This window comes from Glandiceps talaboti, chromosome 9 (genome assembly GCF_964340395.1).
Source record: "Glandiceps talaboti chromosome 9, keGlaTala1.1, whole genome shotgun sequence".
Classification (NCBI taxonomy): domain Eukaryota; kingdom Metazoa; phylum Hemichordata; class Enteropneusta; family Spengelidae; genus Glandiceps; species Glandiceps talaboti.
Window position 1 is genome coordinate 16,724,577 of NC_135557.1, and position 122,790 is coordinate 16,847,366.

At 35.1% G+C, this 122,790-nt stretch overlaps 1 protein-coding gene across 3 annotated transcripts; it reads right to left on the reverse strand.

The window, feature by feature from the left end:
• Positions 1-19,653: 19,653 nt before the first annotated feature.
• LOC144440362 (allatostatin-A receptor-like) lies at positions 19,654-99,258 on the reverse strand. 3 transcript variants are annotated; one of them, XM_078129728.1, is made up of 7 exons: positions 99,120-99,258; positions 98,016-98,181; positions 51,397-51,453; positions 50,656-50,787; positions 26,674-27,920; positions 23,599-23,714; positions 19,654-19,878 (listed from the first exon to the last, which is right to left on the reverse strand). In XM_078129728.1, the coding sequence occupies exon 5, from the start codon at positions 27,912-27,914 to the stop codon at positions 26,727-26,729; it is 1,188 nt and encodes a 395-aa protein (XP_077985854.1). In that variant the 5' UTR covers positions 27,915-27,920; positions 50,656-50,787; positions 51,397-51,453; positions 98,016-98,181; positions 99,120-99,258; the 3' UTR covers positions 19,654-19,878; positions 23,599-23,714; positions 26,674-26,726. The 3 variants fall into 3 exon arrangements, with proteins under 3 accessions (XP_077985854.1, XP_077985857.1, XP_077985856.1); XM_078129731.1 differs by lacking the exon at positions 23,599-23,714; XM_078129730.1 differs by lacking the exons at positions 50,656-50,787; positions 51,397-51,453; positions 98,016-98,181; positions 99,120-99,258 and adding an exon at positions 31,940-31,943.
• Between the last annotated feature and the right edge of the window lie 23,532 nt (positions 99,259-122,790).

The window sequence follows — 122,790 nt, forward strand, 5'->3', positions numbered from 1 at the left end:
ATGACTAATATATCTTGATTACGGAATGTTAATGTTCCACAAATGTCAGGGATCATATTGGCAACCATTTACGACAACGGCAGACGACACAATCTAGAAGTGTTGTTGCGGCATGTTGATATCTATAAGCTATAGGCAAACCATACACCCTATGGGTAAACTAATATAGAGTAGACACAAACTAAAACTGTTACTATTGTTGCAACATGTTGATATAAGCTATAGGCAAACCATACACCCTATAGGTAACCTAAGATAGACACAAACTAAAACTATTGTTGCAACCTGTTGATATAAGCCATAGGCAAACCATGCAGCCTATGGGTAAACTAAGATAGACACAAATTAAAACTATTGTTGATATAAGCTATAGGCAAACCATATACCCTATGGGTAACCTAAGATAGACACAAACTAAAACTATTGTTGCAACCTGTTGATATAAGCCATAGGCAAACCATGCAGCCTATGGGTAAACTAAGATAGACACAAATTAAAACTATTGTTGATATAAGCTATAGGCAAACCATATACCCTATGGGTAACCTAAGATAGACACAAACTAAAACTATTGTTGATATAAGCTATAGGCAAACCATACACCCTATTGACAAACTAAGATAGACGCAAACTAAAACTATTATTGTGACATGTTAATATAAGCTATCAACAGCAATTACACTCACGTGCAAATGAATATATGAAAAAAGTTAGTTTTTTCTCATATGGCGGTACATTCACCCTCAATAGGTGTTTATATACTTCCCATAAAAACATTAATTGTGTTTTTTTCTGGAAGTCCAACATTACCGCCTAGCACCCATTTGAGAATAGCACATTTGCTCTAATGTTTGTGTCTTATCCGCGGTGTTAACGTTTACACTGTAAATTTGAAAGTCATAAGATTAATGTCCACCATTTGCGTTGCTCACTGCAGTGCATAAGTGCCTCATTGATAAAATCACGCGGACATGGAAACATTGTGACATGTCATTCAACACCCCTATGACATCCCTGGCCAATTCTCGAACGCCTAGCCTGATGGCGGATGCGGCAAGCGTTGGATACGACGTTGTATGTCATACGTGCTCTTTCAGTGACAAATGAGGGGAATTTGCTGGCCACGGAATGACGTTAATATCGTTCTCATTGAAAAATTGCAGACCTATTGGTATATATTGTTGAAAAGCTCCAGTTCTTGTTATAAATGATCGTTGTGCACATAGTCCCTCTCTCATGTGTATGTATACAGGGACTGTGGCATAGCTATATATATGCTTTCGTCCATTTCTTCGTATATAACTTTTAGTATACATCCAAGACAACTATTGGATGACTAAACGTAGAATTACAGTACCTTAAAATGGGGCCGGATTCTGACACTTGAGTTGTTGAGCTGGCGTTTAAGATGTGTCGAATATTCACACAACATAAAGTCAAGTTGATTGATACATAATTGAATTTACAATTACCGTCAAATGGAAAGTGTTAAACGGACGTATTCTAACTGAGAGTCTATCCTTCTTAAAGGTTAAATACACAAAATGGCAGTATTATGCCATTGAATGTAAATAACGCAATGAGGAAAACATTTTGATAAAGCTAAGATAAAGAACACTAAATCCTTCCAGTTCAGTCTCATCTTTGATTTGGCACCAGTAAGATTGAACTTTTAACAAGCAGTCGCCAATGTCTGACTTGGCTAAAAGGTTTCCATAGTCCATAAATCTGCAAAGCAAGACTCTAGACTTACAATTTGCAGAGAGAGCTTACCTATGACTTTATTTTTGTACAACGCCAGAGAGCATTTTTTACTGGATAAAGCTCTACTTGTTTGTGTTTGTGGGACAGAAAGACAGACAGACAGACCGAGTGTGTGTGTGTGTGTGTGTGTGTGTGTGTGTGTGTGTGTGTGTGTAAAAGGCACTTTCATATAACAAATTGTATATTCAAGACAGAGAGACAGACAGAGAGACAGACAGACAGCCAGACAGACAGACAGGCCGTGTGCGTGTTTTTGTTTGTCTGTCTGTCTGTATGTCTGGCTGTATGTATGTATGTATGTATGTATGTATGTATGTATGTATGTATGTATGTATGTATGTGTGTGTGTGTATGTGTGTATGTATGTATGTATGTATGTATGTATGTATGTGTGTGTGTATGTATGTATGTATGTATGTATGTATGTGTGTGTGTATGTATGTATTTATGTATATATGTATGTATGTATGTATGTATGTATGTATGTATGTATGTATGTATGTATGTATGTATGTGTATGCATGTATGTGTGTGTATATGTGTGTGTGTGTGTGTGTGCAAAGCACTTGCTAGAGTGAGAGTCTGTGTGCGCGCGTTTGTGAGTATAAAACATGTACACTTGCATGATAGTAAAGTTCACATTCAACATCACGGTCATGAACCAATAAGTTCATGATCACCTTCCATATCAAGAAATGACACATGTATCATCAATGCGATAACACATGTGACCCCATACATTTCATCAAATGATATTTCTAAAGTATTAGCAATACACATGTAGGATAAAGGAATGAATCGCATTCATATGTTTCTATTCTATATTACAATACTTATTGTCAAATACTCTATACAAATATTCTTTTTTCTGATAATACATTTATGTTTTGATGTCTCAGAAACTGATAGCAAATCAATCTGTGGTTTGACATCACTTCAAAGAACATTTACAAAGAGAAAGATATACATCTCAACTGTTCTATCACTTGCCCTCGAAAATAAGAAGATTCGTCATGTCCACATCCAGTATCAGTTTTTAAGTCGGTTATATTATATTGTGAAATGAATCCAGTGTATTCATTTTCAATGTACTGCTCAAAGCAATGTACTGCTCAAATGTCCATATTGGTTTTCGTGATAACCGTAAGAACGTAATCGTATTATATGTACGATGAACGGAATTTTAATAAATAAATAAATAAATAAATAAATAAATAAATAAATAAATAAATAAATAAATAAATAAAATGACATAAACGGAATGAGAATATTATTCCATATTCACAATATGATAGTGTAAAATTCGGACAATTATCACACCCGATAATAGCCAAATATTGCAGCTAATGCGGTATTGTCAATTCGGTACAGGGCGGTACCTTTGGACTTCCAGAAAAAACCTCATATACAGTTATGTGCTCGTATTTATTGCGTGGATGTTTGGAAATCATACCGTATTGAAAAATTTGATACTGTAAGACGAGGAAACACGTCATACCCAATAACACTTGTTATGCATTGCACAGCGAAACGCAACACTAAAATGCCACAAACTGTTATTCGCTATATGCATCTTTTATAAGTTTACCAGTGTCAAAAATATGGCTTAGATGAAAATAAAAACCGGTCTTAGTAGTGGTGTAGATCATAGCAGTATAATTGTAAATTGAGACGAATTACCGATATGGTGATTATACATGCAGTTACATTCCTTGCCTCTGGTCATTAGATATATGAAACGTTTAACCTTTTGTAGTGCAGAAAAAACGAATATATTAAAATGAACAGACATTCATTTGTATATATGTATTGATTAATATCCAGGGAATACTCCGCATGTGTAGATTCTACTGCATAAACTTTACTGAACCCTTCTTAATAAATTTTGAATACGAGTAATTTATAACATTGGACGAAATCATATCGAGTGTGAATACAACTTTAGATACAAACCATTGATAACTTTAGAAACACACCAAACAGTCATATACTTAAATACACTATACCGAGATTCCTCTAAATTTCTGAACTCTACATAGGAATATAAAAAAAGGTTATGTATATAACGGAATAGTTATTTTGCGCCAGGAGGTACAACATACGTTAGCATTAGTGATTTTGTGGAAATTTCACGAAACGGCATGCGTCGAGAGATGGGTGCTGGTCAATAACGTCCTTCGCCTTTGAACTAAACACTTGAAACAGCTGAAATTAATCACACTATAAATTATTTGTATTGCCCCCTCAAGGCACATTCTATGGAAATAGTTGGCCATAAAGTCAAGAACACGTTAACACAGATGTACGTCTGTAACAGATGAGAGATATCATGTGAGACAGACCAGACTTCTTTAAAATATATTAGGAAATCACAAACTGATTGACGTCTCGATAATTTTGTCATTTTTAACGTAAAGGAAACGTTATTACATTTCGTTATTTTCTATTTTTGTGTATCCGTATTCTAACTTCTAATTTTAGCGAATCCTGTTCAGTTAATGAATAACAATGCACATCTACATTAAAATATATTGAACATTGCACAGTCAAACTTTATTATAATTATCACAGTAAATGTAAGGCATGTAGAATTATCTTGCTCCTTTGGCCTCATTGGACGGCTTCAATGTTCCAATGATGTAGTCTTTAGGTTCGATCTTTTAGTATCCCTGGAAACAAAACTGAATTTATATGAGCCACTGCTTGCATTCTACTTTGTCTATCGTTGACCATATTGGGTTTGATGTATTCTGCCAATGATGGCAATTTGTTGGCTTGTGATCGTATACTCAATATACACAATCATGTTGACAGAGCGTGAGGGCAACGGCTTACATCTGCTTCCATGGACTGTTGGTCAACCCACCACACACTGTGTACAAGACGAGGGCGAAGCCCAAGGAAAACAGTTTGTGTTTGAGCGACCCACAGGCCTAAGGGAAACTGACATATGATGTTTCCCCTGCGATTAGTTAACATGTGTTATTAGCACACTACATCATTAACGCATTACAACACAAGGAATCAGCAAAAGTTTACTGTGTTCATTCAAAACCCTTCCTGACAAACAAAGTTTGTTTTGACAAAATTGTAAAAGCGGGGAAGTTTCTATGCTAGCGTCTACTGCACCAGCAAAAGGTGACGCCATATTCGTTTGCTGTGACGTCATCAGTTTTAGGGATGATACCTATATATACAGGCATCAAAACTTAAGTTGTTGAGTGGTAAACGTCATTTACTTTGAACATTGCTAAAATACAAAATACCACGTGACCCCGTATTGACAAATCACAACATAGGAAGTGGGTTAGGTGTGTTGCAAAGGAGATTATAGACTGTATGCCGAATAAAAACAGTCACAAAGTATATGGTCATTGGACATTTTTTTTATATTATGTTAATGGTAAATCACAATATTATTTTGAAAACATCGCTCATCAATTTGAAACATCTTTAGATTTCAGGAAAAAAATATTTGTGTACAAATTGATTAGCTAAGTGGATGTATTCTAGTGTAATGAATCCGAATACAACGCAAATGAACTCATATCATTTTCATTGCCCGTGTTGTATTTTGTAGAATTTACAAAGCATTCTGTGGATGGTATGGTATGTAAAGATAGTTCAACAATTTGCTAAAAAGCTTACAGGTGTATATAAATAGATTTAAAAGCGATGGTGAAAATTAATTTCTAATAGCTGACGTTGACATCACGTCAAATATCTATGAATGATTGACCTCAGCAAAACAAAAGATCAAACGCTCAACCATCGTTGTTAATTTTGATAAAGTATTAGTATTAGAATGTGAATGGATGAACTCATTTGCGAAATTACATTCTATTATGCTTCTTAATCCAATTCTTTCATATCTATATTGAAAACTGTTACTTTATCTTGCGCTGATCAACCTCATTAAAAGATAGATTCAACACCCGACCATTGTTACCTACTATATGATCAAAAGTTTGAATACAAACTGGTATTCCCATTCAATGGATCACTCATTTGCGATATTAGCTTTTCTTCTAATACTAGTTATTTCAGTAAATATTCTTTGAAATCTGTTTTGGGAAAACAGCATATTAATACGATGTTGAACACCCTCATCAGAAGCAAAATTAACGCCCAACCGTGTTTGCCATAAGCTACACTTTCTAAAGAACTATATAATTCCAAACTGACAATTGTGATTATAGCATGTTCGCCATAATGAGGGTCATTACTAAAAAAGCTTTCATTTCATGCATACACAGAGTTATGCTAACCATTCTGAACACATGGAATATGACATGCAGGTGTCATATTAAATATAGTATTTCAAATCCATATTTGTTTCGCTACCGACTTAGTCATAGTGTATTACATATGTACCAGAGTTTACATGCACCGTTGCGCTCGCAGTGGTGTTTGCACTACAGGGGAATACCAAAACAATATTGCATACTTTCATGCAAATGATATGCAAATGATGGGCTTAATGGGTCCATGTGAACGAAAATGTTCTTTCGTACAGTATCTTTTGTACAACGGAAATATGGTGTTTCGGATAAATATATCATGTAATAATAACAGAACCCCATTCTGTATGAGTTCCAAAGATATTTGCACTAGTGCTTACAGTGTTTTCTGCAGCTCTTTCACTCGCTACGATCAAGCATTTACCCTCGTGAAAGTATAGCCACAGAGAACACTGCAAGCACTCGCGCAAATAACTCGAGTATGTCACACTTACACTTGTGTATCATGGAGTTCTGTCATATTATGCATTATAAAGTTTTATCATGAAGCCTCATACAACGATAGTATGTTTCCACAGTAATTAAGAGTCATTTAAATTAACTTGATGCATGTTTTACTATACCTTTATTTGATGACAAGAAATCCCCCGGAGGGCCGTTCACGTTAGGTCAGACACCTCCAGTAAACGGTACTAGATGTAGTCAATGTTAAATAATTTTTCTGCTTTTACTTTATCCGATTTAATTTTAGTATTATGTGACAAAGACTTGTGTTGTGTTGTGTTGTGTTGTGTTGTGTTGTGTTGTGTTGTGAATAATATATAGTCTATGATGAGAATATTTTTTTTACTTTGTTTCACAGTTACTATAAGTTTAGGTTTACATGCTATATTTGCCGTACTGATTAGTTTAGTTTGTAGTTGTTGTTGTTGTTATTGTTGTTGTTGTTGTTGTTGTTGTTGTTGCTGTTGTTCATGTTGCTGTTGCTGCTGCTGATGCTAGAAGAGATAATTAATTCAAATGAGAAATACAATACTACATCAACAACATATTTCTTCAATTTGGGAAGACGTTAATTATAAGTGAGTCTCATTTTGCATGAAGTTACAAATAAAGACATCTTATAAAGATCAACAACACTTCAGTAATGTTGGTTATTTCATTTTAACAGACGTGTTTGCTGTTGTTTAAACTTGCTGTTGTCCTTGCCGTTGTTTGAATTAATGTTTTACTTCAAATGATAAATCATATATATATCATCAATATATATATATATATAGTTTATTTACGAATCATTTCCTCTATGTTTGGTAACATATTTAGACAGCAGTCAGTTTTCTGTCATATCATTTTGAAATTTACTGAGTTAGGGTTACAGACACGCACTTTAGCAATAGTGTTGTTTGTTTAAAGTAGAAAAATAGTCAAGTTAATTAGTAACGTAAATATCAATAAATGCTCATTTCCCATCCATATGCCACTTTGAGGATACATATTTTGTTGTCATGATATAACACATAGGACTGATTTGTATTTGCTTATTTCTCATCAGCTCGTAATAGTCTATCCTATTTGTTTCTGATTCACAAAAGTCGTCAGGCAGGATTCGCAGCAACATCTGTTTCCAGCTTACTCGACCACATAAAAATGGACCTTTTAAAACATCGATTGATCATGAGTTTGATTATATATGAGTGGATGGTATGACTCTCAAGCTGAAATAGATAATAAACATAGTACAAACATATGTATGTGACATATATAATATTTGTAAAGCGCTCTGAGTATTATTTTCAATCTTACAAATTACCTTTTATTTGAAAATTAAAAACAAAATAAGAGCTATTATTATTTGTTTCACAATTTTTCATACATAATTTTAATCATAGTCATCTTATAATTGGCTTATATCATTTCAAAATTCCGGGGCTGTGGGTTAGAGAACTGCAAGTCAATTACTGTGGCTATGATATATTTGCATATTACTCCAAAATATTAACAAGTAAATCATTCCAATTTTGTTTTCTACACAGCGGTGAACAATCAATCTCTATTAATACTCCTCTCATTAGGGTCTTTATCGTGATTTGACTGTCAAAATCTCAACCGATTGGAATTTCCTAATTTATATGAATACGGCTTTGCGATTGGTCAGTATGTCCTCACAGCTTGCCATCAGATTTATACGGATTACCGATGTTTTCAAAAGAATTAGTGGAATTGATGTTATGAATGTTTAATGCCCCACTAAGTAATTTTGAAATATTCAAAAATAATATCGCCCGCAGCTCTGTTAGATTTGTATATATGCATTGTCCGTTACAGTGCTCTTAATCTAACTTTAAAATGTTGCAACATATTGGTTGGTACATTTCCTGTTGTTCTGAGGCATTCTGATAACCCATGGTCGGGGTTGTGGCCCCATCAAAATCCATCAATAACTCTATGAAAAAAAATTGTTCTTAGTTTGTTCCGTTATTGATCTCATATTCACAAATTTTCATTTCATATTGCTCCAAAGCTTTTAACTTTATTCTTGACAAATTTTAAAAGGGTTATTGTAAACCATGGTAGATGCAAATAATGCTAGAGTTGATTAGTAATGCATTTGAATATTTTAAAGAATTTTGAGATTACGATAAGAGTTTGCATTCATAAAACTTCCATTATGAGTTTGAAAATCATGCGGAGCCATTACGTCGCGAATGTATTGAACTTTTTGCAATAAGGCGTACTTCAGCTGTTATCGAATGTCTATATATCGCCCGCAGCTCTGTTAAATTTGTATATATGCATTGTCCGTTACAGTGCTCCTAATCCAACTTTAAAATACTGCAACACATTGGTTGGTACATTACTTGTTGTTCTGCGGCATTGGTAAATCTGTAATGAGGATAGCTGTATAAATCACATGATTGTGTTGACAATGTTTTCAATTGCAATTGATAAAGCCTGGTTTATCTGCCAGGACACGGATGTGTACCTACATTGAGAGATTTTGTATTTTTCTTCCCTTTAAGGAAAGAGCTAATAGAAAGAATCACAATAGAAAGCGTAATTAATTATGTAAATGATAGAATTCTTGAAAAGGGGTTTGTACCCTTAATGTGTAATTTAGCCGAATTGAATAAAAAAATTAATGAAAAAACAAGGAAGAAATATTGGTGTGACAGAAGTCAGAGACAGTAACAAATTCAATCAACAGAATGATGTGATGATGCCTCAAAACAGTCGCGCATATTCCGAATTGAACAATAAAAACCATATACACGTATCTGTAAGCCTTCTAGTAAACTTAGATACGATGTGATGTCAACTTAAATTCGTTTCAGTGGAGTCGAGTTGACAGAGCCATATAGCAGAGGGAAAATAATAATAAGTTAGCATGAGCGACGAATCGTATCCAGTGTGTTTTGCTAATATTGCTGATACGAGACTATCGGCGTGTGACTGCTGATTAGCTAAATATTAGTTTAAACAGTTGTTCAGGTAGTTATGAGAAATATGTTGCGTTTTTTAACTCGTGGCCTATTTTATCCATAGTGACACGTTTAAATCTTGAGTGAAAGCATGGCTGTGAATCGATGCAATGCTAGATCCTGCTAGTTTTACTTACCTAAACATTTATTAATGGTAGTGCAGGCTCATTGAATATTCAATATCGAGGCACAATCTATGGCATACAGGTCTTCACGTAGTTAAAGGAATTTGTCGGACATGGTTACATTATGTTCATGTCAACGTTTTCCGGTAGATGGAGGCACTGATTTTAGGATCCGTAAAATGCAAATTCATTATGTCTTCTGCTGTGTTATATTACGGCTACACACATGTTTACCTGACAATGATTCAATTCACCTTAATTCCTGATCAAAGATTGCGTCGGCCATGTCAATACACCATATTTACTTTTCATTCATATGTCTAATTCTAATGTTGAAAGACTTCTTAAAATGCTTTTATATTGACATATATACGACTGATTTCTTATTACCTTATACACCTTACTGGGCACACATACATTTTTTTATGAGTGAGACAACATTACAAGTAATTGGACATTAGATCCTTATCAACGCTGACCAATCATCCAGGCTGAGTGACACAATATTAAACCGTTCACACACACAGTCTGGTAATAAGATACAATTAGAACTGAAGTGTTGGTGAAACAAGCCACCAGGCTGAACTTCATTCAATGTCTACATTCTAAACACACTGTTCCTACTTATATTATCAAAGCTGACCAGTCACACCCCCCTGAGTGACATAATAGCCACACACATACACAGTCAGCTACCAAGACACACACAGAGCAACTATAATTTTGATGAAACCACAGACATTTACTCAACATGGACATTTTAAGATCAGTGTAACAAAGAAATACAAAAAGAAAACTTCACTACAAAACACAGCTCAACTTATAGAAACAGTACATTTTAATTACAAATTAAAACTAATGTTTACTTAAAAATCAAAACTTTACTGCAACAACAAATGTAGAAACTGTAAGTTCCAAACGCATGAAAACGTTAATGTTTGTCACAAAAGTAAGTAAATACTCACTTGTTTATTTTGTTGCTACACTATGTGATACAGAGTCCCCATAATCAATGCCAAAAAGACATTGGTAAATAACGATAAATTACGAAACTTCTGTATTGTACTATGTTGGTATATGTAGATGTTTGATGAAGCCTACGGTATGATATTGTCACAAAAAAGAACATTAAAGGATTTAAAGGTTTGGACAGCTAGTACGCTTAATACTTTTAGCGCATGACTGCATCTTTCTGATGACACAAAGTTTTTGGATGAGATGTTGGCGAAATAATACTCTACTACATATTCAGAAATCCACCTGTAACAGACCTGCCACAGTCCTGATGGAACATGTCTGCCACAGTCCTGACTCGACAGACCTGTCACATGCCCCGCTGATCATGATTGTATCATGCCAGGCCTCCCACATCCCTGATGCAGACCTGATACATTGTTGTGTGTACACAATATAGATTGTACAGTGCCTCGTCTTGCATTTAAATCTGGATATGACATAATACATAAAGTTTCGAATTTGAAGGTGTATAGAGAACACAAATTCTATGGAAATCAATGTATACGTTGTTAGGCTCTTTCACTACACAAAAAGTGTACTGTATCCACCTTTACCCACCTTTACCCAACCTTTACCCTACCTGTGGCAGACGTAGCCACCATCTTTATGCAGTGTAGTACGAGACATAGTACAACTTACGACTGTATACAGCTCCGATCCCAGGGGAGAGATCTTCGTGGGTAAATTAAGTCAAAGGTGTCACTTCGTCTTATACTTAGCGCATTTACACATCTTCTGCTTAGGGACATGTTCAGGTATGACTCAATTTTCCGTATAGTGTTTTGTGCTTCTGTTTTCTTGTATAAAATGAAGTTTCTACCTTGAATAAATCTTTATTGCGAGCTAACTTTCTACTAGGATTGCAATGGGTCATTCAACTGCATGCATACACACACTTAAAGTTTAACGCTAATACTCGAACAGTTTTATCGTGTTTATCCCACGTCATTAGAATTATAACACTACTAAAGAGATGTATTTAGAGATAAATGCCGATTAGTATGGATGTGACAACATTTCAAAAGGTATTAACGACTGTAGATGTATGGCACAAATCCTGCTCAGGAAAAATAGTGGCAGGAAGACCTCCAGGGCATTTGGGATTAATAGAGCACAGACAGGAGTAAACATAGAGACAGAGGTAAGACAGTTTCTTTTGTTATGCTATCGACTGCAAATCATTCATTTGCTTCTTATACGTTTATGAACTTTAAACGTCAAAACAAAGTAAAAGTGACAGTTCGAGTGGTACCCTTGTCACACTCATTACAGTAAGTGGTTGTAATTTTCAGTTCATGTTGTTGAAAAGAGCTACTGACAGAAAATACGTCAATCTTTCCTTTTCTAGTTCTTATCATTTATTTAGCACTTACTGTGATAAGTTTTGAGTATTATCGTTTAACGTCAACAGGAAATGAGTAATTTGACAAAACTGTGATGTGACAGTGTATACAACATTAAAAGTAATGCATCTATTGTAAACTCACCTGTACCTGCACTGTGACCGCAAATGCTTCTTCATTCCTAACATTGTGAAGATCCCCATTATGATAATAATAATAATAATAATAAATAATAATAATAATGTTGGTTTTTATATAGCACTTTCTCACTCTGTGCTCAACGCTCTTTACAATTATTACCCCTGACACGGATCTATAGTGGGACAACGACCCTTTATACTTCTTCAACTCCTTGGGGAGCATACAATCAATTCCAGCATTTATAAGCGCATAGGATTAAAGCATTTAGCAACCTCAATCCTACCAGTTTTCCAATTATAATGCTGGGTTGCCTGAGGCACAATCGTTGTTCAAATCTTGTCCAAGGACTTTAGCCAAACAAACGGCAGCGACGGGGGCTCAGACCTGCAACTGCAGATTCCAAGCTGGTCACGCTAACCATTCGACTATCATGACTCGAAATTATCCCTGAATAATATTCACGTATACGCAGAGGTCACACTAATAATTCACCAACTACTACCTGTTTGCAATTTGATAAGTTATTGTATAATGTATGATTTCATATGTATGATATCATAAAAAGTTAATAATGGAATGAAACGAATTCTCATAATCTATCGGAGATTATGAGTACATCATTTATATTTATAAATCAATCATTCCTGAATCAGAGCATATAATATATATCAAATAATACATATAAATGATATGTTTAATAATCACTTTCATTTAAATGGGTGAAGGAATAAAATAATCTAGATGAATGACTGAATGAATCACACAGATAGACAGACACACACACACACACACACACATACATACATACATACATACATACATACATACATACATACATACATACATGCATACATACATGCATACATACATACATACATACATACATACATACATACATACAATCGTTCATACACAATTATGACCAGAGGTCATTGAAAGGGTTAAAAACCACGATAACAAGCATTAGATTAGCGATTGTGTAAAGTTTCATTAAATACTCTAAGATGTTGCGATGTCTTCAACCATTCCCAATTCGTTTTCATTAGTTCTCCATTGTACGTTTGTGCCTATGGAGATAGAGATGCAAAACTGGCAACTAATAAGCAAAGATGACTTTTTACATACAGGGCTTCAGGGTAGTAATAAATCAATGATTAAATTGACACGAATCGAGATAGCATATCTGCAAGATGCTTGAATTGAAGACACATATTAGGGTCCCACTAGTCTGTTTTTGTTCAAGCTAATCCTGTTCATCAAATGTATCCTCAGGTATCCTGTCGCGACAATGTCATGAACTAATCAAATTATAAAGCTTCATGGCCGCAGGTAGAGATTTAATGACTGGAATTCTGGTCTTGTTGAAATCAATATTGAGAAAGCAAAAATTGTCCTAAGGCATATGAGATTAACTAAGCCGATGTACCTTTTCAGCGAAGTGCTTTGGTTCGAAACATTGTAATAGAGAGAAGGGGAGGAAGGTCAGAATGCATGATTAATGGAAAATGAAACGAATCATTTTAAAACGATAATTATGGCTGCGATGTAATAGATTTTGTGATAGATGTTGATAGTTGTGTTGCAATTTATCCTTTCAGAGAATGTCCAATGAATAAAGTTGACATTTTGAGTATTTGCCTTACAAGACGGTTTGAATTTATTCCTAGCTTTGAACGTATACGGCGGGATGTCAGAATGCGGTACCTGTATGATACATAAACGAGGGTAGGTCAGTATGTATCATCAAAAAGAGGCAATGTACCATCGATGTATTTATTTATTTATTTATTTATTTATTTATTTACATATTCATGTATATATATATATATATATATATATATATATATATATATATATATATATATATATATATATATATATATGTATGTACGTATATGTATGTACTTATTTTTTTATTTATGTATTAATTTATTAATTTATTAATTTGGTTATTTACTTATGTATCCATACATTTATTTATTTTATTTGATCTCTTTATTTATGTATTCAATTATATATTGATTCATCCCTTTACTTGCTTACTTACTTACTTACTTGCTTGCTTACTTACTTACTTACTTACTTACTTACTTACTTACTTACTTACTTACTTACTTACTTACTTACTTACTTACTTACTTACTTACTTACTTACTTACTTACTGTATGTATGTATGTATGTATGTATGTATGTATGCATGCATGCATGCATGGATGTATGTATGTATGTATGTATGCATGCATGCATGCATGCATGCATGCATGGATGTATGTATGTATGTATGTATGCATGCATGCATGCATGCATGCATGTATGTATGTATGTGTGTGTGTGTGTGTATATGTATGTATGTATGTATGTATGTATGTATGTGTGTGTGCGGCTTGCGTACCTTAAATATTAAAATTGGCTCTACACAGAGAATATAAAACTTCTGTGTGGGCGATCGAGACATGTTTTTGTTTTATTTATTTGTGTCTGTTCTGTTTGGCTGATGATGTAATAAAATAGCCATGGCGGCTTCGAATTCCTTATTTGCTTAGGCTATTTTAATAAAGTACGTACGTATTTATTCACTTGTTTATTTTTTAATTCAATTACTTCCTAATTTATTTCTTTATTTCTTTATTTTGTTGGTTAATTACTAATATTTATTTATATATGGATGTAATTGTGTGATTATTTTTTATTTATTCATGTGCTTGTTATGTTGTGTTTAATTATTGATATATTTCTTTATTTTGTTAAGGAAATAAGATTGTACTATTGCAACAAATGTTATTCTAATCCTTTGATCCCTTTAGATTTTGCCAAACGAAGTCTTACTTATTTGGCGATTTCTCTCTATCAATCACTCTTTCATACATTCATCTATTCGTCCATCAATCATTCCTTTCATACATCTGGTAAGTCAATTCAGTCAGAACTTCATTGACGTCTTCAGTTTGGTTGATTTGGTTCAATAATCCAGATACAACGCAGAAAGTATTTCATTCCATTATTTCGTCTTAGCCAATCATTAATTCTTTTAATGTATGCGACAAATAAATCACATATAAAGCCATAACTGCGTATAGACATAAATTCATACACTCATCGATTTATCCCTTCAACATTTTCATTTTCATTAATGACTTCATCTACGTATACAATAATCACTTCTTCCATTTCAATGTATTCCTTAGCGTACACAATTATTGTTCAATTCTTTATTCAAATATTTGTTCAGTTTTTCACTCTTTGACTTTGTAAAGAGTGCAAACACACCCAATATCAAATGTTATTAGTGGTGTACTTATTGTAGTCTATTTTGATCTGCATTATGTTTTGGTTTGTTTTCAGAAGAGATTATTACGCTATCATCTTTAATTCGGGAAAGCAAAGAACACAACAACGCACACAATATCCCGTAACTAAAACAGACAGACAGAATTTTATTTAAATCCACACAAAACCAGCATTATAAAACAAGTATAACTTCAAAAGGACAAGCTGGCAAATACACACGTGAGCAAGTTGAATCATTTAAAAATACAGCAAATCTCCATACAATTTAGAAACCCCGCAAGTAGATGGTTGCATCGAAATTAAGCACTGCCAGCATGACACCATTACAACTTTCAGCGTTCAAAAAAAAATGTACACTAGATTTCGTCTAAGTGCCCCAAAAGTGGGGATTGCGCGCTGGACAGATATTGAGCTTGCACTGCGGTCGCTTTGTATTTGTAGTGTTCTGCTTTGCAATTGCCATTTCATTGCTTGTCGTCCTCTTTCCTCCCTGTGATGTGAACAGCCTTCAAAGATGACATCTTGAGTAATTGTACCATGTTTGGACACAGGGATTCTAGAACGTTGTTTAGACTCAGATATTGTCCGATCTTGTGATATCTAAAATGCGTAGCTATCGGTCCAAAAGGAATACATTCAATTGTGGTGGGATATTACTAAATTTGACATTATCTCCAACACTGTCGTTGTTTGTAAGGCTGATGAACTAATGCCTTAGGGCGTCGTAGACGTGTGTACTCAAGGTAGGTCACCAATACATGAAGACTGCTTGCAATGGGCAAATATCTGATTGAAAAGAATGAAAACATTCAGCTGCCTTGGTCTGTCTATAACGTGAAATGTCCAATGCCTATAAGGCAGATATTAATCCCAATGACATTGGAATTGAAATTGAAAGTCATGGCAGGTTTTTTTTCAGAATTTTACATATCACCGTATGATGCGATCAAAAATACGTGTCATTTTTCCAGCGAGGGTAATACTATTCCTGGCCAGCCGACTAGACCCTGACTGGAGAAGTAAAACAACTCGAGTAATTTATTGTTTCAACGTGAGATGACATCTTTGGGGGACATATAGGCACTATACAGTGGTCACTAGGGAAGCCATTATAGCCTGTATAGGGGTAAGCAGTGAGATATCGCATTGTCAAGCTGACGTCATTGAAAGCTAGAGTAGTACGCAAAGAATAATTCATATGTTCCAAATAAGGATTGTTTGTCGAGCTTTGGTTTCTATTTACCCTTGTAAAAAGACATTCACAGTTCTAAAATATACAGGTACAAAACCACATCACGTACAATACAACTACCATATATCCTCGCCATGTACCCTTGTCCTCGCCCCTTCATGGGAGTTACTGTGTTGTTCTAAGTTTGACGTTTAACTTATCTTTGTCTTATTTTACCATGCACATCTCTCTCTCTCTCTCTCTCTCTCTCTCTCTCTCTCTCTCTCTCTCTCTCTCTCTCTCTCTCTCTCTCTCTCTCTCTCTCTCTCTCTCTCTCGCTCGCTATTCTCTTGCATCGTGTGCATTAACAATTATACAATTAAAATGCTATTTAGTAACACTCGTTCCTTGTAGGTAAACGGGGCTTTCAAGGAAGGTCAACATTTTGAAATACGATATAGTTAAGTCAGTGGATTATCCAATCACATGGTGTAATTACAATTTCGATGTCTATCCGGAAACTTAATTAAGAATATATATGATTGATGTCCTTCCTTCAATGAAGTAATTTATATCAGTCGCTTCTTCAATTCTCTATGCGTACAATAAAAAGTGCCTCAATAAAGTAAAAGGATTACTACCCTGTAATATTTGGTGGACGTCCAATATGCATGTCTAGAAAAAAAGTGGGAAACACAATAGCGACCACTATTTAAGCGCTTATATTTTCGAATCATCCTGTCGAGTTTTGTTTATGTTCATGACGTCAAATGTTTACCTACTTGTAGTAAAGTCTTTTGCAAATTATGTAAATTACTGTTCAGATACAAAGTTTGTGTTAGCGTCCCTAGTTACATGTCACGTGTTCGTAACATGGGACTCCGAGATAAGCAGGTGTGAACCAGTCGACTGGTGCGCTCTGATGACCAATATGCACAGCTACATACTCAGTCTGATGTAATCGTGAAAGCTGGAAACTTGATCAGGGCTATGGAAGTATTGAAACCCTAGCTACCAGCCCTAAAAGACACATATAATAAATAAAGGCGAGCTATCATTTACTGAGATTTGCAAAAATAGGGGAAATTATTAAAATATAGAAAGTTATCTTGTAATGAGTGCTTGACAGCTGCCCGGTGGAGCGTGCAAATGTGAAAGGGGTCGTTGAAATGAGAGTCAGTCATAATATACAATCTATATGACAAAACATTATGACGTAGGGAAATTGAACGGATCTGGTTTTGATTGGCAGTTATTGTATTGAGTACAACACATGAATCGTTAATTCGATTTCTTCCATTATGTACCATTGATGCTCGTCGACTCAATTGATCTGTTCAAACAAAAGAACATCTTTTCCAAATAGGTCTTCAGGTATTCATACATTCGTGAAAAAAAACACTGATGGTATATATTGATGTATACATTTGTTCTTCAAATCAGGAGCTGGCGTCACCCATATTGTCTTCTTCTGTTTCTATAGTGATGCTTTCTAGACAAGTGTTGAGGGATACTAAGGTCTAATGTTTCAACTAGATCTAAATGTCGTGTCACTATCACCTGCACGAGTTGTTTGCTTTTGAGTTGTGATCATAAAAGTCATGATTTTTTTAATCCTTGAAAAACGACTTTAAGTAGAACTTATATACATGTCAAAATAAGATATACGTGAAGTGAGCCATTAGTTATGCCCTTTTAATAAAAAACTAATATTAAACAGCAAATGTGCCATAACCATATTCTCTTATCATCATTTCACATTAATGTCTGTGACGAAATTAGAAATAAATAGCACACATTACCATATTGTAGTGATATCCTAGAAAATTCGTAGAAAATGCAGAAATTGTACTTCATTTTTCAATAAAAAAATAATCAGCACACTGAAAATTGCATAGGTAATAACTAATCCTTTTTTCATATGACACTGCAAGAAAATAATCATTATCTCTATGCATTAGGGTTTCAGCTTAACGGACAGCAATACGATTAGATACAGCATCCCTTGTTGACGATAAGAAAATATTATTCTTCGTTACCATGGCGACAGTACCTTATCGCTAAGTATATTATGTCTATGTCTGAGCTTTCTAGTCGCGAGTAAGACATGGTAATGAGGTAAAATATAGAAGACATTCCATTCAGTCGTAACAAACAATATATTGAAATATGACAAAACATAGTCTGTGTGTATCTTATGTGATAGGTTTGAATGTGTCCATCGTCCCTATGTAGAGATTGCTTTGAATATAATACCAGACGTTGGAATTGATCGATAGAACAAGCATCAAATCCAGTAGAAACAGCGAGGACCTAACACGTTTGCATATTGTGCCCAAGACTCAACCTGTGACATTCTTTGCGGCAGGGCAAGAAACATGGTATTCATGATAACCTTTCGGAATACAACAACTCCATAATCTATATTTGAGATGCTCTGCCATTAGAGTTATCCACGGCATCTTACACCGAGATTCAATTGCAATCCTGGAGAAGTTTCATTTCCTAATGAATAGTTTCTTTCGTTATGCATAAGTATACAGTGACAAGATACTTGCAATTTTACACGGTGTTATACACCCACATAGTCTCTATCAATTTCCATACAAATGCATATTATACATTCTACTCTACTATATTCTAGACTATTATATTGATTTCGTTTGCATGCATTGTGACATTTCATCTTTTAAAAAATGTATGAAAGTTCAGAGAGAAAACGAGTAGGGAAATGTTTTCGCTTCTTCCCCTGTTTGCAGGTTGATGTGTCTCTCTTCGTGTCTTCGCATTAATACATTTATCTGTTGTTGTATCGAAACAGGTATAATAACACCATGCTTGGCCAAACACACTGCTAAGGATCAATGATAATACAAAGTGTTTTCATCTCACATGTATACAGTCTATGCATGCATTTCCATACACATATATACCAAGCACATTACGTATTAAAGAGAAACAACGGTCACATTTTAGACATAAATACTTATCTTTATTAACATACATAATACATGGCCTCAATTGGGAAATTACAAAAAACGAAGTTAACTTTTTCTACAAATATCTATCTTAAGTACAGTGTTGTATATGCGAGAGACACGGATTTAAAGTATGTATTCATGACACAAAGTTACTTAAAATGTTCAAAAGCACTGGCATAAATCGTATAATAAATGTGTGTCAATATATCATAGGCAGTCGTGCCACCAGTGTGTGTGCTTTCAAATATATCTTGCAGAAATTATGTGTCGGTTCTGAAGTTTCTACGTGTAAAGGTGTACCAATCTCGTTGACGTCTAGGACCCTACCTGGACAAAAAGGTACAAGACAAATAGGAAAACGATTAGAAATATAACAAATTATACCATGCACGAGTCATTTAGAACAGAAAGTATGGAATATATACGCTGGTCGTTCAACGTCACAACAACGCGTGTCTATGTCACAACAACGGGTGTCTATGTCATTGGTTCTGCTGTGTTCGAAATATAAATAGAAACGTTCACAAATTTCCATTACTTTCCCCGATTTTTCTTTGCCATTACCTGCACAGGTATAATTATGTTATTCTCTAATGTGTTTCGTCATTCAGTCATACTCGTGACCTAAGTGTTGTCACTAATCGTCTATCGACTCATTATTTCAAAGGTCACTCGTATTTCCCCTGGCTGAACGACGAAAAATATCGGGGAATAACATCCAATTGTCTACTTCACGTACATATATAATAATAACTGACACCAAGGTAAAAACAAACACACACACACACATGAGCTGTAACACTGATGATCGTTGTTAAGCGTTAAACACAGTGTTACTGTGTTTGTTGAGTACTGTGTTACTAGCACCAGTCTACATATAATACATTGTGCACTAGTTAATCCAGCATTCTCATACTATATATATATATATATATATATATATATATATATATATATATATATATATATATATATATATATATATATATATATATATATATATATATATATATATATATATATATATATATATATATAAATGTACTCTACGGTCCGCTTCACCAAAAGGAACATCAGGTGTATGAGTGGGTGAGTGGATTCGCTCACACACACACACACACACACACACACACACACACACACACACACATATATGTATATATATATATATATATATATATATATATATATATATATATATATATATATATATATGTGTGTGTGTGTGTGTGTGTCTGTCTGTCTGTCTGTCTGTCTGTGTATCTGTATACTAATTGAAACATGCAGGGCTCCAAAGATAAGAGCGAGATAATGAGAAATGGCCTCTCATTATCTGATAACTAAAAGCTTAAGTCTTGCTTGTACTTCATACACCGAATGAAAACTGGAATGCCTTTAGTAAGGAATGTTGTTTCTTTATCCGTGAGGTCATTACAGCTTTATGTCCAATATGAATATACCAGATTATATGAAATTTAATCTTGCAACCTTAAGAGAATTCCTAACCTGCATCACCAAACTGCAAAGGATTACAAAAACTCATTAATTATGCAAATTACTCCCCACAAAGAATGGTCACATCATCAAGCTCTTGTGCCTTATTGTTGTCGATGTATGTGTAAATAACATGAAATTTGAAGCAGCTAACCTTGAGATATTGCTTAATTGGCAGAGGTAATTAATTATACAAATTACTCATGAACAGTATAAGCTACAGCGACGTTTTGTAGTACACATGCTGTACCGCAACATCTATGAATATGTCGCATTGTATGAAATTTGAAGCTTGTATTCTTAAGTATTGCCAAGAAAGAAATTGACTATGCAAATAATTCATTTAACTCTGCAAATAAATCACCAAATGGCATAACATAACCTTCCTTTGCGAAGGGTGAAAGGTTGGTAATGGGGTTGCGAAATAAAGACATCGATAGGTGGTTTTTCTTCTGGTCGCGTTTTTGTTGTTGTTGTGGTTTGAAAGGTAGTATTTCTTTTTTATGGCGACATTTTGAAACTACCTTCAATCTCTTGTTGAGTAGGTGTCGTTTTTTGACATTGATTATATATGTCTTTTTTTGTGTTACAACATTTTGTTTCAATTTTATATGCCACAGCTTGGGTAGTGTTGGAACACTTAGTACTTTATGGTTGGTTCTTTTCCTTCGTTTCCAGATGTGTTTAGATAGTCACGTGTGGTTTTGATTCTTGTTGTGAATTATTAATGTGCTACATTTGGTTAACCGCTGTTTGAACATACTTTTTGTGAGACCGAAGTACATTTTTGCTGTCATTGCTATTGTTATTTCTATCTGTTATTTGTGTGCTGTAGATGACGCTGGTGGATTGACAGTTGCCGTCACGGTGGAATTGTTTTCGTCAATTGCAATCAATATAGTCTTTTCAGTGTCACCTTAAATGATTCATTTGTTGAGGGCCATGATATTTATAATATATATATAAATATGTGTCTCGCTGGAGAGAACAGTGCTCCATGCAAATATTAGTATCAGAGCATTATAGACTTAATTCAAAAGAATAAGGATGTAATAAGTCGTTACTCTTAGTTTCACGCATTGAGTGATCTTCAGACAACTAACATTTTAGTTTTCTGAAGATCGTTCAAAGCGTGAAACTCTGAGTAACGACTTATTACATCCTTATTCTTTTGACTATATATATATATATATTATATATACATAACTCGGTGAGTATCAATCTGCTAAGACAGTGCTCTATACCGCAGTGGCAGAGCGCAATAGTTATATATATATATATATATATATATATATATATATATATATATATATATATATATATATATATATATATATATATATATATATATATACACATACATACACATTATATTTATTTATCACTTTGCGCCTCATCATATACTTCTCAAAGAAATATTTTGAACTCTAGAGTGTATGTATTATTAAAAGCAATCTTACGAATTTTGCGTTCGGGTTTAGACCTATCAATAAATACTGAAGCGGCGCCACTTACGTAGGAAGATATTAGGAATTGTCATTTCAATCCACGAATTTAATCAGAATAATTCTTCATAGTTAAGGCACCGGTTTACGCGTCAAAAATGTTTCTAATAAAAGCATCTTCTACGGAATATTTTTAAATTTGATTTCTAGCTGCACACTTGCTACAACTAATTATAATGCATGTCATAACCGTATAATGCACATCGGAAGTAATATGTTTAAACATTTGCTGTTATTTCGTTCATGAAAACTCTGACTCACTCAAAACCAAGACAAGTGAATATACATTTTTGAAATAGAGGTCGACATGGTATAACAAATAAACCATTGTAGTCATTTTAGATCCAATATGGCCACTGAATACTATGATATATGTATGGGAATTATATGAAAACAAGATGGCGGACCCCAAAATTTCCTGTATTATTTCAAGTGGACCAGCAGCAGGCTTAGTGTGGAGAGATTATAGGAAGTATCTATCTCTCAAATTTTGTCCCTCATAACAAATACACGTCAAATATTTTTTTTTTAAATACAACACGTATATATAGTAAAAGGCTATATAACGATAGCGAACAATGCAGAAATTATGATTGAAATCTGTTTGTTTTTTAATGTCACAATAATGTAGGCCTCGTTTGCCTATTTGTACCTTTAAATAGCTACACAATGGGCAGAACTCATTACTTTATTTACTGTGAGTCCGGCCAAACAGAAGAACCGCAAGACGTATGGATGGTAATGAGTCCTAATACTCACTCTATATATAAAAACACATAATGATGAGAGAAACGTGAATTGAGTGTTGTAGACACGGTTTGCTTGTCTCCTTACACCATTGTGCATTATAATATTCTGAGTTGAGTGTAGTTATTTCCTCTTCTTTACTCACAGCTACTGTGTGTACAAATAGTTTCCGCGCTAATCATGTCCAATAGGATATTAAACAAGTCTGACTACTCAAGAAGGAAATTCACAGCCTACGGCTGTAAGTAGAAGCAATGCATTCACAAGAATGTGTTAGTGTCAATGAAAACTTCCCTCTTACCACGCTCGCAGCAGTAGCCTTAGACAAGTTCCCTATCGCTGTTTTCATGACTTTTCTCTCTCGTCCCCCTTCTTTGTTTGACACGTAGGTACTTCAAAACACTATTGAGGTAGTTTCTGTGTATAAGGAGAATCGGGACAAATTAGTACTACGCACAAAACATTGTACCGTTCACCACACATTTAGGGACCGACTGATCTACTCCAAGTTAGAGGATGGACATTAATATTGTTGCTCACTATTTTTAATAGGTAATTATGCATTCACTTGGAAATTGTTGACTGGAAATTAATATAAATCATTAAGACCGTTATATTTATGTGTTTTGATATAACAACACGCAAGGAGAATACTGTATAATGTATTAAGCAAGTATGTGCCATAACTCTCGTATGTAGTCAAACCGTTTCCGTAGTTGACGTTCCTTAAACTCATTCGTGTGAGTGGATGCAGCAGCAATTCTGCAAAGGTTAATTACTGTGGCCTTTAACGCAAAATGCATTTGCGAAATTAATGCATCCTACGTTAAACTGTCAAATGTTACTTATAGAAATATGTTGTCGATTATTTCGACATGTGAGAGTATAAATCATCCTGTATTGGTCTCAACTCGCTGTCAAATACCTATGTTATTAACAACTAGAAGTGACCTTCAGCATTCAGATGTTGAAAAGAAGAAGGAGTAGTATCGGTTCAGTTCAATCAATTATGTTATCATTCTACGCTTAACATCTGAACTCCTTCCCTGTGTTAGTGCTGTGTAGTCACCAGGTCAAATGTATATATTTAACCACGAGAACAAAATGCCTTTCCGTGATAACTATGTAAGTGAATGCAGACGTTAACAATTTCCAATTCAATCTGCTTCCTCCTGACAAAGAGTTTGTGAAATTCACTGTTGAAAAGTCAATGTTTTATTCAAAATAGATTTCGGATTTGAGTAGAAGCAGTAGTATGTTATCTCGTTATTGCGACTATAAAGTAATAGAGATACCTAGCCAAATTGACTGTCATTGTGTACATGACCATTTGTTCTCAAAATAGAATGTGCAATCATTTCTTACGGATAAACCTCACAAACAGTTTGAAACTGTATCTCCTGAATACCTTACATCTCAATGTATCTCCTGAAGTTGACATTTGGTTTCTACCAAACAGCTATAAATGCAAGCAAAAATGAGACGTATGATATTTTATACCTCTTTAGAATATATCAACTAAAATCTGGACAACACAATCAATTGTTTGAGAAAGTTCAAAGTCATAAGGCCAAAAAAGGAATTATTTCTATTCAGCGATTTTTTTAGGTGTTTGTCCAACCCATGCAGTCTGCAGATCCGGGGGTACACACACAATAACCCTCCCTACATTATGTGATATTTCAGTGAAGCCAACTATAGAGAAATCGTGAACAAGCAAATTATAAATACACACACTTGCTTTAAAGTACTAAATAAAACGAACAGAAACTGCTATAAATAGTAGATTGAGCGACAGGCTTGACAATTACAAAAAAAAATCGCGTCGTTGCACCACTTTAGACAAAATGTTCTGACCAATAAGTATTCTTTTATTTGCCTAACAGATGTCTAAAACCTGACATCACTCGCAGGAAACATTACAATAACCAAATTGTGCTCTATAACGTGAGTAATTCCTAAAGCACGGAAACGATAAATGATAAATAGTTTGATTTTTATGCGTGTTTTTGATATCAGATTTACTAGTTGTACAGTCTTTTATCAATACATATCATGAGTAAATTTTACTAAACTTTTCATACCATAAATATGAGTATGTCTTACTACACAGACTTTTACTCTACTGTATGTTTACCTAGCGTACATCAATATTCTTTATGCGCCAACGAGTTCAAGGCTAGCTGTTGTTGAAGGCCAAGGTCGTTTATCAAAAATGATCGTTTATCAACCAGATTTGAGTTCAATTATTGGCAAGTGGATGCTAAATGTGCTCCAGTCAGTACAATATGTTTCTGCGAGTACCTTATACGTATTAGCATGACCTATTCTCAAACACAAACTCAGCTTGTGACCTTTTAATAACCAAATTAATAACCAAATCGATTATCTTGTCTTCTCCTGTACGTTTTAATCATATAGCTAATTCTATTTTACCTTTAAAGGTCACCATTTTGAGTTAAAAATAGACAATTTATTTTTTATTTCCAAAGTGCATAAATTTAATATAGAAGTAAAGAAAACTACGATACATGAGATTGATTGTATCATTTAATATTATTAATAATCATTAACTCTCATTTTAAAATATTATAAGTAGAAATGAGTCTACTGGACTAGATTTTATACGGTAGTGTATCATTTAACCACAAACTAATATCGCTAATAGTTACTTTATGTGCAAGTAATACGAACCACCCGTTCTTTGATTTAAAGACAGATAATGATCTTAATGGGTGACAGTGCACGTACAGACTACATAACCATAGACAAAGCGTTGATGAAATACCTCTGATTATTCATGCTATGTTTCAGGCCTGCTGTAATAGTCACGTCCCCATTTAGAGTAATTTGTCTCCGAGCACACACATTACTGTTTGTTATACAATTACAAACATCAATGTCTGACTTGCTTCATAGCCTTTAAGCTAAATAAGCGCTGAATTAGTGTTGTAAAATAGTTTCTTCTTTTGATTTTTAAATTTAAACCGATGTGTTCGAATGTTGCCAGTGTTTGTGCGTTCATCAGAGTGTTCATTTTACCTCGATCGGGGACCCTTCGAGTTTGCTTTGAACATTTCTTATCCAAATCATGTGAAAATATATATCGTCAAAAATCATAAATTGCAACGTTACGCATGTTGCAAGTATACGTTTAACAGCAAATTTGCAAATAAAAAGCGTGTTCATACTTAGTCTATTTTATGGACTTCTTATAGCTATGCTTTCAAATGGTTTATATCCAAATGTGGTGAACTTCTATCGCCATAACGATACATGAATTACAACGTTAGGAGTGTATGCAGTTCGCAAGGCAACACTGAAAGCAATTTTGAAAATAAGATATGACAAGCTTGAACTCTTGAAATATGCTTACCATCTATTTTAGGTGTTCCATATTTACATCGGAGTGACACTACCTCCGGTTTATCACCCCTCTGTCTTCTTCGTGTGACTCATATGCCTCGTGGTTAGTGTTGTCATGGTAACTCCATCAAGGTCATTATTGAGTAGTTTGCTGTGTTTGTATAATTTCTCCGGTAAGCACGCCAACAGAGTGGTCTTGAAGGCCTGACGATAACGGTCCGAAAGAGCGTTGTAGATGATTGGGTTCGCTGCAGAGTTTATGTACGTCAATGTACGGAAAATGTTCAGAAGGTAATACCTGATAATTTCATGGATGTACACGTTGTAGAACGTACAGAGAGCCAGTATTCGGTAGGGTGCGATGCAAATTATAAAAACTGCTGTCGTCACCACTAACATTCGGATTAATTGTTTTTTGGCGCGAAACGATGCCTTTGCCGTGATGTTTTTGCTTGCACGCTCCGTTCTAATCAGTTGTAGCAAGATCACTAGATAGATACACAACAAGGCGGGAATCATGAGCAGAAAAAGGAATTGTCCAATTTGGTAGTGTACATCGAAGAATTGGCACGCTGAAGGTTGGCAACCACCGCAGTTAATGAAAGTTGAAGGCATTGTAGAGTGGTTGGTATACTTTTCTGGCCATGCGATTCTATAAACGGCTATCTGCATGTAGACGGTATCAGGGAGCATGTACACCAAGCAGAACAACCATACAACGAGGCAGACTATGAGAACGTTGGTTGTCGTACGGTAAACTCGAAACTTCACATACCAACGAATTGCGAGGTATTTCTCGATAGCCAATATCAGTATGGTAATACAGGATACAGCAATAGTTACATCGCTTAGGTAAGTCAAAGCCTTACAACTTATCTCTCCGAGTGTGTAGTCGTTGACGAGGGGCACGGATGCAGCGATGTAGGAGGAGACCTTCGGAAGAATCGCTACGAGAAGGAATAAAATATCCGCCATGGCTAAGTTCACCAGCAACATATTGGTCACGCTCTGCATTCCCCGTCCACGGATGAAAACGTAGACGGTGAGAGCATTCCCGATGAAGCCAATAATAAAGACCAGAGGCATAAGAACACATACTACTACCGTATCGGTCGTTGAGTACATCAGTCGATCAATATCATCCTGTGTAAGGATCACTATCTCGGAATCGTTTAAGGCATTCACTTTTTCGTCCTGGACGATATCCACGCTCGCTATTGGAGTGATCTGAGTATAGTCTACGGTTGTCATGGTGACCTACAGGTAGACAAAATAAAGAAAAAACTTAAGTCGAGGGAATGCTACTAGGTTTTAGTCCAGATGTCAACGCAGCTGAAACATCGCTTCGTATGAAGCAGTCAAGACTATGAACTATTCTAAAAAAAGAGCTGCTTATATACGCCAACACTTTCACTCCGAGGAAAGAAATAACACACGAATAACCACAATACTTATGCTATGGTTTGACATAGGCACATACTGTAATGAGATATAGAGAACGTGTTGATAATAGTAATGGTATTTGTGAGGTATTTTGAGGTTTTTAAAAGATCGGGACACAGTTACAATATGCATAGGGGCGAGTCACATTGGTTATCACAATGTAGCCGGTGTACAAGAGTCATTTTGAAAGTGGTTAAGTCCACCTTTCTTAATCACATTACCGTCTTAAACACGACTTGAATATGAATGCTGTCCCCCCCCCCCTCCAAGTCTATCAACCATATTCCTTATTTGCATACCTTGACAAGACGTAAGACCGTGGCGCCTCGTGTAGCCACGTAATCTAACTAAACTGGTTTGGAGTGGACACAGTGACTGGGTCGAGGATATATAATAAGTTGGTTAGCAAATTACGGTAATCAGTGCGAGAGCCAATTTGCTGAAGGTACCACATTGGACAAAATCTTAGAATCGATTCCTTTCAAAAGGATAACAAATCCATTAACTGTAAAAGCTGACCATAAACAGCGGTGCTTAAGTCTTGGCGAATGATTATCCTGTGTTATTCCATTTCCACTCTATTTTGCTTGATATTGCAATGGTAATCTTTAATTAATTTTCATTGAATGACATGTTCTTTATAAGTACAAAGAAAGGACCCTTCGTGAGTATATGTTTTAAAGTTCAATCTCTTTTGAGCATTGCCTTGTGTGTAAATGAATATGTTTTAAAAAGAAATTAGGTTCCACTCATTGAACAACTTTAAACATATTGCTCGCAGAATTGCTGTAATGATTTCAGGGAATAGTAGTCTTTCACATATATTTTCCAGTATTGAAGAGATGCAAAGCTCGTTACCTGCAATAGAAATGTACCACCTAGCTAGATCATAAAAAGTATATGATTTCTTGACGGGCACCATGACCATTTCATGTGTGTTACACCCATAATTGTAAGCGACCTTTTATATATATATATATATATATATATATATATATATATATATATATATATATATATATATATATATATATATATATATTTAGCCCTGTAGTATGAGGTACAGTGCTATTACAGGTATGGTGAAATCTTCAAAATTATAGCATTTACTGTTTTGATGCATCAAGACGTATAACAATATTTTTTGTCTGCACTGCTTTCAGCATCATTGAACTTCATGTCCACGATATCATTTCTTTTACGTAAGAATTTGTCAAACGAAACGATAATCTGTCAATGACTTAAAATACGGGAAAGAAGGGTTTTGGTTAATTGAGCAGTGATACTATAGCATATAGCTCTTAATGAGTATATTGAAACTAGGTATGCATATTCAACAATTGTATGTCACTGTTATATGCGTTTGTTTGTTTGTTTGTGTGTGTCTGTGTCTATGTCTGTGTTTTTGTGTGATTGTGTTTTCGACTGATTGTCTGATTTAAAACTTGATTTACATATTAATTTGCATTTTTAGTTGGATTTGAGTACTATTACGAGTCGGAAAATTTAATTGTATGACAGTTAATTAAGGCTCTTCATCACAGTAGCAAATCTTAGAAATGTTCGATCAAATCAACAGCAGAAATTTAGATATGAAAATGGAATATTATACAATTTTATACAATATTATACAGCTTCCGAGGAAGCTAGGAAAGACCCGACCCTGGGGTTGTTCTTGGGGGTTCGTCAATGATATTATAACATTATTGTTGATATTCTGCCAGCTAGTTATCGTCCAAGCACAATCTTTCCTCATTATTTAATGACCACCATAGCAATAAGTCACCCTCTTGCAAATGATTATATTTCACAAGCAGTTACAAAGGAGTGTTGTCATCAATAACCTAGTCGCTCACTGAGTACAAAGCAACGTAAATCCGGAAATAAAATACCTCATAATGAAAGTAACAAGATTGGATGTTCTGATCACAAGAGTTTAGACTTTATATACTGGATATTACAGTCGTGGTCTCCTATAAAATCGATATTATCGTCTCATAAAGGGCTCAGATGACATATACGTCATTTAATAGCTTTGTTGTTAAACCGGTTAAATAAGGCTCTGTCTTTCCTTAGATAAGATAAGACAATTGCCTTATGGCTAGACGGGTTTTTGATGGAACATCGGACTTTGTATCGATTGCTATTACGAAGTCACAGCTGTAAGATGTCCACATATTTTCACATGACCTTTCTGCTGCCACCACTTGGCATCAACTGCTAAATAGTTGTCACAGGCTTACATGCACAGTACACGAGTGTAAATACGACGTGTGTGTATTTATTTGTATGTATGTATGTATGTATGTATGTATGTATGTATATGTGTGTATGTATATATGTATACGTACGTACGTATGTATGTATGTACGTACGTACGTACGTACGTACGTACGTACGTATATGTATGTATGTATGTATGTATGTATATGTATGTATGTATGTATGTATGTATGTATGTATGTATGTATATCATGGTTACAGTAAAGTAATCAATACTGGATAATTATAAACATTTTGTTTCTAGATACAGGATAAAGAACACATTTCAAATGGAACATTTGCGTGAATATGTCAAATCTGTGCTTTTGCGATTTCGTAAATGGAAATGAAATACTATACAATAGCACTCACATTTTTATTTGAATATGAAGTCGTATTTTAAATTCATGATAGTAATTGAATGATTATATATTTAAGAAAGGATGACTTTCCGTGTAAGATAATGAATATAAATTGTGATAAGGATGAATGTAAGATTTTGCCCGAGAATATTTAGATATCATTCACTATTTTTCTTCCTTCAACCAAGGAAAATACGCGTGACATAGCATCTTCAAGGTCAGGGAAAGAATTGAAAACATCCTTACGTCACGAGTATTTTGCTATTGAATGAAAAACGATATTAGGGAAATTTATACTTGCAAGTACAACTTATGAAACATCGGGAATAGTATTGAAGACTTTTATAAGTGTGTTAGCTAATATTTCAACTTCGAGCAAAGACGGGGACGCAGACGATATGGGTATAAATCCTATTTGTTTGAACGTGTTCAACTTGGCTTGTGTGTAGTGTAATACCGCAATTGTAACGTCATCATACCTTCAAATGATTTAAATCTTTATAAAAGGATGTGAACAGCTACCTAAATCAAGGTTTGAATTAACAGAAAGTGTTCTTTCAATATTTACTAACTACGAGTCGTTAAATCCAACTACGTATTAACTTTCTGTCAAGACGCCTATTTTAACTGAATGTATAGTTACAAATGTTAAGTTACCATTAAGTCTGGATTTCAAACATATGCCGCAGATGTTAACGATCTCGTTACCTGTGCCTTTTGGCGGGAAATGACTAAATATCGTAAAATTGCACAGCTAATGAACATGCCCAGGTCACAGTGCTTCTATCGTTGCACTTATACACGAGTAGTTCAAGTAGTAGAGAGTTCAATTGATAGATTATGATATTTGTAAGGTATTGCACCGATGTTGTCTGTTACAACAAAACAGTTCGCCTCTATTCGATTAGATGACGACTGCTAGTTATTCATCAAATTCATACGTTGGCAAAGGAAATATGATGGTTGAAGGCGTTTGCGAACATTCGACAAATAAGGAAGGGATAGTGTGTGCATGTGTCTGTCTAGATCTGTCAAGGGATATTGTGTGCATGTGTCTGTCTGTCAAGGGATATTGTGTGCATGTGTCCGTCAAGGGATATTGTGTGCATGTGTCTGTCAAGGACTTGGCGTTATGTTATTTCACATAGATTTTTCAAGTAGGAAGCCATGATAAAATATCTTGATAATGTAAAAATTCAAAATAATTACCCAATCGCAATCCTCGTCCCGATGGACTGTTTACGTTTTGGTCCGTGTTTACTAAACTGAATCAAACAAAAACATATTGGAACATTGGTCCTATAGATAATTAATAAAAAATTAACTGATGTTAAAACACTTGTCCTCAATAAGTCGAATGGTAATTCGCTTGCCTCTTTTTAAAACTGACATGTGTATAATACTAAACTCGGAATAACAGTTTCGTGTGTGGTATAAGAATTTCGTTGAACGTACATCAGTCAGCAGACCTGCATCTTCATTTAATGAACAAGACTTCACTACTCCTAAGTGCTTATTACCTTCAACTATTCATGAATATTTTAATATTATTACAGCTGAATGTTTGCTGACGCAAAACTGGATCACTATTAGGAGAATGCAATGTGAAACAAGTTCGAATGTGATGTTTCTTGGTAATGACGCAAAGTATATATATTATGTATCCCACCTGTTTCGCGACTCAAAATAATATCTCTGTCCCCAAAGTTAGCTTATCTCATAGTCAACACAATATCAAGTATGCAGCTGTAACACACTGGAATTCACTCCCAGACTACATAAAAAACATAACCTATAGACATTCAAACATGCCTTTAAGCTTACTTGTGTGTGTGTGCGTGTGTTTATTTTACTGTTGTTGATGTTGTTGTTGTTGTTGTTGTTGTTGTTGTTGTTGTTGTTGTTGTTGTTTTAAATCCTATTTATTCGCAATATTTTGACAATTATTCTTATCACATTTAGTTTGTTTGGGGTTTTTTTCGCTACCCGAGTTTCACCCAGCATTTTCGACTTAACTCATTCTGTAAGGGTTGTAGGCAAGACTAGTTCTGTAGAACTATTTCTACAACCCCACCAGGTCCACGGAATTACTGATGTATTTGATTGAATATTCGTTGACTTAATTTAATTGATATATTTTGTTAATTCATTTGTTATGGATGTTTTTGTTTTGTTTTAATTTCAATAAATGAAATGAATCATGGAATAACTTTTCTGAATCAAAAGTTTATGAAAAGGCCTGGATTTGTGTTCCTATGTGATAACAGTGACGGTGATTACTTCACCTTTCAATAAAGCAATCGATACCTCGCCAATTACGTCATTCGCATCAGTATGGACAAACCTAATCATTCATTTGATGATAAAGAGAAGGCGTGGGTCGTACTGAAGCTGCCTGAACTAAGGCAAGAAAATAATCTGCACTGAGCAATATATTATCTTAAGCCTATATACGCATTGTTTAAAAAAAAAGATGCGTGGTAAACATTGGCATGTTTTACCCTAGTTAAAATGGTGGTCACATTGCTAGTACGTAACTGGAGGTGAAAGGCAGATAGACTGTCCGAATCTCATACATAATATTTGACAATAATTGCATGAAGTATTGTCAACTGTGTTGGCCGACGCAAAGAATTCCTGCCGTTAGCTCTGGTATATTGTACAATCTCTAGACGTGAATATAGTGATTTGTGGCAAATAAGAAATAGAATGGAAAATATAATTCATACAAATTTGTAACTAGCAAAGTATGAAACACTAATACTTGGAGTGATTTTCGCGATAATTTAAAAATGTTACAATAAATCCCGCGGGATCCTAATTATTTGATATGTCAAACATTATAGAAGACGAAAAGAAATAATAGCAAACATTGCACTTTGTTGAACTGCACCCTACAAGAACTACAGTCAATCATTGCGCAGTTCTCTTAGTTTAACTAAAAGAGTAATCACATCGTGTTTCAATATGAACCAAAGTTGCCATAGGCAACGTAAATCAATATCCTCAGTTGTCTCTTATCTCTTGTTCAAATAGCCTTCTTTAATTTGAGAGCATTCGTGAAGTGAACCTGAAACAAATGGGCATGACATATACCTGACAATTAAACACGATCACACATTTGTGTTTAAAATCAATGGAAGACGTAGTTCTACTCTAATGTAGCGTACAACATCTGTGTAATTCAATAACTGTAATACAGTCATTAAAGATACGATCTGAAGTGCTGTTTGGGTTTACCGAGTTTTGATTATAACATTTACTCCGTGCGATTCTTGTGTTTTAGACCCATCTTCTTCAAGCCTTGTATGAGCCAATCCCATAAATGTCAAAATTGTCCACGGATTTAAATTTATAAATATATCGTCGTCATTCTAATGGTCAAATACCTATCTTCTCTCATTAACTTGTTAAAGTCCATGGCAAAACGTGTCCTGAATACAAAAGAAATGGGCTCATTAAACAGAGAAATTTACGTTTGAATCATTTGGGGGCGCTGTCACTGTGTTGAACCCTTCTTAACTTTGTTATGAGAACTGTTTTCTCAGGTTCAGTAAATTAATCACTTAAAAATGTCCACCTTTATTTTTCATCAGGTATATTTTAATTAATTTCAATCTACCGATGTCGTGCTATCTGCAGATTGTAATTTGTTATGTTTACGGACAACCATACGTCATACTTGAATATCATGCACGGTCCGGATAATCGCACGAGATCATCCAGTAATGAAACAAACAAACTTTTTCCGTATGTAGCATAACTACTGTTGATAATTTCAGTAAAATAATGAAAGTGCTTAGCAATGAACAAGAACGATTTTGAATGGCTGTTCATTCGTACGAGTACTGGTCAATAGGGGATAGATGAAACAAATGAGTACAAGGCAAGCTGATTAAAGACTTTACAGCAGAGATCAATCAAATCGGTTCGGTAAAGTCAAACAGGAGTTACAGTAAGACGAATTACAAGCGATTAGTAACTACATCGTTCAATCTGGGTGACAGATTTGATGGGCTAAATAAGATAGATCAGATGTACAGAGTCTCTCTCACGGGGTCATGAAAATAGGGACATTCTCTGAAGTCTCTTGATCTCTAACAATGTCAGACAAACGCAGAACAGTACATAGAGAGTCTGTTTAGATGGGTTTGGTGAATCGGTTCACCTTGAACCACCCACCACGTGAATGTATGGTTATTGTTTGTTGTCATGCCTATGCTTCAAAACTGTAACACAATAATTAGTCAATAGTAACAAGAGAAAGGGACACAAAAACGTTTGTTCAAATGATTTCATGGTTGGGCAGGCATCCAGACTTTATGAATTGGTTTTTACTTCATTGACTAAGTTTGAGCATTCTTACCCGTTCCTAAAACACGTATCCCAATTAGCTTAAAATGCATGGTTAGCACAATTCTGAAACCCCAAAACACACACACACACACACACACACACACACACACCTCCTCTCGTATATCTTCGAGAAATTATCTCTCCTCGCTTTTAGCGAAAATGTGCAAGAAAAAGACATTTCTTCGCACATCGTATGCGAGCATGATATTATCTTTCGCAGCTTCCTCTGTCATTTCATTTTCAATCGCCGACGTTCTCCGAGAATCCTCACAGTTAGCCTGTAAAACTGTTGTTTCTCGCAAATGCTACCCCGAGAATGTATCATTCTCCCTCAATGGCATACACAATAAATATTATTTGTAGCAATGAATCTCGCAGGATGACTGCAATGCTGTTAATTTGCCAATAGAGGCTTGAGAAATGTCATAACTTACTTTATTCGAACGAATGTCTTTTTCTCTGCTAAGCTGCTAGGAACAGACAATTTCTCACACAAATGGTTGCCTACTTAGTGCAGCTACAAATATTTTCACAGTCCTTTTGCGCCTGAACACGATCTGTTTGAATTGGAAATTGACCATTTATTTCTGTAATACAGACGACATTGCTGTTACTGTATATACACACTGTATCATAAAATTACAATTTAAGGCGACAGATAATATCATATGTACATAACGTTATTACTTCGTTCAAACATAGTCATTGGAGGGGTTCTTTCTATGGTTCAAAACACTTCAAAAATAAGGTGAAGAATTTAAATTGATTGCAACTTCTTAAGTATAATAACATGATGTGATTAAATAATAGTTTGGTTGCCAGGCAACCCAACCTTGCATTGTGTGAGAGGGAAGGTTTTATGGTTGCTATTTGTTCTCCAGGGTGTCCTGAACAAGGATCTGTCAGGTGTCACCCTGGCAGAGTTGGGCAATTGTTATAATTTGCATAAATTAAAAGGGCCAATTCGTGTTGATTTTGGCCATCTAGTAACACACATACACAAAGAATGTTCACAGGAAATTTAGTTGGGGAATTTTCAATTACAGAATCCGTGCACATTTGGTACACGTACACAAGTCTTCGATGCATAAGATCCGTTCGGTTTCAAAGAACCTATGATATCAATTTACTTTTTTTTTCTACATCGACGTTGATTTTTGGTTTCCAAGGTAACAGAGTTGTTGAATAGACTAGTTTCTTGTTCTCTAAGAAATAATGACTTCCTGTTTCTATCACCAATACAGGAACATGTTTTATAATGATGCAAATGCTATAGTTAAAGACAAGGCATTTTCAAAAGACATACACGATACTGATGTCGGTAGTCTTGTAAAGGGAACTACGATGACATTAAGAAGGCGTTAGGCTGCAAACCAAATTACGCATGCGTATGAACTTATTGATCCTGTTTTCAAATTTTGCAATTTTAATATTGAACATTGATAACATTGAATATGTCGTTTTAGCGTCACCCATTGAACGGTTATTGCAATTGCTTTGATAAATCTAATCTCATCCCGATATGAAGACTACTTGGTTATGTGCCTAGTTTACCAACTACGTCCGATAACCGTAAACGGTCGAGTGATAACGTAAGAAGAATGATTAAGTCGGCTATTTTAGACATTTCTTTGATGATATCAGCAATCCACGCGAATGTACATAAACTTTTGAAAATAGCTTGCATATGTAAATGTTAGACATGTAATATCAAAATCGAGTGTTTATACAGATAGTAATCCAAGTTCGTATACATACTCAAATTTAATATCCTGACACTATGAACGAGTTTTGTTGAATTGGCAATTTGCATTTCATTGACGACAACATGTTTTGTTAATACAAGGTAACTCTCAATTCCATACCACCAGCGGTGATTTTATTAAATCACTCGTTCACTTTTCAGGCAGTATACAGACCGTGGCTGCATTTTAAAATGTCCTAGCTCCTCCGCCGAACGCACAACTACATAAATAACTAAACATAGAGAGTTCATACTTTATTGAACCCAATATTATTAATCATTTTTAATGTAAGTGTTCGAAACTAAAGCGGTCATAAGGTCAGATAGTACTTAATGATACATTCAGTTTTGATTTATATATTTATAATATATGTATGATGGTTTTATCTCTGGTTATCTGTTTTATTGATTTGGTTAACCATCCACATGCATGAATGACACAATTTGAATGAATAAATACGTCTTGCATGGACAAACATTATAATGCATTTGAATAATCTAGTATGACTTTACCCCGCGGCTAATTTCTGAATGTATGCCTATCAATTACTTGGCCTGTCCAGCATAGACAAATGTTCCCTTTCACAAAATGAGCATTGTATGTGTATGATGAACGAATTGTCGCGCCGCTGCGGCGCCAACCCAGGAGAAAATCTGATTATGCCGTAATTGGATGTGAGAGAACAACCAATTTAACGGAGTACTTGATGGCCAAACGTAATAATTACCCGTAGTGGCTAACAAGTAAAACACGCAAAGACCCTGTCCGTTCATTTGGATGACCATTAGTGGTGCAGTAACGATTCTTAAGATGAAACAGTCCAGGAATGTTATCGTTTGAACGCACGATAATAGAAACCGCTGTGTTATCCAAGTGCCTGAAGCAAAGATATAGAATATGTTTATCAGACTGTACAATATAGTATAATTTCTTTTCAAACCAGACAGTTAGTGTTAAGATTGGAATATAAACAGTTAAAATATATAGCGCATAATCTGTTTTGTGTCAGCCCGCAAGAAGTGACATTTATCTACCCTGTCATGTATGTATGCTAAAATAGCTTTAGTCCTTTTTTACATTCAGTCTAGTCCGTGTATTAGTTAGATATTATTCCCAACTATATAAATTCATTCAGCCAAGAAATTATGAGTGACCTAAGGTGTCTTGTTTCAACGCGCCGCAAGACGAGCAGTGACAGACCCCTTAAGTCAAGAGTATTGTGCTGCTGAGTGAAGAAAAATATTAGGGAATGATATACAATTATACCAGCGCCAATGATATGTAACTATAACAGTGAAAGCAATATGTACGAAATATCGGGAAACGTAATGGCGATTTTTAACGTTTTCACTTTTTACGTTTCGACTACAACAGAATAGTAATAATGTAATAATGATGGTTTTCATATAGTGGTGTGCTCAAAGCGCTTTACAATTATTACGTCTGGAAATCTATAGCGGCACAACGCCCGATTTATACTTCCTCAACTCCCTGGGGCCATACAGTCCATTGCAGCCTCTATAAGTGCATAGGATTAAGGCATTCACATTGCAACCGCTATCCTACCAGGTTCCCAATTATACAGCTGGGTTGACAGGCACAATCGTGGTTCAAATCTTGCCCAGGGACTTTAGCCATTCTGAAACAAATGCTCAAACATGCAACTTGCAGATTCCACATCGGCCACTCTAACCACTCGCCCATCATGACTGCACAGCACCAGTGACGTAGACGGGCGTTACGTTAATTGAAAAGCTCCACTATCCAAGTATTCAGACCTCTTATTGTGTATGTAGTAACATCTGTCATATTCAGATTAGTTATTAAAGGGGAACACCACTCCAGAGAATAAAGGAATGTTTATTAAATTTTGCTTCTCGAAAAACATTTCCTGAATCAATTTCACGTCATATAAATTTCGTCGATTGCCCAAAACACCATATTGAATCTTGTTTCATCTATCGTTGTCCTAGCCGTGGTCCAGCGTTTCCTAGTTGGATTTATGTGTATTAAATACATAAATAATAAATATTCATGACTATTTATGGGAAGTTATTGTAAGCTCGTAAGAGTCATGGATATTCGTCACAAAGCAAAGAATATGAAATAAGATCCAGTTTGTTGATTCGCTTGGAAATTTATGTGATGTGAAATCAAGGGAAACCTCTCTAGAAGCCAACGCTTACGAAAATTCCTGTATTTCCTGGAATGGTGTTCCGCTTTAATCTCAGACCACTAAAGTACGTGTTGGCATGCATCTTGTATTTGCATTTTGTTCATTAGGATCAGTTACTGACCGTGGCACTTTTTTCTAGCTTTGTTGTGTAACAAATTTAAATCTTGTATGTGGAGTCGCGATGGTCGAATAGTTAAAATGACCGATTTTGAACAGATTTGAGCTGCCATTGTGTTTCGGACTTTAAGTACTTTGGTAAGATTGGAACCTTGATTGTGCCTTAGCCAACCTAACTGTACAATTGGGTACCTTGTAGGATAGAGGTTGCAATGTGAATGCTTTAATCCTATGAGCTGACATGGATGGTATGTTCCCCAGGAGGTTGAGGAAGTACAAAGGGCTGTCATTCAGTAAAATATCCGTGCCATGGCGAGCCATTACAGCATAGTGAGTAAAAACTCTCTCTATATATATAGGAAGTCAGTGGTAAGATTTATCCGTATCACAGTGCTCGATACGTCTGCACGCAGAGCATCTCCTGACGAGTGATTTACTCACGAAACAGGCTTGGAGAGACGAAATTCCATACTTGATTTTCTTCTACCCCCAACACACACACACACATATATATACATATATATATATATATATATATATATATATATATATATATATATATATATATATATATATATATATATAAATTATGAAAAAATGGGAAATAAAATAAGTGAATGTTTTTACTTAACCAACCTAACTGTATGAAACACATACACATATTAATGGATAACCTTTTAAGCTAAGGTACGGGTAAAGGTTGCACAATTGAATTTTAGATTATAAACGCACAAATCCTGGTAGGTAACTCTATTGAAATCATATTTGCAAATATCCATTAATTTTATGTGTCATCTCACTGCTTTGAGTATCAGAGTCCATCTAAATAACAGGTTTAAAATAGTTTTATTCAATTATTGATTTAGATTCATGTAAGTCATGGTGCGTATGTGTGTGTGGTATGTGGGTGGGTGGACGGACCGACATACAGACAGACAGCCCACCAGACGGGCGGACGGGCGGACAGACGGGCATTGGTTAGATAAATGGAAGGATGGCTTGGATGGATTTACAGAGGAAATGACAAATAAGGAGTGAAATAACATGATAGCTCGAGAGGGAAAAAGAGAATATCCGGTAGAGAGGAAAGAAGGTCGAAAACACAACGAGGTAGATATAATGGGACAAATCATACATGGTAAATTGATCTAGCTCCTCGAGAGGCGACACTTGATAACTCAGCTGCAGAACATCTTGATTGGCAATCTGTCTAATAACAAAAGTATCGTCGTGAAATGCGTTATTCTAATAGTGTCATCTCCCCAAAAGATTATATATGGCTAACCTAGATAATCAGTGATTCTGAGGAGATACGACAAGTGTAGCTTTTAGTCTATGTCAGTTAACAATTGATTTGTCATCGCAAGCTGCTACAATATACGCTGTGGGATTTTGATGCAAATCAACGTTTAAGGGTAAATTTAATTTGTACATTAGAACGTCAGTATCATTTTACCAGTTAACATGTCACATTTTGTGTCTACAGTGGCCATATGGATGAGGATTGGGTATTTATTTTGGATTTTTAATTCATAAAACAAATTTATCGTGGCTTTATCATGACTTGAAAAATCAATGTGAAACAACATTGACCAAGTCTGTAACTGTCTTTCTGTTTGTAACTCAATACATTGCAAATTTAACAAATGTGTAACACAGTACGTTATTGTGTACTACGTCCAATAACACACATATTGCCCATTTATCAGTCTTTAGTCAATTTATTGAGCAACAAACATGGACTTTGCAAATGTTGTTTCCCACCATGCTAAAATTATTTTATAAATATTTTATAAAGAATTTGTGAATTATATACATATGTTAAATGAAATATCAGCGTCCCTTTTTTAAAATCATCAACATCTGCACGTATTATCAAATAAAAACATACATAGCATTAAAGCACGAGTTGATTTCCTACATTACAAATATTATTGATTTTAAATTTTTTCAGAAGTATGACATTGTGTTACACTCAATGATTTGAACAACTTCCATTGACTCCCTATTCATCGTCTGGTTGTTTCATTCTGTAGCGGTGTATAGTCTACGTTTGATTATAAAACTATATAGAGTATCTGGACCAACGTATTCCACACATATTGCCTGATTATTTCATCTAATATTACAGAACGCGGTCCTCTGTTATCAGTAATCAGGACTAGTCTCATGACAAAACTGCCGCACTTTATCTATATGTAGAGCTTCACCTTTATGGCAAGCAAATTGGTCTTCCTCGAAATTGCTTAATGTTATGGCTATTCTTATCTAGTTTGAAATTAAATTAGGTGATCACCTGGTGCTCCCTCAAGCATTCTTTCTGTGTGTACGCATCAATGGTAGCTCGCTTGGAAATTTGTTAACGCATAATAGGTAAGTAAATTGCCCGGCATTTCAAGACCCAAGGAAAATGTTTTACGAGATAACCCCGTTGTTAACAGCCAATTCATAGATTTGCTTACGGTTTTTGCCCACACTGAAAATGATTGCAATTACATTTTGTTTTGAAATCCAATGATGAACAACGCAGGTGTGTACAGGTGAATCCCCAGTTCCTCGTTTTGCGAGTAGTGATCATTGACCGTCAATAAAATAGATAAAAGAACAACGAACTCTCATGATTCTGTAGTCCAAAGTATTGCGTGAGATCCGTGTATATTTGTCCTTCGATTTAATAATCTAATTTGACAAGCATGAGTTGTCTGATTATCTATAATTCACTGATAATGCAAGAATATATTTTGATTAAAATATCTGAAAGATTCAGAGGCTACTAAAACTTTAGTTAACGATGTATAAACTAAACTACAAGCACGGTACATTAAGCAATCATTTTAATAGATATACATACACTGATTTTTAGTTCTAATACACAAAACAAATGACAAAATTGGGAAACAATGCTGAATAGAATATTCCACGAGAAAGTACATAACAGTATGTTGCCACAGACGTGTACTCCACCGCCACAATGTAATACTAAATAAAAATTTAAGAATGCTCTTAGAAGGTATGTTGTTAACTCACCATAGACAGTCAGTGATTCATCCCATTCGAGATCATCACCACAAGTAGATATGATTTACATTTGACTACTTAACATGTAACCTCTTTAAATGAGGACTGTCCATTGATTTGCTCTGTTTTTTTTGCTATTTGCCAGTCCCCAGTCACAGAGATTTCAAAGCTTAACTTGCGTCTTATTCTGCCATTTTTGTGATGTACGAATATATGTCTAATCTTGTGATGTAAGTGTATTCCAGTGTGTGTGTGTGTGTGTGTGTGTGTGTGTGTGTGTGTGTGTGTGTGTGTGTGACGAATTTATTTAAATAAATAAAATGAAAGTGTACATCGATATTATTGTTTTGGAACGTGTTGAGTAACGTCTAAAAAATTGAAATTAACTTCAAAGTGAAACGTCACAGCAGGAAATATCGTAGAAAGTGGCCTTGTAAGATCATTTCACATTTTTACATAACTTACATTCTAGCAATTGCTGAAAAACACAAAATTGAAAATTTGTTTCTTGTTCAATGTTCAGTGTAAATCCTTGTCGTTGATGCACATTGTCTCATGGGAGTTAACATATATACATAAGCTTATGTAATACCAGAATACAATATTTATGACTGCCTAGCACTTATTATCCTGAAATAAAATCGGGATTAGTTGCGTGATTTTATGTTTTCAGCAAGTTTCATATCCGATGTTTCTCAGTAAAATCTCACAAGTAAGAAACGCATATTTTATGCAAACAACTGTATTACCCTCATAGATATTTCCCTTCAAGATCGACCGCTCTCCGATAATTGCATATTTTTTAATCAGATATGCAGATTTTAAACCATTAAGAAATATCTGACGTTTACTTAGTTTGACAATTTCAGTCAATGGGAGGAAACATGTGCTTTAGATTTTTTAAAACAATAGTCTTGACATCATCATGTTATCCACAGAAAAAACAGAAATCGGGAAATGGTGGATCCAGCTTTCAAATTGAATCCTAAATAGTGTGATATTCACATTGCTGGTGCCATCAGGCCTAACAACTTGAAATGGCGCCATGCATGTGACTTGTCTCAGTGATATGATTGATTTTCACCTGGGATTTACACTCAACTATTCACTACTAAAGGAGAAATGTCACACAAAAGTTTGGCATGCCATTCTTAATGCTATGAAAAGGGTCATCACATCAATGCGTATATGGTAAATATCCTCGTCATGTTCAGTCACGCTATATCCAAATATGGCGTTAAGTACTTTTGGAAATCAGTTTACTTCATGGTATAGTAAGCACTTCAATTTAACCGATATTTTCGTCGTACATAAGGAACAAATTTGCAAAGATATTATAGCAGGTATTGATAAGTTTATTCTTCACCTTGATGTCGTGAAAGCTTTTCGCTTCATGAAGTATAGGTATCACAGCGACACGGTTGTAGTGGTCACACGCCCTCCTGGGCTTACGAAGACGTCCACAACACTTACCCTTACGCTTACGCTTGGCTTGGCTTGCAATGTAAACTTTTTGATCGATTTGACACTTCTCCGTTCGCATTATTGCACGAAGACACATGTGGTGCAAATCGATCACTTATTGTAAAAAAGAACAGTTTTAACCTTTATTTTGTTAAGAGGCCTTTTGACAAGCATTTCTAAACTAGGGCAATTCATCAAAGCAGGGAATGATTACCAAGTAATCCCTCTATTATATTATTTATCTTTCGATCATGACAACTTGATTGATAATATTGTACATACCGGATATTAGTTGCCTTGATTTATATACGCAGACTAAGTATTGGTGCAGCTGTGAGCACTGAGTTGTTTTAATGTTGTTTTACCTAGTTTATCTGTTTGCATTCATTATACTGATACCCCGTTAGTATCAAATGTGATAAAATACAAAACGATATATAATGCTTATATATAGACTCATTTTTATCAGGACAGAACATGGTTTATAAATTGAGTAGTAATTTTTATTTACATATTTTATATATGCACCAGACGTTTTAAGTATTATGAACACGTGCACGAAATGCGACGGTTTTTGTAAGGAAATTGCGTACGATGGAACAGATGTGGTTAATATCATATTTCTCAAAAAAACTGTGGTCACTGCAAAATGCGTGTTATTTTAAAGTGCTTCCATTTCAGATTGCTTCCATTTCACGCCAGATTTTCCTCGTTACAGCCAACGTCATATTTTTCAAGCATTTGTGCTCACTGCTGCACGCGTATGATTAAACAATTGACAAGGCTCAAAATTAACATGATCACGCCAATTTGGCAAGATATTAAAAAATATCCATCACAGGATCCCAATGTGAATGAAATGTCGTAATAGTGCAGTATACATAGAAAGCGCCTCGGGGACGAAAATGTCATTCAGAATCAAGAGTGTAAAATCTCTCCAAACTTTGCCTTATCGAAAGTTGGTCCTTGGTCCTTTTGAAATAATACAAGACATTTGGTGTCCATTGTTTTGTTTTCGAGAACATTGAAAACAATCTTTTATGTTCCGACAATTCATAGCATTCGGTGGCCATGTTTGATTCTAAAATGGTTGATGTTTCAAAACATTTTAACCGTTATTTCAAATATGTGTATGGTGACCCATGTTTTTTTCTTGATTTTAGCTGAGAATGGGTTTGAGTTGTCTTCAGTAAAGTGACAGTAAGAGTTTAAACAGTTTCTTTCCAGGCGCATTTCATTAGTGTATAGTAATGAAATTGTTATTGATGATAAGGTGAAAATCCTTACCGACATTACATATTTTAGAATGATATATAATCGGTTCCACATTATTTTTATTTTTATTTCTTTATCTATTTGACCTTAACTAAAAGCTGTCATACTGTGAAATAGCTTCTCCGTTTTTATTTTATCTAAGAGATAAATAGTATATTGAGTGGTCAAGCATAAAATATTACAGCCTAAAGCTATAAGATAAAACTCATTTCCATTAGATTGATTCTGACTATCCTAATGAATAGGCATAAAGTTGGTGGAGGGACATTAGCATTCAACCATATGGCCATTAAGCTGACATACCGTGATTTAAACACAAATGGCGAATTAAACAAATTTGTTTAAAACCCTATATTCAAAGTCATAGTTAAGGGAAAGGTCAAAACTCAACATCCTGATATATAATCATATCTTATCTCCCCATTTATCTGAAATTAGCCATTGTTTTATAATGGTGAGTTAAGGGAAAAGTAAAAGGTCAAAGTGCAGAAATGATGTTATTCTATCTCTCAGTTAAATACAGAATGAAACATTACGTTCAAAGGCAAATAAATGACTTCACATATATATGGAACAACAAGACCACACTTATAGCAATCTTAATATATTTCTATATATGACGAACTAATATGTCTGTGTACATCAATACATGAGTTCGTTCTAATGAACAACATGTCCAGAGGCGATTTGCTCCGTTAAAGTAGAAACTTTTTTAAAAAAACGTTTGATAGCGTTGTAGTCGGTATCACTGTACCCTTAAGGTTTGACATAAAAGTGGAAAACTACTAATACATCTCATTAAAGATGACAACCCTTTTCTTTTACAAAAGTCACTTTTGATATTAACCCTTACAGCTTCGTTACTTTCAACCGTTGCAAAACAAATCCATTAATTGTAAATGTGATATCTAGAAATGAGATCATGATCCCTGTCGGAAAACAAGCTTTCTGCATTAAAAACTATTAGCCCTTCATTAACACGTCAACGATTTACAAAATCCTAATGTATTGCTTTACAGGATATTTTTTACACCAAAGTTCAATACAGATTGATTAATGTACACCGTGTATTAAGTACATTAAGTAGTGAGTGATAGTAGTAATAAACGTCATTTCAGATTGAATATATCAAACACACCAACTGAACAATACACTCTACTCTAATTCTAGTACATTGTCTATACGCTTCGAAACGGTAGGAGCTAATATCACCCATTAAAAGTGCACAAACTACAATTAAAACATTTCTTCCAGCATTTATTAATTATGACTTGGTCATAATATCGAATACTTTGAAAATTAATCCATTACCAGTTGGTAAATGTATTTATGCAGCTGTTTTCATATTAGTGTACAATAAATTATAGCAAAGGGATTAATGGTCCGCCCCCAAAATTGGTGCACCTCTTGCAATTAACTATTTTAACCTGTTACTGTACTACGTCTGGATACAATCAACCCTTACTTAATATGTACACTATCTAATCATTGGTATTTAAACAATTTTCAGTGAGTGCATTGATTGTCTTGTTTTACAAATCATTTTCTAGTTGAAACTGTTTAACAAATAATTAAGACCGCGTTTTCAAATATGTGTTGGTTATGCACCAACATTGTTCAACAGCTTAGTAGATTAGCTAAATAATTCATCACGTGAGGTATAGTCCTCATAAGTCACATGCTGGTTATTATTAATTTTGACGTTCAGACGTTTTCCCTGGTTCAAATCAAGGATGTTTTCGGCAAACTATCATCGCTTACATACTTTGTAGAATGAATCAGACCTGAACTATTTAACCATATTAGATACCTTCTGACCAATATTTTTGTTGTTATTGTCTTACACTCTTTTGATATTTTGCTGATAAAAATGCAACATTTCAAAATCCTTGGATAACAATTATGACTTTTGCAGTATTTTCACTTGTAAAGTGGATAACCAAAACTTGAAAATTATGATGTCAAATTTATCGAAGAAAATAAAAACCCAAAATAGATCAGACGGGAAGTTGTTATTAGATGTTTTTTTACAGTATTTATGATCTCCTGTTCGCCCTATCAGCATCGAACATGTTTATAAAAGTTGTTGAGAAATTAGTAATTGGGACCATTTAATTGCACCAATATACGGAGTTCATGTCTATATGTATTGTGGCTTCATAAACTAACAGACCGGTAATGCAGCTACTTATGGAGATATTAACATGTTCCGTGTTAAAGGTCTCGTCTGTATGGATAAATAGTAGCGAGGGAACTTTATACCTAGTGGGATTTAAAGAAATAATTGTCGTATCAGCAGTTTTAGGCGAGATTCACAAAGTGAAATTAGTGACTGGGGATATAGAAGGACATTATATAATATATATAAGTTTTCTGTGCTATGTTCGACAAGCCTTTCTTGTAAATACAATATGTAGGATCACGTGAATATCAAGAATGTGTGTATGTACGATATGCGGAAATTGAAATCTGTCCATGTTTCAAAAGATTGTGTCTCACGAGTCAAAGGTGACTTTCATTTCAGGCTTGGATATCCGCAAGAGAGGGACGGATTTCAAAATCGGCCTCGCAACAGTCGTTACCAAACGTTATATAGCACCAGTTACATATGATAGTGACGAAATGTGATTCATCCATTCGGTGATGGGTTCCTTAAAAGACTTACTGGCAAATGATTGTCTGGGACATATGATAACTCATACAAAGGAAAAAAGGAACGTCATGCTCGTGTCATTTTCCATCGATAATGAATTTGCATATCAGAAGTGGTCGTTATATTAGAGTAGGATGAATAGGATGAATATACACTGAATGTTTTCAATATGATATATTGAGTGTTACAGATTTGTATGTATGTATGTATGTATGTATGTATGTATGTATGTATGTATGTATGTATGTATGTATGTATGTATGCATGCATGCATGTATGTATGCATGTATGTATGTATGTATGTATGTATGTATGTATGTATGTATGTATGTATGTATGTATGTATGTATGTATGTTAAAACCATCTCTACTGGGGCAGACGATAAAATGCAGTGGTAACAAAAAATGGCGAGCTAAACGGCATTTCCTTTCTTCTCGCTAGGACCCCATTGCATCAAAAATATATTATATATTATATTATATATTATAGTATATATATAAATATATATATATATATATATATATATATATATATATATATATATATATATATATATATATATATATATATATATATATTATATTTGTGTGTTATATGATATGCTAGAAGTTTCATATCAAAATACTTATATTACACTAAGTCTTAAAAAATAATAATATGGACTATTGAATCAATATATCTTTCATTAGATTTGAATAAAACAGGAGCGCATCAGAACCTAAGGTAAGAAATTGGAAAGATGCAGATAGTAAGATGCATCGAATACAAAACAAAGGGATACATTCAGTATTCAATACTGCTAGGGATATGGCCTTTATGGAATAGGATGGTAATCTCTCGTGAAAGCCGATTTGGAGATATCATATATACGTTTAATCTAGAAATAGGGTCTACATGTTTTTCAATCTTTTTTATGAAGTTGACGAATTACAAAACCCAGCTTCTTCAAGTAGAGAAGTATTACTCACAAACAAATGGGATGTATCATTGATAACCAATATTAAAGGATTGCCTTACACATCTCACGCATTTGTCGCTATAGCAACGGGTTACGGAGTGGAAGGTTTTTTCTTTTAAATGAACTTCTTTTCAATAGGTATACCGGTACGCATGTATGTATGTATGTATGTATGTATGTATGTACGCATGTATGTATGTATGCATGTATGTATGTATGTATGTATATATGTATGTATGTATGTATGCATGTATGTATGTATGTATGTATGTATGTATGTATGTATGTACGTACGTATGCATGCATGCATGCATGTATGTATGTATGTATGTATGTATGTATGTATGTATGTATCGTTCATTCATTCATTCAGTCACTTGGTTGTTCATTTATTCCTTCATTCATCTAATAATTAGTCATTATTAAAGATTTCATGTATATGTATTGATAGGTATATATGGTCTGATTGATTTATAAATACGATTTGTTTACTCTTACTCACTGACAGATTATGCAAGTTCGTTTAATTTAATTATCAACATTTTACGACTTCATACATGAAGTCATAAATTTAAAAAAAAAAATTAATAAAATTGCAAACAGATGGGATTAATGAGAACTCACAGTGAGTTGCTGAATTATTAGTTTTTCTCCAAAGATAAAACGATTAAGGTGTACATTTACAAACACAAATTCAAAGACAGTGCTAGTTCTGTTTACAATTTGAAAATCACCACAGTTTTAGTCAGACCGTTTGCTTTTGCCTGAAAAAAAAACCAGCTCTACAGAGTGTAAAAAGTCAACTGTTTTCCCACATCACAAGAATGTGTCATATGTAAACCCAACTAGACATTCACCACTACTCTGCTCGGTTTTCATAAATTATGCTTGCACGCGTATGATTTTGTCACTTCTCTTCTTCAACTGGTTTACTCGCATGTTTTGTGTATAGTGTTTATAAGGTTGGGATTAAATCTATTTCAAAAGATATAGCAAACTGTGTTATGTGTTTGTACCAGAGCCCTTACAATAATTAGTGACAGCATGTAGTTTAACACAGGGTGTAACACTGTCATTAGAAATATTCCTCTGGCAGTGTAAGATTACTGCGATATATGTTTTGGATAAATTAGAAGACTCTTTTACGGCTATAACATCAAAATGCGTTGTTGTAATTCTGAGCTAGACGTGACTGTAACTATTACAGTGTTTGACCTGTGCATGCCATAGTTTACCGTTTACAGATTATGGTGTTGGCCTTTACCTCACTTAACCAACATGACAGAAGCACGTATCACATTTTATGTTATTTGTACATGTAGTGTAAAACGATAGACGATAATTCCAACAAGCTGTTACCATTGTAATCGTCATGACCGTTTAACTAATATTTGAGGATGAATATTTACTCCTCATTATGTCAGCTTTTTCCATTTCGACCTCACATGTACTATTTGTCTAATGTATATATGTACATAGCGTAGAATTTAATGAACATTGCTTAATCAAACAACTTACAATGATTTTGAAACTACTGTTTGAATACTTTACATACTCTTTCCATTGGCATACCGTAGCATCATAATGTCCTTTGAATGTCATTTACTATATCTGTTATCAGTACAAGGTGTAATGAGAGGTGCAATTTCAATAAATACAGAACATAATTAGCACTCTTTAGCTTTGAATGAAGTACCAGAATGCAAATCAGTTCGCTTGCAAATGTAAGAATAGAAATGAACACTATAATATATTAAAAGTCAAGGGGTTGTTGTTTTTTGCACAGAATGGCTATGTTTGAAAACGGGTGAAAGTAGAACTTGAAATCTGGAATATCCATATCAACAGAATAAATCGCAATAATGGTAAATGCATCAGTTCGGTTTAACATACTACACAGTATACAATCAGTACTTTCATACACATATAAACTCTTGTCTCAGATTGTTCTCAATTTCACTGAATAACGTTCTATGTGCGGTAAGCTATTCCTTTGGTAGATACACTTTTAGTTGACAGACAGACAGACAGACAGACAGACAGACAGACAGACAGACAGAATTTTCTGCCATCTTGAAACAACTAGATATCAATGTCGATGCATAAAATAGCATAGTAAAGATCAACTCTCTATCACTCCACCCGATATAAGTATTACTCACCGATGATTACTTGTCCACGGTGACGACACGGTTATGTATGATATGTTATGTTCACGAAGCAGTAGTAAATAGTCTTCACGGCTAAATCGTGTATTATCAGCTACTAACCGTTCTCGGTGGATTTATGCTTTCCTGTTGACGTATAATAGAATTGAGGAGGGTCACTTAATGGTTATTATTATTGTGTCGTTCATCATGAATGATGGGACTACTTTGGCTAAATATGTTACAAATTATCCAATTTTCACAGAGTTTTAGGTAATTAAAATCCCGTCAATCACTATTATTAAGGTTAATTTGATCACGCAAAACCAAAATCATGCATTTACCACAATTGTAAGGTTATTTTCGATATTTAATTGTGCCTAAATGGCCTTTATTACACAAATACATTTGCTACTACCATCGTGACTAAGTGACAGACAGACAGACAGACAGACAGACAGACAGACAGACACTGTAGAATAAACACTCCTGTAGTTTGAAATATTGAATTTCATCACGACGGCATCATATTAACATCACAATCTAACAAATTACTAGAATGTAATATTTGCCTCTAAATTTTTTTATAAAGTTCCAGTGTTATCAAAGTCGTTTACGGTAACAACAAAACATGTTGTGGCCTGGTCAATTTCCTGAAGAAGCTACATATTCGTAGTATAAAAAAATTTGATGTTTTGACAAGCAAAGACATAGGATAGGGAGACATTCCTTAAAGTGAAAGTAGAATTGACTTACCTATGAGTGGAATATTGCAACGGATAAAAGATGGCTGCTGTGGTTCCGTCGAAATGCCTGCAAACAATGAAAAAAAAACAGGATTTTTTTTTTAGGAAAAAAGTGTTAAATTTGAAAAAAAATAACAAAGTAAAGCAAATACAAAGGAAATGCATAATAATTGAGCAGATTTAAACTATGCTAGATTCAAATCGCAAAGTGCAAGAAGGCGTACCTTAAATAAACCCATAAATTGATGAATGTTGGCTGATCAGATGTGCCTTGAGTAAACACAGAGCGTGCTGTATGATTTACTGCTGTGACTATGGGTTGATGAAAAATAATCGCATACATCCCGGGTCATGCTATGGAATAACTAAACAAGGAACCTTATGTTCGCAAAACCTGTTAATCCGCTTTATGCTTTTCTAGAATATAATGGAGGCGTTGATTCAATTGTGCAAAAAAATAACTTACTTTCTGATAGCAGCATATGTGTATGTCCTTATTGTCTATATCTGTGTGTGCATGTGTGTGTCTGTATTGTCTATATCTGTGTGTGAATGCGCACTGACAGACCTGGCCTGAGGCAAAATTTAAGGTAAACGTATACATGTATTTGTTACATCAATGCATATATAAATCAAACTATAATTCAGAAATGAAATTAAATGATTATATATACTTTTTTTTCTCATTAGCGATGTGATTACTTGATTATTTCATTTTCCTCACTTGATATGTAAATTTGGTCGTTGCTTTTTTTTCGACCTCTGGCAAATAATTAACATATATGTATATATATATATATATATATATATATATATATATATATATATATATATATATATATATATATATATATATATATATATATATATATATATATATATATATATATATATATATATATATATATATATATATATATATATATATATATATATATATATATATATATATGTATAATATTTGTTTAATCTAAACACAATTGTCGCTGTTGAAAATGTGTTCAATTTACACGTACATGTTATTTGCCAAATACCGTTCCATATCTTTCTGCGAGAGGTCATTTTTCCTTTATACCGGAAAAATGACCTCGAGTAGCAAGATGTGAACAGTATTTTGCAAATAATATACTTATACGTCACCTACGACAACGAATTCATTTTTGAATGTCTTAAAATGCTGTTTCATTTTAAAATAAAATCACTTCCGCGTTATACTGTTGAGCGTAGTAGTGTCGCGCACCTCCCTGATGACTGCAATGCGGTTGTTTACATGTCAGCCTTAACTTTATCATCCAATCAGAGTGCGTGCTTGCTCTGCAGTACGACGTAATGCTTATCATTTGCATATCACTCAGTGATATATTCAAACTTACAACCTCCAGCTGAAAAATGAGAGTGCGTCTTTGTTTTGCATACTGTATTCCATTAAATGTACAGAAATGTTCGTGATATGCTTTGTTGTTCTAGTTAAGCAAACATTGCACCCTCTGTGGCGGTAATATTGATATCGTTCATAAATTTAGGAATTCATCTTTACGATCGCGTGACCACCGTGCGTTCGCCATCTTTCTTTCTTTCGGCGACCTATGTGGAATTTTTGACGATTTCCCTGTGGCACAAAACGTATAGTGAAAAGACTTATTACAAAATGAATGTATACAACGGTGTTGTTTTGTATGGTCAACAACGAATTTGGCATTGGAAATGCTGGTTTTAGTCGGATTTTGAGTTGTCTGCTAGGTTTGTTTACAAGGGGCGTGTAGTGATCACGTGATACAACAAGCAAAAATACGACTTCTGGTAAAAAATACACCTGCATATCTGCATACATCGGACTTCGATAACACAATCACCCAAGATAGCAACAACGTCTTCTCTTGTTGGTTGAACCGCGTTCACGTACACATTGGATCAGCGGTAAAAATCAAAGTGCACAACTAGAATTTGATGATGATATATAAATATCGAATGTATACAACTTGTCCACTGCATTGCACACGGTTTCCTACACATCGATCAATCTATAGCTTTTATAATCAAATCACACTCGTGTAATTGTACGCTTGGAGTTTATTAACACGAAATACTTTTGAACGGTGGAATCTGAAAAGTCAATTTTTGTCAGCACATAGAGAACTACTAGTGCATTCATGGCTGTACTGGTGTAAATCGAATTAAGTATGGAATGAGTTTACTTCCCGTTATGTTCAGTCGAGGGGGGAAATCACGATATTAATAGCATATATGTACGAACACTAAAATACATATAATTAATTTTGGTAAGGAAGGAAAATAAAGTTGATTTGTATCTAATTCGACCCAACCCAGATTAATATTTATTGGTTTCTTTAGGACGACATAAAATAGACTTTTTAGTGGTTCATGCTGATTTAGTGGTTTTGAAAAAAGCATTATCGTAATAAAGTACCACCCAAGATTGATATCGCATTTAAAACTTTTCAATCGATCATCAATACATAAACTAGTAACTTAACTGCAGCATCTGTTGTGGTCAAGCACAAGAAAAGTCATGTTGATATCCTGATCGAAAACAACCCTACACGTTACCAAATAAATAAGCCAACTACTACCAACGAACCATGTGTTACCTCACAACCAGCAAACGACGACGTCGCTACTGCAGTGAACACCACGGCCACAACTCTACCATTTGAAAAAACTCGCAGCCCGGTGTTTTTCAGCCTCTTGTGTATCCGTACTATCCATTCCAGTAGCCGTGGAATACATCGACAAATATTGCCCAGTGGTATCAGAACCTGCTACTCATTCACAAACCCTGGCTGTAAGTGACAATACAGACCGTCCTCGTTGCCTGCATGTCCACCCAGAAACAGCCTCCACCACCGCCGTTACCTGCTTCTCCAGAACGGTACATACTAATACTATTGTATCAAATCTGAGTATGTGATTCCTATAATAAGTGGAGTCTAAATTATGTTTGGGCTAAACATTATTCGCAGCCACGCCACCCAACAATCAACGACATTGAAAATGGTTTACAGTAAATAAAATTCAAGTCTAGTTTAAGAATAGAATGACACATAAGTGTTCTGGTTTCTAAAAGCCGAATGCAATGTTTATGATGAAGACAAGTTGTATACATTGTATTTATTTATTTATCATCATCAAATTATAGTTGTGCACTTTGATTTTTACCGTTGATCCAATATTTACGTTAACGCGGTTCAACCAACAAGAAAAGACGTTGTTGCTATCTTGGGTGATTGTGTTTCTAACTCGAAATCCGTTGTTTCTCCATCAGAATGCGAAATTGGTGGCAGGTGACGTATAATTATACGTTTTGTGTACATATGCTAAAAGAGTTTGTACAGCGTGGATTTGGGTGAAGAGAGAACACAAACACAAACACAAACACAAACACAAACACAAACACAAACACAAACACAAAAGTCGTTTCCAAGTTCCTACCAACTATTTTCACAAATTGCTCCTTTTTAGTTAAAAAATTGTCTTGGTGTAGCTATAATAATTATCTCCCCATTTTTCTCATTTTTTTGTTTTTATTGCTGGTAGTCATTGCCTTCCATAATGGTTTTTCTTCATTCTCCTTTGCCCTCATCTTTTCTCTCCTCCTGGAAACCAGTTCTTCCTCGTCACTGATTTCGTTTTGAATAGTAACACACAAGTATAGATCTGTGCAAACTGGGAGACTCGTTTCCTGTTCTAGCAATTTTATCCATAGTAATGATACCATTACACAAGGGATTATTATCTCTCATCTGCAGATCCGCTTCCGACAAGGCCCCTATTTGAGCAGAACATACTGGTTTACGACGTCGATTAGTATCTGTGCTGATCGTCAGCTCTGACAGCGATCCTTACTTTAGATTTTGAAGGAGTGACTTCACAATCAATATCTAATATCGGTCACCTGATACATCTAGCGAAAATATAGAGTTGCTGATGGAGGTAATAGAAGGAACATACATGGTGATCTAAATTAGAAGTAGCTTGATAAACTCAATGGTAATGCGAAATAAATGAAGAGTTTTCGAAAATGGATGAGACGAGGTAATTTGTGACAATGTAAACTCTGCGATGACTTCCTCAGATAAAGCAGATATGTTCGTCGGTATCGATTACAAACGACGTATGCCCAATACTTGTGGTTTTACATTTCATAACAAGTAGCAGGATAAAGACGTCAGTGTATTTGGAAAGAAAATTTGCAAAGGTGTTTTCCAAAATTAAATTTCCTTGGCTTTAATATTGTTCCACCATTATCAATATTGTAATTAATAAGCACTGACAAGTTATCGAAATAAATTATGGTATATTGAGCATTAACTGAAATATGCCAGTAAATATTCTTCCATCAATGTTTGAATTATTCAAGATCTCTACAAGATGACGTCAAGATGCATTGGTTAACTATTCATGATGAGAAAATATCTTTAACATAAAACTCCCTAATGTAGGTACTTGTGGATATGGTTACATGTCTCCAAGAGGTTGCATGTGTATTGGTCGTCGACCAGTGAATAATTCATGGTATTTTGAGCATAGATATGTCTACTATGACGATAAGGTTGTACTGATATGCGATTTGAGTCGTCAAAGTATTAGGTTTTTTGAAGATTACACAACTAGTTAGTATGTCTTCATTTATGTTTCCCGAACTTTTATTTTAAAGGGGTCATAACCTTCCATATTAGATTCTCTACATGGTTTGAACTTCGTGTCAATAATTGACATCAAAGTCAACATTTAATCTCCAACAGCATCCTAACCACGGCATGTATCCAGACAAAACAGCTAAGGGCTAATATGAAAACTGCCTGGCCTCAATCAAACTACAGCCAAAATATATACTCATTTAGATCCTTTTTACTTACGTATCTCGTCAATTGCACAAAGGTACTGCAGAGTGGTTTTAACTGTGCCCCATATCCCATGTCGCCATTATAGTTTAGTTAGTTAGTTAGTTAGTTAGTTAGTTAGATAGTTATGTATGTATGTATGTATGTATGTATGTATGTATGTATGAAAAAAATAACTCCTAATCTAACATTTTATCTACTACATTTTATCCCAGTTCACACATTTAAAGGAAGGAGTGCTGATTTTTACCTACGATTATATTTTAAAACATACAAAATGAGCGCCTTTTCTTAAAAACTAGTCAGTTCTAGCCATTAACCAACTCAAAGTGTGTACAAAATTTCGTGTGGCCGTTTTTGTGGAGGTAATGTTTATCGCATGCACACACACACACACACACACACACACACACACACACACAACATAACCTAACCACAACAAATACCTCCCTCTTATGGTAGGTAATTATTCCATATCTTGCAGATACCCAATACACTACACACGGGCAAAATCCTAGTAATGCGTGATATATATGAATTAAGCTTTAGGCCGTCCGTAACTTGCGCGATTTCCAAACACTATACATACGACATTTCGTTAGCTATCGGCAAAATTGAGATTTGGCAATATGCTCGCGACACATGGACACGTTTTTTCCGCAAATTGAAACGCAGATCAATCTAGAATCACTACATTTTTGTAGTTTACTTAAAACACCCCAAAGCTATCTAATAATTCGTCACTTCTCAATTGCCATGGGAAATAACAGTGGTTGGATTTCAATTCGGAATCTGCTTTATAGTAACTCTGATTTTTAGCTTTCTATATATTTAGATACAAACGCAGAATTAGTGACACTCAAAGGCATACATAATTAAAACATAGCTTTGTTCCAAAGCTTAATACCATATCTGATTATACGTTAGCATTACGCGTACAGTTTCTTAATAATCTGCCGCTGAAAGACAAAAAGAAACTATTATTTTTTTATAATTGAAAATCGTGAAAATACGACATCAACGTGAAGTTGTTTCTCTAAACTCTACAATCGTGCATGTTTGAAGAGACATTGTTTGTTTTTAATCACTCGTTTTCTTAGACTATTGTGAAATCATTATTACTCGTGTCATATGCGATGTATATGCGTTGAAATATATATATATGTATATATGTATGTATATATATGTATATATATATATATATATATATATATGTGTGAGTGAGTGTGTATGTATGTATGTATGTATGTATGTATGTGTCTATGTATGTGTCTATGTAAAAACTATGTATGTATGTATGTATGTATGTATGTATGTATGTATGTATGTATGCATGTATGTATGTATGTATGTATGCATGTATGCATGTATAAAACTGCCTGGCCTCAACCAAACTACAGCCAAAATATATACTTATTTAGATCCTTCAATTGCACAAAGGCACTGCAGAGTGATTTTAACTGTGCCCCATTTCCCTTGTCGCCATTGTAGTTTAGTTAGTTAGTTATGTATGTATGTATGTATGTGTGTGTGTATGTGTGTATGTGTGTGTGTGTGTAAGCGTTAGTAAGAGTAATTAGGAAGATTGCTTTTGTGATGACAAGCACACAGTGAGCATGGTGAAGTCTATAGCTTTCTTCGCCAAATCTCATTAGTGTGTAAACATAATCCTGTGTCTTTGCGCTCATATTGATAAGATCTTTAACGGCGACTCTACAAATCCCCACGGCATAATGTTTCTAGTCATCTCCCTAATATACTTTGCCTAATTGTTTTAGTGGAAATATTTGAATGTAAAGTGGATCATCTTAACAAAGCGTTTGCTGGCCCTACGTTTCTGGATTTGTGTGGCATTTTTGATAAAAGCTTGGTGACTGTACAACAATGTTCGACCAACTGTATCCCTTAGCCTGTTTCAAGCTGGGCTACAACTACCTACTAGCAGCACGTTTCTCTATTGATCACACAGTGTATTCTTTCACTCCCTGATGTTTAAAGCAGTGTATATTTCACCAGTGGAGTTTTAAGTAGAGTCTTCAGGATAGGGACACAGTGGGATATCTAATCTGGTATAATAAACACATTTGTAAAGTTGTGTTGTGTTCTAGTTGCTAAATTAACATCAAATGTTAGAGTTGTTTGTTTACTGTGATTTAAGTGTGTGTGTGTCATATTATCTGTGTAGTACTAGCCAGGCTTAGTCTTATCAACAATATGTTTACAATTAAACATCTGGGAGTGAAAGATTACACTGTGATCATTATAGAAACCTGCTGCTAGTAGGTAGTTTCAGCACAGCTTGACACAGGCTGAAAGATACAGTTGGTCGAACAGTGTTGTATTCAGTTATTTACCAATGCCATTCAAAGGAGAAAACAAGTGTAAGCCTGTACTTTGCCGTTTGCTTCCGAGATAGTACATGATTCACAACAAAATCATATTAGTGGAGTAATATAGGGCTCCGATGACAGTTGTTACAAACCCCTGGACAGAATCTAATATTATGGCATATTAAGTCCACCTGTATTTAATTCGTATTCAAACTCGAAAAAATCTCGGTTCGTATAGATTATTGCCTAATATTTCAAACAGGCCATCATCGTGTAACAAGGTGTATCCATAAGAGAACTGTGGATATACAGACTATGGCATATTTAGTCCACAGCTACACATGTTCAGTGACGAAGGCAGCAGACGCGTTGAGAACTATATTATATTGTGATGTAATAATTAAAGTATAGCATAATATACTACAGTACACAACACAACACAACACAACACAACACAACACAACACAACACAACCACCACCCCACACCACACCACACCACACCACACCTCACAACACAACACAACACAACACAACACAACATAATCCAATTATATGTTATGTACCTATATTAAGCGTTAATACATGGCCATTCGTCGCTCAGTCATACGTATTCCAATTCCTCAATGGTGAATCGGGACAACCAGTACATTTATGATGGGTTGGTGGTTACATTTGATTGAAAGTATATAATCCTAATCATTCAAACGTGTTGAATCATGCCCGGCAACTGGCTGACACCTGACAGAGATTTTGATTACGTTGGTACATTTTGAAGCACTTTGCAACAACTCAATAATGTATCTTGGTGATAGAACTATTTGTACTTAAATCTCTAAAAACAGATTTGAAATTAAAAATGGCAGGAAATTATAGAATACTGGGCTGATCGTACAATACGTAAACATTTTCATTTAACATAAGGGGTTAGCTTAGCTTAGCTTAGGTTAGCTTAGGTTAGGTTAGGTTGGGTTGGGTTAGGTTAGGGGCTGGTTTTGATCCCATCCATATATGCATCTAACCTTAGGTTATTATATAAGCCTCACTTTTATGAAAAAGATTTGTGCAGTTAAACAAATAAAATCGACTCTGTTCATATAATACTATCCATTGTGTCAATTTAACCAAATGAGACCTCAGGCTGTGCCACTTCAAAATGAATATAGAAAGAAGGCAAGATTTGATACATATTATATTTCATCATATGATGTATAGCTTGAGTCTGGGGAGTCCTGTGGCATATGATTGATCAGCCTTCTCTGTACCATTCTGTCATCAACTTTACACAGTAAATAAAAGGTCGATACACAGAAACCCCAGACACAAATATACACTAGATCATATTCTCATTTGCTTGTCATAATAAAGTGATGATATATATCACACTAATTACATTTTCATGATGTCCAGTGTTTGCTTATTATCTTATTATACTAAACTAGAATTTGATCTTCGTCGTCGGTAGTCTACCCAACCACCGCAATGTTTACCGATGTACATAGTCAGAGACATGCATTTTAGCGATCAAACAAATTGTTAGGAAAGAGTCCACAGTACATACAGATGATCAAAGAACTGCCTAAAGCACCAGTAATATGCTAATCCATAAAGTCAACAATATACGAATAAGGAAAAATATTGAATCCATCGATCAGTCATTTACAGTATAAATAATGGCATTGAAACAATGATATGTTTAAACTTTGATATAAAGATCATTCAGACGATGAGTGCTCATGTGTGCTGTACAGTAGACACCGATGACTTAACTTCGTGACCTGTGTGAACCTGTGGCATGATAACTTGGAGTGGCTATCTTTTCTGATGCAAGGATACAGACCCCCTCAAAGTTATATGATGACTTCTCATAAGTTTGCAATTAGGTCCGCTGTGAATACTGATAAGGGGAATGAGCGTAATTACACCATTTCCAGACCACAGGGTCGTTTTATTGCAATGTGAATCGTCCATCTTTACTCTCTCCCTCGAGTCGTTAATAATCACAATAGTTGTTCAATTGAATGTCGGAGAGGATTAGAATTCTAAATTTACACGTACGACGAACAGCTAGGAAAAAACCATTAAGAGGAGCACTTTTTCACAATCTTCAATGTCTGAGTTGAAACGTATACAGATACGTATTTATCAATGCATTTTAACCTATTTCACAAATCTATTTAATCAATCAATCAATCAATCAATTCATCCGTCTCTCCATCCATCCATCCATCCATCCATCCAATCATCCAAACAGAGACAGACAGACAGACAGACAGACAGACAGACAGACAGACAGACAGACATACATACATACATACATACATACATACATACATACATACATACATACATACATACATACATACATACATACATTTGAAAATAATACTATTTTAGTAGCTCCTTCTGCAATGTTGACAATCTGGCACCAGCATTCAAGTGCCTCCTTGCATATAGTTTTTTTTTCTGCGATATATCAAGATTGAATGTCTAACTGTTAGGTGCAACATAGTACTCTTTGTATAGCTGTGGATTTAGCCATAATGTTAGTGACAGCATTTACGTCGTATTGCTTCGATAAATGAACACTTCCTCCTCAACGATTAGCTACTAAATGGGCAATATTTCATGAAACAGATTGCTTTGCCTTTCATGCGCTGTGTTTACTAGTTCTGATGTAAACGTCATAAAGAACCTTCTTGAAAAATACTAAACATACCTGGCTCCGTTTGCAATTGTAGTGATCGTCTAAGAAAAAGTACTAGTATGTCATTGTGAGAGAAGGCATTCTGGGACATAAGCAATGGCATACGTCGTCTCTCACCTATTCATGCGTTCATGATTGACATTTCAATGGTTAGAATGTACACTAAGTACAATTTGGTAAACAGCATTAAACGTTGGACCAGTAGTTCACCATGTTGCTATTAATCAAACAAACTGAACTGCCTGTGTTATAACTTTTATAATGTATTTGGTCGACGAAGATGTTGAAGATGTTTACCTTCCGTAAGGGAAGGTTATAATGTAGGGTTGAAAAGTGTGTGTGTTTGTCTACCTGTCTGTCTGTCTATCCTTTTCTGTGTCTGTGTCTGTCGGGCTGTCTGTTTGTCTATCTGTCTGTCTGCCTGTCGTTAGGATGGTTGCTAGAAAGTATTTGGTCTGGGAAACAGCTATGAATAATAATGAGTATTTGCATAAATAAGGGTTTTCAGTAATTAGGCTATATCTTAAGCATGCACACTTCAAATTCAATACAATTTGGTACATATATTGATGATAACAAATTCCAATTACCATATAAAGTTTGATAATGTGGCTTTAGTTTTAATGACTCTTTTGCATAATTAATGATTTTCAGTAATTAGGCTAAATCTTAAGAATGGATTTTGCGAATTCAACATAATTTACTACATACAACAACGATAACAAAGTGCACCTCTTCTAAAAAGGTTTGCGATGTAGCTGGTAGTTTTAATGACTAATTTGCATAAATAAATGATTCTCAGTAAGTGGGCTATATCTCCGAAATGCATACTTCAAAATTAATATAATTTGGTACGTACTTCAAACATAACTGTTCTGTTTCATTCCAACAATGCAATGTTTAATGATATTCAAATGACAAAACATCGTAATCTCCATAAAGAGTGCAAGTCTTTAGGGAACAAGCATGAACATATTACTAGTTACAAGCTTAAACAAACGCAAGCAAATTTGGCCATTTAGTGCATACGAGGTTTGATTTCATTAACATTTTAATTTATTCAAAAATGTAAGACTAATAAGGATTGAAAACGGTTAGAGAAAACCTGTATTGGCTGGACTGGAATGAACGACTTAATGGCAGTATATTAAGTGAATTGTGAACTACATTAGCAAGCAGACAATAAATTACAACGTGATAATCAGGATAGACCTCAGAAGTACAGGTAATGACTTTCGCGCCAAGAAAGTCTAATCTCATCAAAGAAATAAAACGCCTGTGACGTCAGAGTCAATAGATCTTCACTCGAGGGTCTATCAACCTGTCTAGTAAATTTGGAAAAATTAGAGACGTAATAATTACGGTTGGATGAAGTTATTTAAAGTAACTAGGTAATTTTTTTGTAAAGGGTAATGCGATTTGTGTAGGTCTTTGATTCCAATGCTACACACGTTGCCGACAGACATCTGGGTAATATACTTTAAGTAACCTGATTGTTACAGATGTCGTTTCATCAATAACCATAACGACTGTATGATTATCTATGCATTACACTCTCTTTATTGAATCTAAATTTAAAGCAGATTATGTAATTACAAATCGTTACTCACATTTAGACAAATAGATCGACATAAGAGACAAGATCAATAGTTCAATGTAGGATATGATAGAAACAACCCAAACTTTTCTTCTTTAGGGGTGGGAGGTTTCGAACCATTTTAGTTCTCATCCTACAGAAACGATTTGACTTTTAATGGATCTGATGTGTACCCCAAAAGAGAAATATTTCTAAAATACAATAAAAGAAAATGTAAATCTTTCTAAATACAAATCTTTCTAAACAATGCCATGAAATTGAGAAACGGAAGAATTTTCGCCATAGTAAATCTATTACACTAAAACACAGTAACGTGTCAATAACAAAGTTGTTTTTCCTCACTACATACTGGCGTTGTATTCATAGCACTACATACTACTACACAGATTTGAAATTGATTTGCTGTCTGAAACAATAACATATTTTGGCCAATTTAGTTAGAGAGAGGGTCTGAGGCCTAACCATAAGAATTTAACTTTTGTGATATTAGGAGTTGGGATATGAGAACTACTATACATAACCCTTCAGTTCATTTTAAAGTTATGTATGGCGAGTCAATACATGTCAAACAAAATACAATTCGTGTGTACCACTGTTTTAACGCCATGAAATTGAGCTGGATGTCTTGTGATAGACAAATAAAAATCAGTCGAAAGGTCTCGACACCACTAGCATTTGGGAAAGTATCCTTACGACCCTTCATATTTGTGAAAGCGATATAAAGAACCACACATTTACAAATCGACAAAATTTAATTACTACTGTCACTGTTTCAAAACCCATTAAACGGTGTTGTTGTATTTGTTATTGAAGACAAATGGGCCTGTCGAAAAGGTCTTGATACTCGGAAACAGATAATGCATACTTACAGAGACCCTTCAGATGTGTTAAAATTATACACAGAACTAGGAATAAATACAAATGAACGAATTGTTATTCATGTGAGTCATTGATTTTAAAGTGTATTACATTTTGCTGAATATCTTAAAGGCTAATAGAGTTAAGGAAAAAGGGTCTCGATACTACAACTTTGAAATATATACTTACAGAGACCATCAGATATGTTAAGGTGATATACAGTTCTAGGAATAAATACAAATGAACGAAAGAAGATGTGTTATCCATTGCTGAGAAGTCATTTAGATCATTCTGGATTCACCGATAGGGCTACAGGCATTGTCCAGAAGATGTGTTGAATTTGTATAACTTTTAGGTATGCTTTGAATTAATTGTAATTTGTTGTTTGTCACATACATACGTACGTATACATATACATGTATATATGAATATATGGATAGATAGATAGATAGATAGATAGATAGATAGATAGATAGATAGATAGATAGATAGATAGATAGATAGATAGATAGATAGATAGATAGATAGATAGATAGAGATAGATATACATACATACATACATACATACATACATACATACATACATACATACATACATACATATATACATACATACATACATACACACATACATATATACATACATACACAAATACATACATTACATTACATTACATTACATTACATTACATAAATTACATTACTTATATACGCATACATGCCCACACAAACGCAGTGACATACAAAGAATTATCATTATATGCACTTTACCTTATTTTGTCTACTTGCACCTACCAGTCTGCTGACTGAATGAAACTAACTACAGAATTTCAATGACTTTCAATAATTCGAATAACCATATGAAACTTCGTCTACTGTTACGAATCATATAATACATATTTTTTTATGATCAAGGTTTACTCATCGTAAATTATAAAATAAAATTGAAATATTAATCATTACATACATTTACTCATCGTAATTCATAGGATTCTCTTTATTCGCATATTTTAACACAAATATAAATTGGACCTAAATGTGTTTTGTTATCAGCAATGAGCATTTTATTATTCCATTATAAAAGAATATTAAATTATTTATGAGTACATAAAACATTCAAGCAATTCGGCCGGAAATTATTCAACACTAAAAATTTGCTTACAGCGAGTTATAAAATTAATTATCGGATTTAAAATGAAAGAATTGACGAGACCCTCTTAAAATTACTTCTTCGGATGAGGTAGAATCCCATTGGTAATTTAATAGAATGAGCAGTTGTCCCTCAGCAACATATGTTCCAATTTATATGAACCATATTGCACGAAGCCATGGGGGTTTATTATGAGGTGAAACCCACAGTGAACTATGTAGTGTGTATAGTAAAGCTGCTTTAACGAGCTCCTCGTAAAGAACGCATTCTACAAAACTACAGGTATAAAAGCATTGAAGGTGACGATTGAATGGTCAATAAATGGTTACTATGTCTGGAATATATCAAATTAGATTACGACGTGGTTACATTATCTTATAATAACAGAACCTTTATTCGATAAGCTACAATTGTCAAATAAATGGCAGTAGGCATGATGGTTTCAAAACATCTTTTGTACCTGTCTCCTGTTGCGTATTATTTACATTGTAATACAACTATTTCATGTATTCATGTAGCTGAGTGACAATATAAAATACAATAATTCCTAGACAAAACAAAAAAATCCATGACACCATACGTTTGTGCATTGCGTGAGGAAAACAAAAAACATGTTTGACACCATACGTTTATACATTGCGTGATGAATGTGCCATATATGTACATGTAATTATGGGATGTCATGACTGCAAGATAAGATACATGCAACACTTGTGTTGCAATGTATATAAATAACCGTTTGGAAGAGACAGACACATGCAACAATTGTATCTGTTCTGACTGTAGATTCTACACAACCTAGTTTCCTCTCTGTGTGTATGTTTATATACACAGCAATCACAGAGTAGTATTTATCAGCATTGACATGCATAACATGCCCTGGTCATTATTTTCTTTTATTGCGTTCAATAAATGCTAGCATCAAATGTCTTGGTACATTGATAAATTCGAAGATCATAACCCTGGCTACCTCAGGTCTTGATTTTCTGAACTTTAATAACATTTTATAGAACTTTACAAAACAAACAAAAAACGTTTCAAACTGTTTATAAAATATCACCTCTATCTATATGGCAGGGTATGAATGTAAAATTCGTTTTACTTCTGACTGCCATCTTGCATGTTGAGTTAACATATTTACTGACGCAAAGGTTGTTGTACGAAAGAGGGATAATAAATTCTTAACATCACTTCTAGAGTTCAACGGATATATAATTTGGGGAGTCGTTACCTTCAGGTTTGATGATCGAGAAAGTAGTAATAACCGATTACGTAGATGCTGTACCCACTTTCACACACACGAAAAAAGATTACCCTCTTTTCAAACACCCAACATAGTAATCTATTTCCAAATTCCAACTTATCGCCATATATGAAACACATGCTGCGTTTTTGTTATAACATTTATTTGGCCAAATATAGATAAATACCCCGACACATTCATATAATTGATGAAGTATACACATCTCCTCCCCATACCGCTTCGGGTCAATTTATAAAATCGGCAGTTCGTCTGTAGACAGAAAGCCAATTGCATTACTTACTCAGGATGGAGCTGATGTGACTACAATACCAAACAGAGTAAATTCAATAGATTAAATGAAGACAAATTTATTCTCGTGTCTAGTATGTTAGTTTAAGCAGGAAATGGTAGCCCGCGGACACGTATTTTTCACCGTCTGTGTATTTTCCTCCTTTTGGAGGGATATTGCGTCTCTCCTGACATAAGGTAGTTCCATTGGGTGTCTATGCTACAATTCACCAACACTCATGAAGCATTTCCACAAAGAAATATGAAGACACATTTATTCTCGTGTCTAGTATGTTAGTTTAAGCAGGAAATGGTAGCCCTAGGACACGTATTTTTCACCGTCTGTGTATTTTCCTCCTTTTGGAGAGAAATTGGGTCTCTCCTGACATAAGGTAGTTCTTTAATATTGGGCGTCTATGCTACAATTTACCAAAACTCATGAAGCATTTTCACAAAGAAATATGGGAATATATAGAATCGTCTCACTAGATATTTCACACCTTGACATCTAGTGCGTGCGTCAGACCGGTACATCCAAGGAACACACAGAAGAGTTATTGATGATTTACAAGTTCTCTTTAACACATTATAATAGCTTTTGTTGAAAGATTTTTCTTTTCAGTTTGCTTGATTTCCCAGAAGAGTTGCAGTTAAAGTACATTAAAATATGAAATCATAGTGGCGTATTGGGACCACTCTTATGAAAGTTGACTGTTGCTACAACTCGTTCCAATGATTGAGTGTCCGTAAATACACAATTATCTCAGCAAATTACAGCCTTACGTTACACAGCTTCATATTTATGAGACTGAGACATATTCCTGTCTGTTCATTAGAATCTAGACTAACAGATTAATTTAGCTTTAATGATACACAATAGGATAATATGGGATTTGTATATCAAACTGCACACGGAAATGGCCACTCACATTTTTTTGCCAGAATAAACAAGTGTGGCCCAGGAGAGGAAGCAAGTCGTGGCATTACATTTCCAGTGAAAATCTCCGTAAAGGAAAGGGTGTTAATACGGTTAGGAGTAATCTTGGGAATTGTAAACGCGCCTACGTGGCCACATCATCAGTGTAAGGTATCAAGTAACAGCTGCAAGCTCTATCAGAGAAGTTGGCTGGCTGATTTGAAAGTTCTAAAAGTAAAAATGAAATGACAGTCGCACTAGCCAAGTTGAAAACTTGTTTGTTGTTGCTCGGATTATAACAGTTAGTGTAGAATGCAGTCACTTTCACTCAAAATCAAATTTCAAGTCTCTCCAAAAGTTGTCATGTTAAAGTTTGCTTTTAGTCCTTTTTAAGTAATAAAGGATGAACGTCGTGGTTTTTTTTAAAGCAATTCGACAATTTTTTATTATCTCACAGAGTTAACACAATATTTGGCGGCAATATTGGATTCTAAAATGACTCAATTTTTATATTATTTTGAGCTCTATTTGAAATCTTTGTAAAATAAAAGTGACATCAGATTGTTTCATTTATTTTAACCGAAGGCAGATCTTCTTATGCATCATCTCTAGATTGACACAAGAAACCGTGGAAAGAGAGATTGTAATTCTCAGTCGGATGCTTAGGCATCCCGGAATGTACAAAGATATACCATTGGCCACCAGAATGGGAGATTGTCATCAGATCGTTTCAAAGGCCATGATTTAGTGAGCCGAGAGGATATAGGTAAATATCGAAGAATATCAGCAAAAAAACTTATAGATTGAAAAATAAGACAACATTTAGTGAGGGATGGGCAGAGGTTATTTTCCTGACTTGTAATCGCCTGGTTTTTATTTTTCAAAGTTACCAAATAATGTTCGTAAAACCGTAATTTTTATTTCAGTCACTGATATATTCGTTAACAGGTACAATTTTATTTCCTTTGTACTTCAGAAACGCTCATTTACTTTCTGCATAATGTGTTCTCTGCGCAGTTAAGAAATTTATCAAAATTTGCACTGTGTGACGTACAGACGATTAAACATTTACAAAAACTTAATTATGAAGCTAGTTTCTCCGTTGGTGGTAAATTTAGTTCGTTAAGAGGGGTTTAAAGGTAAAAGAAAAATGACTGTTTGAGTAACTCGCTGTCTATGCTGTTATTTTCGTCGTATTGTAGACTACATGGCCCTCTTGCCAAAACTCTTTCGTCTAAGAACTAAATCGAATAACAGTTGGGAAATTGCAAATACTGATGAAGATACACCGTAAGGATGAGATGGCAAGATAACGTCAAAGCACATAAGTACACAACATCATCATGGACATGATGGGAGGAGACAGAGCGAATTAGAAATTACGTTAGAGGGGCTTTATTAGACGGTGGGTGAACAGAGCCGGTTGATTGGTTTGATGGCTGGATACAGAATAACAAGTAGGATAAGTTGGCAACGATATAAATGGGCTGAGGCAAAAATACAGTGTGACTAACACAAATTAAGTGCCAGTAAAACTTACTACAGAATTTGAGACACCGCGAACACTATACTGGGGTCAGATTCGAGCCAGACAACATCAAATTAGAGACAACAGTAACTGGAGATGGGATTAATTTCAAATTTACAGCCATCCCGGCATCCCATCGGAGTAATGCAGCATACACTCAGTCAAGCACGAACATGTATAATATGTGTGTGTGTGTGTGTGTGTGTGCGCGCGCGCGCGCACGCACACACACACACACACAGAAAATGAACTATTGGCAAATGAAACAGCAAAACAAACTTTTTGCTCAAATACCTTGGTGGCATTACTGCACTTCATTTTGTGTTGTATGTAAAATATATGTTGAAAGTCCCCATTCGACACCTTTGAACAATGTCTTTATTTATGCCAATATTGTATTATTATAGATACTCTTTGGATCGATTCACGTTGCTATGACGCCATTTTTTTAACTATAATATTATAAGTTAAAAACTGTCATTTCAAGACACTGTGACGTCAGCACCTCATTAATAATTTATACATAGTCTACATCTGACTGGGTAATTTTCAAATTATTGTCAGTAGATGTCGAATTTCGTAGTTTACTCTCAAAGACACGACGGAGATATTCCAAGATCATATCACTAAAACTTAAAAAGGGTTAAGGTTCTTCATAGATCTTAGTACAATATGTGTTAGTGCACATCTTAGGAATATGTACATTCAAGGCAAAATTTGATAAATCAAATGCCTGTCTATATACGTAAACTTATTATTCATCAAATACTGTTCTAAATTTCCGAATCGACGTCGTTCAATTTTAACTTGGTGTTAAGAAAATAAGACATTTATAAGACATGTTCTCTGGCAAAAGCTAAATAATTTTCTTAATGAAAATCTTCGGAGAAGTTCATCCACAGACTTGTGAATCAAGTAAACAACCCTTATAGTTGTCCTGTAGTATGCAATGTATGAAAGGAAAATTTACAGCAACAAATTTGACAAAAGTGTCTACAAATGTAAGATTTATAGAACTGACTACTTTTCCATAATTATTTTAAATACTGTCTAACCAATGTTTTTTTTTAATCTTTTCTTTACAATTCTAACAAACAGACAAGAGAAGCTTACAATAAATGTAAATCAAATACACCTTGTTTGTAATTAGTTACGACTCAAGTATGACTTGATAATCACGATAAAATTGTACTTTGATCTGAGTTCATACCTCAGCAAACCATCAATTGAAATATTTTTCTCCATCTGTGTATTCTCCATTTACCAATCAAAATCAGACAAGCTTTATAAACATAGAACCAGAAACATCAGACTTTTCAAATACATACTTGTTGTATATGTAGGAGAAGTGCAATAGTGGTTAATGACGGCAAGAACTGTACGAGGTGGGTTAACTTTACTGCTGTACAGAAACATTCGACGTGTGTATAACCTTATACTTTGGGGATATTAGAAGTTTCTTATTTTCATAACTAGTATAGATAAAGCCCATTACGACAGTGCAATAAATTTAGGAATAACAATAAATCTAAAAACTGTAACACTTCAGATAACTCTATAAATCTGCCTTTACTTTTTTCTTTTTTTTTATCAAAAATCTGCCTTTACGGTTTTCAGCATTGGAAATATATTACTTTTGGCGAGATACAAGATTAGGTAATCAGGTAATGTTTAGACTTTTCACATGCTAAGTACATCTTATAAGAATCAAACACCGTGGGGTATTGGATCCAAACATTTCCTTTGCACATTAATCTTGACAACAATTCGGCAAGCTATTACACCCATCATAATACATGAAATACATCAATAGATAGGAAAGATCCCATGAGGTAGGTTCCCATTTTCTATATGTGCCATAAAGATGATTATTTGATCAATATTTAATATCCTATTTGACTTATTACTTCCTCACTACCACTCAGTGATAAGCATTACACATGAGTTCTTTAATATCCCATGCGTATCCTATCACCGACCGTTACATATCGTGTGTAAACCTTATCTGTGACATTTCTTTTGCGATAATAGAGTTGACACTTTCAAACGACATCAGTCTTTCTGTTTCCTTACTGAACTTTACTTTAAAACTTGTTGACATTTTCTCTTTTTCGTGACTCATTGTTCTACCAGTTGTTATTATATATTTTAACCTGCTCGTGCCAGCTGTCAGTTGACATTTCAATGTTTTTCCTTCATTTCCTAATATCAAATTTCAATAGTGGCGACTAATTTTATGTATAAACAAATGCATTCATTCATCTATTCAAGAACTATTCGAAATCTCTAGTTCTTAATACTGGTACGCCTCAAGGTTGTAATTTGCCGCCGATGTTATACTCATTATTTACCCATGATTGTGTTACTGTGTCTGGTCATAATTTTATCATCATATTTGCTGATGGACACCACCGTGGGCGGATTAATCAAAAGCGATGAAACATCATATCGTAATGAAGTGGACTCTTAGACTATCATAACATGGTGCTCTGAAAATAATCTTGAACTAAATGTCAAAACGACCAAAGAGATTATTGTTCCTCTAGTCATCAACAACTCAGAGATTGAAATAGTGCAGTATTTTAAGTTTCTCGGTGCTTACATCTCAGCCGATCTGAAATGGGAAATCAATAATGATCATATTGTTGAAGAAAGCACATAAAATATTGTTTTTCTTAAGACGATTGAGAAGCTTCCGTGTCAGCCAGGGACTGTTGATCAGGTTCTACCGAGCGGTGATTGACAGTGTCCTGACACTGTCAATCATCGTTTGGTGGGGCAATGCCACAGTTGATGACCGGAAACGCCTCAATCGAATCGTTAGCACTGCCAGTAGCATCATTGGGTGCCAACCCCTTCTCTTAATGAATTGTACAACGCTAAAGTAAAGAAAAGAGCTCAGTCAATAGTAAAAGACGATTTCCATCCAGCACGTAATTTATTCCAACTTATGCGTCAGGCGAGCGGTACCATTCGATCAAATCAGGTTCTAATCGCACATTGTTTAGCTTTTATCCAACTGCAGTCCACACTCTTAATGAATCAATTTAAGTTCTCTGTTAACGCATCAATCTTGTGTTAGGAGTCATCTACAAAATATTGTTTTTTGTACATTTTTCATTACACGCAAAATCAATGCACATTTCATTATATATGTATCAGTATATATATGACAATAAAACACATCATAAAACACATATCATATCTTTATAATTATTGTCATCCAGAAAAGCTGATGCTGTCACAATGCACATATGGCATTAATTCATTCAGTCGTTCATTCGTTCGTTTGTTCATTCATTCATTCATTCATTCATTCATCCATTCAGGACATACATGACAGACAGACAGACGGACAGATAGACAGACAGACATGCAGTCATACATAAATGCAGTCTTTATCATATCTAAAAAGCAAATTGCTGAAATTTGTATTTTATATTGATTACTTTACTGTAATCACATACATACATACATACATACATACATACATACATACATACATACATACATACATACATACATACATGCATACATACATACTTCCACTCATACATACATACATACATACATACATACATACATACATACATACATGCACGCACGCGCATACATACATGCACGCGCATACATACATACATACATACATACATACATACATACATACATACATACATACATACATACATACATACATACATGCATGCATGCATGCATGCATGCATGCATGCACGCACGCACGCACGCACGAACACACACACACACACATGTAAGTGTTTATGTATATGTGCGTGGGGGAAGGGGTGTGTGTGTAAAACTTGTACTAGCAATGTGTACTTATGTATAAGGGCGACATTAAACAAATAGTAAGCGTTACATTGTGAACTTCACAGTATGCACGTGTCAAAGGTGCAGCTCTAAGTAATGGCAGGCCTGACAGAGAAACCTAACCATTGGTCAGATCAATATCAATCACATAACGTTGTATAACGTCAAAATGATATTCTTTTTTTATCTTTTAAATACATTTTCGATTACTTTTGATCACATTTAACGAAATTTATCGAAGTTCAAGACAGAATAATAGAACAGGGGATGTTTGTAATGGAAAAAAATCAATCATCTAGTGATACTAGGAGAGACATGGACAGAATCCATTAGACGCGTTTGAATATTACAAGGAAATGCTTGAAACACGATATCTTTTCTCATATTGAAAATCACCAAAGGATGTATTCCTCCTTTCTCGGGTATCCGTACGATTTAGTCATAAGATTCGGTGTGGACACCTGGAAATAATCAATAAACTCTTCGGAATATATAGAGCCTGTAAAATGCTCACTGAGGAGTTAGCTATAATCGGAGTAGTTCTCAACACGTTATGGAAAATCAGTCAGTCGTCACGATCTTTACATATCTGGCGGTGTGTACTTCCAAATGAAAGACTCCGACAAATGACATACTACACGCCGACTAATTTGTGTAGATTTGAATCATACGCCATTGAGTGTTAGACATGTTGATTTTTATAAATTCGCAAGATAGGTTTTTAGGTGTGTGTTTTCTTTGGAACACATTCATACAACAAGCTTCTAATACAATGATAGGTTTTATAGAAACATTTCATTTCCGAGGTCCCATGTGATTCTTTAACGATAGATTGAATTGCATATCCGGGCCTGAGGCAAGTGAACAGTCATCTGCCGATTCTTGTTTAGCTCTCTCGTCGGCATTGATTCAATTTGTCAATCAGCATATTCATACAAGATGAAGATTTCAACATCTCTGCGTTTCTTTTGTTAGGTGATGTTCTATGAAAGGGTCTTTATATTTGATGTTATCAGTTCGTTATGAGACAGCTTCTAGATAAACAGGAATTCATTTGTTTGGCTAAGCCAAGAAGATGAATAAAGGCAGAGTATGTTTCAATCAATTTCATTGAATACGTTCTTAAGTTACTGATTATTGCTGTATACATTACTCTTTTAATAGTCACTTAGTATGTATGTATGTATGTATGTATGTATGTATGACAGTATGTATGTGTGTGTATGTATGTATGTATGTATGTATGTATGTATGTATGTATCTGTCTCTTCATTTGTCAGTTTATGTGTTTGTTTCTTTTCTATTAACATGTTTCTCCATTTACATTTTACATTTTAGTTCATTACAAGGCCATTTGCATAAGATACTAATTTTGCGCTCTTATTATACATGAAGCCGTAAAATATACAATATTCTAAAGATTAACAGTAACATAGGTTTGTTTGTTTGTTTGACTGTTTGTTTGTTTGTTTGTTTGTTTGTTTGTTTGTTTGTTTGTTTGCTTTGTTTGCCTGTAAATTATGTGTATAAATGAATTGGTCATATATTTTCATTAAGAAACTGTTTTAAGTAATTCATCTACGTCTTATTGGCTGTTTTATTATTGCGTCTGTTTATAGTCGAGTAAGCGCCCTTTTAGTTTTACTACGTATATATGTTCAAAACCATTGCCTTCCACATTTTAGTGCCTGGGCTGTAATAACTACTCCTGATTTCGGTGGCACTAACGAGAAAAAGAGGTCGAAATTTCACCCCAAAGGAATACAACATACTCTGGTGAACCCTCGCCTCGTTCCGAATCACTTACCAGCCTTGAGGTAAATTCGTTGCCATGCCAACGTTTACTTTCTCAACGCGGTTCGGATAATTTACAAATTTTCGTTCAGTCATCTGTACAGAAGCGAATGATGTTGTAGGTGTGGAATATTATTCTCACAGTCGTGGTGCACTATTACAAACACGTGATGTTGTGTTTTCGTATTGCCAGGGAGTGTGCATATTGTGTAACTCGTTATGGAATCAAACATGGCTATATAGTACGGTCTAGTGATCACACTGTCTGCCCATGTTACAAATATATGATTCACTAATACATATTTCACGCACTTTAGCTTTTCCATTCGATAAGCTTCATTTGGTAACTTTGTCAGCTGTATGTCTTTTCGATTTGAAATGTATATATGGTTTTTGATCAAGATAGAGCAAGAACAAATCAATTTTTTAATTAATTCACTGTCATGAAAGATTAAACCTATGAGGTAACCTATGAGGTTTTCAGGGAACATATATTGAAGCCTCAATATTAAAATCAAGAACACATATGTTGAATTTCATAATTGCGACAATTTAGTTTACCTGTTTTGTATCTTTACATGTTTATTAAATGTACTCATCTGTATTTCTAAACCTCAAGACACAGTTGAAATAAAAAAAAGTAAAACTGAAGTTAAATTCCATTTACATATACCTGACGTCACCTAATTTATGCATGTAAATTATATTGGGTAGGATTGCATTCAGAGGTTACCGCCTACTGATACAGTCAAATTCACCTAACCTCGCTAAAACAATGTGTGGCTTATAACTTAAAGTTATTTTCGTCTTGGTTCATACAATATTGGTAGATAACAACACGTCGGCCAGGCCATGAAGACAAAATGCAATCAATTGTGATACACTGTTACCATTGCAGTAGATCTCATAAAAATTAGCAGGTATCCATTTTCACTATATTTCAATGACATGAGTTGTAACAATGTATCACTAAATTTGGTCATAAACACACAATATAATGGGTAACAGAAATGTGTAGTTCCGATTACATTCAATTTTAAAATAGGTGGGGTAGGTAGATTTTTATTTTTATTTTGTTATATTTTTTTTTCATGTGTGAGTATCCAGTTCAGGTTTTTTATTGTTTTCCAAATGGTCCCTGTGTTGTTTATTTCTTCCTATCAGATGTACATCCATTACAGATTGGAAGAACAGTTTTAGAGTGTCATTTTAAGTTGATGTCAGTTTCCACATCCACTATTTCTCGTGAGACTTCACAATTTTGGCGATTTTATTATTTTTTCTCGAATACGTAAAAAAATGTTTAGGGTCGGCAGTGAAAAGCTAGGTGGGGTCGGGTAACCAGAACCAAACAATTATTTTTCAGACCTCATCTACCAATATTGTATGAACCATGATAAAAATACATTTGTCAAAGAGACTGTTTCGCCCAGCTTAGGTGAAATTGACTGTAATATATGTTAGCTAAGTAGAGAGGAAGAGACATTCACATTGGCCAAATTTGGATATAAACATATAATATACGTGGATGGTACGGTAATCTAACGGTTAGTAGTCTTAATAATATCGTTGTGTTTAGGTATCACTGATAGTACTACTGTGTTTGTTATGTCAGTCATGGACTACACATTTTCATATTCATATTCATATTCATATTCATATTCAAATTATTCACAGAGATAACGTTGCCAACTTATGCATGTACCATTATGTTTATATTTATAGCAAACACTGCTTTTGCATATTCCATGACATGACATTCAATTGTTGTTATTGCGATTTTGACGCGTATAAAATGAAATGATCTCTGAACCCACTCCCCAACCCCAACCAATCCCCATCCAAGATATAATTATATTTCAATGACTACGGAATTGGGGGGGGGGGGTAAACATGACGCTCCAACGCTGGTTTATAATTGTCACTTTGTCTGCATATTAAGTGACAGTAGCAATTTGGTTCAGATGTCGTGTTGACCGACAAAGAGTCATATTTAGACAACTGCAAAAACAACTCTCTTAGGATTCCATGAATAGATTCTCACCCCGTTCCACACTGTCTCGTGTTTATCTTGTAAATGTCACTTCACAATATATCGTATTATACCTAAAACACATCAATCAGGGGAGTACTTCATGGAATGACGTAAAGGCAAGTAGTGTGACGAACGTGATAATCCATGTGTCAGTACAGTAACAACCCTGACCACGCAACAACAATACAAGATCTAGTCAAACTCTGTAATGTATACAAAGTATTCTGTAAACCTACATGAAAAGTTCATTGCAGACTGCAAACAGGAAATTGAGAATACAGCGCCCTCTCTCAAATTGGGGGTATCATCATCTTGTAGTACTGTTTCTCAAGAGCTTTGTTCCTTGTATTCTGTAGAAGTGTAAATCAGGGGTGTTTTTCAGACATCGAGGAAAGCAGCGGTGCTCTATGATTAATGAGTAACCTATACCATGTATACCCCCAAGGTACATACAGACAGGAAGTAGTGCGCCACCATGGCAGATTTTGGAAAGGTTAATTGTTAAGAACAATATCCAATATCAAAGACATGAGCTTTTCTCAAAGCGCTACACAGACGAGGCTGGTTTTATCCAAGCTGCATAATCGGATGCTTAGAGGGCCCAGAAAATTCATGTCCATCAAATCTGCATCGGACAGCCTCTCTATATAAAGTTACAGAAATTTATCTCCTTTAAGTCTTCACTAGTTGTAATTCTGTTGTTCGAAAATTGTTGCCCTCGTGCACAAAAGCAGTACATTACATATTAAGTTGATCATTGCGAGTAACTAAGTTATTGTCCAAAATGTCATTTGGTGGTATTACGTACACTGACTTGATGTGTATTTAACAGTCGTGAAAGAGTTAATGCCTTTGTTAAGCACTTGTAAATGTGTGGGGTGCTGATAAAGGTTTCATCACGGGCATACTTCAGCGAATGAAGGAATAGCAACACTTTAAAAGAAACAAAGAAGGAAAGGATCATTAAAATAAAATACCATTTCAAGGCGCATGTACAAATAACGATGTCTTGATTATTTTTTGGAAACTGTACATGGCTGTGAACATTAGAGAAATATGAACGTCTTTCTCTTTTTTTCTTGTATCTATTTACTATGAATTTTCTAGAACTCAAAGTATTCGGAAAATAAAAATAAGGATTCCTAACAATTATTTGCACATTGTCAATGAAACGTGGCCCACACAAACTCTACCATACCTACTGCGGTGGGTGTTGCGTTTCATTGATGGGACACACTCTTTTTATATAACCAGGGACAGGTCAAACTTTAATATAATCAATCATAGCGGTGCTTCGTACGTGTGGGATGTGGATACAGACAAGTAATCATGTAGTCTATCAGTAGGAAAGTAAACAAATGAAACTATTACATCCACATATGCTTTCCTACTGTGCTTCAAACGAATAGTAATGCTTAGATGTGATGAGGTTTATTGTCCTGTGTTAAAATTTCTGTTATTAGTCTGGGGCTTAAACGTGTATCTATCTTATAAAACAAAACGTGCCAGGCACAGCAACCCCGTGTCCGTTGTAATCTATTGAAATGCAAGACAAGAAGATGAACTAACTTGGAACAATATTGATGCAACTGTTTGTGTGTCTAAAGGATTTCAGCTGTCACAGTTTCTTTGTAGCCGTAGGGGTAATTGAAACAAATTCAGACGCTAACCTGATTCCAATATTACTAGCCTTGGGTCTGCATACAGCTGGTCGTTAGTTCCAATATACTGTAGAAAATTTCCACGTCTGACGTAGTGCAATAATTGTGATGACGTAATATATCCGTAGGGAAAAAGTCCAATTTCTCTCATAACTAAACACAAAATAGGTAAGCCATTTGTTTGATTTTGATTAAAAGATAATTTAGTTTTCGGGTTGTTCCAAAATTCAGACAAGTACGGATGTAGGGAAAGGAGATAAAGGTTTATTTAGGTGCGTGTGTCAGCTTTTTTTCTGTTTTAATTTAGGATATTTTAGTACATGTACCAGTAAGTGACACCTTCTGACCTATTCTCTTATCAAAAGTGATACATTTTGCATCATATTCTTCAAGTTTTATTTATCTCTTTCAAACTTACACTTTACACGTGGAAATACTTCAAAACAATAACTGTTATCCAAGGTTTTTGAAATGTTGCATTTTTATCAGGAAATAAATAATAAAAGTGTAAGAAAATAAAACCCAAAATAGTTCAGGTGGTGTTGTTACTATAAAGTTTATTCCCAAGGTACCATAGTTGATTGTCGCTTTTGAAATAAACCAGTGTCTAACACACTTGAGGTTAGTTATTTTAGGAAGTGATTGATAGTGTGCGGGTATATTATAAAGAAACTTCGGCTTGTGATGTGTTTTTACTCGGATAATTTACAAAGAATAAATCTACTTACTGAAGCACACTTAACCATCACTTGTAATTGACAGAACACAAACCCAGTAATAAGATATTACTATAAAAGATCCGATGACGTAATTTATTATACGTATAACAAATGTTGAGGCAATCAACTATGCAATCAACTGTTCCAACAATGCAAGAAGACAAATGAAATGTCATAGAAGACTTATTATCTCTACGCGGGCCCTGCACAAACGTATCTCAAGTCTACAGAGCTACCGGGTGTACATGTCACCAACTGTGCTCTAAACTACCGACTTGCAATGAATCCCTTTGTTCAAAATAATAAGGTTTGTCGTCATTCATTACAATTAAATCCCGGCGAGTGAAACATTCAAAATTAAAAGATAAGGAAACTCGCCACAAGTAGATAGTTAAGAGCGCAGCACGATAAGCAAACTCAGCAGTTGGTAGAGCAATCCCGTGTTGTATTTCTAATATTTCAAGGTTAATCTCGTTCTTTGCAAAATCTAGACCAATCAGATTCGATTAATGCCCTTTTAATTCAAAATAGATAATAAAGCCATTTTGAAATATAACACACGAAGCAAATGCATCTTTTAATTTACGTAATTGTCAATATTACAATGCAGCAGGGATGGCAAATTTACTGAAAATCTCATCATTAAAATATCTCCCCCGATGAATGCTTTAGAAAGTCGATTTGAGTCAACATTATGAAGTAATATTCTATTCAGTTTTTTTATCAGAATAAATTGTAATCGTGCGAAGTTTTTATGAATAATATAAGAGTTTGAAGTGGCCATGTGGACGAGAAGTGATTATTTATTTTGGAATTTAAATTTAAAAAACAACTGTATCGTGGCTTCTTACATTGAAAATCAATGTGAAACAACATGTACCAAATCCTTGTTTGCAATTCAATACATTGACTAAAGCAATCAAGTGTGTAAAATGTTTGTTATTGTACGCACAATGATAAATATTTTACACTTTCTTAATGTTTTGCAATTTATTGAGCTACAAGCAAGGATTTGGTACATGTTGTTTTACATTGATTTTTCAAGTAGAAAGCCACAATAACCATTCGCCCATCATGACTCCACAAATGCAAGATATGCAAGCAATGGCTGGATTTTGATAATTCACCTAGAAGATCAAGCTCAAGTTCAAGGTTTCACCTGTTAATGTGAGATAGACTCTTGAATGGAGTCTATGTATATCAAAGGGTTTGTATTATGCAGTATATTGATGTCTAATTACAAATGTGGCCACCATTTGGTTAAATTTGCATAGATCATGAAACAAACTGCACATGTCCCTGGTTATGTATCATTGTTGTGCCAGGTTTGGATGAAATTTGGTACAACAAAGATACCCGCGTAACCAACTTCCTAAAAATTGAAAAAGCTTCCCAAGCTTTTATGAAATCATTAATATATTGCTTGGTTCAAATGTTTAATGAGTTTCTAGGCTAATACATGTATAATATATATATATATATATATATATATATATATATATATATATATATATATATATATATATATATATATATATTCATATATATATATATATATATTCATATATATATATATATATATATATATTCATATATATATATATATATATATATTCATATATATATATATATTGATTTTTACATTGATTTTATATATATATATATATATATATATATATATATATATATATATTATATGGTCAACGTTGAAAAAATACTAAACAAATTAGAGATAATGGTTCCGCGATATTACTGCACGTCGTTCTGTAACCTTCCCAATCAGACTCAGCAATTCAACAACTTTAACACAAAACACTTTATTACCTTGCAGCAAGCTATTCTGAGAGAGAAAGTGTCGACGACATATTTGCTCAAACCGTTTAAGGGTACACGGAAAAGGTGTATAAATCGATACAACTTGACATTTCGATAAACCCGCAACGTGCTATGCATCCTTCCCATGTATTCTGTGCACCAGTTGTTATAGTTGTGGAAATAGGCGATAATTTATCTACAGTCTACATAATGAAGAGTTCTCGCCATACGATCTTTCAACTAGGTTTTTAGATTGCGGACGTTGCTCATCAGACTCAAATCAGTACGTTTTCAGGGAAATTACTTCCTGTCGTGCCAACTAGTGATTCCGCCAGAGCTAATATAACAAAAATAACAGTACATTACACATATAAAGGAACTGACTCTCGCGTCTTCCGTTGATATAATTTGGAACAAAATTGAAACATAAGTGTAGTTCATGCTGGTCCGATCATGTTATCTTGATTACAAAATTGTTCAATGGTTTCTAAAGATGCAGATAACTAAGAAACCAGGCAGGCAGGCAGACAGGCAGACAGACAGACAGGCAGGCAGGCAGACAAGCAGGCAGTCAATCAATCAATCAATCAATCAGTGAGTCAGTCAGTCAGTCAGTCAGTCAGTCAGTCAGGCAGACAGACAGACAGACAGACATATATCAAGCTTGTACATACCGTATCACCAGTTGTTAGTAATTAGATTATTCGGTTACCGATGAGAAGGATTTATCTGTTTCCTCTATACGTTTTAAGTAATTTTTATAGGACGAATATAAAATAATGAAAACTCACAGTGAAAAAGCTGCAAGTACAGAGGCTTACACAAGCATTAAATAATTATGCAAATTCTCCATATATTCTCCATATATAGAAAAAACTATATACATACTGAGTAAATATAACTGCAAAGCGTGTCGAAAGCTTTGATCGCATGTGAATTACGCACTTAAATTCATAATACAGGAAATGTATGATGAACGAATACTTGATATTTTGGGTCGTACTTGAACCAAACAAGAAAAATAATTTTCCAGGTCCGTGATTTATAATGACAAATTATTTGCAAAGCTGTCGGCGAGTTTCAATGTAGTTTCTAATATCACAGACGTCAGCATCAAATCAAAGAAAGGTCACGTATGCAAATATCACGTCATGTAAAAGTATGGATTGTTTTTAGCCTGAGGCCTTTACTAATGAACCCTGCATGCAGCTATTATCATCGTGGCTAACTTTATGAGACACAAATCCAATGCCGACTAGACATGGTTGGGGAGTGCGCAGCTACTAGATCTAGTACATGTCTTTCATTATTTACCATGTCCAAGCGAAGGAGAATAGATTACATATTGATTGTGGCAGCTATTAGACGCCATGGTATCTTAATATAAAATATCACAAATAGTCATAATATTAGGTCAATTTGATGGTTGCTTGTCGTTGTCATTATTTCCATCATCATCGCCACCACCACCACCACCACCACCACCAACAACAACAACAACAACAACAACAACAACAACATCATCATCATCATCATTACCACCATCACCATCATCACCACCACTACCATCGCCACCATCATCACCATTACCACCACTACCATCATCATCACCACCACCACCACCACCACCACCACCACCATCATCATCATCATCTCCACCACCACCACCACCACCATCATCATCATCATCATATGGAAAGCCGGTTGGGACCATCGTCGACAACGCTACATTGCATAGAAAAAGCCTATCAAAGTCGTCGTCGTCATCGGCTGTTGTCGACGATAAAACTAGCTACACACGCCAATGTGGACCTTCATCGTCGTCGTCGTCATCACCATCACCATGCATACAAAAGTTTTCGTCATCGTTGGCCAAGTATGCGACATCATCGTTGATGCCTTTTAACAAGTCGTCATCGTCGATGGCCTAATATACTATGCGACACCATCGATGTTGAAAAATGCACATGCGCAGAAGATGCCTTTTAACAAAGTTGTTGTCGTTGGCAACCTTGCAACATGCATCGTCGTTGGCCGAGGGCGACGATGACAACAAGAAGTGCTTGCACCAATGGCACTCGGACAAAACAGCGTCAACAGCTAGCGTTGAGGACGTAAATGCAACACTTTTATCGTGTTTATTTCCGGCTGTTTATACTCATAGCTTGTATTTTCAAAGAATCTGGGTTGTATTCATGACTGACATTTCTAACCCCATGCCTGGAACTCGGCAGTGTTCAGTATTTATCATGTCAAGTTGTCATAGTGTGTAGGGAAATAAATTTAGCATGTCATTTTGAGATGTAGTCATCATAATCATTATGATATTTTGATGATCCCTTGGGTGTAGTTTTGGTTTTCCTACTTGTGTTTCGCTAAAAATATTTTTCTCAAACAGGGCTACAAATAAAACGTAATATCAGACACACATTAATTAGAGATCAAGAAAAAATCGTTTATTTACTAAACGTTTATTTACACTTAAGGCGTTACGTTTTTTATGGGTTTGTTTTTCATGGTATTAAAGTATCGCCGAGTACCGGTGTTGGATATCGTCAATGTACACTGGTAAGTTGCCTCGATGATGTCGCATGATGTCATCGTCGCCCTCGGCCAACGACGATGCATGTTACAAAGTTGCGACTAAAAATAGCCTTTGCAACACCATCGATGGGTTCCATCGATGGTGTTGCAAAGGCTATTTTTAGTATTCTTGATTTAGACCGTCGACGAAGACGCAAAGGCATCTTCTGCGCATGTGCGTTTTTCAACATCGGTGGTGTCGCAAATAAGGCATCAACGATGATGTCGCATACTTGGCCAACGATGACGAAAACTTTTGCATGCATGGTGATGTTGATGACGACGACGATGAAGGTCCACATTGGCGTGTGTAGCTAGTTTTATCGTCGACAACAGCCGATGACGACGACGACTTTGATAGGCTTTTTCTATGCAATGTAGCGTTGATGACGATGGTCCCAACCGGCTTTCCATATCATCATCATCATCATCATCATCATCACCATCATCATCATCATCATCATCATCATCATCATCATCATCATAATCATCACCACCACTACCATCACCAGCATCATGATTTTAGTTGCCAGCCTCAACCTCGCCTCATCAACAACAACAACTCTATCGCTATTGTTGTCAGTACGATCAATAACATCATCATCATCATCACGTTCTCTACTGTCGGCAAAATGACCATCAAAATTAAGTTATTTCACTTAAAATGAGTCCAATACCTGAACATGACAAAGTAATTAACTCTCACTGCTTGACGTAGGCTCATGTAGACTTTCCCTGTCCAAGATATATGTGTTGAGTGTGTATAAACACTCAAATGTTACAACTATACAACGTGACACTGTGTCATTAAATCTTCTAAGAGTTTTCTAAGAGTGTCTTTATGTCTGTTTTCTAGTCACGTATTATTACCTGAGATTGACATAATTGGTTGTTGTCTCAGTCTACCATGATGTCATTGAATGTTTACAATTAAAACTGTCAATGACATCGACACGGAGACAGCAATCTTCGTTTAGTAAAAGCTTCAAAAGGATCCGAACCACATATATACCAGGCATTCTTAGGGCTAAAATAGGTAAAACACGACTCTAAAAAGAGATCCAAAGTGGGGATCGAACTTACGAGGAGCATATAGTTAACAACCAAAAAAAACAGATAATAGTTGATGTTGCTAAGCAACAGACTTATTCCGATATATACTTTTTGCACTAACCTCGATATATACAGTGAAAGTACAATTCAAATACATTACACAAGGCTACCATAATCTAAGAAGGCTATGAATCATGGTAACATTTCTCGTTATACAACACTTTTATAGAGATAATATTTCAAATAGTTTAGAATAATCGTTTTTCTTACATATACTTTTAGGCAAAGAACTAAGCTAAATGTTGTCCTACACGTATTACACGCCATACCGAACGTGTCTCGAAGACCGATGTCCCTGAAATTTCTCGGCACTTTTACAGGGGAAATATACAGTATTCTGTCATGTTTCATTCTAGAGTAGCTTCGTTTTGATTATCACTCCGGCCTCTATTTACAATAATTTGCAGATTTAATGAATTCAGGAGACATTTCTTTTAGGTCACGTGAGTTCATTGAATGATGATTAAATTTTGCAATGATAACAAGTCTCTGTAATTTGCAAATTTTTTTGAATAATTTAATAATGATGTGTAGTGCTTTATTAATAAAGCAATAGACCTATCTGTTGATCATTTTTCTGCTTCCTCATTCATCAAATGCTAACATATAGTGTACGTATATACATATACAATGCATAGATCAATACAAGGTGACCTCATCACTAAATTATGTGCTTCTTCGGATTAAAATTATCATTTTTGTCCCAAAACCTAAGACTCAAGAACTATCAGGGAGACTCGACCGAGATTTGGTGTAGCAGGGACGTTTCTTTACATACCCAACTGAAGCCAAAACACACACATCCACACGATTCTTCTGAGCAATCATGACCATTCCCTTAGTAACATGAACACATGCAAATGATGGAGTCTGTTTTAAAGATGGTGAGCAGTGAAATAAACACACATTGAAAAGCAAGTTGTACACAAACATACCTATCAATTTAGATCACGCCCATAGCAACAAACTAATGGTAGTGCCTTTTATGAAGATAACACTGATAGGTGGTCAAGTGAGCAAACATGGAAAAAAAATTGAAACAAATATGCCCAACACGAAGTACATCACCAATAACAACAGTGGAATGATTTTGTCCCATTGCACAGATGACAACAGTCACGACTAGTCTTGAGTGATTGAACTTTCAAATGATATAAATATTATATAATCAGCATAAATGTCACTCAATATTAATAGTCTCATGATACTATTTGCTCAGTCTGGATTGTAAGTTCCAATTAAATACAAATGTACATAGCAACCATTGCGTAATCCATAGTAACAACCAAGAGATAATATCTTGTGCAAGGATAATGATAGTGTCATGGTACCATTCAACCTATATCTAAACTGCATTATGTTCCAATAACAAAAGTATTCAAATACTTGCATAGTATACATTTGTGTGCTATGCCATTGATAATGTTTTTTCCACTGATGCTATTTTTTTCTGTAATTCTCACACATTCTTTATGCACCAGTCTTAAGTTTACATTCAGGGATTGACGTCTTTCCTGGACATAAGTGATAGACTGATCATCTAGTGGTCTTATTGATAATCTGGAGTATCACAGCTCCCTTTCATCCAATTCACCTTTGCCATTAGGAAGAGAGAATTTAATTGATTGTATCGATATTTTAGCAGTCGTACCTTAAATACGTCATAACCGTACGTCAGCTGTTACATCAAAGTAATTAATACATAGGGATTCCATGCTTGGCGTGACGATGTCAATGGTGTTACATGTATCTATATACAACACCATCTATATCTGACAAGCAGCTACGTTTAATCGCGGCCATTCTGTCGGTACTGTTTGAAGTGACATTGATCACAAAAGCGTTCAACTTCATCGGTTTGTAAGAGACCTTCTTTTAATGTATAAGAATTTAACAGCTTGCATCCTTCATCAACCTGATCCAATAATAATAATAATAATATTATTATTAACCTGATCCAATGATAATTATGTATAACTGTATAACTATATAAACAATATATATGAAAAGGTCCCTTACAAACCGATGAAATGCAATGTTTCTAATATATTTGAAATCCTACAATATTTATTATTAAACGATATGGTTGATAAAATCCTCGCTAGTATAATTTTTCCAGCTGTGTATTAATCTCTAGACTTTCATTTTGACTGCGGCGTTGTGCGAGTCATTTCATGAAGAAGATTGTTGATCAATTGAAGAACTCAGTTCTCGAAAGTATACTTATTCCGCAGTGTATATAGCTCTCTCTCTCTCTCTCTCTCTCTCTCTCTCTCTCTCTCTCTCTCTCTCTCTCTCTCTCTCTCCTCTCTCTCTCTTCTCTCTCTCTCTCTCTCTCTCTCTCTCTCTCTCTCTCTCTCTCTCTCTCTCTCTCTCTCTCTCTCTCTCTCTCTCTCTCTCTTGCTCACTCTGAAATAATTATCTATAAGAAAAAAGTATTAGAAACAGCACATTGAATACCTTTAGACAGCAAGATCTCAAATTCTTGCTACATTTGGTCTGAATAAAAACATTTAAAGATGTTGCAACTGCTCACAGACTCGATGGCGCCAAGAGTAAGGTTTCGATGTCTGCATTCTATGTGTGTAAGTAATGGTGGAAGGTTAGTTCATTTCATTTAGACAAAATGTAAAAAGAAGCTGTGTCTATTTTAATCTGGCTATCTTAAAGTGTAGCACGTGCAGTTTATGTGTGGATGTATGAAACGTAGATAATGAACAGTAGCCTGCAACGCACTGTATGCTGAGATGTATCTCACTTTCGAATACATGAAATATATAGTTGTATGAATTATCCAACGAAGCTAGAACTATGAATATCCTGTATTTGTATCTTCAAGCTAAGGCTTCACAATTTAAGAAAAGTTGAAAGTGGACAGGATACATTTCATTTATTGGGAATATAAATTACAGATGCATGGTTTTTCTTAAAATCAATACAAGATATTCATTGTGTGGGCGGGAAAATTATTCATTTTAGAGTGTAGACCAAAAACGCCCAAGCAGAATGAAAGCGAAATTAGAAATGTCTCCTCTCGATTGATTGCCTTTAAACATGAGATCAATAACAAACATTCTGTTAACTTTAATTAGTCCTAACGTGCAGGAATCTGTACTCACTGCGCATCAATGTTTTACATCATAAGACTTCCATGTATTACTAATTTCTTTTATACTGAACTGCGTGAACAATGCTACACAGATCTACATCATACCTTCGAGTTTGTGTTAAAAGGGAACATCACTGCGGTAAATAAAGACTTTGTGGGGGGGGGGGGGGTTCTGGAGAGTAATTTCCTAATTTTACATGATATAATATTTTGCGCATTTGCCATTAAATTACAAATTGAAACATGTTCCATATCCATTCTTCGATTGCAGTGATACAGCAATGCCTCATGGGAGTCAACACACAAAGATATGTATTACATGAACACTAAATATTAATGACTCCTAAGTGCTTATTGCTTTCAGATAAATAACCAAAAGTTTTTATTGTTCATCTAATACATATGCCAACTCATTGAAAGCCATGCTGGACCACTGTTAGGACAATCAATGTCAGCAAATTTCAAGTTAAGTGGATATTCTACGAGTGGTATTCCCCTTTAAAGACCCATGAAGACATGATTACAAATTTTGGTTCTCGTTACAAAATGACCAACATACATATGAAAGTGAATTACAGTGGTAGCGATAACATCCTTTGGTGTTTCAATTTCCATCGTTTACATACTGAAAGCTTGAATTCTTTCGGAAAACAAGGTTTATTCAGAATTAATGGAATATTAATAAATAAAACAAAATGTATCAATATTTTATAGATTATTATAATATGTGTTATCATGCTATAATATATATGGTATCCATAATATGGATAATATATGGTCGTTATCATACCCTTCCCTTTTATATATATATATATATATATATATATATATATATATATATATATATATATATATATATATATATATATATATATATATATATATATATCAAATTGTGTTATGTCAATGAAAATGTCTTACTTTCTCGAGCAAGCTCGGCGAACAATAAGGTTTGGTGTTGACGACGAATCTGAGTATCATAAACAAGGCCAGCAGCCGGTAAAGGAAACCCTCGAATCCACTCAGGCTACACTTAGCCGTCCGAGAACTGTCACAAGTCATTCTCTGTTGTCACTCAAAGTACAACAAATAATCTAAATATTCTCTTAACTTTGGATCAGAATGACAGATTTTTAACAAAGGTTAATGTAAAGATCCAGCCAACCGAGAATCTCTTAATCGAAGTTTATGAGCTCCCGCTTTCGCTCCACCGAATACCCGTTCATTTTCCATTTCATCTCCAATCACAAAATCAGACCTGTCAGAAGTTAATTTTCTGTACATATTGTCGTTACCAGACGACATTTAGTTATTTCTTTCATAATATGTAAAAATTTTGGCGCCATTTCTCCATTTTTGTTGAGATTCCAACATGAAAGACCCAAATATAAGCCCAATGTTTGATCTTTCCGCACAGGTACGCATTAACCCTGATCTTATGTAATCGGAAAACTGACTTTTTTCGTTAGCACACTATAGTGAATATATTTAAGTCATGTTTTAATCTTTGAAATACATTGCTATTTCGTTAACTCTTATAAAGATTTACTTCAATTTTCATGTGCACTTACTAATAAGTCAACGTTCCATACAGAAGGAATGTGCTTAAATGGTTTAGCTGGCATATATGTAATCACTGTGTTTGTATAATTTGAAATCATTTCAGCGATAATTACCGGAGTGCGGAGGAGCACACTATATCAAACAGGCTCAAGAATACTTACTGATTGGAATACTTATTGATTACTGGTGCCTCTAAACTTTGTTGTATACAGTTTGATTTAACTGAAATAATAAAGACAATGTAGCGCTTAGACAGTTTAGTACTGAGGCCCATGCTACGTTAATGTATAACTTTGTTAGAAGCTTCTAAAATTCACAACGCGTGCAATGTTGTATAATAATGATGGTGCCTGTTGATAAGTAAGTGCCTGTGATTTGAAATAATGCGGTTTATCTCTGTGGGAAAAATGACCGGTAATTGTTCTAGTCTCCTTGTAAATAAATGAACTTCTGAGTATTGATTATACAAGATTGAGTCTATTCAGAGCTTTACTATCATGGTAGAAATCGATAAATCAACTCCTGTATATTCGCTCATTCTCTCTCTCTCTCTCTCTCTCTCTCTCTCTCTCTCTCTCTCTCTCTCTCTCTCTCTCTCTCTCCCTCTTACCCTCACTCACTCTCTCTCTCTCTTACCCACCCTCATTCTACTAACATCCCGTCTGTTAGGGACGTAAGTCACGTAACTATAATACATATGTAATGAGAGCCTGCTTTGAAAACATAATTCAATTGAGGGACATGTCTTACATTAAAAGATAATGAAGAATAATCACGTTCTCCTTCAAAAATCTATTTCTGATAATACGTCAATGCCTTCCACACAATTCGATGCAAACCATATAAGTTAAGTTACTTATAAGAAATGGGACTAAATATTCTGTCATAGTCTGCAACACTTGGATATTGAAATGGTGAGCTTGGATTAATGGATCATAATATGTTCGCGTTGAAAATAGGCACCAATCATTGTACACAGCGGCACCATTTGATGTCATCTGAGGTTCATTTGCGTCAAGGATAAGGCCATTACCTCTGTCAATTTTCATTCGACGTCACCCATCCATGACCGCGCATTCATCGCTGTATTTCGTCAAGAGCTCGCGTTTTGACTAGTTATTTAACGATACAATTTTCAGAAACCAGCACAACTTACCGCAATTTGCGCTCAAAATACTTTCGCAAATTACCAATGTAACATCAATGGCAGTGGCTATCGTCTGACCTTGCTAAAGAGACTGTGCAGCGTCTTTGAGATTAAAAACAATATTGCGATCGCGATATTGTATAATGTTTTACAAGTTTTACAAATTTAAGATTACCAATGCGTGGTTTGTTTATCACAAAGCTGTACCGTTATTTCTGTGATGGCAGTAACACAATTAGTGTAATCGAACTGTTCTTAATTTGTAATCATTACTTTGCAAACTTAAACATCCAAATTACAACACTGAACAACTGAATCGCAACCTCACATAGTTGCTTTCGCAAGCGCAACATTACCGCAGGATTTTCCCAATCGCAAACGTAAAGCGCAAATCTCAAGATGCATGTTCCAAACATATACGCTAGTTAAGACTAGAAGTAGCCCTGAGGTACAATCTTATGTCTTGCAAAACAGTTGTGTGACTGTTCGTATAATATGTACTCCACGGGAAATTATCCTCTGCCTCTGCATATGCTGATGAACTTACGAAATGAGAAATTAGGTCACGAAAGAAAATCGCCAGGAACTCTACACAGCAAAGACAGAAGCCGAGTCTTAAAGTTATCAGGTTCCGTAAGATTATACGATTTTGTGTTGAATAATTGAAAACCGTCGCTAGATTACAGAATTTTGCCAGGTTTTCCCTAAGCTGAATATTTGTGTTCTGTTTAGGTGTCATCATCACGCTGCCACACGATTTCATCCGGTTTAATCAAGTGTTATGCGCAGTCGTAGTATCGATTACATTGACGTCAGAGGCGATGGAAATCGTCGAAGAGAATTTTTGCGACCAATATCATAAAGTGGAGTGTCGTTCCATGAAAAATTTACGCACGAACTGTTTACACCTGCATGTTAAATAATTTCGGAAACGAGACTCCATTTTATGATGTTGGTCGAGAAAATGTTATGACCTTCCTGTTATTTACTGATAGGTCAGTCAACACATCAAACACAAGTATGTGAGTGAATGTAAAGAATGAAAATAATCCTCCCTATGCGTCTCGGATGCGGAAGGTTCCGTAAACGCAACGAGCATGCGCAGAAGAGGTCAGGCAAATCATGTGTAGTATATTATTCCAAATGCACCTACCTGTAGCCCGCCAACATGGTTGGGGGGGGGGCGCAAGATGGAATCATTGTAGTTACAAAAAATGTGGGTAATTTTTATACAACAGTGGTTGGTTAACATTTATCAATAGTATATTCTCGTTTTCCCCACAATGCACCATTGGCTATTCAATTCCCTACCATCTGATGATATAGTTTAAGCGTTACAACCGCCGCAACCCACTGAACATTGTTTAAATGTCAGCGAACATTGCATTTCATCGATAGCTTATTTCACAGAAATAAATATATCTTAATAGATATCGGTAATCCGACTCCAGAACAGAAAATTATTGGTTTTCTTGTGGCGCCAAATGCATGAAATGCAGAGTGTGATCAACTCCATTGTAGAGTGAGGACCGCTAGACAGTGTTCGATGGCGTGACGTCTATGATGACGTCATCACATACTTAAGCTTATACTGCAAAACTCAAAGAAAGATTGTAGGGTTTCCATAAGACGGCATACCGTTGTTTATATCTCGTACAATGGTTTTTGACAGCGAATTAAACAGGAATAATACAGGCATTGATAGGGGGAATGCACATGGAATATTACATTTTGTCTCACTGTGAACACAACTAAACACTTTTTGTGTTTGAATATTTCTTCTTTCATCCAGCAGTGGTGTTCATTTGTGTTCATATTTAGACAAAATGTATTATTTTGAAAATTAATGTTTTTGACCTGTCGATTTCTGTATTTGTTTTTTATGTCTTTCGTAACAACAAAACTTGTGCGAGACATAGAAAACATCGTACTGCCTAACTGAACTCTGTGGTCACTCTGGTTTGGTGGCACGTACTTGGGATATTGATATATACTTAGACTGGTCTGATATATATAGCAACGCGCGGTAATCGTTCGACCCACACACGCGCATGTGACCTAGCCCTTAACTAAGAACGTTCAAGAAAAACTTTCTGAGCAGAAAATCACATAATTTACGAAAGACTTGTTTTGACCATGTGAACTCTGGGGTACATGGCATGCCTATATAGTGATCATGACTCGATTGCCAACAAACAAAATGCACTTCATCCGAACGTGCGTTTCAGACGACCACTGAATTCTACTAATATGGTCATGTGGTGACGATTTGTCAACGGTAAACCGTTCTTGCTGCTCAGACGAACATACAAATTCTTACTTCTTGTAACAAGTACAAAACATCACGTCTGACAAACAGAAATCTGACGTCACGTGTTTCATCAGAACTTGAACACGGTCGTCTTAAATTAAATCAGCTAAGTGTACTCATGTTACTGTCAACCTATCTGATCCTGTCCAAACTGTTTCGTATCAGGTAATGACATGATATCATGTTTCATTACCAAGATATCGAATTGATTACTCTAGCTCAAGGTACAATGCGTACATTTTTGGGTAAAGTACGCTTTCCAATAGTAATTTTTTTGTTGTGACAAATAATCTAATTACCTGCCGGGATTTTATCAGGATTCTAGTAAGGTGCGTTGATTCAACTTTGTGATATAAACTGGTGGAAAGTTTACATGAACAGTTTGTCATATACCAACATGAACACATCAAATCTACACTACCTGTAACTTTAACTTTATCTTTTGTAGATATGTGACTTACAATATTATATACGCCAAGACAGAACCACATGATATGCGCGAGTGCAGGTCGAGTGTACTTGGGGTATTTGCACGAGTGTTTGCAGTGTTCTCTGCGGGCGGATGTACGTACTGCAAGCACGTGCAAATACCCAAGGGAACGCCACACTTCCATAAACACGTTATGCGGCCATTTGTCATAGTATTGAATCACCTGTGGGCAAATGCATTTGTACGGCTGTACACACAATATGGTACAATAAGTCAGACCAAAAATCAACACCAGACATTATCGCGATTTCAACCTGTTACTGTAATAATTATGGATAAAATCGACGCCTAAATGACATGTTCAGTATATAATTATGATTGGTATTTTAACAATTTTCAATGAATGTATAGATCGAAAAACTAAATACTCTACCGTTCAAGCTGGTGCACGTTTAAATGCACAGCTTCTTTCTGTATAACACAAACATTCAAATCAAATATCAAATTGCAGACATAGTCATATAAATTTTTCTTGGACAATTAATCATTCTAAAATTACAATATATAAGCTATTAAGTACACAATTCAAAATAAATAGATATAGTTTAAAAGGGGTAAAACACCATTAATTTCGCGAAAGTGCCAATAAACACCAAACTGAAGTAGACAATAACACTTGTTTTAGTTGCATTTAATGTGCTGGTACGAGCCAGCGTCCCTGGAACGAGGATTACATGTGCTTAGCGGCCATTGTACTCGACTTGGTGACGCAATTGCTACCATCCACCCAACCAGCAAAAACAACAACAAAAAATATGTTTTAAAATATGTTTTGTGTGGCGGAATTGACCACCTTTGCAATTTGTCAATTATATAATAAAAATTGACCTTTGACCCCCTGGTTCATATTCATTATTCTGTGGTTGTCTATGGAATAGTCCTGTATTGCATCATGGGAGTCAGCAGACATGCATATGCCTTAGATTAACAAAAAACATCCATGTGCTTATCATTTTCAGATAGACAGATAAATATATTGTTTATCTTATGCATGACGTCTCAAACTGCGATGAGGCAACGTTTCAGTTTGGTGTTTTTGTGAAATATAATGCTACTTTCCTTATCCCACAGTTTACGAAAATCCCATTATTTCCGGGAGTAGAATTCCCCTTTAATTTCTAAACCCACGCGTTTACCGACAAATATAGTGGTAAAATTTATAAATGCGTTTTACATTTGTAATTATGAAAAATAGACATCGTCATGGTTACATGAAGATTTGTGAATTTACAGGGATACAAATATAGATGGCAATGTTTATATCAGCGAAAGTAGTGTGAATTTAAATTATAAAACGACCCCATGCCTCGGTTTGACTTTTTTTAAATAGTCTTCTTATATGTACGTGATAAAATGCTATACCTCAAAGACTCCAGTGCACCCGAACTTACACTACACATAGTTGCCTTTACGGCAGCAAATTAAATACATGTTCAGAAAAAGTGATACAGTAATGGACGTTAGGCTTTTAATTCAATTTAATCAACGACATTATAAGATGTTGTCCTGGGACGTCACCTATCGGGTCGGGTCATCGCTGTGAGATGGGGGAATCTGTATAGCTATGTAGATTGCTAAAATTGAACTTACCCACGGTTACAGAACATTTTATGAGTAGTCGAGAAAATAAGTTGAATACCAAACTACCAACATGATATAGTGATAGTGATTTTTATGTATGTATTCTAAAAGGTGCGTGAATGTAACATTTAGTTTAGTTTAGTAGTGCTGGTGACGCACTGAAGATTAGGGGTACAGAAAGGAACTAATTTTTACGAAATAGGATGCTAGAACTTGTCATAGCAGTGCGACTGCAATTTGTGTATGTACATAAGACTAGTAGTATATTGAAAATGGTATAGCAAGATGATATATAACTGTACTTGCAACGGCGCGAAAGTGTGGTAGTTTAAGACATGGAAGCTCATGCCATTAATATAATGTATTTATAATATTATATAGATATCTGCGCAGGTGAGGCCATCAAGCCGAATATTGGACTACGTTATCCATAACTCAGTAACTCAGTGTTCGGCCTATGTACGAGTATTACAGCAACTTCACAGCACACTTGATTCAGGAGAAGCTATGAGGGTGTTTACAACCTCAACAGAGAAAAGCAGAAAATGAATAACTACTCTCTTCACCCAACATGTCGCTAATTGGTGTTGTCAAGGTCATATATTACTACTTGATCTGACTGCATGACACTTGCCCCGTGTACAGACTAATGTGTACCGCGCCTTAGTAGCGTGTCCAGTATTTCAACAATGCAAGTATGTATCATGTATTTTGTTAAAGATACGTTCCGGTATTCTCACGCCATTCTTTCTCACGAAAATTGTCGCCATATAAAATGAAGTTGATGAAAGAAGATGTCTCCATCCTTAGTGAACACATTGATGGTTGAATATCTATATTAATTTTATATTGCTGTTAATGTTGTCGGTTATGGTGTTGTTTTTATTGCTGTTGTTGTTGTTGCTGTTGTTGTTGTTGTTGTTGGTGGTGGTGGTGGTGGTGGTGGCGGTGTTGTTGTTGTTGTTGTTGTTGGTGGTGGTGGTGGTGTTGTTGTTGTTGTTGTTGTTGTTGTTGTTGTTGACATTTGTAAATGTATGTGATGGTGGTGGCGGCGGCGGCCGCTGTGACAGCGGTCACGTATGGTGGTGGTGGTGGTGGTGGTGGTGGTGGTGGTGGTGGTGGTGGTGGTGGTGGTTGGGTGATAGAAAATGAACTACAGGTATTTTAGTGTTCCAAGATAAAATTTCATAGTCTCCATCCATCCGTATACATTGAGCTCCCTTGAAGCGAGGAAGAAACCTTATACAGTGTACATGATACGACTGCATCTATCTTTTTCTTCTGTTTTAAATTGGATTGACAACCACAACAACTGACTTAATTACAGTGAGAAGCACTTTTAAACCACATATCCCTTTACACATTCGAAAAGTATATCCCTACGAGACTAGATTCAATAAGTATCTATGTAATGTTTTGAGCTGCTGATAATAGGGATGAGTACGTCACGTTTATAGTATGGATGTTTTTATCCTGTAAAACGGGTTTACTGCTTTTTTTTAAGTTCCAAACTTAATAAACGTCGGTGATTAATTTTACGTCTATTTTTATTTCTTCTATTTATATTCGCCTTCGCTTTCAATTAAACAGGTCTAACGTAAAGCAGACGACGTGATACTTTGTTCAGAAATGCGTTGGTCCCCCAGAACGCAAAGTCAAATGCTACATTGAACGGATATGTGTTCTGTGGTGTTGGTTTGTTCTTTCTGTGCAGTCGTATCGCAAACTTGAAACATTTCGACAAAAAGGTTTGGGTTTTTTTAGCTGACAATTCTATTTGTTGTTGAAACCGATCGATGTAGCTTCTGACAATCTCAGACCGCTAAATTTGGTTGTTTGAGGGACAATGACAACTACTCTGCTCAACAGTCGTGTCGGTCTGTCTCTGTTACTCAGTCGCATGAACATTCAGCCATAAAAGAATAAACAACTTATTTCTTTTTCGCTGAGAATTATATTTGTTCTTTAAGAAAACCGATGCACGCTACACAGTATTTTTACTGTGTAGCGTGTTACTCTGTAGGTTCACAAATTTGAAACATTCCGCAAAAAAAGAAGTCCTCGGGAAATACCGAAAAATGAACCAATTTATGATGAATATTACTGTTTTTGTTGATTACCAATGTATGCTATGCACCCTCCACATAGAAAATGCCTTTTGTACTGTACATGGTAAAATGTTAACTTTCAAACTATCAAATGAATGATACACAGTGTGCATCGTAGTAGTAGAAGAGCCGCATGGCCATGGAGTTTAGCTGTGCCACAGGATTATTATTGGTGGACATGTAGGCGTAAAACAGTCCTTTTCAATAAGTGCAATCCTGACGTTTCAATAATTCTTTTACAAAAGATACCAACTGAAGGCAAGATAAAAGTGGTAAGAACACCTGACTTAATCTCTCTGTGTACTAAAATAGTACGATACACCTCAAATTCTTATAAACGGAAAGTGCGTGTAGAAAGATCGAAAAATCACATAGTGGATATATGGCTCTGCTATTGTCTATTTCAGCTCAAATAGTGTATACTAAAAATATGACGCAATGTAGGGCAATGCCCTTTTATTGATTCAATAAAATATCTAGACGTCAATCAGTATCAGTAACTGTCCAGAAACATACATGGTTATTAAATCACTGTTTTAGTCTTGGGTAGGGGAGGGGGGGCTAGATATTGCGATATCACCCTGTCAACGCATTAGCACAGCATATTCGCTCTCTTGTTGCCTTTTCCAACTGTGCAACTCAAGATGTTTTTCATACCAACAACTGAGATATGTAAAAGTAATTTGACAAGGTGACTGACTGACGTTAAAGGCTAGGGTTACAATCCCAATCAAGTGTTCGTATTAGTGTCATCTCGTCAGAGGAGCTCTAAGGATAATATAAAAACAACTTTTTCTGGGCCAAACTTTCTTTATAACACTTTCAGACAACTGTTTTTTTCACATCCGGACATGGCTTTAAATAAGTTGGCTTATTAAGTCATTAACGATACTATTTACAAATAGTATGTATAATATTTCTCCTGGTAAGTCAACGTCAAATGAAATATTCTTTACAGCCTCAACCATGAAAACCGACTATAACGGTACTATTAAACTACATGTATGGTTTGACCGGAAACATGAGAATGCGTTTATCGAGGTATTTTATGCATCGCTGGGTGGTTGTTTTTTAACGCGACAGAATAACGTTTATCCTTCTTATGTATACAGCAAACTACCGACTGTACTATGGCTAGTATGCAAAGTATACACTATTCCTTCAAAACACGCTAATTAATTCATGTATTTAAAAATAGTGTGTACTGTTAGCTAAAGTTGTGAAAATGTCTTGTCAATAGTTATATCGCAAAAACTGATGATAATTAAACGGTGATCATAAGCAATGACACTTACCTTAAATATCGTCTTTTCGACAGCAGACTTCACACTGGTGGAACGATGTAATGGGATTTCAAATTCACAACAACTTGAACAAGGAGTGTTAACCTATAGTACGGTTTTGCTATCACTAGGAGGGATGCGGTTTGTATCTGCAGGCGGTCCAATCAGTTGTTCGGCCCTGTGGAAGTGACAGTCCACGTTCGTTACAAAATCTAACACATGTGTGTCATGACCTTGTACCAAGGCTTTGCCACGAGTACTAGTATTTCTTTTGTGTACTGTAAACAAGTTAATGAACTATGTGTGTGGGTACTATTACTCGAAACGTGTCAAAATGCACAGTCAATAAAATCACCGGTGATGGACTCTGTACTATTTGGATGGAAACAATATTAATACAATCTGCGCCGAAATTTTGCGTCTGTTTAAGTGTAACAAATCTATGATCGTCGATATAGCATGCAACGTTTACACACGAGCCTTATCGCGGCGCACCAATTTCTCAATAGGTATGAAGCAAATGATGCGTACGTTGTCGGATGATCGCCTACAAGGCGCGTATACGCATCATATCCCAAACAACATTTATAGCTTAACATTTTTTAATATTTGCTGGTAATGATAAATCACTATAAATATTTCGTGACAAGAAACGAGTAAAGATAAAAAAAAATCCGGCTAATTTTGTTGTTTTTTTACTGTCGCTGTTATATTTTGCTTTTGCAGTGTCGTATACAAGAAGCAAAAACCAGCATGCCCATACAGGTTGAGTTGACGACAACGTATAAACATTACGGATAAAAGTTGTCTATTTTGACTACCGGTTTTCTCAATCCGATGAGAACCAATTTTTGCAGCTGTATGCTATAAATTGTAAGCGTTTATAATCAGGTGTATATAAATCACATTTTGGGGAGGGGGGGGGGGAATTAAAATTGTTTTTCTGAATACTTTTTAACGACCTCTTAATGAATAGAAAAATGTTCCAGACAGTTATTGTACGGCTACGGAACATTCACTGCATTCATCCGGTACACAAACATTCATGAAACACAACTGTGGTCGATAAAAATACCCATGTTGTAAAATTCATCAAATTGATGTAGTAGTACTTACGATCACGCGACGGAGAGTCTTGTAAATGTAACTGTCAACACCCTTTTCTGGTCAGATACTGTGGCGTGTAGGAAAAAATCAAATGTATTAATCCCCGGATGGCGCACGCAGTGGATATGATTATATCTAGTATGTGTGCTCGATAACTGTCTAGGTACTCGGTAACGAACCAACAGACTGCGAGAGACTGCCTTAGTGGATGACTGTCATCCGAGTCTGATAGTGGTTACCATAGCAATATCCAGATGATTTCGCAACGATGAGCAAAGCAGCTGGAGGATGAAAAAGCCACTAAATAACACTTGTACTGCTGTGGTTCTGTTTATGAAAAATGGAATCATTTTTTGAGCACAAGCGACAGAATGGTGTTAGACGTCGACGTATGTATGTCATATGTATGGCATATTATTTTCAGATGTGGCAATGAGTGATAAAAATACACGTTTTACACTCAGAATACCGAGACAATTCTGATTGTTATAAAAAAGGCGTTGTCTAATATTTTAATGTATGGATAGTCTGTCGTCACATCATATAATTCATTATTTGGTACGTGGATTACAACCCATTCCTTCCGACCATCTACAAAATTCATGACCTAAGTGTATATGAAAGCTGTGTCTAGATAATACACTGAACAAAATTTATTGACAACAAGTTCTACCATAGGACGTGAGCTTATAGCAATCGTGTGAACTGATTTGTAGCGAGTGTGGTTTTATCAACCATATCGGACAACAAAAGTAGCTAGATTGATTTTCATAGACGTGTTTCTTTTGATCGAGCCCGCTTTATAACGTACATGTTGATCGAGCCAGTGTGCCATACTACGATGTACCATATTTAAACGGACATAAATTTCCAGCAGTTTAGTCTAAGATGAAAATACACGTGTTTACAAGCTACTACTGACAAACACAATCATACAATCTACCACTGAAAACAAAATCTGATAGAACGTGTGATTTGGATAATGATTATGTTATTTTGTATTTTGTATTCCAGTCCTGGCAATCTCTTCACCCTTGATAGCTCTTAAAAGTGAATGAATAGTCCGTTTGAACAGATGTTTTTAGTGATATCCATAGAACAAACATCAAAAAATACATTGTGCTGGATTATACTTTTATTGGCGACTCACTGATTGTGAGAAGGAATGACGACGCAAAAAAGGTTGCTTATAGAAATATGCAGTCATCGTAATGATGTTGAGACTAAATGCGGGATAATGGACCTACGTTTATATCAAATTCACCTAGGGTTAACGACGCGTGTCATTTTTACCTTCCGTACTGGAGAGAAGGTAATGTTATAGCTTTGTATGTCCGTCCGTCACGCGTCTATGTATGTATGTATGTATGTATGTATGTATGTATGTATGTATGTAAGTATGTATGTGCGTATGTACGTACGGTACGTATGTACGTATGTACGCATGTATGGATGGGTGGATGGATGTGTCACATGTGTGTGTGTGTGTATGTATGTATGTATGTATGTATGTATGTATGTATGTATGTATGTATGTATATCTGCCTGTATCTCAAATCCAACCACACCAATTCTAATGAGAATTCCTAAACGTTTTTAGAGAGATTTGAGTGATACGGTCTTAAAAACAGAAGTACATATTAATTACACTATGTCTGGACGTTAACATCCATAGGAAATGGCTGCGTTTTGTGCGTGTCTGTGTTTATGCAGTGATTGTCCGACTGACGTATACTCACCAAGAATCTGACCTTTGACCTGTGTGTGTTATACTTTCATGATACAAGGTATTTCGAAAATGTTTTTATACAGTAGTAAGGTATCACCGATAGTAATGTTGGTATTGCATATACAATCTGTACTTTAGATGATGCTATTTGCCCACACTAAGAACATTATATCTGGTTTGATATGATACCTACATACAATCATCATCATCACCGCCACCTCAACCACCACTACAGTCATCACCGTCATCATCATCATCATCATCATCACCACCACCACCACCACCACCACTATCTTTTAAGGAAACATTTACTCATATTCAAGACCTGTTACAATTAAAACGTTTTTTAACAAAATGCACACAAGAGTAGCAAGGCGAAGGCACACAGGTGAAAGTAAGGGGTACTCAACGGTGCAATGAAAATGTTCTGTATAAAGATGTAGAAGATTAATTCTACAGTTATAATATTCGGTAATGACAAGGTATGTAGTCTGTAGACTGGATTCGCATCACAACTTACTGATTATTTTCGTGAAAAAGGGTTCTGATCGAAAAACGGCGAAACGGGCGGAAACATGGTAACAGTGTCTGCAAAATTTCAACGTTGAAAATGTTGGTTTTTTAAAGGTGAATTTGGTACATGTATCACCACCACCACCACTACCACCATCATCATCACCACCGCCGCCGCCGCCGCCACCACCACCACCGCCATCATCACCATCATCATCATCATCATCATCATCATCATCATCAATAACATCAACATCCCCGCCACCATCCTTCGGCTCCAGACAGGAGCAGGCGATCACAAGTTTTCTACAAGCACATCGAGTCGAGCACATTGAGCTACTTGCAACATGTCCACAAAATACTCAAGGAAATGCTGTATGTATGCGCGCTTTATTTCAGATAACATCACCGAGCACGCGCTTTGTTTCGGAGGACATCGCCGCGACCTTTATTTCACAGACAGAGTTGGGTTAAATACAGCTTAGAAAATATAGGCGAACGCCTTACTTTACAGCTCAAATCATGTGGAATACAGCTGTGTTATTGCAGTAACCGGGCCGTGAAGCACCTGTTTTTTTTTCATATGCGATGAAAATATCACACGTGTTTATTTTGATTTTATGTAATTATAGTTTATAATTAAACGTGATCAAACTTAAAATATTGACAAGAAAGGTCACTGTACCTCAAACCTTTCTGATAATCGAGATACTTAGATATTGGAATAAATCAAGGGGAATTGCTATCCATCACGTTTTGTACCACTAAGGGGGCGAGATCAATAGTTCATCAATGAAGGATATAAAAAAAATACTTTGGGGTGGAGGGATGTTCTGATATTTTAATTCTCATCCTACAAAAACGATGTTACCTTTAATGGATATTTATGTACCCTTAAATACAAATATTTCTAAAAATGTCAAATTGAGAAATGAAAGATTTGTTGCTATGATAGTAAATGCATGGCACTAATATACATCAATGTGTCAATATTTTTCCTCACTACATACTGGCTTTGTATTTCATAGCACGACATACTACTACATACTGGCTTTGTATTTCATAGCACGACATACTACTACATACTGGCTTTGTATTTCATAGCACGACATACTACTACATACTGGCTTTGTATTTCATAGCACGACATACTACTACATAGATTTTAAATTGATTGTGCTGTCTGAAACATTTTCAATTTTGGTCAATTTAGTTAGAAGGGAGGGTGGGGGGTCCCAACTAAAAGAATTCAGTTTTTTTATCCTACATTGAACTGATGATCTCATAATCTCACGCTAAGAGCATCGTCACAACCGATAGAATTAGTACAAAAAAACAGTTACCCATTTTACACCTAATTTCATTTCACTTCGCCTTAATAGCGTGCGTCACAATGTATTTTTATCTAGATTCACACTACATTGGTAGAGACATCAACTGTAAAATCAAAATATGATTAATTGCTACGCACTGTTACCACGATAGTCAGACTTCAATTATTTCAGTGGCAACAATGTATTTGTGAAAACTTGTTTATGTTTTAATGGGTCAGCGTGTTGTCCTTATCCAGACTGAGCATGCGCAGACGCAAAGGACTATGGGATTATATGTGGTTATCGTAATACATAATCTGGAGCTACCAATAAAATAAAGCACCAACAATGGTCAGGGTAACAATGAATTGATTATTTGTGGTTACAAACAATGTAACATTATTGTTTACAATACCAATTCATTAGTATTTATTACCACATTTCCCATGATGCACCATTCAACATGGCGGGTTTGCAAGTTCCCTATTCCAATCGCTTTAGGAATTCCTCCTTTCAATACTATTCTAACTCTTCCATCTTCATGATAAACCAATGCCGCTTAAAAATTCAGTCCACGTATGTTTTGAAAGATTCATCTCCCATGCTTACCTTTCATTATATTCTCATTAATTTTGACAAAGAGTAGGCGAGCTTTAGATTTGATTTCGGCATAGAAATTGTTTGATATGAAAAAATATGTGCGTAATATGAATTACAATTTGTGAGTCGGGTTAACTCTGCCAGAGAAAGGGTTGAAAGGCACCGACAAGATCAGAAATTGTGAGTTATATGTGTCGAGATTAACGTTTACGTGTATGTAAAATTGGAACGAGCAATAACATTTCCATTTCATTTTTACGCCAACATTTTTTTTGCTATTAATAAAACATTCCTCATATTAGATTGCCGTAGCTTTCCGTCGCATATTTTACTTGACAGGTAAATTGAAAATGGAGCCTCTTTGAGTGGTTTTGACAGATCGGCGTATCCAGCAATTAGATAACAAAATTAAGTTTTGAGCTGACTACATCTGACAACTCAAAAGATTGGCCTTCGCCGGGTATTAAGAGAAAGTAAAGTGAATATTTAAGAACATAAGTTGTCACAGCCGCCATCTTGTTGACAGACGAGAATATGCAAATATATGCAAATATTCATCAAATGGTTTTTTATTTCATCTGAAAACCCTAGTAGTTGTAAATTTTCGATATTTTTGTGAGGCTTTTTGGCGCATTAAAATGTATACAAAATTACATGGAGCGATTTAATCATTCTGAGCCACTGAGTTGAGTCTCTACTAGTCGTTTATTGTATTGTAATCACCAACTTGATGTCAGTGTGTAAACATTTATGATAGCTGTCTGGACGATTCACTCGTTTGACAATGAATTGCAGATTTTGTGAGATGCTGATAGGTATGTGTTATGAGTCATGGACCTGTATATTATTACCTGGTGAGCACCATGAATGAATGAATGAATAAATAAATAAATAAATAAATAAATAAATAAATAAATAAATAAATAAATAAATAAATAAATAAATAAATAAATAAATAAATAAATAAATGAGTCAGTCAGTCAGTCAGTCAGTCAGTCAGTCAGTCAGTAGTGAGTGAGTGAGTGAGTGAGTGAGTGAGTCAGTCAGTCAGTCAGTCAGTCAGTCAGTCAGTCAGTCAGTCAGTCAGTCAGTCAGTCAGTCAGTCAGTCAGTCAGTCAGTCAGTCAGTAAGTCAGTAAGTAAGTAAGTAAGTAAGTAAGTAAGTAAGTAAGTAAGTACGAATAAAGAAATATCAAAATGTAGTTCTAGTTACAATGTTATTTAGATTTATAGCTCCTCAGAAAGCAACATTTTACAGAATTCTTTTATTGTTATACTATTATCACTCGCTTTACAATGTGGTAAAATTAAATTCTTTCGCTTCGCTCAAAAGTTTATTTACCCCATTTCGACAACCATATTAAAACTACTCAGTGTTTTGCCTCTAGAAATAATAGATCCGAGAAAGGAGATTTTTTTTGGATTCGAGAAAGACTGTTTTTTTTTCAGTTTGCCAAAGGTACTCTCGCAAGAGTAATTCATCCTTTACCCGCTAAGTCGATTAAGTTTTTTCAAGGATGACACTTTCACGTTGTAGACGTAGACAGTATCCAACATTAAACCAATAACACGTAACGGTACACTCAACAAATCGATAGCCGTGGCAAGGCAATTTCGTCTGCATCATTTCCTTTTCCCAATAGATATACATTATGTACTTGCAAATTAAAATTTGAACTACTCTTGACAGCAAATACCTAACATTTAGCAGTGCTAATGCTTCGGTGTAAATATCGTTAAACGTCTATACTGCACGTGGCGGTATTTAATACTATTACAAAAATGTAACAAGATACCATTGTCCTTTAATTTGTACAAATGAAATATCAAAGTATGTGAACATACTGGGTTAATCTACGTTCTTAGGCAAAACTATACAGAACAGGTCTTTGAGAAAAAGAGCCACTTAAGAATGACAAGATCGTATTTCTTTATCTATTAATAGAACGGGAACAGTTACAATTGCCTTAATTGATGCATAGTGAATCGTCATGGGGATTTTATCTCTGAAATGTCGCTGTTGTAACAATGATATAGAGTCTCCCTACACGAAGTACTAGACATGTTATTCGCATTGGTACGATCGCATGCGCATGCTAATTTGTGTATCCAAGCTGTACAGGTCAAAGGTCATTTCAATGACTTTTAATGTTAATCTTCTAATTATCATATTCGGTGCAAACGAACTTGTCTCATGATTCACAGGATTAAGAAGAAGAAACAGGCCAATTGAAACGAGACGATCGAGAATACAAAGTAAGGTAGATAAATCAGGTGTGAGAGTTATAGTGGAAATTTATCTTTTACCCTTATAAATGTTTCTACTGCGAAAACTGAGATCACTTGAATATCAGCCATGATCTACTGAATACATTCTACTCTAGTCCTTGTGAGAGTGAAATTGCTTGTTCGTACTTGAAGTGGCACAGGCTGAGTTTATAAACCTTTTACTCAACTGAAAATACTTGCATAACGCCTCAGTTTCGAGTACGATACTATATATTGATATTAATGTCGATGCAATTGCGTTCTTACATTGTGAAATCAATTGATTGCCGAGTATGGATTCCTCGACATTTTTTGATACGTATCAAAAATTACGTCATCGGATCGTCTATACGTTATCTTAATACCAGGTTTGAGTCAGTTGCAAGTGATTTCTATGTATGCTTCAGTAAGTAGAATAGTACAAGTGACTTTTAAATACACAGCATAAATCTCTCTCAAGAAACGTATGAACTCAACTTGCTGTGCCCCATTTAAGTAATGTGCCCCATTTATGCAATGTGCCCCATTTAAGCAATGTGCCCCATTTAAGTAATGTGCCCCATTTAAGCAAATCTAAACAAATTACAAACAATTTTCAACACCTGTACTACAATGTGTGGTACTGAATGTAAAAGCATGAGATCGTTCGTATGGAAATAAAACGTTCGTTAAAAAAAGCTACAAAAAATACCAATGACTCTACCCACACGTTAGCTCAGTATTTTGAAGTGCTTCCCCTGGGTTACAGATATAACACAACATGCCTAAGGACATGTCTTCCTCAATTTAGTTGATTTCCCTCTGCCGTCTAATTGGGTAACCAAAGACTATAAAAAGTGATGAAAATTTAAGTCAGTACACCGACTATTCCACGTTTTTGAATATTTAATGTGTGTAACCATGTTTTTTATTCATTTTGGAAATATATGCGTGCAAAAGTAATGAGTAGAAAAGTCCTGATAATTCAGTCGTGATGTTTTGAATGAGAGACACACACAGAGAGTGACAGGGACAGGGATTGAAAGTATTTGGAGAGAGAGAGAGAGAGGGAGAGAGAGAGAGAGAGAGAGAGAGAGAGAGAGAGAGAGAGAGAGAGAGAGAGAGAGAGAGAGAGAGAGAGGGAGGGAGGGAGGGAGGGAGGGAGGGAGAGAGAGAGAGAGAGAGAGAGAGAGAGAGAGAGAGAGATAGAGAGAGGGAGGGAGGGAGGGAGGGAGGGAGAGAGAGAGAGAGTCTGTGATAGATTTATATTTAGATACACTAACTTTCTCATAGGATATCAGGGCAAGATATATAGCAGGTCATCACCTGACTGTATATCTAAATTTTATGGAATAGAACGGCACACCGTAAGTTCTAATTAACGGCAAAATACACGAAGAAAGTCACGCGCACCAAAAAGAACCCTTTAGAACTTGCCTGAAAGATAGAATAAGTGTAGTTATATATTCGGGAATGATGTAATTAGTCTATTAATTCCATATATATATATATATATATATATATATATATATATATATATATATATATATATATATATATATATATATATATATATATATATATGTATATATATATATATATATATATATATATATATATATATATATATGTATGTATGGATAAATTGATAAAAATGCCTAACAGAGTTAGAGTCGATTGAATGAAAACCAATAGGGAACTTGCAAACCCGCCATGTTGAATGGTGCATAATGGGATATGTGATTATATATATATATATATATATATATATATATATATATATATATATATATTATCACATATCCCATTATGCACCATTCAACATGGCGGGTTTGCAAGTTCCCTATTGGTTCTCATTCAATCTACTCTAACTCTGTTAGGCATTTTTATCAATTTATCAATACATGCGGACATATGGAGGATGCCGACTGGTAAAATGAATTCAGGTGCAATGAATCAATTATTACATACACGCCACTTGGTTTGTATATTGTGTTTTACGGGTATACATAATGGTGTACGTGCTGTTTACTGTCAACGTGTCACTGGTTTGGACTACGTGTATTATATTTTATCGGTGTGTCTGGTGTCTTGCTGTTTAATGTCACAGTGTCGCTTTTTTGGCATTGTATGTTAAAGTGTTTTATAACACTTCACTGATACCATAGACGCTGTGGTTGACTATAACGGGAACACGTGACATCAAAGTGATGTTGCCCGGTATGTTTTGATATTGCCCTGTCACGTGTTGTTATGTTGCCCTATGATGTCAAACCGAACGTTTGCGCGTACACTTTATACGTACCATGTGGTCGTTCACCCAAATACAACCCCATGTTTGGCCATGGCAAGTAATAAATAACAATTAGAATAATGAGCAGCTACAATCGAACAAGAGAATTCATAAATTAAAGCTAGTGCTCCCGGTTTAAGTTTATCAGTCTTTCAAAACTTTTTCACAGTTAATCTAATTGCATCCACACTTCCGAAATGATAATATTTCCAGTGGTAACACGGCTCATTGTTGACAACCCTTGTTTTTGTTCGGTGTATTAAGATAAATAACACATTATTGGCACGGGCAATATCACGATTTATTGCCTATCCTCGGGATGGTGGTCATGACTGTAATATTGATGATGCCTGAGCCTTCATCAACATTTCATTAATGACCACCATCCCTCGAATGGGCAATAAATTGTGATATTGCCCTTGTCATCATGTGTTATTAAATAACTGGTGTGCCTGGTGTCATGCTGTGCAATATCTGAAACATTTTATCAGCAACATTTAGTATACCTCCGGTTGTATGGGAAATACTTGCCTATCTATAACCCTATCGGAATTGTGTCAATTTGATGTAAAACGATAAATTTGTATAGATGTGTATATCTCCTGTCTGCCATGATGACATGTGAAAGGCATAGCGTGATATATGATATAATGCAATTACCGATATATGATATTCGATACGACATATAATATGATGTTGTGTCAAGTGATGCTTTCATGTATTACTGTTGTTTCTCTTCTTCAGTGCCTTTGAACATAGGATTCAGGCGTTATGTATGTGTTTATATATATATATATATATATATATATATATATATATATATATATATATATATATATATATATATATATATATATATATATGTAGGTACATACATACATACATACATACATACATACATACATACATACATACACACACACACACACACACACACACACATACATACATACATACATACATACATACATACATACATACATACATACATACATGAATAGAATAGCTTAGAATAGAATAGAATAGCATATATGGGTGGACAGACATACAGACAGACAGACAGACAGACAGACAGACAGACAGACAGACAGATGGAGGGAGCGGCAATGCAAGGCAAGTCGTGATTAATAAAATATCATGACAGAGCTGTCAGCTGTTAGCGGAGCCATTAAATAACATCAATGTGAGGAGTACACAGATAAGTAAAATGACGTCATCAACTAAAACTCATTCAGACTTGGGGAATACTTACATGCTAACTTGAGTACGTACTTTAACTTTTTATTTAACGGTCATTGTATGATTATTAACAATCTTATCTCTTTAGTCAGTCAGTAGTCAAAGAACGGAAGAAGTGAGAAGTATTCAAAGATGTTGACAGTTGTCAGATGTTTGTTTAATTTGGAAAGGAAGCATGTAGGTTTATACTTTAAGAGTATTATACGGTCAAGACCCTATCACTCAATACTCACATTCATGATAAAAATAGTTTGGACAGAGGTGTAAACTATGCTAGACGTGGGATCACAAATCCCATCCGAAGTCACGCTATAGCTGTCAACGGATGCTGTCAACATAAAGGTAGTAAATGAATATGTTGAAATATATTGTGTACAAGTCAGAATCATTAGTAAATTAGTGTCTGCGGATGGACGGATTTAATTACCAAATTGTTATGTTACTAATTATAATTAGCTGGCGTAGAATGTGAAAGGCGCATATCTACTTAATGGTGTATCTGCTTGATTCCCGATAGATATATGTAGCAATACTAAAAGCAATCTTCACTTGTGTTGTTAAATTGGGTCTCCAGGTACTAATCCATGGATTACCAATATATGAATGGCTTCTCTAATGTTTCCCGTCTTTAGAGCCGGTCTACTATTTTCTCAAATAGGTCAATTCCCTTTAGAAACGAAAGGTCATAGTAGTCAGGTATGTGTTTATCCCTAATACAGCTTGCAATGTCTTGAAAATAGATCTCTATCTGTTTATATATATTGATTGTGACTTAGTTCACAGTAAAATGAACTAAACGTGTTATCCAAACCAATACACGAGTAAAGTAATCAGCTGGATTATGATTCACTTGTGGTCAGTGACCGACAGCTTTCAAGTTAACTACTAACTTTTGAAAGTTTAACTGCGTAAAGAAGTTAAAACCAATAGTTTTCGAATATATGTTAGTATTGTTAGGTATTCCACTATGGCTGTTGTGTTATTGTCGTTAGAATTGAGTAGTTATCTATCCTATGAATATGATGACAATAAAATGGAGCTTTAGAGGAAGTCGAAGTATATATGTACTCAATTACATTCTTTATTTTCAAAAGTTACCATACATACCATACATACATACAGACAGACAGACAAACAGACATACATACATACATACATACATACATACATACATACATACATAAGCAGGCAGGAGGGCAGTTAGGCACACACACACACCCACATACACACGTAGGTAGGCAGATAGAAAGACAGACAGTCGATTTCTGTGTTTCAATTTAGCATGGCTTAGCATGTGTACCCTATGTGAGCATGTGGAGTATGTAAAATGCCTATCAAATATCACATCCTTAACTATACTGTCCAAAGTTGTAGTTCTTTGCACAGGTTTTGTATACTCTGTTCAAGGTTTTATTTTTTCTGCAAACCATCTTTGTGTCTGTGTCTGTGTCTGAGCCTGTGTCTTTATGTGTGTATTCGTGTTTACTAAGTGACAACACCTGTCGTTTACCATAAATTATACTTTATTACAACAAGAGAAATTCAATATGTATGTGTTCAGATGTAGTCGGGTTCAAAGTTTCAAAGTGTATTTTCGGTAACTCAAGTAGCAAACGGTTAAAAGGGTTCTCTATGTGTCCATCTAAATTAACATACTATTGTACAGCTCTGAAGTAGGGTGACTGATACCTCATACATAGAAAGTTGTAGAAAATACATTGTGTCACAAGGGAGGAAGCCGACGGGGTACAACAGAACTCTGCGGGAACAGAGAATAGGGAACACAGTTGCCGACAAAAAGACATCACGTCCACAGATAAGAGATAAATTGGTGATGCCACTCTTACCAAGTACTCGCTTCCCGTTCCTTTGTAAAATACTCCATTAGAATTGACATATCTGTTGCTTTCAATTATTCATTTCAGATGAACAGCGATAACACATGTCTCAAGCGGCAAGTACGGCAAGTATAAGTGTTTTAAAACATAAATTCCTATCCTTTGATAATAGTAAGAAAAAGCATTAAGAATGGTGTACATCTTGTTACCGTCATTTTGCCATTAACAGGAAACATTTTAGGACTACAGCATTAATTCTCTTGAAAGAACTACCTTTCACGGAAATAGCCTATCAACTCATCTAAACGTTAGAATGGTTCCCGGGTTACGTTCATGATACTAATAGGGAGAGACTGCGTTTTCCCTAGTAATCACACCAGTGCTAGTTATACCACAAATTGTTCAGTTATACTTATTAATATGTTCAACATTTGTTGCAAAATATAACTGTAATAGATTCCTTTTACATCACCTGTCTTGGCAAACAAATACGTCTTTGTTCTCTGAGACGTTTAATAAAAACTGGCAAGAATCTTTAGTTTTTCGATCAAGTTTTTACCGAAAGTATTTTAACGTATGCCATCACTATTCTGGTTTAACAACATCACCAGCGATGGGTCGAATGCACTTGGGAGAGTCGTCCGGACAGCACAGAGTATCATTGACGCAGAATTACCATCTTTACAATCAATCTATTATTCCAGATCCATTCCCAAAGCTGCGCCCAGCATTAAGGACGCCAGTCATCCGAATTGTTAACTGTTATCCTCTAGTAGGCGATAAAGCAGTATCAAAACGAAATCATAGCGTGAAGCTTTTCTCTCTCTACTCTTCGATTTGAATGTTAAAGCAGTCCTAGGATCATTTACCATTCGCATTACTTTTATGTTATTTGTCTCCCGTTTGTATCGTTTGTAAACTTAGTGTTATCTTATAATTGCATGTTTTTCTTTTATATTTCACTCGTATTATCTTTTTAATGCTATATTCAGTTGTTCATATCTTTTAAATCTTTAGTTTCCGATTCCATTCACCTCTTTACCCCTTCTTATGAGAGTACGTGCAAAGCCAAAATCTGATGCATTTTTGCAAATGGCAATAAAGTTATATCATTATATTTTTTCGACAGCTTCGACCCTGAACAAAAACAAAATAAGACTTTTATTGCGTTTACAAAAAAATGAAATATTAATATAATGGGCTTCCTGATGCAATGCTTCTTGTTCTTGTTAAGTGTTATTCAAATGTTCAAGTCAAAACATGGGACAACTGTAGACAATGTTTAATCTAGTCAATAAATACTTACATACACTTAATCTTGTATCACTGTCATTATGTTCATTGTGCCTCAGTCAACCCAGCTGTACACTTGGAGACCTTGTTAGATAGGGTTGCAATGCGAATGTTTTTAATCCTATATGCTTATAGAGGATGCAATGGATTGTGTGCTCCCCGGAAAGTTGAGGAAGGTAAAGAACAGATGTGCCTTTATAGATCAGTGACAGGGGTAATAATTATGAGCGCCTGCAGCGCTCAGGAGAACTGGCGCATTATAAATACACATTTTTAGTAGTAGTAGTAGTAGTAGTAGTAGTAGTAGTAGTAGTAGTAGTAGTAGTAGTAGTGTAGTAGTAGCAGTAGTGGTAGTAGTAGTAGTAGTAGTAGTAGTAGTAGTAGTAGTAGTAGTAGCAGCAGCAGCAGCAGCAGCAGTAGTAGTGGTAGTAGTAATAGTAGTAGTAGTAGTAGTAGTAGTAGTAGTAGTAGTAGTAGTAGTAGTAGTAGTAGTTGTTGTTGTTGTTGTTGTAGTAGTAGTAGTAGTAGTAGTAGCAGTAGCAGTAGCAGTAGTAGTAGTAGTAGTAGTAGTAGCAGCAGCAACAGTAGTAGTAGTAGTAGTAGTAGTAGCAGTAGTAGTAGTAGTAGTAGTAGTAGTGTATTTAAATAGTGTACCATCTCCATGTAACATTGGTAGTTTTATACATGCACACTTCTATACAGAGAATGTCAACACCATTTTATTTTGGGTGAACCCAAAAGTTATGTCATAATACTGTTCCTTTGGTTTATCTTACTGTTATGTCACGTGTCATAGTTACTAGTTAATAATTACATATGTTTTAGTTAGCAGAATAGTGTAGGTCATTTTTAGGATGAAACCACAACGAGGCTACGAAATGTTCAGATACGGTCAATAACCTTTTAAAGTGATTATGCATGATGATATTAATAGATTGTTTTAAAAGAAATTTGATTAATAACAATGAATTATGTAAAGACAATATAATCGCTTCATAACATCTTAATTGGACACTAAAGTAAGTGTGTATAAAACGAAAAATAAATGCCAGACTCTCAAAATTTATAATGTATCGTGCTTTCGAACTATTTAATTACAATCAGTTGATAAAGTCTTAAAAAAACATTTGATGCAGAGATCTAGAGATATCAAACAAAATGATAAGTTATTCATTACAATTATTTTTCTTTTGATACTTCGTTGAAAAGGGATCATGTGACATCAAAGAGTCGAAGGGTTACCGATTTGATTTATTAAAGGAATCACTACCAAGACAGTGATTATCGTTATCGCGCCATTAACGGATTAGTCATGCACACATTTGTCACGTTATAAATGCTGTTACCTCAATTTATAATCTATAACTTCGTGCAAGCTGTTGCTGTCTTTAAATCGTCATCTATATCGAGGTTACTGTCACAGAAGATACGTGTGACTTTTGCGAATCACGTTCCGTCTGTCTAAATACTATGGAAGGAACCGGTTCAATAGAATAACATTGGTTGTAGGCTCTGGCACGACAAAACTTTTGCTATCATTGGTATACTACAGTATCTGTTTCAACAAATACCTTGCTAACACTACATTTTATGATAATAATATAGTCACTTTATTGTAGTCAAAGGCCATAGGCCCAAAATACAATTACAAACTTATATAACCAAAAAAATATGTTACAGTTCCATTAAAGTATTTGCTTCTGACCTGATTTTTAATGAGTGATGAATAAAGGCTGCAAGTCTCTGTAATTCACTTGATTGATCAGATGATAACAGTTGAGTAAACTTTTCAAAGGATGGCGGCTGATAGAAATATTGCGGGGTGTATTTTGACATAAGGTTTGCAAAAAATTCACATTTCAATAGGAAATGGTATTCGTCCTCGATTTCATTTGAATCACAAAGTATACAAATACGTTCAGCTCTATCAATACCTGTCTCAATATGCAAACAATGAGACGAACATCTAAAACGTGCTAGCATCGTCCTATGACTAGCAATTTTCACCGCTATCAAGTATTTTTCAGGTTGAAGCAAGGACTTAAAATTTCTATATGTATCTAATTTATCGATCACTGAAATGTCAGTACGCCATACACTTAATAAATATGATTTATTTCCTGTATTTGCCAGGCATCTTGCAAGTTACACAAGAACAATAACTTTTTAACTTCAGTCATCCAAGTGCATCTAGAATTTACATTAGAATTTTCAATGTTTAGAACCATATTATAACATTTTCTGAGGAACCTGTAGTTTGGCATGGTAATCAACTTGGCCCAATATTTAATACACCTTTTTGCAGTATGTAGGAAAAAGGGTATCTGCCACATTCTCCAAAAATGGCACTATTTGGTGCACAGTTAGAGACTCCTAAAACATTTTACATGCAAGGTACTACATTATATTGTCTGATTTCATAAATATCTCATTAACATTGTTACATTTCAATCTGATTTGATAAATATCTTACTAACATTGCTACATTATATTGTCTGATTTGATAAATATCTTACTAACATTGCTACATTATATTGTCTGATTTCATAAATATCTCATTAACATTGTTACATTTCAATCTGATTTGATAAATATCTTACTAACATTGCTACATTATATTGTCTGATTTGATAAATATCTTACTAACATTGTTACATTTCATTCTGATTTGATAAATATCTTACTAACATTGCTACATAATATTGTCTGATTTCATAAATATCCTACTACCATTGTTACATTTCATTCTGATTTGATAAATATCTTACTAACATTGCTACATTTCATTCTGATTTGATAAATATCTTACTAACATTGCTACATTTTATCGTCTGAATGGATAAATAGCTGACTAACTTACATTTTATTGTCTGATTTGATAAAACATCTTACTATTATTAAACATTGCTACATTTTATTGTCTGATTTCATAAACATCTTACTAACGTTGCTACATTTTATTATCTGTAGCAACAAAATATTGAGGTGCAATTGATACATTGTAATCCATTAACATGCCTGGCAAAAGTGTAGCATATGATTCGGCGATAATCTACTAGGATAATGGTAGCTTTATACGCGGATGAAGCCTGTGCGGCTCCCTCCTCAGAGTGCTACAGTAGCGCCTCATATTATGGTGCCATTTCTGGATGCGAGAGCAAGCAACAATCTATCAAGTTTTGTTCTGGAAACCACAGCACGGAATGGGATGAAAAGGGCGTCCGGCCATAACTTTGGTTGACACTCTTGAACGAGACTGTGGTATAAATCAACGTGGCCTACCAGCAATCATGCAAAGAAGAGATCAATGGAGAGAAATTATAAAAAATGCCTGAGTTAGCTCTATCTGACGACGACGACGACGACGACGGTGGTGGTGGTGGTGGTGGTGGTGGTGGTGGTGGTGGTGGTGATGATGATGTTGATGATGATGATGATGATGATGATGATGATGATGATGATGATGATGATGATATCGCACCAGACGATGACAAGAAGCAAAGTTAGTCGCAGAGTTTGTGTTGCACCTGGTGACAGAGCATAGCAATGTTACTAAAAAGAGTCATGAGCCAGACGACATTTTGCTTCTTCTCAACTGGCTTCTATTGCGTATCACATATAACATCTGACAACATATAAGTCATCGCCCTTGCTGGACTTAAAACGTTTCATGTGCTTCGTGAGACATTGTATGCACACTCTGCTAACGGAATCAGGGTATCAGTACAACATCAAGAAGGAAACCTGTCTTGAATTCCATTAAGCAAATTACTTCTTGTAGCTGTCGTATTGAGGAGTACCACAAGAGTTATGACTTACCTGTTTCCTGATAATTAATAGCAAATAACTAGTTTACATTTCTCCTAAATTTCTGTAAAATGATTACAGAAATACGTTGTGTTAAATCATTATTAAGTTAATTAAATCTCCGAACTAGAGGTTTTCGTACGGGGTTTATTTGAGGTCAATATGGTATGTCCTTATAGTGGAAGGCAAAGTGGATTAAATCGACTAATAGGTTTCGATGAGTTAGATGAAATGCAGCCACGCTACTCTATCACGATAAAGTGACTAATACACAGGTTAAGACGGGTAGATTAAACTCGTGCGATCCCTGGCAATCGAAATTGTTACTTTATAATTAAAATGTAAGTTGTAATATTTGGGCGTTTGTAGTGCTTGTCGGCGAAGTACACGGTGTAGTCCTCGGGAGATTCACTGACCAGTAACAGTGTCTACAAAGTGTTAGTATATTTCAAAAGGTTAGATTGCAAACACTTGACAGCATCTCGAGTACATCCACAGACCACTAGAAGAAACTGAGACTTCTAGTGGTCTGACGTACATCCCAAAATATACAATGTTCCACTTCTCGTATAGCCCATGGGCATTATAAATTTCCCCTATGTGAACATGTATGAGTATCTCATATCAGAATGTTTATTCTTTAATTCGAAAAAAGGTAATGGTACACTATGAATCAGGTATAACTATGGGAATGAGTGACTGCTATAATTGTACTTGTGAAGGATTCGTTGAATCTAATAACAACGAAGTCAGTTTTCCTCTGACGAAAATGGCAAAGTGGTATAGTTCATAACCCCAGCTTTAAATTCTTGAAAGCCGCTTACGGATTTGTAAATAATACATTTTACATCCTGTGAACAAATCATGTATATGCGATAATAGGGCAGAAGAAAATGAGCTGTGCAGAATGCTCAGTCAGAATGGATTCTAGTGTTTGTTGTGTATATCTCTTCCACAAGGGATTTATAACTGCTGTGTGTTCGTCTCTTGCAATCGAGACTAACACCACCGGTGCATGGTGCATTCCACACCCAGTGTACAATTGCATGTTTTTGTTTTGTCTGTAACAATTGTTCCAGGGACGCACGGTGTCTTTCATGTTGTACAAAGCTTATTTATGAAATCATCTTCTGCAAAAGTTGTAATAAAATGTACGTAAATCTTCTGTGCAAGAGACAAACATATACAATAGGGAACTTGCAATCCAGACTGAGCAAACTCAGACGCAAAGGACTATGGGATTATCTGTGGTTATCATAATACCTAATCTGGAGCTACTGATAAAATTAACCTCCCACAATTGTCAGGGTAACTATTAATTGATTATTTGTGGTTACAAGCAATGTAACATTATTGTTTAGAATACTATTTGATTAGTATTTATTATCTCATTTCCCATGATGCAACATTCAACATGGCGGGTTTGCAAGTTCCCTTATTGCATCCGTTTTGACTGACCATGAGTTTACTTTCGTCTGCTGTACCTCTGTATGTTATTGGTCAGTTGCAAATCAATACGCGGTAGTAAAACAGTAACGATTTACTGTCTGACTAATGTATTTTGGAAAGAAATAAAACCTGGACCAGTCCTGATCTCTGTTAAAGCTCATATAACAAACCCTGAACCATTTCACTCTTTATGATTGATGAGAAATATGAAATATGTTCATATTATTGGTGAATACTTATGGATGAGCAAAGGCGGTTCCGTATTTCTTACTATCAGAAAGCAGATACGCGGGTCATTATCCTAACAGTGTAATGGCATTCTAATCATTTCTCTCGCAAACGTGTTCTCAATATATAGTATTACTCGGATGGCATGTTGTTATATAGGACATGATAGTCAGAGAAACGCATTCCAGCACTGTTATATACTAACATTACTGTCAGAATAATGATGATGATTCGATACCCTTCACATGCGTTGCACTTACATTCTGAAAACATTTCACATACCACTGAAGTAGTACAGTCTATTACCGAGGCACCATACATTATATGTTAAAGTCACATTACAAACTGTACAAAAAAGATATACTACATACTAAGTCGTATTGAGCCCATTCCATTCAAGCCCCCCCCCCACCCCACCCCCCCCCCCCCCACCCCTTCCCAACCCATTTAGACGCAACATATAGCCAGACAGAATAATAGCAGTAGCTAGAGTATATGCTCAAATAAGCAAAATAACCACGATTTTGGTGCTTTGGTTTACCATTTTTCTATTCCACTTCTGACAATTGGTATAGCTAAATCTTTCCATAGGCACGATTGAGTATGTTGTACTGGTTGCTATAAAAGCATTAAGATTTGTTCTGGCTCTCCCGTTCTTTATTCTTTATTTAAATAAATTATTATTAAACACACACACACACACACACAAACAGACAGACAGACAGACAGACAGACAGACAGACATACATACATACATACATACATACATACATACATACATACATACAGACACAGACACAGACACAGACACAGACAGACAGACAGACAGACAGGCAGACACACACGCACAGACAGACAAACAAACAGACAGACAGACACACACACACACATACACACACACACACACACACACACACAGACAGACACACACACACATACTTTTGTGTGAGATGATAATCTGAGTGAGTGAGTGGTTGTGAAACAGTTAGGTGAACGTCCAGCCCAGAGAGAATTGTGTCAGCCAGGGGGATTAGCTATGATATAAATTATGGATGATATGACATCATCACACTCGTGACCTTATATTTATTCATGACAAAGGCGGAGCTACATAAGTAGGTCTAAAGTTATGCTCAAAATTCACTTCGTAGTTGTTTATGTTATGCAAATTAGTCTTAAGTGCTCTCTTATCTGATTAGCTAGAGTAATCTTTGTTTATGTTATGCAAATTAGTCTTAAGTGCTCTCTTGTCTGATTAGTTAGAGTAATCTTTCTTTTATGTTATGCAAATTAGTCACTAATTGGCCTCTTATCTGATTACCTAGTGTAATGCTTGGACCGCTCTATCATTTTCTATTTGTTTACGAACCTAGTGAGATGATCAGTAACTGATAAATAATAAAACAAAAGTTGGGGACATCTTCTTTACAAAAAGCTAAAAGTGAATAACAGGCTAAAATGGAAGATTAAGAGACTTTAATACACCTTATGATCTACTGAGGGTTTTTATTTTCTTACACTTTTGATATTTTGCTGATAAAAATGCACCATTTCACCTTGGATAACAATTTTTGTTTTGCAGTATTTTCAATCTCAGGGTTTTGAAAGAAATAATCAAAACTTGAAAACTATTATGTGAAAATTATAACATTTTCGAATAAAACCCAAGATGATCAGAGGGTGCTGTATTTAAAATATATCCCAATATGAAACATAATTTATGTCAACACCACTAACAATACTATTACACACTAGGCCCCTTGAAATATCGAACATGTAAATTTTATATCAGATTTGAAAACATGCGAGGAGATAAGTATCTGGACGGACATGATTCACTATTTTACCGATAGGATATTTCAATATAAAACCAAATTAACCACGAACAATTATAAAGTTACATACTTTACATATATTACAGTTTATGTTCAAAAACTAACATCTTTCGTTTTAGAACTTCAGAACTAAAACTAGAACAACTGCAACAATGCGGTAACTTCAAAGCTTATAGTCAATCACGAATTCACTGAAAATATTCAATTTTAAAATGAGTTCTTACGAGGTAAGATGTCACTGGCGTTAACCCTTATGCGTTTGCTGCATTATCTTTACTCCCTGTACTGATCACTATTCATGTTTGTAATTCTGAATTTAAGTAACACGAATACCAAGCTGTTCTCACGACAAAAACAAGATGATGTATTACAGATTGGGTATTATGTAGAGCACGATCACCGCGAAAATGAAACAACACAAGAGAAATTTACGAAAGCACGAGCATGACAGCTGTCAACTATATGAAGCACATCCCACTTCTCAAACGGCAACTTTAGATACTGTTCTTCGACATTTTCACCTTCCGTAAGGGTGGGTAATTATGTCATCGATTTGACTGTCTGTTTGTCTGTCTGTCTGTCTGTCTGTCTGTCTGTCTGTCTGTCTCTCTCTCTGTCTGTATTGATAATTCTGTATGCATATATTCTTTCGACATATTCATTAATACACGCATATCTAATAGATGTTATTGATCTGTTTGTCATTTTGTGGAAACAAATATAAAAAAAACTACAGCATCCATTCAAATGACATTTTCAACACACCTATATGGAAATAGCTCGAATTGATTAGGGTTTGGTAAATATCACATGAATATTAAAGATAAATTTGCATGAATAATAATTTTGTTAATTAAGCTCTATCTATAAAATGAAATTTCATATAATTTTGTACATACACTGATGACACCAAGGCGCACGTGTTCAATAAAGCCAAATGGTATAGCTTTTAATTTCAACGGGTCATTTGCATAATAAATTACCTTGAGTAATTATGCTACATCTTAAGCATGTACGCTTGAAATTTCATATAACTTGGTCCGTACATTGATGATAACATGACGTATATGTCCAATAAAGCTTGTCGAAGCCCATATGCCTTATATTCAATTCGATCCAATTTCTTTAAAGAGAATGTTTCCGGTTTTCGCGAGGAGGGGGGGGGGGGGTGTTTTCATTCCGACATAATTCAATGCAGTTGCAATTTTACTTATAAACAAAGTGTATAAGAACGATACTGAACAGGTTTGCCTTTTTCTTACTGAAGGCATTCGGTTTAGATCTAGAAGGCTGTTCTCAAATCGATGAGCATGATTAATAATGCAATATTGCCAATGAGTTTTCGTACGGTCGTAAACACAACTGTCTTCTTTGACCTTTTTAGGTGATTTACATAGTTTTCATGCAGTATCTGAGCAGTAATATGTCCATGTAATACTATTTCAACTAATAATATTAGTCTGCATATTAATCGCTGTCGGATATAAGTTTGAATTTTCGACATTGTGATGATCAAAGGAGACAAAATTTACACGAGAATGTAGTAAATGGGTAATCTGACTGCAGCTGTGCAAATAATAGATGCAAGGTATGGTTTCCTTGGCAAATGTATATCCCAGACAGATTTCTGGCTATGGTTCACCAACTATTTTATACTGAAATCAAAAACACCACACCAGCTAACAATTATAACTATAAGCTGTATGTCATATGTTCTTCTAATCGCTTTAAACATATTATTCCTGATTTTGTATTGTCACAGTACGCCTCCCCCCCCCCCCCATCAGGAGCAGCTGTTTCCAGACATCTACAATATCGTCAGGTTTGGAACTAAGTTGATGGAATATATCCTATAACACAATATTTACGACTAACATGGTTGTATCCAGGATATTCACATTACCATATTATGCAGTGCCATGCCATCTCACTTGTGGCGTGATATTGTTCTAGGCTTCTGTACGAAGAGATTAATATGTATACTATTTTAATTTACTCTGTGTTTCTGAAACTACATGATGCGGACACTACACATTACTACATTGCGTGAGATTTTAGGGCACACATACTAGATAGCAGTTTCTATTATACATAGTAGGTATGAGCAGAGAAAGTTCTCTTACATATCAAAGCGGGCCTTACTATAACTGCTATATTACACTACATTTCGACATCCACAGTCTTTGGTAAATCTTTTTTTTCAAGTAGAGATGTTAAAAGTATGTCACCTGGCAAAATGTGTCTACCAAGCATTTGTATTGAGGAAGGAAGCCGTCTCAAGGATCTGTAATAGTTAAGTTTTCCTTTGAGTGGCTGATTTTTTCACTTACTTAATATGTATAATTATTTCTATGGACAGGTGACCAAAGGCAATAAAGTATATTATATTATATTACACTATCTTTACGGACACCGTTGTGTAACGTGCGAAACTGATTCAAGGTTCTCCTATATATCTCCTAGCTTCACAATTTGCTTTGTTCCATTAACTTACTTTATTAATGTATAAACTTCACCATAATTAGTAGCCGTAATCTCTTGCCATACCTTATATGTTCTATCATAAATCGTTATGGTAATATGAACACACAACATAAAGACAAGCCTATCAACGATAAAATGTGATAGTAAAGAAATATCTTGTGAACAAATTCCCTTGGGTGTGAGTTGCTGATGTGGACATATAACTATTTTTTGTATCCATTAAATGGAGTTATATATGGCACCAATATGACGTTCAAAAAGTGTGTGTTTGTGGACTGAACAGGTGTTGCGGTATTATAATGCAAACGAGTTCAAAACCTCTGTCTTCTATAAATAGCTATTATAACAAAGAGGAAGCCATATTAAGTTTCTGAGCTGTGTTCAGTTTAACGACTCTTAGTCATACCAATGAAACAGTGGAAATTAACCATACATTGATCATGAAATAGCCGTTTGTGTTGACAACAAATTGTTCCATTTGATGAATACCAAAAACTACTTGAAAAACTCGCACGTGAAGTGGAAATTTTCAAGAGATCTTAGATAGGAAGCATATGGCTATAAACCCTTTAAAATGGTTATGTCAAACTTTGCTTGAAATAGTATCCCTATGCGAGGTGCTGGTTTTACTGTCTATAACTTATCATCAGAAATGGTTATTTTATGTACACGCCAAAACAAAACAATTCTTTATAAGAATCAATCATACGCAGACCCTGACATTTGCAAAACTAGTCTGCCTAAAGTCACGTGTCTATTAAGTTTATATGAAAACTGTTATTTTCTTCAAATGTTTTAACGCTCTACCGACAG

Coding starts and splice junctions, on each gene's coding strand:
- LOC144440362 (XM_078129731.1), bottom strand. CDS start 27,914: ATGACAACCGTAGACTATACTCAGATCACTCCAATAGCGAGCGTGGAT.